This window comes from Cygnus atratus, chromosome 1, assembly GCF_013377495.2.
Source record: "Cygnus atratus isolate AKBS03 ecotype Queensland, Australia chromosome 1, CAtr_DNAZoo_HiC_assembly, whole genome shotgun sequence".
In the NCBI taxonomy this organism is placed as follows: Eukaryota; Metazoa; Chordata; class Aves; order Anseriformes; family Anatidae; genus Cygnus; species Cygnus atratus.
The window spans coordinates 144,878,551-145,000,446 of record NC_066362.1 but is presented as its reverse complement, the minus strand read 5'-3'; the positions used below and the strand labels follow the sequence as shown (position 1 = coordinate 145,000,446).

Sequence of the window (121,896 nt, the reverse complement as noted above, 5' to 3'; positions counted from 1 at the left end):
AGCTGCAACTTTGCAACCACTGAAGTGAAGGGTTTCACTCTGGCACCAGGATCATTTCTTTAGGAATGATGCTAATTATAGAACACGTGCATTGAGATCCAGGAAAAAAACAGACTGGCTTTCCTTAATTGCTTAATAGTTGGGGGTGACTCATTTTTATACCACTTCACACCACTGCCTTGGGAGAAAAATATTCCTTTAATGCTGCAGCATGGACTTCATTCTTCTTCACCCTCTTGACAGAAAGCCTGCCGTCACACAATGTCTGAAATATGGGATTTTGTGCATGTGGGTGGAGAGGCGGCTGCAGTCACAGCCCCTTCTGCCAGCAGTTCATAAGAAAAAAGCCCTGTTTAAGAGGTGCCATTCCCACCTAATTCTACCCGGCACACTGTATATAACGCAAAGGCCAGAAAACATGCTTTGGTGAGTATTTTCTAAAAAAAAAAAAAAAAAAAAACAAAAACAAAAAAAAAAAAAAAAAAAAAAACCTCATGGTTGCAAAACACGACTCTTTTTCAGCAGGGCTGTGCCTCTCGATGTGCCAGGTGCTGGGCTGGTGTCAGCTGGCAGAAGCTACGGGTGCTGATGCTTGAAAGGTATCGAAGGCATCGTGCCACGGTTCGAGTATCTGCATCAGCAGTTTTTGCTGTTACAGGAGAAGGAAGACAGACTCGTACGATACCAAAGCAGCCAGCGGCTGGTGAAACCTTCGGCTCACCTGTTTGCAGGACGGAGACCAGTAGTCCCACTGCTCTGCTCACCCGCTGGGATACTCGTGCTCGGTAGGGAAGGCAACCACCAGGACAGCCACTCCAGCGTAGCGCAGTGTCACAGAGAGGGCCGTTTGCTTTGTCTTCCTTCAACCTTTCAGATGAGAATTAAGGGCAGTTGAACACATACATCTGAGGGTCTTCGCACAGGCTTTCTGAACATGCTGCTTCTCCTACAGAGCTCAGTGTGTAGGACTGCACAAGACTTTCCCTGCAGGTACAACTCTCGTTGCCTGTACAAACTACTGACGCACACTGGAGCTGCTTAAAAGCTTAAAGGTGGCACAGATGAACAAAACAGACATTTGTTTTAAGTATAACTGCTGAAAATCATGAGTTGCATCCTTGCACTCTTCTGGTTGATGGAATAATAATGCACGAATCTAGTAAATTAACTGAAAACAAACAAACAAAATCCCCCCCCAGTCTTTGCAAGGCTTCCAAAGCAGAAAGCTGATAAAACCATACAGACATCTCACATGACTGACTTCAATCCTTTATGTTCCAAGTCCCTTTATTCCTTTTTCCATTGCCACAAAATTCACACACGTACAGCTTACTCAGCAGCAAATCCCTCAGGTGCATCGCATGAGTGGATGCCTGCGGGTCTGCTCTTCTTGGCATGACATACATGATAAATTACATTTAAATTTAGAATTGGCAAGTACAAATCCTATGGCTCAGTTTCAAATGCTCCAGGAAGAAAACCCAAAAAATTTGGCAACAGCTTTAAAAAATACATACAGTTTATCTAGGAACTAATACTGTATGCAATGAACAACTTCAAGGTTTCTGTACCATTTATGATTATAAATTAATCAGCCTAGGCGTTACCACTATAGGAGCTAAAAAACAAAGTCAGAGTACCCCGTAAAGGGGAACAGCACACAGTGGCAAATACTGGAAATCATAAGGAAAACATCATTCGAATGCTGGTCATTTGCATTTACTTTTACGATCGTTCAAGCTTGAAGCTGTCAATCCATATTTATGGGAATGTAAAATGCACAGGTGGTTTCAAGCGAGTAGGAGACTGGGAAGAGTGAAAGAAAAAAAAATCTACTACACTGGCTGATAGGGAGCAACTCCTACCTGGAGAGTATTTTGCCCAGTCTTCCTCTGAGGGAAGGTGTTTTCCACAAAGGACCTCACAGGAATGAAGCTTAAGAGAGGCAAACAATTGTGCGTATGTAAGAACTAAATACTCTAAGCACCTGCTTCCTCAGATTAACAAACCAAAAAACCTCAAGCCACATACTTTATGCTCCACTTATCTCAAAAGATAAAAGCATCGTTAGGTTGATTTGAAGCTCTCAGCACGTACAAATGTTTCGCAAGCTCCGGTACTATGAGACTATTTGGTTACATCATATACCAATGATTTAAACTATTTCTGCTAAGTTATATTATACCTATATAGTTTTAAAAGATAATTGTGTCAGTAGCAAGCATTTCACTGCTTTTGGCTAGACAGAGGCAGTTGATGCCATGGGGTGTTACACACTTATTCTCCAAAGCCTACAGAACAGAAATGACTTGTTTTCAGTAGAACAAGTAGATAAATCAACTGCATTAAAAGAGCATACTACTGCTTTTATATCTCAGATGACTTCTGTAGAATCTGTGGAATACTGGAGTTACATAAGCAAATGCCATCCTAAAAAGGACATAGAAAGTAGTAATTGGGGTCAGCATTACACCCTAACTTCCTATACAAGAGAGAGAAGCACCTGAAGACTGAGACACTGACATCTAGCGGCTGTCGTGCAAGATCTGACATTTACAAACACTGCTTGGGGTAAAGAGACTAACAATAAATCAGTAACTGGGCGTTTCTAACTTGCTTGCTCTATTCCTATACGTAGAAAATTAGCTGATTTGTTCAAATTTGTCCTAACCCTGCTTTCTAAACATCATACACACCTGAAGTTTTCTCAAGTAGAAGAACGTGAGCTTTGTGTGCAGCATGTACATTTGCTCTTGTAGGCTGCGCTGACATAAATGAAACCTGAATGCTTATATGAAAATCTTAGATTTTTTAAAAGAGTATTTTAAGTATATTTTAAGTATTTATACCCTCACAACTGTGAAACAAAATATGCCATCATGCAATACTTAAGTTACCTGATGTGAGCCAAATAGATACAAGTTATATAACTCAATGCACTACCTTCTCAAAAAATTCTTGCATCTAAGCAGCTCTGATTACAGCATATGTACTAATCATAGTTGTATTTACTATTTAGCTACTCTTTAACAAAGAGTTATTAGTTTATAGAGGCTATGACAAACTCATTTTGATGAGGTAGTGTTTAGTAGAAGAGCCCTGTGTGAAAGGGTGTTGAATAGTTTCTGGTAAAAAAAAAAAGTTATGCTTAAGCATTGGAAGACACTGTTGGGGAAAAAGGAGACTGACCTCTGTACGCTTCATAATAGATAGCTGGTGAGAGGGGAGAAAGAAATAACTGAACAAATTTGGATTTGGTGAAAACTGACTCAATTCCACTACTCTTGAGCAATATTGCATTAATTTACTCTTTTTTTTTCCCCTTAAGTATTACTGAATATACAAAATATCCAGAGGCTAACATTGTTAATGGGAAGTTTCCTTTACGTGAAGTTTCCTTTCCTCTGTTTTCAAAGTGGAAGCCAACTGTTGAAGTCTTTGGGCTTATTCACATTTACTTTCTGTGAGGCTTGTCAGGAACTGCACTCGTAACTTGTTGCATCTTGCTAGAACTGAAGGTATCTTTCAGGCTAGAAATAAAAGTTATACTCTACCAATCCACTGTATAAAATAAAGGAAATACATAACTGAAGACTAACAGAATTGATAACCAAACGAATTATAAAAGTATCTTTGGTTGGTTAAGGTCTATTTTAAAATGGTTAATAAAAAAAAGCTGGAGATGCAACATAGCACAGAGCAGCAACCCCTTCCTCAGCAATGCTATTGCAACATGTCCTTCAAGAATTCAGTAATGAGGAAGTTAATCTCATTGGGAGAAAAACAAAAGGCCGGGTATGCTCAATCTATCTATCTAAAGCTTAAAAACAAATTCAAAATTATGGCAACAAGTCAAAAAACTCTACATGAGGACAGATTCATAGAGCTGGCTTTTATAAAAATAAAACGTACTACATAAGTTTTACTTAGGGATTTAATTTATATACCACAAATACTGCTTTTCATATAAGTACAATATAATACAGTTTTATTTATTTAACTGCTGGTGTTCACTTTGGATCATGAACTCAATGGCATGCTGTGCTGTCAAAACTTTAATAAAATGGCCTCTAGTTAAACTTCTCCAAAGTATAAAATCATGCAAAATCTACATCCTATATGATACAACCAGTACAATAATTGAAGCCAATAGCCTACAAACAGCCTGGACTATCTTCTGGAGTTTGTTCATGAAATGTCCACGAGTCAGCCATCATTTTCTTCAGACAGAAAGGAGGAATTTCTGCGTTGTCTCCGGAATCTCATCACGACCACCGAAACCAGCAACAATGTGCACAGTTATCAGCCAACAAGTCTTCGTTATCTAATGCAGTTCAGACTGTGCATTTAGTCCACATCAAGTCTCAGGTTAGGAAGTTTTACGCTTTCCTCCTGTGACTACAGGTCGTGCATATTCCACAAAATCATCTATAAGAACAGGCCATGCTCCTAAAGAGAAGTCAAGCAGTTCAGAAATTAATGTATCATCATTAGCAGTAAGTTGGTGCAGTCTCTAAATAAAAAGGATCAGAAGGTCACTGACTTTTCTGGCCTGGATTAGCTTTAGAATCATAAAATCATTAAGGTTGGAAGAGCCCTCTAAGATCACCTGGTCCAGCCATCCCCCTACCACCAATGTCACCCACTGAACCATGTCCCTAAGCACCAGGCCCAACCTTTCCTTGAACACCCCCAGGGACGGTGACTCCACCACCTCCCTGGGCAACCCGTCCCAGTGCCTGACTGCTCTTTCTGAGCAGAAATGGCTCCTCATTTCTGACCTGAAACATGCATGACATGAAAAACACTAGAAAAAAGCTCCTAAATAGTAAAAAGAAACATTGCATCTCTTCTTGCAGCAACAGTTTTTAGTACAAGCAAAACGTATTTAAAGCATAATGCATGCTACAAAGTTTATAAACATTAGTTGATAGAAAAATCATGTCATTTCTATTAGTCATTCATAACCCAGTAAATATTTCTGTACACAGCCATTCCAAAGTAGGATTTGTAAGATTAGTGACGGTGTACGTTTCTTTTAGGTTAATTTAAAAAAAAAAGCTTATGTAGGCATTCTTGCAAGTGGAAAAAATGTTTAGCCTTGCATTTAGCAGCACTTTTGGTACAAAAACACAGTTCTACTGTGACTCTTGTAGCATAACAGGTTCAAATAGCATGGGCTGTATCACTGTGTGACAATATCTTTAATTCCATCTACATGTTACGGCATACTTCTTATCATTAGTTTTGGCAACAAGTATGTTACCCTAAATTTGCAGCTAAACCTCTACATGTAAGAAATTGAAACACAAGGCTTCAGCATGTCCTGATGTTCATTTATAGTAGTATTTCAGTTCTGCTGTACCAACTTTTGAAGATAATTCAAGTACTGCTTACCTTCTTCATCGTAGTTGGACATATCATCTGCAATCATATTTCCAAAATCTAACAGAAGATTCCAAGTATCTTTTGGAATTGATCTTTTATGATGTTCCTGCAGAGGAAGAAAAATAGTACCGTTTAATACAAACTATTTTCAAATTCCATGGTAGTATGGCAGTACTTTATTTTGACATACACAGAAGCAGATATTTTACATTATTTATTTTTAAAAGTTGAATGCTTCCAAAGAAAACTATAAAATAAACTACTACTAAAGGATGCAAAAAAATGGAAGTTTCTGATATTTTGTTTGTTCTACTTTTTGCTTTTAGGGTATGTGTTCCTAACTCGCTAGGGTAAAGAATAAAACAAATGTACTTTTATACTTCTACATGATGGATCTTGGTGTCCAACTGTTTCAACTCGAGCCCTTTTTACCGTTACCTTTTTTACCCACCCTTACGCAGTTTGTTTCAACCCGCTGGTTATATCTGCAACCGTTTTCCTCTTCTCACTCCCAGACTACCTTCTGGATCCAACATCTCAGCCTCTCAAACTATTCTCTCCTTCACCATTGTGTAACATCTGCGTTTGCTCCACTTGTTTTCTCCAGTTCCCTTTTCCCACTTCCTCCTATTCTCCCATACGACCTCCTAGTCTGATTTCAGGTATGCTCCTTTTGCCTCATTCACACGGAACAGTTTCCAGCCCAGCCAGTTTGAACAGCACCCCAAAAGGTTTCAGTACTAGTTGGTATTCTTTCAGCTTTTATTCAGCCCTCCCATTGTCATTTCTCCCTCTCAACCCTGTTCATTGATGTAAGTTCTTGCTCCTCTCCCCTGTACTGGCCCTAACTCGGTCAGCAGGGTCAAGGATCTGGTCATAGCCTGCCACCTTCTCTTCACTTCCATCCCTCCACACCACATGGTCCTGCAGAACAACCCAAACCAGCCCTGGCACTCGTCTTACCCCTTGGGAAGCCAACTGATTAACCTGGAGGAAAACACTCAGCTTTTGCTGGATCTGTCTTCTGCCAGCTTACCAAGCAGAAACAGTTCATAAAAGATGGTCAATAAAGCACCGCAGCTGCCGTAAAGGAAATCAGCAGAAATATACACGGGGAAACACAACTTGAAGCAGTTTTGAGCTGTAGGACTAGGTCAGACTACCTAGAGCTCACCTCATCTGTTGATACTGCTATAGTACTTGAAGACAACAGAGGTGACTAATCAGGAATTCAGTGTCAGTCCTGACGCCTAGATCTGGTTTTCAGCAAGAAGTTGTAATTGCATGTAAAGAATTAGTGTGTTTCTTTTTGTTGTTGTTGTTTGGTGTGTGTGTGTGTTTAAGCATTAACACTCTGAAATATTGAGAGGAACAAACTGCATTTCTAAAAACCTGGAACTTGATCAAAATGAGGTTGACATCCACCACAACAACTAACGCACTCTTACTCAAGAGAAATACCACATTTTTTGCAGCCAAGATACAACAAGCAAATATTCTGGAAAAGGTTCCAGAAAAAGAAAAACAAGAACACACCCTAAAGAGTCGTAGCTTGCTGTTTTCTTAGGTTGAATTTTTTTCATGTAAACATTTTTTCTAATGTTTAGGTTCAGGTTAAATACTTGTAGAAAAATAAGACACTATACCATATCTTCTAGACTACTGCTTGAAGCAGAGACCTGTAGAACAGTTTGTTGCAACAAACTTGATCACAGCCTAGTAGGATGTTGTATTTTGATGTTTTAAGTGTTAAGTGAATTAAGGCAGTTAAAATCTGAAATGTTTTCACAAATTCTCTTGACGAAACTGGTACACATAGTCAGTGAATAAAATAAATATACTGTCCAAAAACTTCAGAAAAATAAAATATTCTAAAAGCATACACTTAAAAATATATAAATATAGAAAAGACTTATTCTCCTAAACTACAAAGTTAAATTGAAAACAAAAGACAAATTATACATTATATACATTTTTTTTGGATAGCATATAGAAATGCAAATGTAGGAATTGGCTCTTTAATAAGAATATTTTGTGATTTCTAAAATTTAATTTATGCATCTTTACTCCACTGCCCACAGAATTGCACTGGTAACACAAAACTATCAAGATAAGTTCACAACTATTATCTAAAAAATGAGTCAGAATAATTTCTTGGACAAAAACTTTCACTAAAAAGTCATCTTGCAGGTTAAGTCAGTCATAACAGAATTGACTTTTTAAAAAGACACAATTTATGCATGAATACCACCAAAGGCAGAGCATGGTAAAATACATGGCTCACAACAATCACAGCTATCTTGAGAATAAAGACAACATAGGTTCAATCTACAATTATGGCTTCAGTTCATGCAGAAGCTTTCTTAAAGTGGGTAAAGTGGGAGGATACAGGACTGTGCAGGCAGAACGCACTATTGCTTTGCTACATCTGTTTGCTTTCTCCTCAATTAGAAAACTATACAAAGATGATTTAATTTGGCTTGATTTAAGACTACCTTATATCAGTCTTCAAAAAAGTTAAAGGGAAGTATTCATAGGTCCTGTCTTTTTCTTTATTGTAAGCACAGCATCATAGAAGTCAGACTACTGTGGACTAAGATGGGAAAGAAAATATGTACTTACCAACAAGAATTTATTCCAAAGATCTAGAAACTTAAATCTTCCTGACAAGACTAAATTCCAATATGCAATTGCCATTTCTAGATCTGCAAGAGACAAAGCAAAACATTTAATATTGCAGCATATTATATGCAATAAAACTGTTATGGTTAAACAATTAAGGCTACATCCAGTATATTAATATACAAATTTATTACATTCTTTTGAAATTCTTACAGTCGTTACCAAGAACTGCTCTCTGTAGTAACCCAAGAGGCAGAAGACAAGCAGTAATGGTAAAAATTGCATATTGAACGTTACAGTCATAAAGATTAAAGTCTCTTTGTCACCACCCAACAGTGCAGGATTAAAGTCACTCAGTCTAGAAACAAAACACAATAGTTATCAATAACCCTGCCACAAACTTAAAGAACACACCCATAAAAAGAAGGCAAATATTAATAGAAACCCAAACATTCAAGTCTGCAGGTGCCAACTACTGTTTATTTACCACAATTTAGACACACCTGACTTGAAAGGGAATTTAAGGACAAGAGGGAATAAAAAAAGAATTGTCTGTGTGTAATTCTACAACACCCCTTACAGCAATATAATCTTCTCATAAGTGATTGTAGAAGAAAAACCCCTACACCCAGAACTGAAAATGTAAGACCAAGAAAGCAGATCTTATTCCACACCACGACGAGTGATCTAGGAACAAAGCTCAGCTCATGCATGCCAAGAGGAGGATGCAGCACTGCCACAAATTCAAGCAGAACAGTAACAACAGTATTAGATACAGCACTAGGGTAGAAATAAAATTTTCTTGAAGGTCTGTTTCATCTCAGCAATCCACAATAGCTAACCACTTCTGTCCCTGGTCCCACCCATAACACCACTAAATACAGTGGTGCATGCACACTGCTGTGCACCAGCAAAATAAAGGCACATCCTTTCTTAAACCACAAAATGATTTAGTTTTTGCTTTCAGTGTAGGTTAAGCACAAACCAAATATGAAACTTAACAGAAAGGGTTATCATAGAAGACGAGGAGGAAGGCTGACCTACCTACAAGAGAGGGGTGTGGTGCTTGGAACTGCGCATATCCTATTACAAACCTAAAGCCACTGCGCCACCTGAAATCAAGTTTCTCAACACATCCAGTTCCCTAGAGTCTGTATGACGGAGGGCTGGGGCCCAAAGTTAAGCACAGCAGTTAAGATGATGCGGACAATTGCTGTACATCTAATACCCAGCTATATGGAGCCAGTGTTTCAGGTGTTTGTTCTCGTATGATCGGAGCACAAAATTTTATGTCCTAATAAACTTTCTTCAGGCCTACCAAAGTCAGATGTCTTTGCCAATGTGCTCACTTTCCACAGAAAATGCTATTTAATAGTCTTTACTTGCTGCTTAGGTATGCAAATTAATTATTCATATCTGTTATCCCAAATGAAAAGCAAAAGAAGTGGGAAGGGAGAAACTCACATAATCTTAAGGGTTTCTAAACTTCACCGTGAAGCGACTGGCTTTGATCCCATTCACTCAGGCTTCATTATGAAGCCTCAACTTTTCCAAGCTGATCTTGTAAGCATTGGCAAGCATTAAGCAAAACTCACTTTGATGAAAAACAGTTTTACAGCAGAAGAGTTTTTATATTTCAGATGAAATACTCCTTGGAAAATGGAAGAAGGTACAGGCAAGGAAGCAAAGATGGTTAGAGGTACTGCAAAAACGTTGAAAAGGAAAGAAGATGCAACACTTCTTTGGTTTATTTGGGTATTTGCAGCATCATATTTAGCAGTATGTTAAAATAAACCTGATTGCTGCAACATTATATTCAACACAATGTAAATAAAATACTATTTTAATTAATCTGACACCTGTGGAATACTTTACACCTGTGTGCCAACTGGTTCTCCTGCACAGAGATGCAGGAGTTGGTTGTTGTGACTTACAGTAACAGCACATCCTTGTCGGGATGGGGACTTGTACTGCATGCACAGTAAGGTAAAGGCTGAGATTGAGGCAAACCCAACTAAATTCAAACTATGCCAGCTTTGAAAGGCTTTGAAAAAAGCATATCTGTCCTACTCCTCCTTTGTTGTTCAGCATAATTAACTGAAGGCCACACATAATTAAAAGAGAAGGAAGCCTTGATCCTAGATAAAATTAGCTCAGGGGAAGATACGAAAAATAAATTTAACAAAAGAAAAGTAGATCTTCCTTATCTGGTTCATAGCAATCACACAAACCCATGAACCAATACAAAGAAGAGATACTGGAACAAATGGACTAGATGGGACTATCACTCTTGGTAACGGTGCTAGTTTATGCAATCTTAACAGTATTTGGGGAAACCGGGCCTTCAGGTGTGCCATGCTGTCAAGGGATATGGCTACATACGGTTTTGTTTGATGACATTTCTCTATCGAGATTGAAAACCTGAGTCCTGGAGGACAGAAAACTGGATTCTTCTGCTGTCGAGGGAGGGCTTAGTCTCACAGAGTTGCAGTTCTTCATTAGGCTGCTGATAGCAGTATCAGTAAACTGTAATGCTGTGGAGTGCAGCTGCTACAATGAGCACAGCATTAAAAGATTAAAACAAAAACATCAAAAGAAAGAAAAAAGCCTTCACAGGATCACAGGATGGCTGAGGTTGGCAGATGCCTCTGGAGGCCACCTGGTCCAACGCCTGCTCCAGCAGGGCCACCCAGAGCCACTTGCCCAGGCCCATGTCTGGGTGGCTTTCAAATACCTCCAGGGAAGGAGGGAGGCTGCCCAACACCTCTGGCCTCATGCCCTGAGTTCTGCATCCCTGCAGAAAGATGCTTTGGCAAGGCACAGATTTCTTATGCACTATTAGGAACATCTATCTCAATGCTGCACAGTTACAAAAGCATCAATTACAAATAAAATAATTATAAAAAGTATGCTGATTTTGTACCAAAAAAATATGCTTCCCATGTTATATACTAACGATGCAAATTTTAGAAATGGAAAGGTAAAGACAGACGCACAAACCTCCGGAAACTGATGTCTAAGCAAGGACCAATTCGTGTACATGTTGCATGTCACGCAGACCTTTAGTACTGTCTAAAGAGTTTGCATACACTGAAACAAAGCTTCATTATCGAGATGTTTGGCTTTCTGGATACCTAGTCTAGGTACACAATACAGCATCTCTATAGCTTTCTGTAGTGAAACCCTGAGAACTAATTGAATCACCTACAAGTGATATCAGTTATTTAAAATTATCAAAGCTAAAATTATTAAAAATATCAAAAAAAATCAAAGTAAAACTAGAATTCAAGAAGAAGGAAAAGGATAGTAAGGTAATACTTTAATTATTTCAAACGTTATTTTGCTGTAATAGTGGTTATTACAGTAAACATGCTTTAGTACATTTTAGTGTTTTATCTTTAATTCGAAATGTTAGGAACTCCTTTTATTTATACTGTTTTTACACTATTTAAAAGATTTACATTTATTTTCACAGTCAGAAATAAACGATCTTGCAAGCAGCATGATCTATTCTGAAACAATAAAACACATCCTAAATTTGTTAAGAAGATGAAAACCTCAGCCTTTTCTACCCTCATTGAACAGAAAGCTTAAAAAGTGGAAATAAATTAGCACAATTAATACAGGAGAAATAGGCTACCAGCTAAATAGCTTGTATCTACCTTCAAGGTTAGATTGAATGCTTATTTTGTTAATAAAAATTTCAGAAATTAAAGATAGAAATTAAATGAAGTTCCTTATGCCTTTGCTATGATTTTGGACACGGGGAATGAAGTCACTGCACACAAGTAATCAAGGAAGTGAGAAAACTGATAAATCAACAGACAGCAAGGAACTGACTGGAGAGGAGGATTTATGAGGAACACGAAATTAAGTTCATTTAGACCTGCTGCGCCAAAACAGCTCTCTGGGACTGCAGCACTCACTTGTCATCCTCTGCCAAGCAGAGCTTTCCAGCTCTCTCAGATGGCCCTACCAACAGAGCTGTTTATGCAGTCATGTTTGATGCTGTGAGAATACTAAATCTAATTAATTTAAATTACTGACATAACTCCAGAGAAAAAAAACAGTATTACATTAGTCTCCCAAGTACATATTAAGATCTTTAAGTTATTTATAAGAATACTTCAGTATTTGTCACTGTTGCCCTTAAAATCCATAGTTAGCATGCTGACTAGGTTCTGCACATTATGATAGTAGAGTGTAGCATGTTTTAGAGCTTGGAAATAAATCATTTATCTTGATTTCCTCTCTCGAGATTAACTGATTGTACTGGTATTGCCACCTTCTTCCTCTGCTGACATTTAACCTTCTTATCAACACTGTAAAGCTTTGCTAAATTACACAAGTCATCCCTATGAAAGAGGTTGAGCAGCTTGTTAAAAGCCTCAGTGCTCACTCAGAGTACTCTCTCAAACTACAAGGGTAGGATTTTTTACACCGGGAAGTATCAGGCAGTGCTTCCCAGTCCACCTACAGCCACAAAACAAAAAATTAGCAAAGAACGTAACAAAGCTTGTAGGAGGAAAGAGTTACTTTTATTAGATCAGTTAATAAAGAATTAAAAAAAAAAAGAAATGAAAATGTCTTTGTTTGAGGCTCTCTCTCTTCAGTGCATTAACTGAACCTTACTTTACAGATTCGAAAACAAAAGTAGCCAGCAAACTATTGTACCCAAAACAGCATAAAAATTTAATCTGGACAGGTGCAAGACAAATCTCTTTTATCATTCAATTGACTTATAATAGTATATTTAACCTTTGTAAGAGACGGAACTTCAGATGTTTTCTTTAAAATCCTGTAATCTCCCCTACAGGATGGATCATTGGGTTGATATTCTTTGATCTCTTCCCTCTTGTTCACGCACTGTGGTCACAGGCAAATATCATACTTTTATAAAGCTAAACCAAACTGCATTGTATGAATAATTACTTGGTTTCAATAAAATTCATGGACACAGCGCAGAAACTGGTACAGATGTGGGAACAGTGGAAACCGGTGTGAATCTAAAGAATTGGACTATCACACTACCCTCACCAAAAGACATCAAAGGAATACTTGCAAGATTCAGTGAGTTACTTGACTCCTTGTTTCCTCATCTCTGAATGATTTTAAGAGTCTTCTTAGGCCTCCACATTACTAAGGATATGGACACAAAAATTAGTTTCTTTCCTAATCAGAACATTTTTTTCTACATACAAATAAAGTCTACAAAGCATAATAGCAAGAAAATACTATTAGGACTCAACCTGGAAACCCTTCATCAATTTGTCAAATGTTTAAAGCAAAATAGCCCTTATCTGCAATTAGTAGCCCCCCCTAGAAGGAATAGACAAGGGGAAAAATAGAGAAGGGGTACGAAGTGAACGCTGGAAGTGGCTCGACTCAGGATCCAACTGTCTCTGTTCATCCCTGCAAAGCCGTAAGCAAGGAGCTTCCCAGTGCTCTACGTTAGCGGACACAATTCACAGTGTCAGAATTACATCTCTGTGGTGGACAGGGAAGCGTGGTGAATCACAGGATGCAGATTTCAGAAGAGCTCTGCAGGAATCAGTCAGGCTCTGACCGCTTATTAACTATCTCACTGATAGCAGGCTGATTTCATGCAGAACCTTTCATGCTCGTTATCTCGAGCATCAGCTGCACAAAAGCAAATAAACTGCTCCTGACTGTGAGCTTGGCTTAGAAGGAGGTAATCTAAATATCAGTTTGAGCGCAGGATAATAAACCTGATTAAAGATTTTAAGACTGTCTACATCTCTCCAAATCTCCCCATGCACAGTTCAAATAAGCTACAACAGATGACTTAAAGTGGACTGGGTATACATTTCCTAAGCAAGAGCCAAACATGACTAAGAGTTAACATGAGTAAAAGAGTTAAGGCATTACTAGAACTGGTAGTTATGCCACACCTTTGCTGCTGCTATTGACATCTTTTTATCAGAGCGCCCTGTCTTATACTAAACTTATATTAAATTAGTGGCACTTTCAGAATGCAAAAAAAAAAAAAGGAATAAAAATAAAACAAGGACCAATAAAACTTAGACAGACCAAGGCTATTCAAACACCTGAAATACGGTATTCACAGACCTCTTCCAAAGTAAACATGAAATTCATTTAATTCCCTCAATTTCTTCATCTACCCACTCCTGTAAGTACCCTACAAATGGATCAATCTTCATTGAAAGTGGAGGAAATCCTCTTAACTAGTAAGAAAAAAAATTATAACCTTGCCTATTGTCTAAGTGTTTGTTCAAAGAATCTCAAACTTCAGATACCGCTACGATGAAAGCTAAAGATGATGTTGCTTCAATTAAAAAGAGCATGTTATACTCATCTGCTCATAGAAGATGCAACCTCCTTGAAGTCCACATACCGGATGCAAAGATAGTCATTCTTCGGGTCTTGAGGTAACATTTGATTCAAGTCTGAATGCCCTCCTCATGTATCATGTCTTGCTTGATCCCAGGAAACTGGCAGAGAGAAGGAAGCACAACCTTTTGAGCCAGTAAGTAGGCGAAGGGACCACAAAGGAGCGACGAAGGACCAAATCTGCTTTTTGTCTCCATGTTGAAAGGAAGTCGAAGACCATGAAGGAACGCATTAAGTTCCTCCACTGTGCTGAAACAAACTGTAGTAAAAGTCCTGAGCATGAGGAATCTCTTGAACACATCTTGTTGGGGCTCAAAGGGAGATCCATTAAGAGACTCACAATAAGTAACAGGTTTAAAAACAAAACAAAAAAAGTCAGAAAGATAGGGCTAAGGCCTTATTTTGAGCTTGAACAGTGTCCTTAAAAATCTCAACCGCTCTACATACAACATGACTGAAGATCCGTAATACTGTCTTTACTAGTTACCAAGCGAGAGCCAGAATGCAAAATTTCACTCAGACTGCAGTAGAAAAAGCTGAACTTTGGGAGTAGAAGGTGAGATAAACCTCTCCAAATCTGCACCATGCAAAACTTAAGAGTTATTGTAACATATATACTAGCAAGACCATGAGAAAGCAGATAAACAGGCAAAACTAGTTATTCATAATAATCCTTTGTCTGAGTTTCCTGGAAAATTGGACCTTAATAAACTGCACTTTTTATATTATCTCAAAGATATGAACAAAGCACTCGGATGCAGCTTAATATATCCAAATATTATGCCTGCCAGGTCCAATATTCAGCCATCGAGATGGCATTGCTGCACGAAACCTTGTTATCTTTCTTCCTGAGTTCTATCTACCACTCAGAGGGCAGTAGCCTTAACAGTCATAAACATCCATCTTTTTCTCAGACAACAATCAAATCTATTCAGGTGTATCAGAGACTTGACAGCTGGGTCCTAAGCAACATTAATCAGAACATGTTTTTCTGTTTAAAGGAAATCATGGTAGACCTCATGCAATACGCTTTTGTTTCCTGTATTTCACTACTTATACAAGCTATCACCTAGGGGTACTAGTACTACTTTTCGCTTCTTTTTTAAAGAGTATATGCCTGACTGAAGCAAACTACTTGACAATATTAAGTGAATAAAAATAAATGGAATATTCAAGTTAGATGAGACTATGGAGAGAAAGAAAAATTCCCTAGTATCACCAGGTGAGCCGTGGAAAAGAGACTCCTATAAAAGGCAGTCCTGTTGCTAGGAATTAATATTGATGTAGTGAACAATTTGCCTAGTTTGGGGCCTGACAGAATCGATGCAACTGAATGTACTGGAGAGGATTCTTCACATCTAATTATGTAAAGGCAGAATTTCTTGCACTACTTCTGAGTGGAACTATAGAAGAAGAAATTAAAGAAGCAGCTGAAGACAGGCTGTTCTAAAAATGAATAAAACAAACAATACTGCAACAAAAAAACCAGAATCACTTTCCTACAGTGAAATCCATTGTACCACAAAGATGACCATGGCAGATATCAAAATTCTTCTTTTTCATCACCAAAATAACTTCTGGGTCTTTCCACTCCCACCCTTACAAATGTCAGCTGGCGTAATGAAAGATACTATAGCTCTTGCTGATATCTCCTAAAAGAGAAATGTTTGGGACCTATGGACTTATTTTTTCTCCAAGATATGCTCAGGTAAAAAGCTTCACTGAAAACTGACAGCAACCCCAGAAAGAAAGAGAAATTCAGTCTAAAAGCACTGATGGTTAAAGTGAAGCTAGATGTGATCAAATTCAGAGCACACTGAAGCAGCCTCAAACTGCTACCTACCATATCTGAGACTCCAAGGAGGTTCTAGGAGATCACACAAATTTATTTTCAGTAGTTCTCTGCCAAACTGGGAGAACGTGACTTGTCCGTAGGAGTCAGTCTTGTATCTAACACTGTCCAACACTTCAGTAACTCAGATGATACAGCAAAGGAAACCTTCGTTAAATCTGCAACTTATACAAAGCCTGGGAAAAGTGTAGCATGCTAGAAGACAGGATTAGAATTCAAAGTTATCTGTACAAATTGAAAAAAAGCTCTTGAAAGTAAATGGGGAAGATTTCACTAAGGAGAAATGCAAAGTAATACAGCTAGTAGGAATAATCAACTACAGAAACAGAAGACTGGAATCAACTGGGTGCATTGCAGTTCTGCAGAAACCCAGTAATGTAATAGATCACAAACTGCTGACATTATCAGTGTTGAAATATAAGCAAACTTAATACTGAGATGTAAAACAAGGAGCAAAGTACCTAAGGCAAATGAAAAGTCTAACTTATTTGGGTACTACAAGACAGGAGAAAGTTAGATTAATTAGATTGCAATGGAAAAAATACATGATCAGAGGGTTGAAAGGTATAATTTATTCAAGTAGTTGGCTTTACTCAATCTAAAGACCAAGGGAAGACATTTACCTGCCAAATATGTAAGAAGTTGTTACTAACTGTGACATTTTTCTACGTACTCACTCTGGATGTGTAAGTATTGAACTTCAGAACTCATGAACATAGATTTAATTTGTACACTAGAAAACAATATAAAATAGTAACCATAAGCGTGAGCAAGCATTGACGCAGATGTACAAGACCTGTTGTCAGAAATTTAAGAACTTATTAAACGAAGGCAGCAGCTTCCAAACTTTTTCAGCCAGAGGACTACAGCTAACAGATCTAAAATCTTGCAGATAACTACTGAAACCAAGAAGGCAAGGTGGTATACATTGCTAGCACACCACTGAATGCTTGGGTAGAAGAACATCTGTGAGGAACTGTTTTGGTAGCACTTGATCCTATCTGGCACAAAGGAATGCACTAAGCAATTGTTTCTCTACCTTTTAAACTGAAAGGCTGCCAGGCATATTGAAAATGAACCCGTGATTCATTGTATTTCCTGATGTTCTTCGGTGGAGATTGGGAAAAAAAAATAAAATATTAACTGCTGCTTATTGTTTCTTAAAACAAAAGCAATAGTTTTTTTTTTTTTTCCACATAGAAATTCATCTGGCGAGCTCTCATCTCATTTTTTGTTTCTGTTAAAAAAATGTGATAGCACTTAGCCCAGAGGATCCTACCATTTTAATTACATCATCTTTTACATGTTATGCTATTAATAATCTGCTACAAATATGAATTTTGTGTTTGTCAATGACACAATGTCAAACCTGTTTAGTTTTCAGATATGAGTGTTCATAGGTCATGTGTATTCCTGAGAATCAAATAATACTCTTGTAGCATACAGATCACTGTCCTAAGCAATGAGTGCAACAGCTATGAGACTCTGTGAGATAAGGTCCCAGTGTAGTTAAAGAAAAAGAAAGTGCTGGATACTTTAAGCCTCCAAAAAAATAAAATCACATTAAAATATTTTGTAACTGACAGGCAGGAAATAATTCCTTTTGTCATTTTCATTTCATTATTCACTTTTATCTCTACTTTCTATAAGCTTACTGACCTCTTAGTCTTCAAGTCATAATTCAAATGTGAGTGTCTGTAGGCAAACACTATTACTGTAGCATGTCATCAGAAAAAAAAATTAAGGCGGGCAGCTAGGACAGTTGCTTGGGAGCATCCTATATTTACACAGGATTGCACATCATCTAACACGCATGTGAGGAGGAAGAAGAGATCTAGATCTACACTGTAAAAGGACCTAGGCGAGGTTTATACCAGCTCATTTAGTGACAAATCAAGTTGTGCATTCTGTTTAACTGCCTGCACTGAATTCATAAAAGCATCGTGAGCCAAGGCTCCAAAGTCAGTAAGAGAGAAACACACTTTGTACGAGTGAGATATGTTCCTGCATCTCCTTGACAGCAGTCACTGGGACACAACTACCACACAACCCCATGCAGCTGTGGAGAGAGGAAGGGAAGATGAACAGATAGAAGAAAATACATTGAATATATAGAGAAGATGATGTAAAATAAGAAAGGACCTCATCCTGTATGAGGGGTAGCTGAAGAGACTACCATTCTCAACCCATAGAAATGCTCTTGTTAAGATAACTGTCTGAAATTCTTTTACTTAGTTTCTTGTCTTTATTTTTTTTGTGTTTTTGTTTTTCCCCCAAAGAACAGGAATAACCCTTAGAACAATCAGAGCAGAAAACAGTACGTAGTAAACACCAACCAGTATTTTTTTTTTCTTCTTTCTCTCCGCTCCACTGAACACAATGGCGTTCCTTGAAAAGAGTCCAACTGCAAACCTATGCAGCGTTAATTTTTCTTTGGCTAAGCTATCACTGACCTCAAGCACTGAAAAAATACCGTATCAGTCAATATGCTTGCTCAGCACCCTTTTCTACTCAACCTATAGTGGCCCAAGTTCACACCAGAGAGAAGTATGTATCTCTGCTGAAATAGGTAGAACCTGATTAGATTTATTTAATATCGAGAATAACCTTAACAACCCCAAAAGTAGTCTGACCAAAATGTCCTCAAAATACTGTGAACTAAGCACTACTTGAAATTAAGGAACAGTAAGTATTGGCAGAATTATTAAAATTCCTCAAACCTGAAATCAGCAACGGTTCCAATCAACTCTTTCTATAGCATATTTTACACTTGGCTTTCTTTCTGCTCTGCTTAGTTCATCCCGCTAACACTTCAACTTTTAGTGCAAGAAGGCACTTTGGCATTTTATTGCTGAAAAGTACCATTCTTACAAAACAGTGAAGACAGACATAAATGAAAGGGCTTCTATACCAAATAAGCAGAAGTAATGGAACACAACTAAGTTTCCTTTTTCCTCCTCATGTCAAATAAACAGTACATTCAGTTCCATAATCTGGGTTGGGCTGCCTTCCCTCCCCTTCTCTCTTTGTACAGACTTAGGTGAAAAGCTTTTGAGTCCCATTTCCCAAGTACATGAGTTTCAAGTTGGAAGTGAGCCAATTAAAACAGGAAACCATTTGTAATATTTCTGTAGGTATCCCATAAATTCCAACCTCAGCTGTAACCAACCTACTTTTTTTCCCTGCAGTCTGATAGAGCTATGCTTTTTAATGCAGAAGCAAGAAAATGAACAACTAGTTGATGAACTTGAACTCCAACCACCTCCACAGAACCTCTACAGGTCTATTTCATTTGTGTCTAGAAAGGTGGCATGTGACGCAAGGAAGACATATGTAATAAAAGAAGAAATTGCTGCAAAAGATAAAGAAAATGGGACACTGACTAAAAGCTGTCCACAGTTTAAAAAAAGACATTGGAAAACACAAGAGATTATTACTCCAAGTAATTCCCAAGAAAGAATGAGGTACAGACACTACTGCTTGAGAAGGCCTAAATTAATATTCTGCTTCTCCTTCCCACTTCTTTGAACAATTTTTGAGAAAGAGTATTTGTAAACATGCTTGCCAAGCAATGTAGACACGCAATTAAAGTGGCTAGGCTTAAAACAAAAAAACAAACAACCCACACACTTCTTAACCATTGCACAAGCGTACAGTGATGATGACATGATGCTGTTCTACACACAAGACAGGGTCTTTTGGAAGTGGACATATATTTGAAATTTTATCTTACAATTTTTCCCATCTATTCCCAAACTACAGGTATTTTTCATTTGAATATAAAAATTGGATTTTTGATTTGAGAATAAAATATTGGAATTTAACTAACATGTCCTTTTCACTCCAGCAATACAAGACATGGACTGGGACAATCTCAAACTTTAGAGACAATAACAATGTAATACTTCATAAATCATATGCCTATTTCTGCTCACTAGCTTTGAACCAAATCCATATTATTTATTTTAGAAACTTCACATAAAAACTGTGGGCGAAAGCTAAAAATTCTTGAAAGGACAATATCTTTTGCCCAGAGTTTTCTCCCTCTTTTCAAGCTGATATGGAGATTTTGTTTCAGCTTTATTCTGAACAAAACAAACACAAGGAGCTCATTAGCTAAGTCTTTATTTAAAAAAAAAAAATAAAATGATGTCAGGGGTCTAAGAACTGCAGGAGCTTCCTTTGACAAGAAGAGAGATAATGTCAAAGCTAGCAGAAAACCCTTTTAAATTACCTGTACCAAGGGGACATTAAAGAAGAGATTAATTGACAGAAGAGGGGAAAGAGGAAAAGTCAGGAAAAAATAATCAATAATGAATTTACTATGCATTTGCCAATGAGACAACTATGTTACTGGAAGCATTTGGAATTGAGTTCACTGTCTGTAGATTTTTTTTTTCTACTTACCTAGACCTTTTTGTCCAGGGTTTTTAGCAAAGTTGAAAGTAAATTGATAAAAATCTTTGAACTTCGTTGGATCCTTCAGTTCTTGTTCCAGTCGCGGCAATAGAGCTTTTAGTTTTTCTGTGGTGTCACACCTGTTGCAAGAGAGATTACATTATATATAATTAAGGGATTTTTTTAGTTTCAGAGCAAAATAAAACAGTAGTTAAGATAAAAACAGTGTCTCTTAAGATAGAATTTTAAAAAATATGACAATCCTTTACTAAACATTTTTAGGTAGAACAATACATACAAGCCTTTATAATCCTTCCCTTTCATAGCTGTTGTAATATAAGCTTTTTGTTTTAATCTAATTACACTTTATTTATTCCCTGTTCTACATAAATGAAGAACTGTGTGCTATGTTTACAGCTAATCTCAATGTTAGAGGATTTTCCAACAAAATGAACTATTTGCAAACATCTGCTTGTCACCACTGTACATCTACAGATAAAACCTGGGAAAAAAAATGAGCCTTTGACAACACTTTGAAGGCTGACAAACCGTTTAACAGCTTGGCACAGGTAAGCTAAGATGGAATCAAATTACTGAGATTCTAGCAGAAACACGTCCCTTACCACAACTGAAGTATTTCCTGTGAAAGTGTATGACCCGACAAGATGCAATTTTAAAAGAAAAAGGGTTTTCCCTACATCAAGGAATCAAATGCATATTCAAGATTTACAGGATATTACCAATACTCTGAACTGCACCTTGAAACTCAAAGAGACGGAAACCGGTTTCAAAAAATCTTGCCGATAAAATTTCTCGGTACCTAAATGATTGCATTTACTTAAAGCTTCAATAACGATTTTATTAAAGAATGGATGGCTATAGAAAAATCCATACAATGCAGATGTCGTTCTAGATGCCTTGCATGTTACAGATTTAAAAAAAAAAAAAAACAAACGAAAAACCTCTCGTCTCCAACAGTACCTGGTAGAGGAAAGATGAGGAATTTTGCCAAGTTTTCAACTAAGAGCTTCAGTTTCCTGGGGACATGATCTACCTAACAATAGAACACTTAACATGCCTTCCTTCTGCTTCCCATTCACACCCTGAAAGTGCTATGTGGACTAAGCCTCAAGGAATGTCTTTTCATTCAAATCTTAACCTGTGTTCAATGCTAACAGAACACAGACGTTGCACATCCTGTATGTAACAAAAAGCATTCCAAGTTATCAATAAGCAGCATACCAGTGGCAAGCAGGTATAACCAGATTATGCTTCCAAGAACTCTAAAATGCACAAAGAGGTAAAATTCACAGACCTCTGTGAGACGTACCTTGGAATGTCATGAGGATATATGATCAACATGACAATAAAGTTACAAAACAATATCCAAGCCAGAAACCACAGGAGGATTACCAAAATCTTTTTATTTTTATTTTTAAATCAGTTATATCAAATAATGCTGGCAGCCTTCAACATAACAGCATGACTGCTCGAGTGTTCTCTATGGCTAGACAGTCGTACTTATTCAGAACCTATCCAAAAGCCAGGTTGAAAGGAACAAAATAAAGCAGTGGAGTTCAGATGATGTTAAAAGATCTTTTTATCATTTTCTGAATACCCTTACCTAAAAAGTAAAGCTTAGACACAAGTCAATAACTGATGAGGTCAGTAACAACAGACTGCTAGGACCCCTGCTCAAGAAACTACTACATTTGCTATAAGTTGCCCTACTGTAGAAAGGTATTAATAAAGTGTCATTCTAAACCAAAGTTTATTTAATAACAAAAGGTATGCACAATAAACTGTAATTCCCCGCTTACCTAATGCGATCTGTTAAAAAAATATATGTATATATAAGGGTCAAAATGATACACCTAAGTAATACTATACTTCTTCTACAGAATTATACATAAAATATTAATTTATGGTGATAAATGCTAAACTGGTGATTTTATTGCTAAACAGGAGCAACAAGTTTTAACCTCGGTCTACTCTCTAGAACAGTTCAATAATTCAGGAAGGAAAAAAAAAATCTTTTATCAGTTATGTCAGAGTCGGAGCAATTAACTTTTTCTACCACTAATATTCTCATTTTTATTTCAGTTCCTTAGAGATATGCTCTACAAATTAAGTATCTAGCATAGAAGGCAATAAAAGAAAACTGCATTTTGTAAAACTGGTAAAAAGGAAGAGTTCCATTTGGTGGTGATAAGATAAAGAACTAAAAGTTCTTTTCTGCTGCCTATTTCTTCTCAACGCTGACAATTTTTTTGAAACTTCTCCAGTGATGTTCATCTGTTAACAGCACAGGGTCCAACAAAACCGTAACACAATCATACATGTATTTATGTAAGTTACATGAAAAGATCAGCATATCTTGCTGTACTGTTAGGAATTATTTTGCTTCCACCTTACCGAGGCTGTTAATGTTTTGCAGTAAAGCACCAGTTTACAGAAGACTGGACACTACAGGCCTTGAGCACCTGTTAAGCTTGGCACCATCATTACCAGCTTTTCAAAGCTTCACACTTGATTTAATTATAAATATTTTAATCAGAAACTGAGCACATTACATTTTGAACCATGAAGAAACTGATACTCACCCCAGCTCTGTCATGCCATCTACAAATTCCTTTTTACTAAATTCACACTGAGTAGCTGCCCTGAACTTCCATGCTACAACCAGAACACTGATACTGGCAGGGTCCAGGCTTAAATCATCACAGAACTGCTGAATCCCATCAATGCCAATTTTATTTTCATCTTGCGGGTCTGCAATTCAAAACACAAAGAGAAGAATTATAATTATTCATCAGAATATTTACCAAAAGTCATCAGCACAGCTGTGATATGCTGCATATCACAGGTCTTCAGTTTTACACAAGCTTCACTTGAAATCTACTTATTCGGTAGGTAGATCAAGTATTCTGCACACTTCCCTAAGAATTGGCTTGCAACTTTTTCCTAAATTTATCAGCTAACTTTAACAAAGCAGTTTTGTCTTCTCTCCACAATGCTCCATGCAAGATCCAAATTTACAGGAAGAAATGCCTGACTGAATCTACAAAGCAGCAAGGCTGATAAATACATCCAACTGCACAATGTATTTATTGGTTAGCATATAGCTAACTTAAAAAAAAAAAAAAAAAAAAAAAAAAAAAACTTACCAAGCAAGGCCAGAGATTTTTTCCTGATAGTGGCAGATGAGAATTCACTACAAGTGTACACTGACATATTGTTGGTTTTTAATTGTAAGCCTGGAAAATCACCACAGCATTGCTCAAACGATGCCTCAGCACACCAGTGGCTTTTCATAAACAATACAACTTAGAAAATGTTATGTTTCAGTAGTACTAAGGACCTTTTTAAGATCAGTGCCACACTTCGTAACTACCTGATGTCAGGGTTGGTAACAATGCTGTAACTGTAACAGAATTCTCTCTCTTTAAAAAAAACACTAAAAATTACACCTTTAGTTCTCAAGACTTTACTCGAGGTATCCCTCGAGTAAACGTAAAAAATTAATCCCTTAAACTGGTAAGATTTTCAACTACACTACTTTTTAAGTCCTTATTCTATGACTGATCAAAAATCCAGTTTAAGAAACATTTTTTTTGTTTTGTTAACATAAGATACCTTTCTCTTTTCCAGACACAGCTACAGTGGCAAACATACTAAAAAGGGAAAGTTAATTTAGCAAAGATTTATACCCATTAAACAAATAATTATTATGGACTTTTGAGCAGGAATAACAAGTAACAATTCTACTGTGTGGCAGATCTAGTTCTGTGACAAGGTGCCTTTTTTGTATAATTTGGGAATAATTGAAGATATGAAGGCAAAAAGTGTGTGTGTTTTAAAATCAATGGAAACATTTTGATGGACTTCAACACGGACATCCTTATCATGCTGCATGTCATCCAGGTGACTGGGAACAAAACTGAATTTGTTGTTTTGATAAAGCTGCTGGATAAAAAGATACGACAACTACCACCAAGATGGCACAGCAAACGGAAGACCTCTCATCTCAGATTTCAAATATAATGCAATGTATGTAGTAATTCTATAAACCCTAGTGAACACAGGAATCCCATCTTGTTGAGAGGCCATGTGAAGTTTAAGCTACATCTAAGCACCTTTCCCCAGGTGCTTAATCAATTCTGCTTTCTCTCAAATCTTGTGAAAGTTTTGTTAAGTTTACAGTTTTACTGGGATTTGCAGTAGAACTGCAAAGGTGTGCTGCTAGCCAAAACACGGACATATAACTGAACAGACTTTTCTTTCACAAAAATAAATAAGAAATGAATTCGTGAATTTATATATTCTTGGCAGCATTTGTGAATTGGTATTTTTTGACCCAACAATCTCTAAGACTGACATGCACAGATCAAGCAAAGGACTGAGAGAAAGAGATACAGACACATTAAAAACAAAGAGTGGTTCATTAATCCAACTTGTTCCACCTTCTCAGAGGAAATGCTACAGTTTTGCTGATTCTTTGTCTCTCCCACAATTCATTACCACCTTATAACAAAATATTGAAGAGCGTCTATATTTAAAATAGAGCGTGTGATTTAAAAAGTAGAAAAAAGTGGAAATACTACTGTAAGAACAGGACGAAGTATATATGAAGCACGCTGTATGCTACAATTAGAAAAGTATGTAAAATCATAGCTGATTAACTTTGAAGAGTCCATTTTTTAAAACACAAGGTTTACGGATCTCGGCAGCGGCTGGTAATGATGCTTCTAGCGCACTCTGCATTAACACGTAAAGAATGCGTGTGTTCACATCAGATGTCCACATTTCAGAAAGCCCTGTTACCTTGATCACGTACATTCTTATATACGTTCTTACATGACTATCTATTCCTTTTATTTTTCCTATCTTTTTAACAATGCTCCAAAATCAAATGAAACAACCCTGCCTTTAATCTGTTTCCCTGTGGTTTTCCCTCCAAGCCTCTCTGAACACAGGCATCATTTTTGCTGTCACAAGCAAGCATAGAGAATAAATTAAGGATGGAGTTTCAAGACTACTTTTTGAGTTTTCTCATTTTACTGCTTAGTCAGGCTTCTAGCCGTAATGTTACCTGATATGCTTTTGATTTCAATGTATAGAAATACTACCATCTTTGAACTAAATTAACTCCCCCAAATATTTGCACGGGAATCACGTGTATTATTATTTTGCCACACGAAGTGTATCACAGATATATTTAATAGCAGCTACCAGCAATAAAGCCAGTTCCATGATAAGCTCTACTCTCCTTTCTACCACATGTAGCTGAGATTTTCTTCACAAAAGGTTTAGTTTTCTGTTGTGAATTTATTTTAAACTCTACAGGAATATCTAAGGAAGCTGTGTATCAGAACACTAAGAACATTTAAGACCTTTCTCATTCTTACCTCACTACTACATACAGAGTAAGAAGCACAAGTTAGCAATCTTTCCTTAAAACACCTCATGAATGGCAGAGGGAAGAATAGGAATATCACCCCAAAAGAAATTTTAAAAAACATACAAAACCCAACCCAGAGCAAGAAAAAAAAAAAAACAAGCCTTACCTTTGTATCGATTATACAATTGTTCTAATTTCTTCCTGTCTACTGAGTTTTTCATGGATTCTTTGTAGTACAAGTCTGGGTTCTGGAAGTAGTTGTCTGTTGCCACTTCTAGTTTCCACTCATTCTGCATTAAGCAGTATATAGCAGTCCTTTCCCCGGCCTGGGTAAAGGCCATAAACTGCCGGACCTTGTCCTTCTGTGACGATTTAAGCTTATGCTTTGGGATGCAAAAGAAGCAGGAAAGCCAATGAAGCTAATCCAGAAGTTTGTTTCAGCATTCTACTACTACTGCCTATATTTAAAAGGGTTTAGTTTTCTCGTTGATGATAACTTTCACTTCAGAATTACGGGAAGACAAAGCCTTGTTCTTCTGCAGTTAAAAAGACAGCATTTTCTTCTGAAAATCGAAACAACAGCATCTATATGTACATTTTTAGCAAAAAAATATTCCGATAGTAATAGAGTTTTATGCTGCTCTACTGCTCACATATGCAAGAGTCTTTTCTGTTCTGCTCTGTAACATCAGCAAACACAAGTTTCATCATATAACAACACGGCTATATCCTGAATATATGACTATTGGTCACATAAACAAGAAATCACACAGGCCTGACGCACAGATTCTCAGATCCTGTATAAGTCTTTTGGGAATGGAGAAAGTGAGAAATCTGCTTAAAGGTTTTCCTAACGCTAATGCAAAGTTTAATCATTTTAAGCGATCAACTGGAAGTCAGAAACATTTCTCACATTTTTATGTTAGGAACTATTAACTTGTGCCATCAGAAGATATAAGACCAAAAGAAAATGAAGCAGACACCCCAGGGGTTTGCTGAATGCTGCAATGAGTCCATAAAGTTTCTGTAAACATGATCTAAAACTTTAATTTTCTCTGGAAAAAGCTATTTGCACTATTAGCACATTAATCAGCAAAGCGGCCTGTTGTAGTGGCACCGAGGAACCACTAAGGGGTCCCCCTTAATGACAGCTAATTGCAGCAGCCACCTCTCCACAACACCCCCAAGTTTACAGGAATAAAAACAAGAGGTGGGAGAAGGGATTTTCTAGGGAGCAAACTTGCTGTCGACATCGGTCAACGCGATTCTGCTGGAAGAAGGAGCTAGCTTAAATCCGTCTCTGTTTTTTATCATGTTTTGACACCACCTGATCTTGTTAAGCCATGCTTAGCGTAGCTGTTGGACCGGGACATGTTATCTGAGAAATTTGTCTAAAGCTGCTTACTACTGCCTAAAGCACCGGGTGTAGCAGAGAACACCAGCTCAGGGGTGTCCTAAAATATCAGTGGGATGGAGGCTGCTGCTGGCTGGGGGAGCAGCAAGCCGCGAGCGCGGGGCCATCCCTGGGTTTCCTCCTTATCTCTCGGACACACACGGAGCCTACAGATGGGCTTGGGACAAGCAACGCCTGGCACAAATAAGATATGGACTGCGGTCTTTTCCTATTTTATATAAGCAGAAAAACGCAAAGCTTCTTTTCGCGTAAGAAGACACCCCCCCCCCGCCGCAAATCAACAACAGCAGCGTGTTTTGGGATGAAACCCCTCAATAGCCCCTCACTTCTGACGAAGGTCCAGACACCGGAGCCCCCCCTCACTAACCCCTCATCTACCCAAACCCCTGAGCCAGGGGGCACCCAGCAGGGGTCGGGGGGGGGGGGACCCCAAAAGAGCCATGACCCCCACACCTGAGGGGCCGGGGGGGACGGACAGGGGGACGGACAGAGGGACAGACGGGGGGAAGAACACGGAGGGGGGGGGGGTTGCGCGTCCGCCCGCAGCCCAAAAAAGGGCAAGGTACGCGGCTGCCGGCTCCGTGCCCGCCCCGGGTCACCTTCCCCGCTGCCTGCCGGCGGCACCGGGGGGACACCGGGGGGACACCGGGGGAGGTGGGGGGCGGCGGGGGTGTCCCCACTCGCCCCCCGCCGTGCCCCGGAGCAGGGCTCGGGACGCGGTGCCAGGACGGGAGGAGGTACAGGGGGAACGGGGCGGGGAATTGGGGACCGCTGCGCCTAACGGGGCGGCCAGCCGGGAGCTGCCCGGGGTCTCCCCCGCCTCCGACCCGTCCCCGCTCCCCGCTTCTCGCCGTGCCCCCCCACCCCGCCCCGCCGCCTACCATGTTACCAGCTGCGCTTCGCCCAACTTCACCGCCCGCCGCCGCCTCCCGCGCAGGCGCCGAGCAGCGGCGCCGCCTACCGCCGGCCGGCCGGGCAGCGGGATCGCCCCGCCGCCTTCCTCCTCCTCCTCCTCCTCCTCCTCCTCCTCCTCCCGCGCCGCGGCTTAGGCCGCGGCCGGGCGGCGGACTACATCTCCCGGCGTGCTCCGCGCCGCGCCGCCCGCCGAAAGGAGCGGCCCCGCCGCCGCGCCGCTATAGATACCCCGGACTACATCTCCCATGAGGCAGCGCGCTTAAAGGAGCCGCAGCGGCCAAGCGAGGCTGGCGGTGCCCGGGGGCCTTGCCCCGCTGCCACCGCGCCGGGTGCGGAGCCCGGCTCCGGGAGGGCGGCTGGGCGCTGTGCGGTAAGCGGGTAGCGCCGGTCGGGGGGCGAGAGGAAGCACCTCCCTAAAACACCGCTCCGGCTTCCGCCGGGGGATGGGGATCGCTGCTTTCCAGCTCCTAAAAACGGCGAAAGCGCAGGGATTTTACCCAAGTTGTGAAATATTTCCACTTTATTTATCGCAGTCAGCGGCGTGGGCGCGCTCCTGCCCCTCGTTTATTCCCCCATTTCTTAATTTTAGATGTTGTAATTCCTATATTCTTATACCTTTATTCTGCAGCCAACTGCTGGCACCGAAATCCACGGGCTCGGGTTTCATTCATTGCAAGGAAACCAACAAGCCCACCTCCACCCACCCCCACGGGTGGGGATCAGGGATTTTTGGCACCCCAAAAGCCCAGGTAGGGCACCCCAAAAGCCGTGCCTGACGTCGTCCCGACAGCTTCGCACCCCTCCCTGCCACTGCTGCTGCCTTACGGGCACAGCGGGTCCTCTGCCAGGGGCTGCCTCCAGGCAGCTGCACCCATCTTGTGGTAACCCCAGGCTGGGGCTGAAGGGCGAGATTTGGGCTGACACACGCTCCTTCGGCGATATACCGAAATGTCGTGCGGGTTGTGTGTCTTTAGGATGCTGTGCTCCGGTATAAGTGGGTGTTTTATTGCGTGTAGCCTCGGGGGGGGTGGGTTTGTGTCAAGGAAATGGACCTGGTTTTGCACAGAGATTTTGAAGTAGCTTCTGGGTGAGGAACTCACGAACGATACCGATTTTGCTTTTAATATAAGTCTATTTTATAATATAAGCCTATTTTAAAATCACAAGGATCAATAATTAGCGTTCAAACAAAGTGCCTCCGGGCCACGCAGCCTTTCACATCAAGGTCTCTGATCCAAACTGGTAGCGCGAAGTCCAGCAAGTTTTGCTCCTGTTTTTTCCCTGCAGATATGTTTCTCTCACAAGTATGATGTAATCTCTTTCAGTTAAGGTTCTTTTTGTTAAGTTTTGTATAAATCACAGAATCATCTAGGTTGGAAGAGACCTCCAAGATCACCTAGTCCAACCTCTGACCTAACACTAACAATTCTGAGACTGTATACATAACAAGTGAATATGATACAATTTCTCAGGGTAGGTTTCAGAAACTACAAGGGGTTACCGATATAAAGGAAGAATGCCTTCTGGTGCTAGGTTGAAATACAACCTATGGCCTCACAGCATGATATTTTAATAGCTTTTCTCTCCTCTAAGAAGCAGCACAAATGACTGCCACGTGATATGACTAAGCCTTCCGGTTGATGTTCTTTAAACAAGGTCATCTCTAGAAAACAGAGGGAATAAAACCTGTCAATAACTTTGGGCTGTTGCTGGTTTTGATAACTATTGACCGAAGGAGACCATTCATGTTCTGTTAAAGACTGTAGCGTAGAATGCAGCCTTCAGTTTGTTTTATAATTTATTTGATCCAATGGCTCCACATTATCACGTTTGATACCTGATTAGTACTACTGTCTTGCAGCACGGTGTATGCACTAGAGATGCAGAAACCATGTAGCAGAAAGCCTTGAGCGGCTGTGGATGATCAGCTTCTCCCAACAGCAGTAAAAAGTGAAGAATGAAGGTGACTGGATTTACTCCCCTATGGACGTTGATTTCGCTGCTTTGTGGCCACTTGGCGAATGCTGCAGAACATGAAGATGTAGTAAAGCATGCAATAAAGCTGCACCGTGGGAAAGGAGCTGTTATTACCCAGCGAAAGCAATGGGTGTTGGAGAGCTGCAGAAAACTGTCCGGCCTTCTTCGCCAGAAGAACGTTGTTCTCAACAAACTGAAAAATGCCATAAGAGCAGTTGAGAAGGATGCGGGGCTGTCAGATGAAGAGAAACTTTTTCAGGTGCATACCTTCGAAATTTTCCAAAAGGAGCTAAATGAGAGTGAAAACTCCGTCTTTCAAGCAATCCATGGCCTCCAGAGAGCTCTACAGGGGGATTATAAAGATGTTGTAAATATGAAAGAAAGCAGTAGGCAGAGACTGGAAGCCTTGAGAGAAGCTGCAATTAAGGTTAGTTCCTTCTCCCTTTTGTTCCTCCCCCCACTGTGTGTGTTACTAGCATGTTATTTTAATTTTATTATGATACTGTTTCAATCTGTTCTAATGAAAAAAGTGGATCTACATAAAACTTGGAGTTTTAAAGGGGATTTTGAATAAAGTTGTGAGTATATGATTCTGGAATAAAGCTTAAAACTTAGTGGCAGCCAATAGACCAAAACAAAGCCAAGCATACTCACACGTCAAATATGTCAGACGAGAAGGAAGACAAGAAGTGAGTCAGTGCACTTAGCAGAGTTGCACTGTGTGCATGACTGGGATTATGAGAGTGGAAATAAGGCAACAAATTGGCAAAATACTAAATGTTTTTTCCACTTCAGAAGAGAATTGCTCAACGAAAACCTGCAAATCAGGCAGAACAACTTCTTTACTTCCTGTACTCGTATAGATGTGAGTAAAATGGGTGTGCAGAGTATTGATGACTGGATTTTTTGATCTCAGTAGAGTATTCCTAGCCTACGAAGTGCAGGTTTGAAAAATAACATCTCCAGGAAAGAGCTGGCTGAGGTAACTTTGCTGAGAAAAGCACAGATGAGTAACAGGAGAGCACAAGTACTTTGGGGAAAGTTCGGGTTCCCATGTTGGTGCAGAGCTGTTGGGGCTTGCACAGTCTGGCCCCAAACTTGGTAGTGCTCAGAGTGTCTACTGAAAGCCTACAAATGAGAGAAAATGTTGCTGAGCTCACTCAGTAGTTAAACTGTTCATTTCCTAGCCTCTACCCCTTAACCACTGAAGAAAATCATTGAGAATGTTCTTTGTTTTCTTCAGGAAGAGGCTTTCCTTGTGAAAGGGATGAAAGGAAAAAAATGTAATTGGTCTATAGTGAGCGGAGAGGGGAGAATCTAGAAAGTGCGTCTGCATGAGAGACGGGCAGACCTTAGCAGGTGATGATGGCAAGAGACTGCTGTGTGCCAGAAACGTGTGCTGCGAATGGTTGGGAAGAAAGGCTGATGGCAGTAGAAGGTAGGATGCAGGCTTGGGAGACTGGAGTGGTCCGTGCAGTGAAAAGAAAGGCTGGATTATCACAGCTTAGCTTCTGCAGGGGTGGGTTGTGTAGGCTATGAAGGTGCATGATTGTCTAAACAGTATTTGTTGTTCTAACCTTATAAGTTGCTTTATACTGTGAAATAAAGGAGGAGATGATGGGGAAATGAGTGCCAAAGATGAATATTACACGGAATAAATTTCCTTGGACTTGTTCTCGCTTCAAAAGACATGCACTAGGTCTGGTTTTGTTCCAGTTTGGTTTTAATGTCATGATTATTTTCTCAGTGCACTCGTAAAACATCCTTTCCATTTTCTAAATAATGGTTGAATGGAAAATAAAAAATACAGTAGAGGATGCTGGACTTACTCATTCACTTTATTTCTGTTGAGTTCAAGTATTTGAAAGTCTTCAGTATCAGAATGTGTGTGTGTGTGATGCATTTCAAGCTGGTTGTGCTGCTGGGGAAAAGTAGAACAGTTGTTCACGGAGGAGAAATATTGAAGACAGCTTCTGTCTTCCTTCGCTTGAGGAACTGGATGGAGTTCCTAGATGAAGCAACAAAATCTTGTCCAGTTTACCCGCTTCAGATTTCTTGGGTGGAATTCAGATTTCCCTGATGGAAAAGATAAGTCTCAAGCACTGTAAAGAATTGAATTTATTTTCTTCATCCTGTATTAAACAGTAGGAACAGCAATGCTGCATGCTTAACTAGTCTTGCCTTCCTTTTGCTCACATTTCTAGGCATTCAAGTCTCCTACTTAGTACGGAATCTTTATCCATATTACCTTGCTTAAAACGTTGCTTAGTACGTACTTTGTGATCAAATGTCTCCAATCCCAGCCTGAGTTGCAGAACAGAGCTTGCACTGTGATGGACTTTTGCCTAACACGTAGCAGGCTGCTGTGGCAAGCAAGCAAGCTTGTCCTGCTCATGGACACTGTTCTTGGTCCCACTGTACTGCCATGGCACCGGGCAAAACAGGGCTGCCACTTGGTAGGCTGTACATGCTTCATCTTCATTAAAGGAACTTACAACTAAAGCCAGGTTGTTTCAGAGCTGTTCTTTTAAATTTAGAGTTTGTCCCAGCTGGCAGGAAGGACTGATCAGCTCCCTTTCACCCCAAACCTCTTTCTGTTTTGAGGGGAGAGACCAAACCTCATTAACTCCATCCTGAGCTGTAAGCTGTTGACTGAGGAGAGAGCCCGCAGCTCTCCCTGGGTGCGGTTTTTACATCTCTGAGACAACGTCTGCAAGCAGAGAACAACAGATAGGAAATGTTTTCCTTTCCTTGAGGCTGTACAAGAGTGGCTGCGACTCCTTCCTATGTGTTGCATAAGAAGCGAAGCAGTTGACATCGGTCCAAACACACTAATAGCTACACACTAATAGCTACATTTTTTCCCAACTCAAGTTATTTTAGGAGCTGGGTAATCTTCAGCATGCCAGTGTAACTATGGTAATCCCAAACACCAGTAGTCAAGAGCCAGCAATTCTGTGGTTTTGTCACAACCTGGAGTATTCATCTGACTGTCGGAATTTAAAAAAAAAAAACACACACAAAAAAAAAAAACTCCAGGCTAAACACAGTTGCAGGCTGTTCTGAACATACTGTTGTCTTGGCATCAAGGAATCCATTGAGATACATGCATGTTCTTGCAGGTTTTAAGCGGAAAAATGTCCATCCACAAATGTGTGTGGAGAAGGAAACCCTCCTTATTCCAACATTGGTGTTTAGGACCAGTTTAGATGCCCAGGCTGTCTAAGATACTTGAGTGGGGTAGGCAGACAAAGCCCAAAACTGGAGGGAAATAGATCCGCATCTATCTGATCTCTACCTGGGTATGGCAGAGCATCTAAAATACACATCGAAACCTGTGTTTTCAGGCAATTCAGTCTGACCTAGAGGTTGCTTCTATTTTTCGCCCAGACTGTTTCTTGTTTCCCTTGGTAATAATATTGGCTCTCTCGAAAACCAGATGTATTGGGCTATCTGAGCCAAACCCTCATGGTATCCTGAACCTCCCTGAAAGGAAGAAGCCTGCTATCCCATCTCCCCTCGTTCATTCATGATTGTCCTCGCTCAGTTAGTGCGTCTTCAGGGGAATGAAGGCATGTAAGCTGAAGCATCTTATATTTATCCCCCCCCCCAAAAAATGCTGGGAAAGTTAACTTCATCCCAGCCAGGCTCAGTACATGGTAGAAAACGCTTCCTGGGAAGCAGAAACAGGAACCTCAGCTAACTGCTGAGGTGTTTAACTGCTCATCTGTGCTCTTACCTTGCTTTTTTTATTATTTTTGTAGCTATTTTCAAAAGGTACAATAACTGTGGAAATGATAAAACAGGCTTCTTCCCATGTTGGTAAATCTGTTTGTAAAAATTGTTTATAAAATTCAGATTCATTGTGTTTACGTTTCAATTCGTTTGATGCTTGTAGCTGGTAAAGCAATGCTTTCAAGTTTATTACGCTGCCCTGCTAAAACATTGAGATTTAGGTTTTATTTGGCTTTGAGATGTTTCCTAGAATTCCTCAAAGTAATTCCTCTCTTATTTTCTGTAACCTTGAGGCAGCTCTACTGTTTAATAGCTTAGAAAAGGAAATCAGTGTTTTGTTGTTTGTTTTGTTGTTAGTTTATTTTGCTTTGTTGTTTTCCTTTCCCCCTTCCTCCAGTCGAGATTGGCACAGGAGAAGACAGTCTTCAAACACCAATACAATATCTATATTGCTTTTGCAATTTCCCTTGTAAGATGCTTTGCATCAAAAGAAGCCTACATTTATGTTAAATGTTTTGCTGCTCAAAGGCCCAGCCAGCACTTTATCTGTGTTGTAAAATTCAACAGGAAGAAATGGAATATGTTGAACTCCTAGCAGCAGAAAAGCATCAGGTTGAAGCCCTTAAGAACATGCAGCATCAAAACAAAAGCCTGTCAATGCTTGATGAAATTCTTGAAGACGTCAGGAAGGCAGCTGACAGATTGGAGGAAGAAATAGAAGAGCATGCCTTTGATGACAACAAATCTGTAAGTGATGTTTTGGACTGTCTTTTCATTCATGTGTATTTATTTTTAAGTTGATATTTGCATTGTATGAGTGTTTCTCTTGTATTAGATAGTTTTTAAGATTTTAGTGACAACTATAAAAAAAAAAAACACCCTTTGGTTCCACATGTGTTTTTGTTTCCCTTTCAAGAGGAGAATGTAACTAGCAGTAAAATAGTTGCTTTTTAGGAATGAGCAAACAGGGATCATTATTTTCTTTGCTAATGATTTCTCTGCTTTAGTTTGAAAGTGCTCCCTGCGGCTACCGCTTTCAGTGATAAGTGTATTCCATCTCACTGATACAGCTCGTGAGAGTTACGACATATCCGTGATGGTGGTTTTTAGACTTTGCAGGACTCCGTGACTGTGGTATTTAGACTTTGCAGGATATGGAGTTAAGTATAGTCTCCAGTTTTATTTTTCTCTTTCATTTTGTTGAGAAAGCTATAGGAGAACAAGAATCCTTGCAGTTAGTTTTCACAATCTGGGAAAAGATGTATTTTTCAAGGTAAGGACTTGAAATGTGTTTGTGGTGTTGCATTCTTCAGCTTCCCACATTCTCTGCTTTTAACACCATTTGCATTGCTCATTGTTTCTGTGTTGCAGGATGGACATACCCTCAGGTAAGGCTGTGTGTATTTGGAGCTGGGAATACATCAGATTATCCCAGCGTCCCATTGCACTTTTCTCAGAAGCTGACTCTCTGAGCTGATCCTCTTTATAAGCATGGATTGAAATTTTTATTTGGCTTCTGCTCTTGAAAGGTTTTTGTTGATTTGCAGCTCGACTTCCAAGGCAAGCATAGTCCATGAATTCTGCTGAGGAGGAAAAACTCTGTAGGAAAGGGCCAGGCCGTTTTTGTAATTGTACTCGCTTGAGAGAAAGTGAAAGTAGCTTTTTGCCTACACCAGACAGGTACAATTACACCTGGTGGTAATCCTACCTAGCAGCACCAGCGGAGGGTAGGGAAGATCTTGCTGGGGTGCCCTCTTCTGTTATACTGGGGTATAACGGCACATTGTAAAGGAATGTGCAATACCTGTTCATTGGCAAAAAATACCCAACGCATCCTTCTTGTCCAATGTATCTCTTTTGTTTTTCTTATATCTCGATTCATGAAACAAAAGGAATAATGAAATGCAAACTAGAGGACTATTTGCATCTCTATCTTTGTGAGGAATATCTAGATTATTTTCTCTTAAGCTGGAATGCGGAAACAAAGAAGTTCTAATAGAATCATCAGTAATCTGATAAGGATGCAAAGGCCTTTATTAAAGATATAATCAAATAGAGAAATGTAATGGAGAAAAATAAAAAAATAGAATATGACCTAACCTACGTAATGAGAAAACAGTTGTGTTTTTTCAGGATTTTATTTCTTAAAACAACAATCCCTGAAAGGGTGTTTTATATAACAGTGCACAAATATTGTTGTCTTCTATTATGTCCTCAGATGCTTAGTATTTTTAAAAGCACCTCTGAACGTGTGCTATCTACTCTCACTCTCTGAGCATAGTCTGTCTTTTGTCAGTTCCCTTTTCTTTAGTAAAAGTAAAAATGCACCATAATATCCACACAATACATGACTTCTAAATATATTACACAGAAAAAAAATTTTTTTCATAATAGTCTGAATCTTAATCTTCTCTCTATTCCTAATACCGTTTCTGAAACAGACTGCATCACTTTTATATGATCTTTGATACATTTTTGATTTTGATACAAAGAGGTTTGATTAGATTCCAGATACACAAGCTACCAAGTACAAAGGAACATATAGCAAACTCTATATGAATTTAGAATTCCAGATCTTCAAAGTAGATGCCTCAGTGCTGATGTATTTCGTAAGGTAATTCTGTTTACTGTACGTTATCACTGATGTCATAACTTTAAATTCCCAAGAAAATACTAGAGCAGATGTTGGCTTATTAGCATTTTTGTTTTTAGGCAAAGTACTGCACCGAACAGTGAAATAATTCCTACATGAAAATCAGTGTAAAGTGTATTTTAATTCACAAAGCCAGCATTCAACAGTATGCTCTAAGCTCTGTTTTGGTTTTCCTTGTAGTAGCAACAAGGGCATCAGGAGTGAAGATGACAGAAAAACAGTAGGATTGGGAACCTATTGTGTATTCTGATTAGAAACAGTTCTTGTTTGCTGACTGTAGGGAAGCTTTTCTTCTTTGTTCTGATGCTGTGAGAATAGTTTGCATGTACATGGCGCGCAGCTGCTCTTGCTTTTTCTCATCAGCTAAAAACATGAAAATGTGGTTTGGTCTCCTAGACTTGGCAATGGAGACTTCATTCTGGAATGCAAAATAGTCTGGTATGTGGGGAGCTCAGGGAAGCGAAGGCAGAATAGATATAAAAAGGCAGGTTGCAGGCAAAAAGTGAGTAAAACAGCTTTCATAATATATAAAAGGAAAATGGTTGTCAGTCTCTCATTCGGACACCTAAAAAAGCTGATGTTTGAATTAGATATATCATACTTACAAATAATTCTGCAAACTTCAGAATTTGTTTCAGATTCCTGAATTGGAATTTTGCAACTTTGAAACCCTGTCCTTATTATTTTTTAGTTGAACAATGTGGCTGAAGAGGCATTATTCCGCTAGCAAGTAGGTCTGGAAAACCACTCATTGTTTGAAATGAAAAGTAAATTATAGTGTTTTCAGTTACGGACATCAAGTTTTGATAAAGAGGCTGAAGAGATTTCTCTAAGAAGGAACTAGTATTTTTAGTCATTGTCTGGAGCAACTGGTGGAGCAACTGGATGCTGGAGCAACTTCAAGAACAGCTAATAGTCTTTTCCTTTTTACTATATGCTTCCTAGACATGCAAGTGTCTTTTGTTTGTTTGCTTTTCTTAATTGTTGTTTTCCTTCTTTTCCTTACAGGTAAGAGGTGTTAACTTTGAAGCGGTTTTAAGGGTGGAAGAAGATGAAGCCAACTCTAAAAGAAATGCTTCAAAAAGAGAAGTGGAGGATGACTTGGGTCTAAGTATGCTTATTGATTCCCAGAACAATCAGTATATCCTTACCAAGCCCAGAGATTCAACCATTCCTCGTGCTGATCATCATTTCATAAAGGTAATCCTTTTAGAGACACTCTAGCCATTTGTTTTGATCAGACTTAGTCCCACCAGTTTGCATGCCGGAACTGCTTGATGGGGTTGAATACAGTTTCAGTGTTTTTCCCTCTAAAGCTACCCTAGCATTCATGATTTTCCCTTCTACTGGTGATCCAGCCAATGTGTTCCTAGTCCTAACATAGTCTTCACAAGACTGATCGTGATACCATATGGATACTCTCTATTTGTATTTGCCGTGACTTGTTGCACCTTTGGGGCAGCATTCTTCCTGCCTGGCTGCACAGGGTTGAAGCAAGCTACTGCTGTACCTCGTAAGCCACTTGCATAATATCACTAGAGATAATTTATGTATTTATGCCTTTTGGTAGGGAAATGGAAGCTGAAAAATGCATAGACAGCTTTTATTATATTTGTGCTTCATGAAGAATAACAGGATTGGGAAACTTTTTTAAAACAAAATGGATCTGTTTCACCATCGTGTTCTTTTCACCATTTTATGTAAAGTGTCAGTCCCCCACCACCACTCCAGAAGCCCCCAGGAAACTGTATAATTCCTGTTATGTATTTAAAATATTTAATAAGTTAATGAAAAGTCCCCAAGGCACTAACTATTTAAGGTTAGTACCTCGAGTGTTTCATCTACAAAACTGGAGTGCTTATACCTATGACAGTGTGTTCAGGTTAGTTTACTGAAGCTGTGTGTTGTTTTCACAGGCAGTATTCTGCATTTAATTTTACAGTGCCATTTTTCTTTTGAAGGATCATAGTCTTTAATTTCACCACAAAGTTGCGTATCCTTTATGTTAATATACTTTTAAATCTTACATGTTAGGATATTGTGACAATAGGAATGTTGTCTTTGCCATGTGGCTGGCTGTGCACAACAATAGGATTGCCAACCATGTTTGGGTATATCATCTGTGGCGTACTCTTAGGACCATCAGGATTAAATAGCATCAAGGTAAGTGTGCAAGCTGCTTCTTGACTGATATAATTTATTGACATGTTTAACAGTAGCTTAAAAAATGGTATATTCAGCTGCAAACATATTAGAAAATAAAATAAAATCCCCAAGCATGGACCTTTTTTTGCTTTCTCCTATGTAATGAAGATATAAAAGAATTGTTGAAAGTGAAAGCTAAAGGCTTATTTTGTTTGGTTTATTTTTTTATTCTGTTTTGTTTTATTTTGTTTTTGTTTGTTTTAGTTTTGCCTCTTTGCTTTTAATCATAAAGCATTACATTTGGGAGCCAAGTTATTTAAGTGATATCAAATATTCAGAAACTTGCAAAAAGTCAGCGTTAACGTGTAAGAAGTGTTTAAAACAAGTAGATTCCTGAGTAGCATAGCTTGGCTTCCTAGAGAGTTATTTTGCATCTCTGTAGCTCTTTCATCCCTCCTAGTAACCCTGGTTCTTTTCCCTGCCTGCATTCCTGAATTCGCTTGAAGCCTTTTAGCTCCGTCACGTGTAGCTGGATTACTAGCTCAGTGAGAACCAGTGGGCTGTGTTTGGCCAGAAGCTGCACGTTTTGATTAGTGTTCTGGTGTGCATTAACAGATTGTTTGGCCAGCAGGCAAAACAGAGCAAGTGTTAAGGTTGGATGTTAAAGTCAGGTTAAGTTATATGTGTCTATTATGTTGATAGCCACATAACTGCGTGGAAATTGCTACCTTTGCAACCTCTGCTCTGACGTGGGCTTTTGTTGAAACTGATTATTGTGCTCAAAAGTAAAGGGAGTAGAAATTGTAGGATTTTTCCCAGTCTCGTATCAGAAAGGAAGGTCAAAAAAATACACTTTCAAAATTGTATTTTTCTGAAACTGAGATTAAATAATAACCTTTGTGTAATACATAACTGATGGGTTGAGAAGGTCTGGAACGCTTGCCCACTTAAGATTATGAAACAAGTTTGTATGGCTGGCATTAGAAAGATTCAACAGTGAATTTTCAGAGACTTATGCTGAGGAAGATAACGTGATCAGAACAGTGATGAGGGAGATTTCTTTAGGAGGGTTTCTTTCTGAGCTGCCTATTTCTTATGGAGCTGTGATTAAGCAGTACTCCTCTGGATACTGTTATTATTGACTGGGTCTCTTGTGTGTATTCTCTTTGTTCTGCATTTCATAAAAACATGGAATGTAGGAAGAGTGTTGGAGGCAGGCAGATTCTGATCTTGGGGAAAGATAGTTTCCATCTCCGCTTCTCTGTGATTGATGGTAGAGCCTGTCCTCTTTTGCTCTGGACTATAAATGCATAGAAAAAAAGTGTTTTCCCTGTTCTGAGAAGGAACCACTTTTCTTGCTGTTGCATCCTTCTCTCTGAGGAAGAAGGGCAGGCAATTATATTTGTCTGAGAGATGGATTCATGGAGTCTATAGGATGAAGAGTAGAACAGCAGCTACAGTACATTGGAATAATTGTACCAGTAGACCCACAACGTAACTAGCCAGAAGTAACTTCTGGAACAGAAGCCTTGGGGGTTTAATAGCTTATGTATGAAGCAACATATTTAATTTCAACAAGCAAGCAAGCTTTCCTAGCTCAAAGCATCTGTGCTTTTTGGGTGACCAGCCCTACCCAACCTAACTATCTAGTAATAGCTAGGTGGTGTTCTGAATCCTAAAGGTGCTGAGGGAACTCCTGATGTCATATGACCAGACAGTGAACTACCTATGGAAACATAAACTATTTATTTTATGAGTGTACTTACATTTTGCTTTATGAGTAGACTGATATGCACTAATATTTATTTTATCTTTTTAAAAGTCTATTGTACAGGTGGAGACATTGGGAGAGTTTGGTGTATTCTTCACTCTATTTCTAGTTGGTCTGGAATTTTCTCCTGAAAGATTAAGAAAGGTATTTCTGTATAATACTTCTATATTGCAGAAGTTAATTGCTAATGTTCAAGTTACCAGTTCTATTTCAGATTTTTACATGTTCTCTGTAATATACTATTGTAACATTGTACAATTTTGGAAGGACAAATATGGCATTTTTGTCTTTAACTCTCTAGAAAGAATAGAATGCATTATTTATTCAGTGTCTGCAACAAACTTTGCTATTCCTCTTCATTTTAGTAAAACAGTTTGATTGCTAGAAAAATCTCACACAATTTATGGCAATCCATCTCTGCTTTATTTTAACATGCAGTAACATGCAGTTGCTGTTATGGAGTGTCCAGTGATGTTTGCCAGTCCTGTAATAAAAAAAAAAAAATCAGTTTGTTAAGTACTGCATACTGAATTGATGATACATGCTGTACTGGCTAATAAACTGATTCTGCAAGTATGTTAGCACAATCTGGAATAATTCATGCTGTGGCCATCAGGATTCAGCAAAAAGGTACAAGTTTCTTTTGGTCTTAATTAAAAAAAAAGAGTCTCATAAAACCAGCTAGAATTTTAATAGTGGAAAATACTGCTGCAAAATATGTGAGGATCTATTTAAAGAGTTTCATTGTATGATTTGTTCCTAAACTGATGGTTGTGAGTTCATCAGACTATAAAAGCTTTATCTGAAATGTGTTAAAGTTTATGAGCATTCAGCCACTCTGCTATTTTTAGTCCACCTAAAGTCAAAGATAAAAGTCAGTAAGTCAGAGGTTTCTAAATCTTAGCATGCAAACTGTTACTGGTGTGCAAGCAAATTCACAATCGTGTGTTGGACTAGTATGGAGTGGGCTGCTGGTATTTATGATGGTCTCAACTGTGCCTTTTTTTTTTTTTTTCCTTGGAGTCATACCAAATAACTGGTCTTCCATTTGATTTTAATGTAGTTCAACCCATAGTGGACCTTTGACCCTTAACTTGTTGGTCTGTGAGCTATGGGAATTTACGTAATGAGCTTTCATGAGCTAATAAGTGTTCTGGCACAGAATATTACCTACTAGGCATAATATCTTTAGAGTTTCAGGATGTGTATGATGAGAGCTGTTTATGTCGGTGGCCCAGCACTGCAGCCCCTAATCATGCACCTTTAATTGCTTATTTGCACTGAAAAACCATTGTCATGTATCAGACTTTATTACAAGAACTTGCTTTCTTCCCAAGGTATGGAAAATATCTTTGCAAGGACCCTGCTACATGACCGTTCTGATGATTGCCTTTGGTTTGTTATGGGGACACTTGCTCCAAATCAGACCGACACAAAGCGTCTTCATTTCCACTTGTTTGTCTTTATCTAGCACACCATTGGTGTCAAGATTTCTTGCAGGTACTGTTCGAGGAGATAAAGAAGGTAAGTAAGATTTAAATGTTTGATGTATTAAATCAATGTATGACTTAAATATTTATGCACCTACAATGAAATTTCATTGAAATGGACTTTGTAATATTGCAAGAGAAACAAAAGACATTGTTCAGCTTGCAAGGGATCATCTTCTTTTCACACTGGCCAGTGTTATGTATATTCTTGTTATGAAGTGTACCTGCTGTTTATGTAGCCAGTCCTCTTTGGAGAATGACAGCGTGGCCCAATCAATACTCTGCGTGAAAAGATTTAACTTTGCTGGAGCTCTGGAATTCTTGTGCTATTTCAGAGGTTACTAGGTTAGACCGTTAGTACCAGTCTGTCAGTGGAGCAGAAAGGTTGACTTAAGTAATTTACATCCTTTTCCTGCAAACTAAGACCAGCTCAGGTAGTCTTTCAAAGACAGCAGCTCTTCAAATAAATACTTTCAAGTGCCAGGTTACTAACTTCTCCAAAGGCTCCTAAATGTTTCCACTCAAACGTTTTGCCAACCTGTTCTTCCCTTTAAACCTCTCTCATACATACTGCATTAAGGTGTTTTTGTTTCCCCTCTCTCTATAATATGCATACTGCAATGCATAAATTCAAAGTCTATGTTTTACGTATGTTGGCTCATGTTAACTTAGATACGCCTGTTATTTTGAAGACTAAGTTTCAGTAAAGAAGTTTCAGTAAATGTGTAACTGGTGCTTAACTGCAAAGCAAAGTCAAGCTTTATATGAGTATTTATATTATTAACATATATATTGATTTAGCTACTGGGGAGGTGGAGAGAAACAAAACAAAACCAGAATACTTTGACCTCACCCTATGGAGAGCTATACATAGCTTCCATTTGATTAAGACATTTCTAGATTTCTGCAAGCATTCATAGATTCTGATAAATGCTTCCATGACTGCTTTGTTGGTGTACAGGAGATATTGACTACAGCAGCGTACTACTTGGCATGTTGGTGATGCAGGATGTGCAGCTTGGTTTATTTATAGCTGTTATGCCTACACTTATTCAAGCAGGAGTGAGCACATACTCCAGGTAAAAAAAAATAAATGAAGTTCATCTCTTCCCCTCCCCATTCCAATTTAGTATATAGATCGCAAATATGAATACAAGGGCACTACCTTTAATGTCAGCTCCTTGAAAAATAGGGCTTTGTTCCCCAAGTTCTCCTTACTATTTGTATTTGTCATGTTATACAAGGATATTCTTTCTGCTCTAGCTACCTTAGTCCTGTCCACTCTTAAACTAAAATTTGTAGTGAAAAATTCAGTGTTGTTGAAAATAAGTGAATTTCTTCAGACTTAACTTTATTCCCTTTACTTATTAAGACATTTTTGTCAAAGGCTGAGGGATAGAATTATTGATTCTGATGGTTTACTATGAAGATTAATCAACAAAAATCTTTTTGAACCATCATGAAAGTAAATTCTGTGCTATAAAAGAGATTGACAGGCATTCAACAAATTTAGTATTCATGTTGTTTGCTAGTGTATTGAAATATCTTACTGTAGCTACCCAACTTCAAACATCTGTGGAATTAGATCTTTTCACTTAAGGGGAACTCATTTAGAGGCAAGAGAGCAGTTGAAAGAAATGTTCTGTTTGTTCTTCTCTTCCAGCATTTTCAAGGAAATACTGAGAATATTGATACTGATCGGCCAAATTCTCTTTTCTCTGGCTGCTGTTTTTCTTATATGTCTTGTTATAAAGACTTACCTCATAGGACCGTATTATCGCAAGTTGCATACAGAAAGCAAAGGGAATAAAGAAATCCTCATTCTAGGAATATCTGCATTCATCTTCCTTATGCTAACGGTAATCTTTTAAATTAATAAAACTTTTTGATATGTGTTGTAGAGTATACTGCGTCGGTACCACAAAAGCCATCACACTTACTGTTATTGCATATCCACATAGCTCTGAAGTTAATTATTTAGTTTTAAAATGTTTTAAAACCCAGATGAACAGATGATTCATGCATCACAGTACAGATGAGTAGTAGCAGACATATCTTGAATGTAAATAGATTGAACTTCTGTGGGTAACTTTATACAGCCACTCTAAGGATCATGATTGCAGTTTTAATTTTGGAATACTTCATGCATTTCAAAATAATTTAGGATGGGTTTTGAGATACTGATAATGTCTGACTGCCACTTGCTGACTGGTTTCTTTTCAATGGCAAATTCTGGACAGTTTTTATTATAAAATTAGCTGCTTTTTTTTCTGTGGGAGATAAACAGCTGGAGATGAAGTTGAGAAAGCAGGGAAATGCCCTAAGGTTCCTTTGCCTAAACTAAAATGTATAGGATTCCTATGCATAAAGTGTGATATACTAGAAAACAGAATAGAACTTCAGGAGTCATGCCACAGTTCTTGAGGATATGAACCACGTTCATAGGTTTTGATATCTTTTCTGGGTTTGCTTTGTTTGGCTCTCAATCTTCCTTCCATTGGTTTCTATCTCACATTTCATACCTCTGAGAAACTATTCAGTTGGAGAACAGACTGTGATGGCTATTGGTAATGTTGTGGGTTCGAAACTCTGTTATCCTGGTTATGCAGATTTTTGTGTCCTCTTTAAGAAATTCTGAGAAAAATTGTCAAAAAAAACTTCCTGTGTGTGCAACCTTTTTTGCTAGGTGTGTTTGCTGAATTATTACGGGGTCTTCTTCAGGAAAAAGGTCAAGAAAGAAGTCAGTGAATTAATTGATTTCGGTTCTGTAGGCTAAAAATACCATCCCTCTAAAGAGCTATTAATATTCCAAACACTGGTGCTATTTAATAAGAAAAGAAACAAAATTATTTTCTTCTTTTTACTTTCAAAGAGGCAGACATAACATTTGTACAACAACTTGAATAAAAACAAAACCCCATGTAAGTCATGTTAGATACTGTGGTATACCACAGTCTTACTTTCATGGAAGAATGGCCTGCACAGACTGATTTGATTGAATTGGGCATATTGTGCCCAAATCCACATCAAATGTAAAAGGAGTTTGTGTACATGACTTCACATAATGTGCAAAATACAAACCTACGGGAGAATATGTTTGAGTGGATTGGATGCATAACGCAAAAATGGAATGCTTGTTCAGCATGGAAAGCGTTTGTAAAGAAGCAGATATTTTGTGTACTTTCAAGTGAAAGCAGCTTTCCCTTTTAAATTTGATAAGTAATGTATCAAAAGGAACAGTACAAAAGATGCTACACGTAACTTTGGTAAACCAGTTCAGACGCTTTATGCTCACTGACACAGATACATTTATTATAGTAATACTGCAAGCTGTGGCTTGAGCACAAAGACTTAAAAATAAATATAATAACAAATAAAAAAATGGTGGTATAGCAACCTGGAAGGGGGGGGTTGGTAATCAAATTTGAAAAAGTTGCATGAATTTGGAAAGGGTAAACTACGGTTTTTGGGTGCCAGGTAGGAAAACAGTTAAACTGACATAGTGCCTGCAAAGATCTTTATTGTTTGAAAAGCAAGCCTAAATGTTGACAGAATGTGTACAATTATCTGCACACGTGGAATTTTCCATGCTTGTATAATTCTAAATAGCTTTTAAAGTTTTTAAAGGGAGGGATAAGAGAGTGAGAAAGATTTTAGTAGCCTTTACCAAAAATAACTCTGCAGCTTCATTTAGAAAAATTGAGGGATGTTTTTAAAGAAAATATTTTAATTCTCTGTCTAGCGTGTGAATTACTTTGCAGGCCACATCCTTTCCAATGCATGACAGAGCAGGTAGGAATGATACTGCGTTTCTACTTCATGCACAGTCACTTGCTTTGTGCTTCTGTACTGACTAGATTGCTGGGCTCCACCAAAGTTTATCATGTATTAGGGTTCAAGTGTAACACTAGCACATGTACTGAACACACACATATAAACTTACTTATTATTTTATTTATTTCCTGTGCTTGAAAATCTCCTATGACTATGACAAGAATTGCAGTTTCTCTACCAACAAGGGCAAATTCTGTGCCTCAGTGTGGGAAAGCAAGAGGGAATATAGGGCAAAAGAGGTTCTTGCACTGCAGTGTAAGTGATTTCAGTGTAAGGGTTATCTTGTCAGCTGAGGAACTTTCTGTATGGAAATGACTTTTGAACTTTGTCTTGAGCATTTCTGATCTGCTTGGCTCACTTGGATAACATTGCAGCTCATTGAATCTGAAACTGGATCTTAAATATGTCTCTGATTTATAACCTAAGAGTAAAAGAGATGTAACAAATCTAAAAAATAAGCTATTTTACGAAGTTTTGGAGATGTTTCTTTTTGCTTCCCTATATTCTGAGAAGTAGCTGAAATTCTCTTTTTTCCTCAACGAGTTGGGCAGACTGGGGGGTCAGGGAGTTGTCAAGTGCCAATCCTACGCAAGTCTAGCTGAATTTTGACATGCAGTTGTACATCTTTAAATCTTGTTACCTTATCATCAGTAACAAAGGTTCAGTAGATAACTATTAAACCTTAAACTGATTTTCAAGCTTTGATTTATGCAGACACTGTTCTTTGTGGATTTTTTTTTTTTTAAGACTGGGAAACTGTTTTTCTCAATTACAACATAAAAAGTGAATCCAGCTTCTGGTTTTAAATATGACCATTGAGGGCAGATAGCCAAAATGGTGCTTTTTAAGTTAAGACACTTACTGTAGTGGCTGAGGAATGTGTCATATGTCAGCCAGAGTGTTGATGAGTGCAGCGTTGCCTTTTCATATACTGTATATATAGAAATATTACAAGAACATTTGTCTTAAACACTCCACTGATAATGAATTGCTATATTAGACATTTGCAGGACAACAGTGGTCAATTTTGTCACGTTAGCACTGAGTTGTGGAAATTTGACAAGCACTTGAAAAAAACAAGACCTGACAAGGAGGACAGCAGTTACATGTTTATAGGACTGCATATACACATGGAGGAGATGTGGCTTCCAGTTTGACTGCTCTGATCTCTGATGATAGCAGCAAGAGGAGGGAAATTGCCAGTTATCTTTACATATCAAAAAGATGGAAAGAAAATATAGTTATGTCATTGCAGCATTTCCTATAAGAAAATGTACATACTTTTCCCTGCAGTCAACTAGGAAAGTCATTCCTGGTTTGCTGGAGTACTTCTCAGTGGCTCATAACCTGCTTTTGAACTCTCTTCTGTCAATTAAAGGGAGAAGATTAAGGAAGAACTGTAATCTCATATTCAAATTAATTATTTCATAAAATATAGTTGAGATGGAGTTTTCAAAGGCTCTCTAAAAATTATTTCAGTTCCCATTAATGCTTTGCTTCTTTAAAATGCAAGCTTAGCATCCACGTCTTTACTCTTGGGCAGGTTTAAGTTATTAATGCCCCAAATACTAATACCTTTATTTCAGTCAGGGATTTCTTTAGTCTTACTGGCTCACCCTATTCATTAAGCTTCTATGATGATTAAAAAGTAGCAATAAGATGCACGTTACTAGTGAATATAGGCAAAACGACTGCTGAGCAAATGGTTGAAATTCAACAGGAACATGGTATAGCAGTAATGTTTCTCTCTTTATTTATTGCTACGGTAGAACACCTGAACATAAAAATCCTATATTCTAGTGAGTGCAAAACGATCCTCTCTGAATTAAGAGTAAAATGCAACCTTTGAAAGCAAATGAAAACTAAATTGTACGGGGGGAAAAAAGGTGCAAATTAAGAAAAGTTTTCATTTAGTTTTGACTGGCAAAGCTTACTGTAATGTAGGAGTCAAGAAAAGGACAGAACATGGCACAGGGAACAGTAGTCGTTAGAGCCCTGCTCAATAAAGGAAAACATTAAAAATGGTGCAAGCAGAGAGGGCATGCTAAATGCAAAATACATTCTGAGTTTTGCCTATATAATACATTTTGTTGAGAAGCCCTTCCTGCCAGTAAAACACACATTCTTCATTGTATCTATCTGCACACCTTATTTATGATAATCCCTGAAGCTACAGATTAATTTGAGGAAATGTGTCTGCTTATTGATAATATTGGACAGCCAGAAACCAGGATGGGAACAGTAAAAGCAGTCTTGGTATAAATCTGAAGAACAGACTGGAGGAAGTTGAGTGAGGTTAAGAAAATACCCTAATTTTGGGGTTTTTCCTTGCCCTCTCATCCACTTCTCTTTTTTTCTGTGTAATGATTATATATACATATATATGTGTGTGTATATATATATATATATATATATATATATATGTAGTAGACCTGAGGTTGTGAAGTACCTAGAGAACAGACAAATGGCAAAATTTGCATTTGTATCTACCAGGTCCTTGAACTCATACTTAACTTGCTCTAGAGTAAAGACATAGATCTTGGGTTTTATGCTGTGGGAGCAAACTTAAACAGACATAGATTTTACTCTAGTTATGTTTTATGCCTTCTGAACAAGCATGTAGTATATTTATTTCACAGTTATAATGTTCCTTACTTGACTAGTGATTCTGATAACAGCACAATATCATACAATTCCAATACAAGAGCTGGTAAATCCCTTCTTAAATGGTAACTTAACTGTGTGCATATGAATGCTTAAAATATTAGGTATAAATGTTTTGACCTGAAGCTCTGTTATAGCAGATAACACTTAACTGTGGGTGGTTTATATCTGAATAGTAGAAATAATTCCAACTTTATTTGAAGAGGCTGTGTTGGATCATGGTCATACTCCAGAGCTTGTGACTTCCCAAAATGTTTCCTATGTTTCTCTTCCTTTTTTTTTTTTTCACCCCTGGTGATTTTAAATCCTTCGTATACATTTCCTTCTTCCCTCTTGCAATTTCAGATTGTTAGGAAAAGCATTGCACATCTTTGAGACTGAACTGAAATTCCTTTTGTTTTAAGATAGGAGTATATCCAAAGTGGCATATTTTTCACAGTCGCTGGCATGGATTATTTTGTTGTTTTTGCCAGATTAGCAACTATTTGCATAGGTTGACAGACCCAATTTGTTTTCTTAAATATCTTGCAATAAATTAAGGACTGTCATCACAAATGGAATTATGTGATGATCATTCAGACATTAATAGTTAAATATGCAAAAGACTGGGGTTTAGTTTTAGGCAGCATTTTATACATTGCTTGGAGACTTGTTTATCATGTCTTTCCTTCTCCTCCATTAATTTCAAGTCACTTGAGTTTTAGCATCATACCTTAGTGTAACACCATTAAAGACGTGGTCAATGTCGTCCATAAATGCACCGTGGTGTATTGTTACTTAAACTAAATTAGTATGGAAATAAGTCTTCAGTTAAAATGTCCTATTAATATTAATAGCATTGTCCTTTCTAAGTGAGGTGACCGTCTGCAGCAGTATGGTTTTAAAGGCATTTTATTTATACCTATGAGAAGTGCTGCTTGCTTTTCTCATGTTACGAGCATTGCCTTAAGCAATTTCTTATTTTATAGTTCAGTCTCTTTTACATGTTTCATCTCTCCCTTCTAGCACCATGTTCAAATAATAAAAAAAGAATAAAGAGCAGTCTGATTTTTTTCAAGTAGATGCTTCATTCCAGCAGTTTACTTCACATGCTTAAATCCATCCCAACTCAGTAAAACACACAAGCACATTTAGGTCTTATTTACAGTAATAAAATGTAAATTATGTCTGGGACTGTTTTTGCTAAATTGAGACTATTCTCCCAAATTATAAGCTTTGATTTTTTTTTCCCCTTGTTTGACGGTTGGGAAACATGAAGTTGCTATGGCTTATTTTCACAGCCTTGGTGTATAATGCAAGCCTGTCTCTCAAGCTGTTAGTCTCTCTCATTTTGGTGAAATCAAATGCTATCCATAACAGTGACAAAGCATTGCAATGTAGATTAAGAAACTTGTTTTTGTGGGGAAGGAAGTAACATCATGGAGGGGAAACATCATGGTTTTGTGAGTCTCTTGTACAAACATAATACTGCAGAAAACTGAAATAAGCTAAATTATATTTAATGTTGAGTTTGTGTAAGGTTATATTAATTTATTACATGCAGTGCAATGTATAGCTCTGTAATTTCTATGTGAAATGGTAAAGAAGGTCTCTCTGGGCAAGAGAACGGTAATAGATTTTCCTGTTATTCCTCGACAGATCACAGAGCTGCTGGATGTCTCGATGGAGCTGGGATGCTTCTTAGCTGGAGCTCTGATCTCTTCTCAGGGTCATATGGTCACTGAGGAGATTATGTCCTGTATTGAACCAATACGAGACTTTCTTGCCATCATTTTCTTTGCATCCATAGGTAATTTCCGACAAACCTTACTAAAAACAGTGCTAACCTACCAATGTAGGGGAGTAAAAATAAATAAATCAACTGGGGTCTACGAACTGAGGGGAGATAGATTTTATGTTTTTTCAATACTAAAATGTTAACTGATGACAACATTGTTTTGACTTTGCTAAAGTTTTAAATGCAACATTAATGTTCATAAGGAATTTCCACGTTGTACTCTCAATTTTTGTTTTAATGGCAGGTTTTTGTTCTCAATTCTGAATTTGTCTGTGCTATTTAAAGCACATAACTAAAAATTTTAAGGGAAGAAGGGGCTTATATTTGGTTTTTAGAAAATGTTCTTCTGTCTTTGCAGTGGATATACTTGTAATTTATACCAAAAAATTATTACCAATTTGAGTCAGTGAATAGAGTAAATTTCAGGTCCTTGTGGCTCGGTTTTCTCTGTAAGCAGAATATGGTAATGGAAGCAGAGCCTTTTTATAGCATCTTGGTTCCTTAGTTAGGAAGATGTAATCTGTGTGTGCTCAATGCAGGAAGAATTGAACAAGAAATATCTCAGACTACCCACTGACTGAAATGCAATATTGATGCGTAAGGCCAGGGGAGAAATTCATTAAGGTTGTTATCCAGAGCATGCTAATTCCAAGAATATTTATATAAATCGGTTGCTATCTTCATTTTGAAGTGTTAGATTCCTTAGCTGCCCATATGTCTTCTCTGAAGAAAACTGAAACACATTTCTGCAGTGCTTAGGTACACTGAATGAGGAGACAGGCCAAGTGAAAGCACTTGCCTTGGGGGGGTGACTTAACCGAAGAGTGAATGTAAATACATCATTTGGAGAAGTTAGTCGCTCTTTTGTTCGTCCTAAATGTCTACTTGTGTTCTCACTACAAAAATCATTCTGGTTCTTGAAAGCTGAGCTGAACAATACTTGTTCACATACTGTCTGTGACAGTAGTCATGCCCTTAGCTCGACCTGTGTAATACTGCTGCTCTTAACTTTACGCATGGATGCATTTGTGGGAATAATACACCTGTGCAGTTAGACATTAACAGCTGTACTTTGAGTAACTCTCCGTCTGTACATTCATTTACACCTCTGTGTGTTGCTTCAAATTTTCTTCCAGTTTTCTGACTCTCTTCGTGTTATCTGTTGAGGTCAGAAAGTTCCTGTTACTCTCCGTCCTCACTAATATTTTTTGAGGGAACGTCTGGACCAGTCTCTTCTTAGAGCCACATTTGGAGAACTTTGAGTACCTGCTACTCAGATCCTTGCCTTTCCACCTCTGCCTCATTTGATTTTTCTTTTGATTGCTTTTCAGGAAGATGGGAGGAATCTTTGCGTAGCCTGTTTATTTTTTAAGGCTCCAATATCCTGGGTTTTCTCAGACTACAAGATGTGTGGAATTTGGGCATCAGCAACCCTATCTGCCACTGGTGAGGAGGCATCTTGCTTCTAGTGAGTGACGAGGTCGTGTGTCCTCAGTGTGCTGTACAGACGTACTCACTTGCAAGGCTCCATGTTTCTCTTCTGGGTAAATCTTGTGGCCAGCATTGGGGCCTTAAATGCAAGATGCTGAAAAACTTCATCTTCTTCCTCTGAAGAGAGGTGATGCTGACAGTGTTAGCGGTACCACTGTCCAGAACAAACATATGGTGTTTCTCCGAGCCTCTAACATTTCTGTTGAATTTGAGAGAATTCAAAGGAAGATCCCAAGACTGGAATTCATTAGGTGACATTCATCACCTTCTCCTCATCCATCCAGCCCTACTGCTTTGTTGTCCTGCATGGGACAGAATGAAACCTGGATGTTTCAAGCTCTCAGAACTGACGTTAGACTGGAGGTAGCTTTCTCCTTTTTTTCACAAAAATGGAGGCAAATGTACTTTTTTTCCATTCTGCTATTGTTATCTTTTTGATCTAGCCAGGGCTCTTAGGTCCATTAAGATACAGCATCCCAGTACATCACTATAGTTATTTTTCTGATTGACTGTCCCATCTTGAGGATGTGTCAGAAATATTCCTACTGGCTGAGATTTGACCACCAGAGTTTTGTTTTCTTTCATCATGTCTGCTGTCAAGGATCTCTAAGATTCCTCTTATTGATGCTGGATTTTGCAGGACATGATGATGACAGTAGTTGGATCTTCACACGCTGTTTAGCAGCCATGTAGCAGGCGGGCAGAATCTGTGTAATCTGTTTAAAATAAATACAATTTTTCTGTTAAGGAAAAAGTATGTATAAAAAGTGTGTAAAATCTTGCTTGTAATCACCCATAGGAGAACACACAGCAACTTATATGAGTGAACTGTGGTTTTGGGCTTGATGTTGGTGTAAGGTCACCTTCAAAGCGATGCTCCATTCCAGAACAGTGCTTAGAGTTGAAGTCCCATGGATTGTACTCAGCTCTGTGAAAACCGACGTAGCTGGAACCCTAGCTACTAGTGACCAGCCAACATGCCGCACACTACCAGATGATGGTGCTGAAGTTTTTGAGTTACTTGACTGAAGTGTTTCTGCTGTCTTAGAATAAGTCTGTGTTGATTCCTGAGCCTAGTCACAGAGTCTGATTAAATCCGTTGAAATAAGTCATGCTCCTGCTGTCTGTGAGGTGAATGTCTGGTGGAGTTTGTGCTGTCAGGAAGGCTTCATGTGCCTGTGTCGCAGTCTGATGTGACCTGTGGCTCTACCCTAAGTTTTTGTTGAGGGCTAGGGTAAAGGTTTGTAACAACCATAAACCCACTATGGTGGGCTCTATTTTGCCCAAAGTGTGTGCGCCTGCAGGGCTGTGTATTTGTTTCCTCAGAGCTGTGTACGCAACAGGTTTAGGCTTGCTTTACCTTACAGACACTTGTCACCTAATAGACACCTCCAAAGGGTTAGCGTAGAAGTCTGTGGTAGTTTGTTCCTCAGCTCTTTTGAATATGGTAATAATCTCCACATCAGGAAGCAGTCCAAATGAACTTCAGACTGCCTGTCTGCTCCAGAACTGAAAACGTTGATGCACCAATAGTGAGGAGAGCCCTAGGCTATACTTACAGCCTCCCTTTGAAGTCTACAGTTCCAGATATGCTGGTTGGCCCTCTTGTCAGAAACGACGACGTTGTTACAGGCTGTATTTCTCTAGCTGCTTTTCATGTACCTCTCTGAGACCAGCCTAGAGGTGAACAAGCAACGTGCACATGATAAACACTAAAAAGAGAGAAGCTACTTGCCCATACATGTGCACGCACATTTAGATTTCTTTTTTTTGGTGTGGTGTTCATCTCTTGTTCTGCCATCTCTTTCCTTACTCTGATAATCTTTTGCATTTGTGTTTCTGCAGTTGGAAGGACATTAAGAAGTAAAACAAGGTGTGTGCATGGGTAGTACTTGTATACAAATCTCTGAGCTTACGGTATTTGAAGTACATTTTCATCCACAAAGGAACGTGCACATGGACAAAACATCTTGAAGTTGCTCTAAGTAAATTCTCCTGTGCATTTAAGAAGACAACTCTTGGTTCTCTACAGTTCTTTAGGCTCTGCAGTGCTACAGGGCAGGGAAAATTCATGGAAACTGGTCTTGCATTAGAATAAGAAGTTAGAGCATTGATTTACTGGCCTCGTGCTTCAGAAAGCTGAACTCTTGCCCTTCAACAAAAACAGTTAGGTTGGAGAATTGCCAACTATTATGGATTTTTCAGGAACATCTCCACTAGTTTGGTTTCTCTTTTAAGAGATTTTGTGAAAAAGGAATGGACTTCCAAAGATGCTTGCCTGCATAAGTCCCTCATATCCTAGGAGAAAAAAATGGACTTAGCTGTGAGTAAGATTCCTTCTCAGTGACACCAGGACTTCAACAAATATTTGTTTTTCTTGTCTGTTTAATAGTAGCCGGATTTAGTTTTAAGCTTCTGTGTTCTTGACAGTTCATTATCTTGCTTCATGTAATAACCAAATAATTTCGCTGATACTACAGCAAGATTTGACCTTTTACTGATTATACAGATAAGATTAATGAAAATATGTGTGGTAACTCGGAATAAAATTCAAGTGTCTCAATATGAGACATAAGGTTCTCGAGCAAGGCCACCTTGATATATTCCTTTTTCAAAAAACAAACAAACAAAAAAAAAAAGCACAAAACCCAAGACCAACAGAAAACAACCCTAAATCATAGAAATGTGGCTTTATATAATCCTTTAGTTGGGGTAGACCATACTCAGGGGTTTATGGCTTTTCCCAATTCCAGTCCAAGTGAGTTTTCTTGTTCAGGTGACTTTCAGTGATTGCATGTGAGGGTCACGGGATCACAACAATTACGTTTTTTGTTGCACTTGTAATTTATGTGTAACGTGTTCCATCCTCAGTAATAGTCCATTACCGTTTCATACAAGAATGGCTAGCAAAGTGTATCTTGCAGTCACTGTGCAGAACAATGGAATTATTTTCCAGCAGCATTTTTATAGCTTTAATGAAAGAAGTGTGTTTCAGTTCAGGTTCTGGACTGTTGACTGGTGTGGAAGAGACAAAATATAAACAAAAGTGCTAATGCATCTGTCAATTTAACTCAATTTGGAATATTGTTGGAGATAACCCCCTCCAAAAATGTGTAGGTTTGGCAGGAAATAACTTAAGTGATTAAGTAGGTAGTGTTGGTAGGTGTATTAGGGATTTTTGTTTGTTTGTTTTTGAAAATATAGTCTTGCACTTAAATCTATTATGAACTCTGAAAATTATCATAATAAAATATTAGCATTGAGCTTTGAAATATTTCTTTCCAGGGATTTCTAGAATAACAAATTGAGTATTGCTATTAAATAGAACTTAGTTGCACTCAGTAAATTAAAAATATATCAAAGCAGTGGTAAAAAAAAATATCTTAAAAAAAAAAGTCAAAACTGAATCATTGTAAATACTTCTTGTGAGACGTTACTGTCTGGTGGATTTCTTTCAGCAATGAACTGTATATGCTCTAAATAAGTTAGAAATGGAACAAACCACAGTATAGCGCATACCTTTAAGGAAAAAAAAATTCACTAATAACCCTAGTTCTTGTAAATGAAACGTAACTCCATGCTTCTTTATAGATGCAATAAAATCTGAATAGTTTAGAATGCAAATATAGTATTTCATCATTTGGAAACATTACATGTTTTCATTGTCTGTTCCAATAAATACAAAATTTTTATATTCAGCCTTAGCTTACATGTGAGTATGAATGCTTGGCTAAAGTTGTTCATTTTAAAAGATGTACTAAAATAATACCAATGTTTTTCCTCCTAGGACTTCATGTTTTCCCCACATTTGTCATATATGAACTCACAGTCTTACTCTTCCTTACATTGTCTGTGGTCATAATGAAGGTATTATTATTTATTTTTTTTAAATCTTTTAACAGTGTGAATAATCTTAGTGCTGCATGCCGTAATGAAAATTGTACAAAAACTGAGCATCCGATAAAAAATATGATAAATCTGATAAACATCTGAGAAGTAATACATCTTTACTGCAATTGGGGGAATCTAACTGATAGAATACAGTTTGATACAACATTCTTAGGCTATATACACACAAATACATATATTTTTATGTTTAAAAGATAAAAATAAATATACAGGGATAAAAATCAAATATACAGGGTTTTTATTTAATGTTAAAAGTCTGTTACACATGGAGAAATGTCTATTTGCTTAACTCAGGACTTGTAACAGTTATCAAATGCTTTATTTTAGTAAATATGCTACTTTGTACTGTGCTGTGTACTTTTTGCCTCTTTTGACATTAACATAGAAGACATTTAGAAGTCTGCTAGTTTATTTTTATGTCCAGCATTGTTGTATTTGATGCTATGTATCTTACAGTGATAGTACTATTTTATTTTATTTAAAAACAAACATAAAAGCCAACAATGTAACAACAACCCCCCAAAAACCCCTGCTTTTTAAAGTTTGTCTTGGCAGTGCTTGTCCTTTCCCTGATTCTTCCAAAGACCAGCCAGTATATCAAATGGATTGTCTCAGCAGGACTGGCACAAGTCAGTGAATTCTCTTTTGTTCTTGGAAGTAGAGCACGCAGAGCAGGGATCATATCTCGGGAGGTAAGCTATTTTATAGTTATTAACTTTGGGTTTTGCACCTTAAAAACTTACTGGGATTTTATATTGCAGTGTATGTGAAATACAGGCCTATTTTGTGTAATCTCTAGACTGTTAACAAATAATCAGCCCGTACAAATAGAAACTTGTATGTCCTTGACAGGGTTCTTAGTTCAATTTTTTCTTTATTGAACTTTTTTTACATGTTGGACTTTAATATTGTAGATTGCACGTTTTAATTTTAAAATTGTATAGTTATAAATGTTTTGCCTTAACTGTTCCCCCTTAACAACTTCTTTATTAACTGAGCAGTGAATTGTAGATAGCACCCAAGTATCTAAGAGTGAGAAGCCTTTGCTTTTAAAATCTTGATACAGCTATAGAAAGAGGTAATTGAGAGTGTAGGAACTGACTAAGGAAATATTAGTAAATCAGAAATAGAGGGCAGGTATGGTGAAGTGCAAGTTGCCTTAATATACAATCAAACAAGTGAGCAAACAAACTCGTGGTCTTTACCTGCAAAGATTGTTAATTTTAAATCCACTGCAGAAGAAACGAGCTTTTTCAGTAGTCGTGAAAAAATACCCTAGGAAGGAAACCGTAAACTTAGTTTTATATTCAAGCTACGAGAACACTATTTTCTCAAGATGAATTCTGTTTTGCGAACTTCAGTAAATTATGGCTACAGAGATGTAACAACTGACCTCACTTTCTAAAGCTAAGTGCTTTCTCCTCTGCATCTCTGCTCACAAAAATACTCTGCTGGCTCTTTGAACTGTCCATTGTGGGAGCACTGGACTGTATAATGCTGGAACCAATTCCAAATAAAGCTAGTGTGGAAAATCTACACAATGCTGTTCACTTGCGTATGTAGAGGTGAATCATTTTCCTGCTTACTCCTGCATATAATTAGGAGTTACAAATACTGTATGTTTGTACAGAGTTTCAAGATACCCATACGTGATCACAGAATCAGTTTAGGGGCCCACCCAGAGTGCTTGCAGGCCCGCAGGCTTTCAATTTTCCTGGGTCAGTGTTCATGTCATTTTCTACTGTACAGGTTTGCGTAGCTCTGAATTCCAAATGTCACTCTTCTGTTTGAGACCTCAAAACTACTTCTCACTGCCATTTTAAAAGACTCTTCCATAACATGTAACAAAGATCTCATTTCAGAAGATGTGCAGTGTGACTTAGAGGGATTCTTGATAGTTAAAAAACTATAGTGTATATATTAGTAATACACTTTGCCATTGTATCTTTGAACCAGAATAGTTTATGTTTTTTAATAAAGCGGTATTTGGCCTTTGCCTTTTTAGCACACCTTAAGCTTTTGAAATTGACCTCTCAGCTATAGATGTAAATAACTGTTATTCTATAAGCTCATTATGGTTTGGTTTTTGTTGTTTTTTTTTTGCAAGTGAATGTTCAAACCAGGTAAACAGATAATTACATGATTTGTGCACGCACTTGTTTGCCTTTGTAACAATAAGCATACTTGGATAGAGAGACAGGTGAAGTCTCAGCCTGAAAATATTATTATTGAGAAAGGTCTGATCTCATCAAATTTAAATCATTTCTTAGTTTACCATGTAACTGCGGAGAGAAGTAATGGCTGTTATTTCCAATTTTCAGGTCTATCTTCTTATTCTGAGTGTAACTACTCTAAGCCTTTTACTTGCCCCTGCCCTGTGGAGAGCTGCTATTATGAAGTGTGTTCCAAGACCTGAAAGACGCTCAAGTACTTGATAAGACTTGCACATGTACAAGAATACATCTTGCAAAGAATATATTCATTGTTCGTAGTATCTCTATGCACTTGGAAAACAAGAGGTTTTGAGTAGTCCTCTTAACATGCACTTGGTTATAAGCCTTACACTGACCTTAAAACAAAACAAAATTCAACTTTAAAAAAAGAGTGATCTGATTTGAATTGCACATCTCTTACAAAACTGGCTTTCTCTGACGGATTAGAATCTACCAGAGTATTTGTTCCTGATCTGTTCAATTATACAGAGTATAAATTATTTTTTTAACTATAGCATCATGCAAACTGTGTTGATTATTTCTTGCCTGAATGTGCCTTTTAATTTTCATCCTCCTTTTCTTACTGTTGGTTCTTCACCAGGTTTTGTTTAAAAAAAAAAAAAAAGTATATTATGGTGCCTATGGTATCTTCTTCTACCAGATGACTTGAGTCATTTTCACACTTAAGAGCTTAGTATACTGGTATAAAATTAATCACAAAACACATTTCTGATGGTGAGTAAAAGTGTAGTCCTTTACACAAAGAAGTTTAACTGTTAGTATCAAGCTGTTTTAAGCAAATACATACCCCAAATAATGCAGCCGATATTGTATGAGATTTTATTCCAAATTACAGCATATAATGTATTTTCTTATAGTGGTAACTTTTATTTGTGTTAGTTCTTGTATTTATTTACATACTGGACTAAAAGGTGATGGTAAGAAAGGGCATAGGTTATATTTGATGACTGACAATTATCACCCATTCTTGTTGCTAACTGCTGTTATAGTAATTGTTTACAGTTTCTTGTTTTAAATCAAAAATAAAATTAGTAGATCTGGGAAGTCTAATTTCAAGCAGATATAAAAAAATCTTTTTTTTATCTCTGGAGGTTGGGTGTTACTGATAATACTCTTCATCTGAAGTTTTTTCAAGCAAATTAATTTGCACAAAACTAGAAATGGCAGATTGAATGTGTATTTGGAACTCCACAACTTCATACTTTGCATTTACATTGTATAAATTGTTAGTCTCCTTAAAATACCATGATATGAAAAAAAATATATGTTTTGAATGTGATCTTAAATGTAAGTGCTTTGTTCTTTAAAACATTACGCGTAACAGGATAAGCCTTGTAAGACTATTTCTTAAGCATCATAGAGAAAGATTATTCAAAGACTGTAGTCTACTCTGACAATTTCAAAGTCATGTCGAGTTTTATCTGTTTAAAACAATGCTATTAAAAAAGATATATTAACACTTTAGGCCGGTATTATACTGTCACATGAAATAACTTTGATACCCGCCAAATAGCTAGACAAATGCATGTTACATGGGTTTAAATTGCCAATTAAAATGAAAGTTGTCCTCCAAGTAGCGAAACTAGCAAAGCTTTGGATGGATTTGTGTGCTTTATACTTCTTTCCTCTATCATATCATATATATCAGCAAGGCTTTTGGCACTGTCTCCCATAACATCCTCATAGACAAGCTCAGGCATTGCAGCCTAGATGAGTGGATGGGGAGGTGGATTGGCAATTTGCTGGACGACAGGGCTCAGAGTTGTGCTTAGTGGTGCAGAATCTAGTTGGAGGCCTGTAGCTAGCGGTGTCCCCCAGGGGTCAGTACTGGGTCAGTGTTGTTCAATTTACTCCTCAACAACCTGGATGAAGGAACTGAGTGCACCCTCAGCAAGTTTGCTGATGACACAAAGCTGGGAGGAGTGGCTGATACCCCGGAGGGCTGTGCTGCCATTCAGATGGATCTCGACAGGCTGGAGGGATGGGATGAGAGGAACCTCATCAAGTTCAACAAAGGCAAGTGCAGGGTCATGCACCTAGGGAGGAATAACCCCAAGCACCAGTGGAGACTGGGGGCTGGCCGGCTGGAGTGCAGCTCTGCAGAGAGGGGCCTGGGAGTCCTGGCAGGCAGCAGGCTGACCATGAGCCAGCAATGGGCCCTTGTGGCCAAGAAGGTCAACAGTGTCCTAGGGTGCATTAGGAAAAGTGTTGCCAGCAGGTGAAGGGAGGTGATCCTCCTCCTCTACTCAGCCCTGGTGAGGCCACACCTGGAGTACTGTGTCCAGCTCTGGGCTCCCCAGTACAAGAGGGACGTAGAAGTACTGGAACCAGTTCAGAGGAGGTCTACAATGATGAGTAGGGGACTGGAGCACCTGTTGTATGAGGACAGGCTCAGAGAACAGGGCCCGTTTAGCCTGAAAAAGTGAAGGCTGAGGGAAGTCCTCATTAATGTTTATCAATATCTGAGGGGAGGGTGTCAAGAGGATGGAGGCAGTCTCTTTTCAGTTGTGCCCAGCAAGAGGACGAGAGGCAACGGGCACAAACTGAAGCACAGGAGGTTCTGCCTCAATATGAGGGGGCACTTCTTTACTGTGAGGGTGACAGAGCACTGGGACAGGTTGCCCAGAGAGGTTGTGGAGTCTCCTTCTCTGAAGATATTTAAAATCCACCTGGATGCCATCCTGTGCAATGGTGATTGCACAGGATGATCCCGTGTGATGATGCACAGGATGAACCTAGGTGATCCTGCTCAGCAGGGGGGTTGGAATAGAGGATCTTCAGAGGTCCCTTCCAACCTTGGCCATTCTGTGATCATAGTAGCCTCAGCTTCCTCCTGTGTTTTCTCTGACATCTGCTGGGTTTGTCAAAATGCAGCTTGGACTAGTTTAGACCATGTACTTACTGTTAGGCTGGTTGGCCACTGCCACTTATCACATTTGAGTTCTTGCTGATTGGATGTGGGGCTTTATCTCCAGGCACAGATTTCTTCATAGAAAGTTACAGGGCATGCATGGCAATTCCACCTCTCCTGTAACGGTTTCCAAAGTTATTGAGGAGCAGTGACAAACACAGAGGCAAAAGCTGCCCTGTAAATCTATAAAAGAGTTTGATTATAAAATGAGTATCAGAAAAGAAATTTGAAACTGCTTTCTTGGTTTATTTCAATAACTGGTATTCAAAATATAGAACTAATTCAAAAGCTTTATGATAGAGTTTAAGTCTACCATCTCAAACTTGTGTTTCAGGTACCCCACTAAAATAATTTAAACTTTGTTTCTTAAGAACTAGGGAGAGAAATCTTACTCTGTCCACTGATCTAGTCCACAATTTCTCCCTGAAATACAAGGTTCTCTACTAAATGCCCCATGTTAGTTTTGAAAGATGCTTAACTCACACATAGTATACTACCTATGTTTCAGGGAAAAAATAAAATTGACCACGACAGAGGCCTCTATCTGGTTTCCATTATGTCTCTGTCAGTAAGCCCTCAGAACTATCGTACAAAGTATTACAGCTGTGATGAGTAAACCTTTTGTCTAAATAAACTGTTGTGGCTAGTGTACTTCTCTGGAAAATTCCTGTGAGGACAGAAGGAAAAAAAGATGGTTTACGTCTCTTAAGAAATATATAAAATACATATTTTCCCTGATTACCTTTTAAAGGATTTAAGTGAAAAGTCCTTTTGGCACCATGTCCAAAATGGAGAGCAAGTATCTAGCTACCCTATGGGCAGCTTCATCTCTGCCATCTCTTTGCTGAATAATTTTTGATTCAGACATGACTTGGCTAGCCTTTCTAAGGACTGGGGAAAGAGAAATAGGAGCTTCATCTGAGTTCAGTATCCTGTGTCACTTTGTTGACACAGCCTTGAATTGCCTGACTGGATAATAAATGCAAGTCTAAATTACTAATCTTAATAGACACAAGTTGGTTTACAACCAGATAGTTGAGGATGTCCTGTAGAAAGCTGCAGGTATGTTTAGATATTGTAAATGTTTCCTGAAATACAATACATGCTCCATGCATAATTCCATGTCAAAATTGGGTAGTCCCATGACACAATCTTAGGATAGAAACAAAGGCTTTATTCCTGAACGATTGTCATGCCTGTATATAAAATGGGGAGAATATTTCAAAATTGGCATGCATTAGATATAGCAGCAGCTTTTCAGGAATTTACTGCTTGTAATCTGGAATACTCTCTTTCTGTGTCAAGGAGATAAAAATAAAGCAGAGATCCAGAACCCTTGAAAGGAACATCTGCTGATTTGTTGAAGATTTGTTAAAGAACAGGTGGTCTTGTCTGGAATTTTTTATTTCAGCTTGTTGGATAGAGGGTCTATCTCATTCTTTTAACCAATGATCAGCATCATTTGAACACAAAAAAAGCTGATGTGAAGCAGAAACTTCATTAATGATGAGAGGACATTTACGTGGTGAAGCTGAGCTTAAGAGAATGGAAAGAATGGAAAGGAAAGATAACAACCCGTTCAGCATACCTTTTTTTTTTTTTGGTGGTGGTTTTGTTGTTTTTTGTTTTGGAGGCGAGTGTAACTGGTTGCTTGTTTTGTGTGTCTTTCTCTGAGGACTGCAGTTCTTGCATGTTAGCCCTTAATTGCTAGTTTTGTTCATTGTTGTCTATGAGGGAGAAGGAATCAAAACCATTTACAAACTGGTAGTGTTGACCATCGTTGTACCTTGTGATTCATTTCCCTGTTTCCAGTGTTAGATCGGTATATATTGACCCTAAACTACCCTTCGTAGGGCTCATCCCATAGAAAGCTGGCTGTGCTTGTTTCTCAGTAGGAAGGTGTCTTTCTGTGGGAGCTACGAGGTAGCTTCTTGCAATTGACACTGACATCGCCCTAGGGTAGCTCAAAGAATGCTGTTTTAGGTGCTTAGAACTTTTTTGAAAGTTTTAAGAATTCATATTTCCTGTAATCCCCAAAGATGAGAAGAAAACCTCACGGTACCTTATAGTTTTGTAGTTGGACATCCTTTGCTTTTTGGGCAGAGAGGCATGCGAGGGTCTCGCTTGAGAGATTAGTACTGTATGATGATGCTTGATGGAGGGTGTGGGAAACCTAGTATGGCCTTGCTGCCTGTTGGAGTGAACCCAAAACAATCTAACCACAAAAGCTCTCCTGGGTTTTGTCTAGGGAAGGAATCTACTTTTGCTCTGTAAGCAATCCTGGCAGTGCTCCAGCACATGGGCAACACGGAGCATGGAAGAAACGGGACTGGTGAGTGACAGGAGGTAAGCCATGCTAGCAGTGCTAGCAGTTTGGCTGGAAATGGCAATTGCATGTAAACAGCAGCCGGTACCAGGCATCCACTGGTAAGCTGATCTGACGATGAAGGAGGCAACAATACCCCTGAAAGGAGAAAGAGGAGCAGCAAGATGTCCTCAGGGCTGGGAAACGTGTGGTCCACCCTGCCCTGAGGGAAAGGAGAGGCAGAAGAGAGCACCCACCAGCTTCAGGTAGTAGCCTAGGAGGTGTGCTTCTTTGGTCCTCCCACCATCTCTATTGAGTAATTACCACTGCCAGGTGGGAGAACCTTCTTGACAGTAAGGACAGTGAGCTACCATGAGAGACTACTGAACCCTGCTGCTTGAGATAAAGGACAAACTGGACAATCTGAATGGCCTAGGGACAGCTAGGGACAAAACTTAGGTCAGAGAATGGCAAAACTTTCAAGGTTACAATGCCAAGCTGTATTTTTATTTCCTAAAATAGAGCAGAAATTTGAGAATTAGGAGATACTGCCTTCCAATGAGGCCAAATGTTGACATGCTTATCAGCTGGTGTGGGGTGTCTGTTTAAGAAGGGAGCTCTCGCAGGTCCCTATCTGAAAATGGCGTGGCTGCCAGTTCCAGAGCATGTAGGTCAAAATGCATCCATGTGCACGTACTCTGGCGTGTCACAGGTGTCTGATTATCGACTAGATGATCCGAAACACTTTTTTCTCATCTCTGTCTGCTGCACAGTTGCACCAAACTGACGCTGTTTGAAGTTGTGATCTGTTCTCCTTTTCAAGCACACTTAAAATGAGGAGACAGGCCACAGAAAAAAAAAAAAAAAGAAAAAAAGAAAAACCAAAAACCTGCAAACAGTCTTTCACCACTACAAACACAAAGGAAGTCCTAAAGCTCCAAAAAGCCTTAGAGAGACCAAGAGAAGAGGAATGCTTAGAGAGCAGAGAAATGCTGAAGATTTTTTCCACTGGTGCAACACAGCGAGATTACAGGACAAGTGTAAATAGAGGAATTTGAGTAATTGAATAAGGTGGTCTTCAATCACTGTTTCTTTACCAACTGGGGTCAAAAAAGACTTGATTCTTGTGTTTGCAGAGCTGTGAAGTTTGCAGAAGCAGTGGTATGAGGTTCGCATTCTGTCCTTTGTTATTGCTCCTTTGTTCTAAAAGGCTAGTATTGTTTTCTTAGTCCCTACAAATCACAGTCATTAATGAATTATTTCTCATCTTTCTATTTGTAAGAAGATTCTGTCCATTTTCCTCTGCACTAGAGAGGCTACAAGTCTTCAACCTGAGAGTTTTCAAAACTGATAGTAGTCTCAGAGGTAAAACATAACACATTGGAGGAAAGGTCTTATAACTTTGCACTGACATTTAACTACCTTTCTAAAAACAGTTGTTTTTTTTTGTAGTCCTTTCTTTGCCCTGAGACAGACATACCCCACAGTCTGTTGAGGGTGCCATCCTGCAACCTGCAGGAGCCTCTGGGATACTGGAACAAATTTTCTCAAAAAAAAATTAATATAAAAAAGGGAGGTTGCAGGCAGAGACTTGAGATATAGAAACAGTTCAAGCACACAGGCTCAGTGTGTATATAAATAGCTTGGAGGGTGGACAGCATCAATAGGAGGAGATGCTGCCTTTTGGGAAGCATTTTTTCTGCAGCTACCATAAGGTGCTTAATATTACTTGGGTGGGAAGGTGTGGGGAGCTGGGGGTCAGCCTCTTCTCACAGGTAACTAGCGATAGGACTAGAGGGAATGGCCTCAAGTTGCGCTAGGGGAGGCTCAGGTCAGAAATGAGGAGCCATTTCTTCTCAGGAAGAGCAGTCAGGCACTGGGACGGGTTGCCCAGGGAGGTGGTGGAGTCACCGTCCCTGGGGGTGTTCAAGGAGAGGTTGGGCCTGGTGCTTAGGGACATGGTTCAGTGGGTGACATTGGTGGTAGGGGGGTGGTTGGACCAGGTGATCGAGCTGGGGTAGTTGAGGGAGCAGGGCACTGACGGAGGGGCCGGCCGGGCTGTGGTACCCGGGGCAGACATGTAGTGAGGAGATGCTGTGCCTGAGATGCCCCGAGGAGAGGGTGGATAGCGATTACGTGACACATCTCCCTCAAAAAGAAGTAAATTAAGGCAGAAAGGCATCCAAACGCGAATCTCCAGTCATGAAACCCATCTCTCCCCGTGACCGGGGCTGGATGCTTCTGGTGTTTGCACAGCGGCTGCCCGGGCACTGATCCTGACTGGCCTCCGCCAGGCGCCATCAGCTCTGGGTCAGGGACGAGCCTCGTGTGTCCACCCCCCCCGCCCCCCACCATTACGGCAGCCCCCGGGCCGCCGCCGCCGCTTTTCCCGCCCTCCGCGCGCGCCGCCGCCCACGTGCCACCGCCACCAGCAGCAGCAGCAGCAGCAGCAGCGGCGGCGGCGGCAGTGCATGCAGTGCACGCAGCGCCTGCAGCGCCCCAGCAGCGCTCCCCTCTCGCGCCGCCGCTTCCCGCGCGGCGCGGCGCGGCGCGGGGCGGGGCGGGGCGGCGGGGAAAGGCGCGAAAAGCGGCGCGCATGCTCGCTGCCCTCCCTCGTGCCCGCGGAGGGAGGGGCGGGCGGCCCGGAGCGCTCCGCGTGTGCCCGTGCAAGGCACGCTACACCCCCGTGACGTCAGCGCGCAGCGTCACGCCGGTGGGACGCACAAAAGTGTAAGTTTCAATCCCCCCCCCCCCCCCCCCCCTTCAACCGTCACCGCCAGGGCCGTTGGGCTAACGGACGATAATAATACAAATAATAAAAATAATTTTAAAAAAGGGAAAAACGGCGGCGGGGAAGGTGGAGGGGGGGTTATTAACGCCCCCCCCCCCTCCCCTCCCAACCGTCGGTGGGGCCGCGCAGGTGTGCGAGGGCCGCGGGCGAGCCCACGCTTGTGTGAGGGGAGGGGGGGCACAGAGCCGTGACGGGGCCGTCACAGCCCGCACCGAGACCCACCCCCCCCCCACCGCCCCCCTCACCCCGCACAGCCCCGGGGAGGGGGGGGGACGGCCCCCGGTGAGGTCCCCGCGGCAGCCGTTGGGGCGGTTGCGACCGTTGAGCGCGCGCCCGTGCGGTGTCGCCCCCCCCCACCCCCCCCCCACCCCGTCAGGGAGCGTTGGTGCCGGCTCCCTCCGCCCCTGCCCCCTCCCGCCGGGGCCCGCGCGCGCCGCCGCCGCACATGTGCAGTGGGGAGCGTCCGCTGCAGCGCGGCGGGTGCTGGGGTGCTGCTGCTGCTGCTGCTGCTGGTGCTGCTGCTAGTGGTCGTGGTCGTGGTCGTGGTGGTGCCGGTGCCGCTCCGGGTCCCTGGCTGGGGGCGGCGGCGGGGGATGGAGCCGGCGCTCTCCGCCTTCGGCCGTTCAGGTGGGTAAAGGGAGGATGGGGAGAGCCGGGGGGGTGCCCTCGCACGGTGTCGTCCCCCCCCCCCCCCCCCCCTCGGTGCCCCCCAGGCGATGCGGGCGGCCCCTGGCTGCCGTAGGGGGGGGGGAAGGAGGAGGAGAAGGGAGGCGCGGGGCGCAGGGCTGAGCCCGGGTGGTGAGGCCCTGGGCGGGGGGCGCGGAGGGGGAGGGAGGGAAGGAGGGAACGGGGGGGGCGGTCTGCCCGAGGCGCTGCCAGTCTCTGCCGCCCGCTGCGAGGAGGAAGAGGAGGAGGAGGTTGCGGTGGGGGGGTGCTGAAGGCCCCCCAGGGGGAGCCGTCCCCCCTCCCCACCCCACCCCCCTCCCCGAGGCCTGCTTGCGCCCGCTGCCGCGAACGGGGGTGGGGAGGAGGCGGCCGAGGGAGCGCTGCCCCCGCTGGGATCGGCCGGGGGAAGGGCGCCCCGCCAGGGCGACTCCCAAAGGCAGCGCGCCCCACGTGTCAGATCGGCCCGGGGGGCATAGGGGCCGGCCGGTGCTGGCACAAAACTTTCTCCTCCTCAAAACGATTCTTTATTACCGAAGCAGAACGTGTTTCGGGGTAGGCACTAATTGAAATGGGGAAAAAACTTTTCACTCCTCTTGTTTTTTAGAGCTGATGTTGGCTTTTCTTGCTTTCTAGAAAATAGCATCATTGTCTCTGTGTCCTGCAGCCATCAAGATTTTAAGAGGATTGATTTCTAGTCTTTGGTAACATGGCAAAAGATGTAAGTATATTTATAGCACGTCACATGTAGCAGCATAGCGAATAGCATGTTTTTGCTTTTGTTTTTATTAACAGAAGCAAAACAGGTCATGCTTTATAATAGCTGACATCAGTGAATATGCGAAACTTACTTTCTGTGCATTGCACATCAAGCCTATGCACACCTATGTTTCCCTCTAGATGTAACAACATAAAACCAGCTTCAGATCTGCAGCTATTTTCTCAGAGTAATGTTAAGAATTTGCTATCCCCATAAAAGCACTTGGGTCATTGGCATTAGGTATATTCATGTTGAACACTAGAACAAGTTGGGGTTCAGAATACCCCAGAATATTCTGTGTGGGTGTTGGGGTTGTCGTTGACCACTGTTCTATTGTTACTTGTTGACAAAAGTCACAACATGAGTGTCGCTGCTGGCTAGCATTGCCTTTCTACTGCTCAATGGGACATCATATATTCAGGGCAAGGAAGTCTCCACGCGTGTTCACCATTTATTCTCCATCTACCAAAAGATGCCAATTAGTGTCAGTAAGAACAGGCTTTGGGGACTTTCATCATTGACTTTCATTACCACTCACTTCAAGATTAGCGGCTTTGATTCTGTGGCCTACCTCCCGAACCATGCTTGATCTTTACCCATTCCAGTATTTTTTTTAAAACTGTTTAGACAGGTTCTGCATTTAAGGTGTAGTTTGTTAATACCTAAGACAACTGGGCTTTCACATTTCCCTGTCGAAAAAGAGACAAGGTACTATTCCATATTCAAATTAGAATATATCTCCACTTAGTTTAAAAACAAAAACAAAAGCAAACAAGCTGAAATTCTTAAACAGCAGGGCGTGATCTGTTGTGAAGTGTTGTAGCTTTCACGGAGTGAGAATTACCATGAAATAGTGATTGTTTTAAAACATTAATCTTGTAGAGAATTGTCGTAGTTCAGAGGCAACTGAAAAATATCTTAGTTTGCAGAAACGCAACCAGAAATACGTAGTCACTCAAAGCTTGCTTGTAAAAGATAAGGGTGGCCAAGTGTGGTACAGATAGCAGAGTTCAGGGAATGAAAGGCCACATGAGCGGGAAGAAAGTGAAAGAGGAGTGGTGGAACAGGAGATGAAATTGCAGCAGTTCAAAGTAATGGGTACATTTGTTTAATACTGCCATTTGGAGGAGAGATCAGCTACGTGAAGAAGTACCGGCACCTGGAAATACAGATGAAGGTCCTAGAAAGTCTGTGGGAGCGTAATGAGAGTAAGACATTTAAGGAAGAACCTCATTTTTGAAAGATCTAGCTTATCCTACAAAGGAGAATGGTTAAGGGACGAATAACATACGTGGTAATAAACTTCAGAAATGGAAGAAGATGCTAGAGATGGGAACAAAAAGCTGTTTTCAATGTCTTCTAAGAGTAGAACTTGAGCTGCATATGGGAAAGTGATAATCTAGGTCAGGTTGTAGGTAAAACTTTAAGTGTTCTTGAGCGCTGGAACAGGGTAGGTAGAGAGTATGAAACCTTGAAGGATTGTCTAACCTGTTCTTAAAAACCTCTGCACATATATATAATCCTGCCTCGGAAGAAAGATGAACTGTTTACCTTGTGGATTATTGCATGCCCACCATTACACGACGTCTAAAATGTATAATGAATGCTGGGGAATTTTAAATTTCCAGTCTGATGATGGGCTGCCTTAGGTTTCATTTAATGCCAGAAAATAAAGGTGCTAATTGGTATATATATATATATATTTTTGGTCTTTAGAAGGGAAAAGAACAATAATTCTCTCCTTTTTTTTTTTTTTTTTGTCCCAAGTCCCAGTTCTTTCCCTAGTGAAACAGCGGAATTAATCGTGATAGAGAAAGTACTACTAAATATCTGGATAGTAAGTCTATAAGACCTGCTCCACTGTAAATTTAAACGTTTTGACCTGGAAATACTGCTGTGATTAACGGCCTGTGGTTCTGCTGTGTCACCTATCGAGTGCAGTCGCTGACTGTAAGATGCCGTGGCGAAGAAGATGGCACAGTTGATGAATGCCCCCACCCCTTCCTTCCTTTTTTTGTCATCAGGGCTGAAATGGCTAAACTGTGGTAAGGACGGGTTGTGCTGCTCATACCCAAAGTCTGGTCTTCAGGTGGCATTTACGTGGCCAAACGCGCCTCGGTGTGCGGCAGCCAGCGGGCGCAGGCTCGGGGTGCGTGCCACGCTCGCTCTGTGCTGCTGGGTCCTGTGCCTGCTCTGGGGCCTGGTGAAACAGGCAGCCCCGCCAAAGAGGAAGGTGTGGAGCCAGGGCTCCACTAGATAACGCGCCTCTACTTAACCCCTCCTCCCACCTGCTACAGGAGAAGAAGGGTTTCTTTTCCTTCGGTTGCTCGCTTCCAGCTTTTCTGCTGAAGCCTCTTTATAAAAGCTGCCGCTTGAGATAGCTGTTTGAAAAGTTATGTGCCTGTAAAAGATGGCAGGCTGAGACTTCATTGGAGAATTGAACAGAAGGGGAGCTCGATGGAGAATACTGGCAAACCCAAGAAAATGGTTTTTAAAAGGATTAAGTAATTAGAAAAGTACTGATCAGGTAAGCTGGCAAGATAATGCTTACTAGATATTTGACCAAAGTCTAAATTCTGTTAAATATTACTTTAAAACGTATCCCTCTTATGCTCTTCTGAGTGTACAATAAAGAGAAAATAAGCAACGAAGCATTGATTTCTGGCAAAATACTTTGATTTCCTCTGCCAGGGTCAGGAATCTATTGGGGGGGAAGGGAAAGCACATTAATTAAGAGTCTGTAGGTTGAGCTTAAGAGCATAATTGAGACTAATCTTATAGCTGGATACAGTGACAGATAATAACATAAATAGAGAAATACCAGCTTGTGAGGGTTGAAGTACTTGTGGGTATGCCAAATCTTATTTTTTGGAGAACTGTTACGTAAAGGGTAGGAGATCTAGAAAGCAGTCAATGTAGAAGGAAAAAGAAGGAGCAAACTCATTTTCCAGTGGGGTCTGGTAATAGCAATAAGCGTAGCCATTTTTGGTTTTACGTGAGCAGAACCAGGCAGACTGGCCATGGAATACCACATTCAGTTTAGAAGAGCTTAGTTACTAGAAAGACTTGGCTTTTTTTTAATGCAATTTAAAGAAACAGTGGGGAAAAAAACATGCATGGATGAGGGAATACTGGTTGCAGTGTCTTAAGAACATGTGCACCATGGAAGCAGGATTGTTCCTCTGCTTGTCAGAGGCAGAATGACCGCTTGTGTTGAGCTGAGGTCAGTAGAGTTGGGCACAGTTTGACAGGTACGCTTGCACCGTGTACATCTTTGAGAGCAGTGGACAACAGCGTATGGGAAGTTTCTTGGTCTGAGACAGAGGTAGTCATTGTGTGCAGAGCATCTCCAGAAACTCCAGCTTAGCCACATCCTTTCTGGATAATCAGTGTCATTCTCTGATTCTTTGTGGAGTCTCCTGTAAACTCTTCCACTGCTTTTACAGATGTGGCACCTTGCAGGCAGGAGCAGGAGGAGCCAAATGAAAATACCAAGGTCCTCAGCTGACTTGGGCTGCTCACGGGATTCACGGCTTTGGTGGGGGGTGGAGTTCCCTGAGTGAAATGGGGACCTGTCCATCCATGGCATGCTTAAAGCCAGGCAGGATGCAGCATCAATAGAAGGAGCTGGAATTACTGTAGAAAGTGAGTAAATTTGGTAGCTTAATTTTTTGTCTTCCAGCTCCCAGCGTGACTGTTTTTGTGTTCGGTCATATATTAGAATCACCTGAAAATTCAGATGATGTACTTTCTAGTATCAGTTGGTTAGTATACCCTCCACCACTCAATTAACAGCTTCTGTACTGCAGCTGAAGATCCAACCTGTGGTATGACCCTGGTTCTCCTTCTGTTTACTTCTTTTGCAAGTGAACTGTGTTGAGGCCCCATCAAGCAGCCACGAAGAGAAGCTTGTGGTTCTTTTCCTTACAACCCGTTACACAATGGAAGAGAAGAAGCAGGAGTCACTTTCAGGCACTGGAGCTATTAGGAAGGATAGTCCAATGCACGGTGTTACAGCCAGGTGGGAATGAAAACAGGGCTAGACAAAAGGAATGAGTAGGGTTCCTTCTGAAGTTGAAAATTGCATGCATTGAAATACATTAATTACATAAATAAGTACTCTATATGTAGTGGCAGGTGCTTATGATTGTTTCCATTATTCACCTTTATTGCATTGACTGTTTCCAGTCATAAAAAAGAATTAAAAAACATTAATGAGGAATGTACAGTTGAAAACTAATTTGGTGTTTCACAATCTTTTTGAAGTGACATGCCAGCGGTACCCTTCAGAACTTCTCACGGGTTGAAATATCTTTCTCGAGAGCTGTTCATCTGGAAGGCTCACAAATTTTACTGTTTCATAGGTTGCATACAGTGGCAATGGTTTGGGGACCACTGGTTCTAAAATCATTTTTTTTTAAGTTTGTTTTGTTCTACTGCCATCTTTTTCTTTAATTCCTTTCTAAGGGATTTTTCTCTTAATCTCTAGTTTGCATAAAGCATACTGTCTGTCTTCAGTGTTTAATGGTGCCTTTATTAATGTCTTTGAATACCAGATACAGCCCACGTATCTAACTTTGCAAAGGAAACCCCGTGCACATGTGTAAATCCCAAAGACACAGTGGAGGAGGTTCTGCTGGCACAGAGTTCAGCACCTTGTCTAGCATCACTGTTTCAGAGCTCTAGAGATACAGGGATTACGGTGGATGCCTTATTTTAATTGGGTATTCAGAATACATTTGGGTATGTGATTTCATCTAATGAATTTATTTTACGGTATTACTTAAATATTCTTTAAGCAAAAGAGATATAAAACAAAAGGCAAAACCAGAAACCAGCAAACTATAATTTCTTAGAGCAGCCTTACTTGATAAGTCAATGGGTGTGCTAAATCTGGGGAAAGATCTGTAGGTCTTTGCTTCTCTACCGGTAATTTTGCAGGAACATCCTAAAAGTTGAACTTTTGGTTGCTTTCATGTGGAGCTTGTACATCACGCTTTTGAGCAAGTCTGCATGGTAAGAGAAGGTTACATTTGGGATAGATTTATAAAAAGATCCTAATGGAATTAGGAAATAGATTGAGGATCTTTTTTACATGATGCACTCTGAATATCTAGAAAGTATTGAAAACCTTTCAAAACATTTTGCAGATTTCCTTTTTAAAATATCAGCATGTGTTTCTCCTTTTATGTTTATTTTTGGTTATGTACTGGGAATTGCAGTGAGACAGCTTAGATAAATTAAACCTTGAGTGGATCTCAAGTGGTTTGTGCACCTTTTTTGATACCGTTGTGGTTCAGTGACTTCTCGGTACCTTCATTTATTTCTATTTGACTTTGGTCAGTTCTGACACGTACAGAAGTTGGTAAACTGAAGATGAAGTAATATGAAATCAAGTCTTATAAAAAAAAAAAAAGCATCTCAGTCTGGGATTTCCTATGCTGGTAGAATGTTTTAAAATAGGCCTTGCTGAAGAACACCAAAGGAAAATGATCTTTAAGCTTTCCTTTCTGCATTGTAACTGCACAATAAGAGTATCTCTTGCTTTCCTTGTTAGTTTGTATTTATTAAACAGAAAATAGCAACTCTGAAGCTACCTATCACCTCGCTATATTATTTGCGGAAATAAATTATTTTACTATAGCCTTTAATTGTTTAGCTTCTTTATTAATTGTATGTGTAGTTAATAGTAGTGGCTTTCTATTTTTATATATTTGTAGCATTATTGAGTAAATACACTGTGTGCTGACATCTTCACAAGCTAAACAAAAATGCCAGCTTTTAAGAGTTAAGTTACACTAGGGACTAGTGTTTGTATTTGCTTGCTTGGATATCACTTAATGGAGACTTATTGTGGATAATTGAAATTGGGAGGGAAAAGTGGGCCGATCTTTGCTGAACATTCTCAAAGTTTTTCTCAGTGAACGAACAACTTGATCTTAAAGGTTGACAGTGGTCTGTGTCCCCCAGAAGCCTGCTACCTACTTGTCTAGTTAAACTACAGTTGCTAAGCCTCCCTGTATCGCAGTAGTGGCTACACAGACTTAGGAGGAAATAATGTGGGCTGCTGTAGCCTTTTAATACACTGACAGGGAACTTGGTGAGGCAAATGGCTTTGGAACGAGTCTTGCTTAATGTGACTTGTTGAATTCTGCTGTGTTCAGATGCTATTGAACAAACTACTGTGAAAGATTTGGTTTGGTTGGAATACCAGAAGTCTATTAATGTTAAATCTAGAATGGCACTGGGAGCTAGCTGTGGCAATGGCAGCAGCTGCTACCTCTTTGTGTATGATACCGTGGACAGGAGGACACAACTTGGGATTTTCTTTGCTGATCAGTTTGTGGTGGAAATGGCAAACCATGGCTTTGGTCATACCCTAGGAATCCTGTACTCAGTATTACTTCTTACAGCTTTGCAGTTAGTTCTGGGGCTCCAGCTTTAACATACGCACGGATTGTATCACTTGGGCAATTCGTTATCGTAAGAAACAATCCAGTATAATAATTTTAACTCCTTTAGTATATTTGGTCTGTGTGGCTACTTAGACTGGACCACTATTTGACTCTCTTCAGAATGAATTCTTCATTTAATCTTTGCTGAATTCTAGGCATGTTACTCTGTTTGGAAAAACAGCCAAAAAAAAGCTAATGGTCCTGACATACTCCACAACTGAGACTCCCTCAGGTGTCATTCTGTCTGTGGTCAGGGTTCAGCGTGTGTGTAGTACCAGTGGGGCATGTATTCAGAGCAGAGATTGACACTGCTTAACTAAGCTGCTAACCTGTTTAATTTTTATTAATCTTCACGGTTTTCTGTGTGATCCAGGTCTTTCAATGTATAGCATTTTGACTATCCCTTGCATAGGTTAAGGTGCTGATAATTCAGTTTACTCTTTGGGAAGCTTATTTCTACGGTATAGGTCATTGCCAAGTAGTTAACAAGCACATTTATCTTCCTGGTGCTGCTGTGAGCTGAGGATGTGGTATGATAACTGTCGCTGATGAAGGCTGCTTAGAGGCAGTGAAGTAACACATCTAAGAATTTTGCAGGATCAGACTCCCGTAGCCTGACTTTAAAAGTTCTTTTGTGTTACTTTGTACATTGAGGCATAGTTCTCACTTCATTTGCAAAATGAAATTCAAACGTTTTAAATTTAAGAACCTTCTTTCCTTTCCTGCAGTCCTCTACTGTATTTCTTGATTGTCTTTTAATTTCTGTGGAAAAAAAAAATGAATTGGCTGTCCCATAAAACTAGGCTCCTGAACTGATATGATGATTCATTCCCATAGCATGCTTGCTCTGGTCCCTGAATGAAATGAGAGTCCAATGGGAAAAACAGCGTATAATCATCTTGTTACGAGTAACATCTGCATGTGGGTAGGGGGGAGAGAAAAAGTGAAGTCGTTTAAGCAGCATTATTCCTAATTATAAGTTTTCTCCATCTCGTAGCCGTGCTAATTTTCCACTCTGAGTGTGTGTTGCTTCCTGATAATAAAATAAAGCGACCTCCCCCCCTACATTGTCATCAAAGTGGCGCATAGTAAAATTGCATGGCATGGGGCCTTTCCATTTATTGCCTGCTCTTAAACAGGCAGATCCCAGGGACTGTCATTCTGTGGTGGTCATCTAGGTGCAGTTTGTGCCAGAGGCGTGTGTTTTTACTACTTGACTTTGCAAATGCCTGCAGACAGCAGAGGCATCCTCCTCATGAGTTTGACAAGCTCTGGGAGGAAATGTACTCTAATGGGAATGCTTTTCCTTTCCAATTTCTCCATTCCCTAGTTTTGTCTTTACTGCAATGCTGAGTGCCAGCTTATTTACCCTTTCAGTCATAGCTTAATTTGGAATAGGAAGGCGAAAATACCTTCCCAATTCCCATGTTGTTCCTTTCTCTGCATGGGATCCAAACTCCTGGTCCTGTTAAAACTCTCTTTTAGGTTCTCATGAGTTGTGTTTCCTGTACTTCTTCAGAGACTCCCAGTTTCTCTAACCTCTACACCTCATCTGTCATCTTCCATTTGATTTTCTAGCTCATTTTCTGTTTCTTCCCCCACCAGTGCCAATGTTGTCTGTTTGTTTCTCTGTCCCATTCTGACTCCTGTTCTTTAACCAATGTTGTGTATTTTGACCTAATTCTAATGTTTTGTTGTCACACCCAGTCCTGTGCCTCATTCTAGGGGTCTTAATCTGCAGTTAGCAACTTAAAACTTTCTGAGAAATACCTTTTGGCAAATGCTTGTTTCGGTTTATCTCAACTTTTTTTTTCCCCCTCTTCTTTCAGTTTTCCCACAGAGCATACTTAAAAACACAAAGAATGCTTAAAATTGGGCTCACTTACTTAGGAGCAAGATAGAAAAGGTATTTCTGTGGCACAAAAGCAGCTTTCTGTTCCCTGTATTTGCTTATCTCGGTGTGGTGGGGGTGACCTTCCTCTCAGGTTAAGCCTGACAGACATACGACATGTACTTGTTCAGTCTCATTTGATTCAAGCTTCTATACCCGGTCATGCTTTTATAGGTTCCCTGTCCTTCTGTCTATGTTCTGCTTGACACTTTTCTGTAGTTTAAAGATGTAGTGAATAATTTTATGCAAGTTTTTTATAAAGAAATAGAGTTGCAAGTCTGGAAAGCTGGGGAAGAAATGTCGTTTTCATTGTAAGGGTGTTAAGTTTCTAGTGCATAACTTCAGAGATCACAAATATTAGCTAGTTAGTAAGATACTGAACTCTCAAAAGTCTCTGCAGTTCTAGGAAATTTTGTTTCAGGTTTACTTTCGTCCCAGCAAAAAGTTTATTTCCCAATTGACTGACTTCCAGTTTTTCAACTTTTACTTAGAAACAAAACAAAAATAGAATTCCCATTCCATTCGCCTGCTGGTGGCCAAACCTAACTTGGTGATATGTTTAGCTCTTCACTTGTTCAGAACTTCTAAGGAAAAGAAAACAATGTGATATGATAGATCCTAGGTGGTAGCTGAGGTCTCTATTCAAACTTAGCGTCCACAGTTAAAATTAGCAGCTTTACTGATTTATCCAGTGGTCTTTAACCTTCCAGCTGTTCTCCACCAAGGAGGAGATGAAAGTTTTTGCTCAGAACTCAAGTCATTACAGATAAATGCTATGTGGAGCACCAAAAGCTATTTTTATTACGTTATTGTTCATTTTGTTGAAATGTGAAAAGCAGAAAGTAATATAGCTGTTACCTGTTTCAGAAAGTAAAGGTTTCTTTGTGTAGCTTACAGAAGGATACGCAGCCAACATCTCTTTGAAGAGGAAAGCAACTCCAAATTGTGAAGTTGCAGACGATTAATAAAGCCTTCGGAATCAAATGTTAAGATCATGATATCATTTCAAGCAGCCCTGACGTTATCATTAAAGGAAGTTATGCATCTTGAAGCTGAGAATCATGGGAAGAAGAAAATGGAGGAAAAAAAATGTTATCAGGTGGAAAACAAAATCAAAATACCTTGATACAAGTACCTTGATAAGGCCTGAAAACTAAGTGTATTTTCCCATCAGCAAAGGCTTAAACACTGCTTGGCAGAAGGTTACTTTTTTATTGGAGAAAACAAACAAATACTCAAATACTTGTTTTGCTCATTGTGAATTCGTGACTGTGATATACCTAAGGGGAGCTGTGGTCACATTTCCCTCTGAGTTCTATTTTCTTGCTTTCTTTAGAGCACTGCTCTGTGCTAGATAGGTTATGGAGGAGTAATCATGGATTCTCTTCCAAAATAACCCACCTTGAAAAATAGTGGAAATTTCTGTGGGTTATGCACTGAGAGATTTTTGCCTAGCAGTTCTATTTTAGAGCAAAGATACTGGATCTTGGTATGGGATGGAAGTTTTGCTTTTCAGTTCTGTATCTCCAAAAGCTAGTGACTTTGAAGAGACTTAAATAGTGATAAATTTTGCTAATCAAGAATCAAATGATATAATCAGAATCATGAAATGCATACTGAGCCTAGAGTAGCAGGATTTCACTAGAAATGAAATCAACTTTCATTATGGATATTAGCAGCTGGGGGTGCTATTCATTACGGGATTTGACAGTGTTCTTTCCGAGCAGTTTTCTTGGAGCCTTTCCTAGGCACACACTTAGGAGTCGAACGTTTCCAGCCATGTAGCTGCCAGAACTGAACCTTCAGCAAGACGCTGGTGTGCAAGGTGGAGGAGCCGTAACTGCTGCAGTCCTCATCGGTTTGCTGGTGGTTCTTCAGTGATTGCTGTTCTCTGGTTTTTCCCAAATTGTATTCTATTGTTGATTGAAATGCAGTGTTTTTCCCAAATGTTTCCCAGTTTGTCAGTGACTTGCATAATTTCAGTCACACAAGCATGGTCCCCAGGGTATGTGGCACTAGCCTGACCCTGTGTAACGCTAGATTGCATTTCTAGAGTTGAACATGGGTTTTGGTAGTTTTTCATGGTATATCTTAATTATGTAGAAGGAAACATGAAGCTTATTTGATGATTTGATATTACAGTGTGTTGGTTGGCTAAGGATAAAATGAATTAATGGAAATGGTTATATTGGAGATCATTCTAGTTTAGAGAAAAAAAGGGGGGACTGAAGAATAATTGATTACCCAATTACCTAATTTGCTAAATATTGAAATACCTATTTCAGCAGTGACTTGCTTTTAGTACTTGAATTTGCTGAATAAGCTCACCACTTAAACATTGGGACTATCACTATAACTGACATGCAAGCTCAATGCAAGTTTGCTTTTGCATATTAAACTGATGAATGGATTTAATAATTCAAAAGCTTTAAATTCATCTGCTTCTATCATGAGAGACATTACAGATCAAACCAGCCGTTTTCTGGGTGTTCTGCTAATCACAAACTCAATGTAATGAGTTTTTATATCGTCTTATATTTTTATGTTGTCTTTCCATTCTCATTGGTATGTTTTGGATTCTCATGGACAAGAGAAATGGCAGGAGTCCTAGGACTACAAACCTCTTCTTTCTGCTGTTGAATAGAAACTGAAGGATTGCGTTTTAGAAATGTGATGACAACAAGGCTGCACTTCCTGTGTGGTTTAACACGCTGGTTGTGAAACAGAGGTGGAATTGGGAGTATAATGTAACACCCTAAAATTTGGCTTCATCTTCAATGCTCCAGTGTTCTAGAAGGTCCTATTACCTATGTTGGTCCTATAGAATCTATAGAGTGCGTTTCTAGTGACATCTTTGCACGTGGTGTGATTTCAGGTGGATTAGTACCATCTTTCTTTGACGGAGCAGCTTGTGGCTTGCTTGATGTCAGCTCTGGTGCCTGGGAATAGGGCAGCAGAACTGCCTTTGAATCCCTGCTGTGGGCAAGGTGGAGAACAGGCAGTGTTTGTATAATAGAAAGTTGTTGCTGTTTCATTAAAACCAGGCTATTTCATTATTTGGGGGGGGGGGGGGGGGGGGAGGGGAGGGAAGGTTATGAGAAAGGAGGACAAATGCTACAGGCTCTTCATTTTACCCATCACTTCCATTACCTCCTCATTTAAGTTTCCTCTGTGTCACCAGGTCCTCATCTCTGCCATGCTATTACAGGCCACTGCTCTTTATGCTTCCCTTCAAAAAATTTCTCCTCTTCTCACTTCCCAGCCTGTCCCCAGTGCTCTGTCTTTTTTCACTTTCTTCCTTTCATTGAGGAGAGAAGACTGTAGAAAGTTTCCCGTTTTGTAAAGTTGCATCTTAAGGATTCATTGCTGTCATACACCTGGATAGTAACAGCACCACAGCATCCTCTAGTGGCTCGCTTGGTTTGCTGAACTTCTGGCAAATTGCAAGCAGGACTCTTCAGGTAGGCTTTTATGGGGAAACCTTTGCTACTGACAGCAGACCACATACTTGTCTCTTGAAGATATGCAGTAGCCTGAAAGTACAGGCTATGCACAAAATACAGCTAGGGACTTTTCACCCTCTGAACACCACTTGCTAAACTCTGGTAAGTACAAATGTTGACTTTCTTGCTGTTCTTTCTAAACGGATACAGTCTGTTTGTCCTGTGTTCATTATTCTTTCAGGGCTGTTTTGTCTGGAGATAACAAGGAATTGTGGTTTCATGTGTTTTCTGTCCAGTGTTATCTTTTAAATTTCCACTATGAGCTTTCTCAAAGGATGATGATTACTTGATACACTTGTATGTAATCCTTCATTTAAGAGCTCTGCAGTCTGATCCTTGAAAAAGAAAAAAGTGAAAAGCTCAAGGTGTTTCTTTTTAATGCCATTTTCCTGGTTAAAATGTCTTAAGGTGCTCTTAACCACCTACGCTGTCTTTGCTATAATGTTGTTAACAGGGTAAAAGTTCCTACATAGCAAAAGGTGTAGTCACAGATGGCAGTGGTTCTAATTAGGGGGGTGTTCAGCTGTCTCTTAAGACAGTGCATATATGCTGTTAGGGCACAAAATAGCAAGGTAGGTGTAAACCGATTTTTTGCTTGCTTTTTAAGAATATGTATTTATAAAAATCAACAGATTTTTAAAGTTGGGAAATACTGTGCCACAAACAGTGCAGTTAGTTCCTCACAAATCTGCCACTGAGTAGTGGCAGCAGAGTCTTCTGGTGTGATTGCTTCCATCTTTAACAATAAAAGGCTATCAGTGTTTGTACATGTAATAAAAGTTACTTTCTTTAATAGGCTGGACTAATTGAAGCCAATGGAGAGCTTAAGGTGTTTATAGACCAAAACCTAAGTCCTGGAAAAGGTAAGAACACAATTTTAGTAAGACTTGTTTCTTGATTTTTAGTTGTTATGCTTATTACTGGCTTTAAACTACTTTCTTAGCATAGCTTTGTAAAGCTTTTCTCAAGTTATGTCTGATGTACTCAGCAAACAAACCATAGATTTTGTTATGGTTTATAATTGTCTATAAACCGAGTACAAAGTTCAGTTGTGGTTTTACTGTCATTCCATATGTGGTCTTCTCGTTAGTATAGCTATGTTTAAGTATAAAGGCCACGATGGTCTAAAACAGCTTTTGGGGCAGTATGTCCTAGCAATGGAAAAAAACGCAGGGGTGTAACAGTTTAAAATGGGCTATGACAGTTTTTATGGTAGCGCATCCATTAGTACCTATCTGAAATAGTATTTTGAACAGAACTGTTTTGGACTTGCTGATAGTGGCTGTGCTTGTATGATAGTGTAATGTAATCAAGCAATTTTATAAAATGTGGGCTACAACACTTCAATTTGATACGTAAGCTCAAAAAACTAAGAGTATCTAAATGTTTGGAGAGTTGTGCGTGCTGTATGTTACAATTAGTATAACTGGGGGGAAAAAACAGAAGCATGCGAAGTTCTAGCACCTGCAGTTCTAGACAGTTAAATAGAATCTTTTCTAAATTGATTATGCTAAGTATCAAAATCAGATTTTTCTTCCCTGTATTCTTATGGGAAGGCTGTGTCCATAGTGAGACTCTGAACTATTTTCTGACTTCCAGTTAAATATATTTTTGCCAGTTTATGCATTTTGCTGGTGGCAGTGTTATTTTTTCAGCTTAAGTTTTCTCCAGTGCGTTTGTGTTCTTTATTAAGAACAATTTTATGTCCCAAGTCTTTAGTTTGACAAGCCATCTAGCCGTTGTTTTCTAGATTTCACATCAGATGGGCTGTTTGTCCGTATGGTCAGTCTTTGAGCCTGTTTTAGTGCTTTTTATCAACCTTCCTGAACACAAGTATCCAAAATTGTGTATATGATTCCAAGTGAAGTAAGTGTTGGTCATGCTTTCACGGAGGTGTCAGTTTTTTCTGTGCAACTTCGTGTTTGTGGTCACATTCATCTAAGGGTAGATTTTGGTGGGATGGCCATTTTCCTTTGTTGCTTCCAAATGCTGCTAAGTATGGTTTACTCCTGTGTGACAGATGGGAGAAAGTAGGGAGAAATGTATTAGGTTTGACTCGCTTCTTCTTGTCTGATGTTCTCATAAACCTTAGTGTTGACAAGTCCATTGACTTCATGCATTGTTGGATTACCCCCGTCCTCTCAGATTAATCTGTAGTCTAGTTCAGGGGAATTTACGTCTAGTCTTCTATGTCCTGTTCCTGCATATGTCCTGTTCCTGCAAACCCATATCACTTCTTTTCACAACTCACAGAACTTCTTCTAATTAGTCAGTGCTGATTTAACTAACAACTTCTGTTTTTAAAGCATGATCTGACTTCATTTATGAGGAGAAAATAGTTTAAAAATCACCTCACAACGTTGTTTTGCATAAAGCATGTGATTTTGAGTAAATTGTCATGGAGGTAAAACACCATTCTAGAAAATGCTTCAAAGATGTCTTTCTTGCTTTAAATGCATCTTTAGTGTGCAATAAGAGGTATCGGTGGAAATGAGCTGGAAGCTTGTGTATTCAGAAGTAGCTGGGTGTAAATTCACTTACATTAATGGAATGTATTTCCATTAATGGAGTGCAGCACCTCATTTAGCCCCCTAAAAAACAGCATGCCATCAAGTGGCTCAAGCAAGGTGCAAGTTTTCCTTTGTATTAGGATGATGCTATTAGCTCTGCTCACTTGAAGATTCTCTCTCCACTTCTGTTCCTTCTCCGCTGAGAATTTATTCTGGAAGGCAAGTTCTCAAAGCTGAATCTTGGAAAAGAGTGATACATCAATTACATCAACTTGATATGAGGCCATATTGATTCCCAGATCTCATGAAAGTTTCAGAAAATGTACCATTTAGTTTTTTCTTCTTGATACAAATGTATTTGTAATAAATTTCTCTAGTATTCAAGTATTTGTCAATCTGTCAGTGAAGAAGTATTGATAATGCAGGTTTCCAGTGCATTTGGCTCCAGGGAGGTTCTGATGGAAAGATCTACGTTCTCCTGGAAGTCCTGTTTTTTTTTTTTTTTTTTTTTGAGAGGAGGTGAGGTATGAAATTGCATCTTAGTGCAACTTTCCTGTTACATGCCAGGTCTGCTGAGTTTGTAGCCTGGTAGGGTTGAAGTGGCACAATTCCATGGGTTTGGCGTAGAGTGTTTGGTTTGGCACAAGGTTTTGGTGTACTCGGTAACCAGGAAGGTGGTTTTCTGGTATAACCCTCTCCAGGAGAGAAGCAGCAAAGTAATGTGCAGAGAGTGTCTGAGAAGGGAAGAAGAGATGATGTAAACATGTTTGTTTTGGGAAATCCTGAACGCCAGGTGCTTTAAAAGTGCAGCTTTGCTGGAGTCTGCTAATGATTTGACACACAGCAAAAGGTAGTGGTGTATCCAGATGTCCTTTCGCTGATAAGCTAATAAAGCTATATGGTTTTATATCTGCTGTTTGCCCTGTGCTGTCGTACTGTCAGCTTGTGACATTGTGGAGGAATGATAAATCCCATTGGACCCAGCTGCAAGTTTCCATGGCTCATACCAAAGTACCCAATTGCATTTTTCTCCATGAGGCCTCAATTGCTAAGAACACCACAGAGGGCATGTTCCATCGCTTGTTACCCTGTACTTGGGAATGGGATTTGTATAAGCTGTTTATAATTTCAGGGTTTATTGAGATTAATTTGTAACCAGAAACAATGTTCATGAAAATTTAAAACATCAAGTGAAGAAATAATGTGATTTATGGCTCTATCCCTCCTTCTGGCAATAATAAAAAGAAATTCCTTTATCCAAGACAGAATTAAAAGAGCAGTTTAATCATGGAGTAAGTTTCCAAAGTGACTCGATTGTAATTGCTTGCTTCTTGCAGGCAAGATATGAGGCAAGGGTAATCTCATCTGGATACTTAACTTGTTATTTTAGTTTGTTTCCATTCTGGGATTATTACTGTTACCATATTTTTTAATCTAGTTTTGTTAATTACTGGATTTGTTTTGTAATATGAACCCAGCTAATTGTTCAAACCTGAAATGCTCAAATTCACCCTGTATGTTGACTTCAACTGATAATTATAATCAGAATTCATTTTGAGGGTTAGAAGATAATGTATGTGTTGGAGGAATGGAAAAAACTTTTAATAGGAACTGAACCAGTAAAGCTTCCTCACAAGTCTGTGTCTTCTAAAAAATTAATTGCTGATAAACTTTATAGACTTAGAAAACTTGCTTTTCCATGAGGTTGCATTTTGAAGAAAAGTCCTGCATTCTGGTCCTTGTTGTTACAGTCAGATTAGAGTTGGTATTTAAGTAGGGCACTGTTCAGTTCTAATCCTGCCCCATACTTGAGAGGATATTTGGTGAAAGAAAATACCTGGTGGAGTGGAAGGGAAAAGAGAGCCAATGGTATTTAGTGTTGTATTGAAATTGAAAGCTCTTAGGTTAACTTCAAAATTAATCAAAAAGAGAACTTGGATCATCTATCATGCCAGTAGGTGGCATTATTGGTATGCAACCAGAAGGTACTTGTAAAGATGTCTTCCTTTTGTCTCCATAAGATTTCACATTATATAGGCGTAAAGAACTTGAGTTTTGTTCTCATTTCAGATTTGGTAATTGAACAAAATGAAAGTAGTCAAGTATGTAAAATTTTTGAGGTGTATTTAAACTCTTTTATTTCAACACTGCCTAGAACATCGGCTTGTGCTTTTAATTTAAATGACTAGAAGCTTTCGCAATGTTATGTTATTGTATCTATATAGAGAGATCAAGCTCTCCCTGGTTTTTGACAATGTTTGGAGTTGTTCCTCTGGAACGAAAGCAGACATCTATTTCAGAGCCTGTGATTCACCCTTCAGCAAACATATGCCTGAACATCGGTTATGAAATGCCAGGGCATTACAGCAGCCCAGACAATTCCAAACGATTGTTATCGTCTAAAGTCAAAGTCGGGAAATAAAACCGTTGCTGCCTATAGGAATGGTATCTTAAAAAGTCTAGAAAGACTCATAAAGTCTAAGAGTAGACCACAGTTTATCTGAACAGACTTGGAAAGACTGGTTTGTAGTATGTGGAGTGAAGTATTATTAGTCATATCTAAGGATGGCAAGAATTAGCTAAAAGTCTAAGTCGATGTAAGAAATTACTTAAGCACTCAGTAATACTGTGGTATTACATCAGGGGAGATTGATGTCTTTGTAAAAGTATTCAAGGCTGCTGTGTAAGCATGTTGTCTTAACATGATGGTGCAATTTGCTCAATAAGCAAAGATATTCTTACTTGGCTTAGCACACAACTGGAGACAGTCATCTGTGTGTTGTCAAAGCTTACGGGAGGCTGATAGGCTCAGAAGTGGTTCAATGCTAATTTTCAAAAAAATATGTAATTAATCATAATGTGTCTATGGTGTTTGTGAGAGAGAAGTTACAAACTGCAGCTTCCCAGGAATGGGGACTGAGGAATGAGCTCCCAGGATCTAATTGTCACCTGTCTCTCCCCCAGATCTTCTAAGTATGCTCTTTGCACATATTCTGAGCAGATTGTGCAGTTGATTACTAGTTTGCTTTTTAAGCTTTTTTTGTTTATTCTAAGCTGATGGTTTGGTGGGCAGGTTTGAAGCTGGAATTAGCTTTGTATTTGCTTTACCAAATAGTGACAGTAAGGAATTCTGTTAGCTGTTGATGTAGAACTTTTTTTTTTCCTCCTGTTTCTTTTCTAACAAAAAAGAAAAAAAAAATCGCAAACAGAAGATGCCCAAACTGTTTCTACAACATTTTCCAAATAACTCTCATAGCTTTCATGTAATCCTATATCAATCATTTGCATCTTTAGTAGTGTTTCTCTGGCTATGTATGAATTCTATTCCTATTTATTTTTAATTCCAAACATAAGGAATGTTCCAAATGACACTTGGTCTTCTCAGAAGTGGTAGTCACAATGGGATCTTGTGTCAGTTACACTTCCCGAAATCATCTGGTTCATGGAAAGTCTCACGGGTCTTTTTTGCTCTCTTCAACTCGTATTCTCTTAGTTGTGAGTTTTATCAGGTTATTGATAGTAGTGTTGTCTTTTCAAAAGCATAAGTCGTGTGTGACTTGTATTGAGGATGGTTTAATAATGCTGCTGCCTTCAAGTTGCATAGATGTCCTTAAGCTAGATTCAACTGCTCTGTTAAAACCATCAGTTTTAAAGAGAATTGAAACAAGAGTTTGTGGAGTTTGTAAGAGCAGTTAAAAGCAGTTGTACTGCAAAATGTCATCTGCAAGGTTAATTTGCTTTAGACCTTTCTTAAAATAACTCTCTGCTCAACTCCTAACCTTCAATCATGTAGAGTATTTACTTACAAACGGGTCTGCTGAACAGAGTTTGAGACTGTTGCAGGAAATGGTAGGAATTACTTTGAATCCAGACAAACCACTCTCTTCTTACTCCATGCCTTCTTTTTTCAGCCTGGGATAATTCAGTTTCAGAATTCCGTCACATACAATATTGCTGCTACGGACAAGACTTAACTTTGTTAGAAGTTTTATCCTTCATTATCAGGAAACAGGCTTGTTTTTTCAGTTGATTTCTGTTGTTGCGTCACTCCTATTGCACGCTCTTTCTCAGGTAAAGAAGACATAAAGACTGATTGCATCAGCAAATGGTATGGTGCCTAGATTGAGTGGGATTTCTGTTCCCGAGGCGAGGAGTGCTTCAGCCCAAACACTTTGACACCAAACACCACATTGAGAGTTGCTACTGTTACATGAACTGGAGCAGTCAGTGCTCAGAGAGATCTATTGCCTTGTCTGCAGAGGGCACTCTTTTATCTTACATGTACTGTCTCTTTTTCTGTGACATCTGAAATTATTTAAAGTGTTCATAATTATACGTATCACCACTCTGCTAAAATTCTGCGGGAGATTCTTTATTCTTGGTAAAATTCTTGGGTTTGTTCTCATATACTGGTAAGGGCATGTGAAAGAGTTCAAGAGTTCTACCCTGATTGAACTCAGTAACCAAAGCAGACTATTTAACACATTTTCTGTATGCAGAAGACACTTACCTGTTTACAAAGACTTCCAGGTGAATATTTTATTTTTTTGTTAAAGTGTGCTACTGCTTTTGCTGTTCAAGTTTTATATGACATTGCTCTTTGATCCCATCTCTATCTTTATCTTCTGTTTGGAGACATTCTGGAGCTTTACAGTAAAGAAGTTCTACTTTCATTGTGGTTTATTGATTGGTAAGCTGCTAAGTTTTCTTCTGAGCTGGCAATACTTGGGAGGCTGAGAATTCAGGTAGTAGTATTGTCCTTCAGTGTGTGTGTATATATATATATTGCGCTTTAGCTGGCCTTTTACCATGTTTTTTGAAGTCTTTAGTTCTTTAGAAGAAAAAAATGCAAGGAACTAGCTGTATTAATATGTTTGTTTTGAAAAGGAAGAAGAGTTGGTGCCAGGAAACTGTTTGCAAACTTGCGGTTTTAATTTTTACATGCTGCAGTGCACACTGTATCTTGGCAATAAAGTACAAGATTATCTGGATGGCAGTAATTGCTGTAAGAGTAACAGTAATTAACAAATGATTAGTAAAATTCCTTTGAGAAACTGAGCTGTCAGTCGCTTGCAAAGCTAAGTTAATAACATTATTTCTGCTTGTATACTTAAAAACAGTTTTCACTCCACACACACACTGAAATCAGAGTATTATGAGCCTTTGGAAAAAAAAAATGCAGCTAGATGCTAGAACAACTTCTGCAAGTCAGGTAAATGAGAAAGTAGGATGCATGAAGCAGAGACAAATTGAAAAAATCGTTTAAAAAAAACTCATTTTTTTCCTTTAATTGAGCAGTTTTGCTTTCCTGTTTAATATGCTCTCTTTTATGGGTGGACTTTGCTTAGAACAGAGGTGTGTTGCTGTTCTTCCAGTTCCGTTTGCATTTCCTTGCCAATCAGTTTGTGCGTACAGACAGCCGTACCTTGCTGTTTCTGTATAGAGACGGGTTGGTTCAGTGGCATGTATTAATGCTGGCACAGTGCCACAGAAAATGTTAATGTAATTAAAAACTTTAAAGAAGCATAACGTATACCTTCCCTTTCATGCAGATGATGTAGTTGCAAGATAACTATTTGTATTCCTAGAATTATATGAATAATATAAGGAGGCTGGAGGCCATCTAATCTAGCCTTAGATCAAAACAGGGGCAACTTCAAAGCACAGAGCCTTGAGTAGTTGAAATTTTTATATATCTCCAGGGAACTTCCTAGGCAACCTGTTCCTGTGCTTTGCCATTTTCATTGTGATTTTTTCCCCTTGTATTTAGCTGGAATTTGCTGTGTGCAGCAACTTGAGACTTGCCTCTCTTCCTTCTGCTGTGTCATCTCTGTAGCTCCCCATTTGCTATTTGAAGGCAGTGATCAGATGCCACAGACAGACCTCTTGTCCTGTCTTAATCTGTCCTACGGGATGAACACACCAAGCTCCCTCGGCTTCTCCTTGTACATCATAAGCTCCAGTACCCTGACTGTGTTGGCAGCTTTCTGCTGGACTCTCCTGTTTGTGAATCCTCTTGCACTGTGGCCCCAAAGTTGAACAGGGTAATCCAGATACAGCTTAGAGTGCAGGCACAGAAGAGACTAATCACTTCTTTTGACCCTGGTGATCTCTTCTAAATGCAGCCCAGTGTGCTGTTAAGCCTTCATTAGCACAGAGGTAACCCTTTGGACTCAATTCAGCCTCCTGTCCACCAGGACCCCCTTGGGTCCATTTCCGCAGAGCTAACCACTTGACTTCTCACGTCTGCTGTTGTGTGGAGTTGTACTGGACTGTTACAAGTGCATTTGTATTTGTCTTTGCTGACTGCTTAAACAGAAACAACATGATAGCATAAAGAATTGCTTTGGTTTTGAACACATCAGAAGAGTGAAGTCTGTGTGTGTGTCTGTAGAGTTGACAGATGATGAAGATGCTTCGGGAGCATCTCATGGCAAGACTGTTCTTTATGAAGTTATCTCACTGTAGCAGAAGTACTTCTGGCATGCTGGCTTGGAATAATCTTGTCACGTGCAAGTAATATCCTACCAGGATAGGAAGGGACATACCTTGCACTGATTCTTGGTGGGCTTGAACTGCAGATGAGGAAGTCGGTGTTCTGTTCAGGAGATCAGCTGAGAGCGTAACAGAGAAGAGATTTAGTAGGCATGGATAAATGTGATACTGGGCAGGAGTTAACATGTTTTTCTCTAGAAGGAGGGGAAAAGGGAAGTTAGGAAGTTACGTCTTTTCAAAGTCAAGCTTTGAAAGAATCAACAAATGTATGGATAAGGGATATCTAATCAGTGTGATGTCCTTGGATTTCTTGAAAGCAACAGCAAAAAAACATTATCAAGGTCCTTAATTGGCCTGTTAAAGAAATTAAGGTGTCAGAGAATGGGACAGTTGTCTCATGGATTAATAATTGATGAAAACTAAACCAGATAAAATGAGGACCCCTAGTGAGCTCTTGACACTCCAGAAAGTTATTAAAGTCATTGTAGGCTGTATTTTATGAAAACATGAAGTCAGTGTCTGCTGGGGAACAAGCAAATTACATTTTCAAAATTATTTGGGAAGGAATGGGGAGTAAAATAAATGTTATACAATAACATATGTCATTCATTTGTCATGAATAATGTGTCTGTCCCATTCGAAAATAAATCTCAAATGGTAGGAGACCTAGAAAGTGTACAGGCAACAAGAACCATCAAAGGTAAGGAAAAGGCTCTCTAAAATGAGAGATAAATAGATAAGGGGGCTTAACTTGGGGGAGCAGTTGCAGCTCTTAAGCTAGAAGTGGAATCTTCAGTTTGTTTTCCTGTTTTTCAAGCAATGAGAAGGTTTTTTTTTTTTTTTTTTTTTTTTAAAAAAAAGGCACACTGAAGAGTAGCTGAGCAAAGATACACAAACAGTACTAGTCAAAGTAGTTTATTCTGGTTTACTGCATTCTGCAAAGAGGAAGGCCAAAAAAAAAAAGCAGCAATAGTGATGGCTCTACTTGAAGGAAGAGGAAGGCGTAACAGCCTTCCTTGTGTGACAGGCTAGATACCTGCTGACTCTGAAGGAGCATCCAAAAGTTGGAAGAATGATGGGCTACAGCATCCTATGCTTGTGTGGGGCTCAGAATAACTCTTGAGTGAAGCTGTCAGTTTGTCATGGTATAGTAATGGCAGCTAGGAAATACAGGCCTTTCGGAAAGGAGGGACTTAAGTCTCCAACTTTCTGTTGACTACCTGCACGTGTAAGAGGGATGGAGGGCATCAAGGACTGGTTGGGGACCTTCCTGATGCAACTATTGCAATAATTATTTTCTCTGCATTGGATAAAGGGAAGAAGAAGAGGAATGAGAATTCTGCCATCCCCTTCTGACAGGGAAAGAGCTGTCAAACCTCTCACCTTATTTGCCCCATTATTCTTTTTCAGTCCTTGTTGCTTATTTATTTATTTAAAGACTGGTATGGAGCATTAAGTCACTATGGATACCTGGCGTAGAATTTTTGTAGTTGAACTTTTGTCTTATGTGGCTTAAGGCTTAACCATCAACAGTGACTATGGATGGCTTGTGAACAGGAAAAGAGCAGCTTTCCCTGCAGGGTTGGTCTACTGTGTTGCGTGTGTTTTGCTCAAGTACTGGTTTCTTGTGTGCTTCAGTTCTTTAATTCCCTTCAGCTGGAAGAGGGTACCTAACAGAAAGAGGAAGGTTGGGAATACTCTCTTGGAAAAGCCTGTGCTAACCAAATATAATCTCTTGTAGACCAGCATGCCCCAGAAGAGTCTGTTGTATGCTGGGGAATTGAACGTAGTTTTGGGGTGGTGTGGGAAAAGGTTTCAACAGCCACAAAGGAAAGAGGGTAGATGAGGAGGGTAATACGCCTTCTATCAGATACCAGTTAGCTCTGCTACTGTGCTTTGAGAGAAAAACTGGAGTATGAGGAGTTAAAACATGCTCATACTAGATCGCTGAGCTGTAAGGTCACACAGGAGGAAGCTTAAGACAACATACTAAAAATCTTTTAAGAATCATCTTTTTTTCTTCAGATGCATAAATGCTACATTTATGTTGGCTCTCTGTGGAGCTCAGAGCTAATTTCTGTTAATATCCATTGGTAATATTTCTGAAACTGCAGTTGCGAAAATAATACAATGTGGCTGACCTGAAGATTTGTGCTTGTATTTGTTTTTAGGAGTTGTTTCTCTATTGGCTGTACATCCCTCTACAGTAAATACACTCGGAAAGCAGCTCCTGCCAAAAACATTTGGACAGTCTAATGTCAACATTACACAACAAGTGGTAAGGAGACTTTGCATTTTTTTTATTATTGATTACACATACTGTAAATCTGAGCTGTAGGTTGATATTCAGCATCACTTGTCATGTGCAGATTGTCTAAATGTTTCTAATTTTAATGGACTTACTACATTAGAACAAATGTGCTTTTGCAGAAAGAAATGCAAAGATGACTGTCAAATCAACATACCTGAATATTCAGGTGGCTTTATCTTTCATTAATGTTGCCACTTCTAATCAGTGGCTCTTCCAGATTCTGTAATAGAGACATGTAAATTTAATTCCATTAACACATTTTTACTGAGATTGAAGTCAGATGGAACAAAATTGAAAGCAATACTACATTTTTTAATGCTAATGCTGATTTTAGATATCCTTTTGCCTAAATGCTTGCTTTTGCTCTGTGTGAGGTATGTGAAATTAGAGGACTCAAAGAATCTAATAATGCTGTCGATAACACAGGTTGTGAGAAGTCATTTCTATATTGATCAAAATTAAGATCAACTGAGAGTTGGTCTCAATTCATCTTCTGGAAAGCTACTGTAAGGTATAAACATCTGGAATTTAATTTCTTATATTTGGGTTTCTTCTTGATACAAGTTTACCATCTCCCTTGCCCAACTCTAAGCTCTAGGGAGTGTTTGATAAGTGAGGTTGCCTGAATCTATAAACTGTGTCACTTTAACTGCACAGATGTTGTGGAAAGTCCACTCCCTCTGCAATTACCAGTCTATCTGTATAATTGCTCTATCTGTATAATTGCTTATTGACTATACTTCGAAACTGTGACCATGGTCAGATAGCTGCTCTGGTACAGCTGTCAGTTTGAAGAGAGCCTGGGGGTGGGGAGGATGACACAACAAACCAAGCAAACCAAACCTCTACATCCACCAGTGTTCTTAATTGAATTGCAGTAGTGCAACGTGAACTATGTTCAACTCTTGAGCTTCACATAATTTGAGGAGTCCCATCTGAGACAGACTGTAGATAGTTAAGTAGTGAAGCGTCAGTATAATTGCAGATTATTTGTGCTGTATTACCAGTGGTGGTGGTGAACTAACTCCCTCCAGCAATTACTTGAAAGTTAAGGTGCATTAAAATTAGTTTAACTGAAGTTGTCTCTTTAGTAGGAGACAGTTTTAATCCAAACAAGGAAATAGAGTTGTAATGACATGTAGGATATCTCTTCCAGGTTTTATTGCTAGGCTGTGTACATAGTAGATTTTAATGTTGAAAGTGAAAGGTAACTTACAAAACCCTTTTCTCAAAGTACGAAAGCCATGGTTTAATAATTAAATGACAAATTGTCTGATGCCTTTTTAAACTTTGAACAATAAGTAAATGTATACAAATCTGTATATCTGTGTGTGTATGTTTACACATACAAATCACATATTTATATTGACAAATGCTCATCTGTATTATAATGATTAATTTTTGCATGGTAAGATTATTAAAAATTTTGATTCTGAAAGAACCACTCTTGATATCAGTCTTTGGTAGTATGATGACTGTGTGAAATTCACATTCTCAGTAATAAGTTCTTTATCGCTTTGCTAAAATATTCAGAATAAGGCGACAATAAATTTTGATGAAATAAGGGTCCCATATCAGAGCATATTTGTATAGGCTATTATTACCAATACAAAATTAAATGCTTGGTTGTATGTCACTAAAGAAGAGGTGGAGTTGTTTATTTTATGTATATATATAGAGAAACCCTGGATAAATTTCTTCTGGCTTTGATTTAGAAGGACAGCAAGAATTTTCTGTCAGCCAAATGTTCTTGAGGATCAGAGTTGTTGAGTTGGCTTGTGACCCTGTTCAACTTTCTAACCCTTGACTGGTAAAACCAGTTTTTTAATACTTAAGCACTTAATTTTCTGAGCTTGTGTTCTTTGTTCAGTTAGTCTGATTTCTTTTTCTTAGCAGGAAAATGTACGTGGGGACAGTGTTCAGTACAGTGAAGTGGTTAGTGTAGACTCTTGCTGTTCACTGTTCTTTTCCATGGTCTTGATCTTACTGGTTCTTAAGGAGCCGGATTGTAATCTCGTTCTCCCTGTAAATCAGGAAACTTTAGAGAACAGCAGACATTTCTTTTTCTGCTTCTTCATTCTTTGCCTCTCCTCTCCCTGTTTTCCTTAAAACTAGATTTTTATAATTACATCCATAAGCTTTTGTTTTAGGATGTTCCCAGTGACTTGATACTGCCTAACTCTTTCAATGTTTTTTTCGTTTGAAGTCGTGGTTGTTTATGAACTTGTGAGTAAAAGTTAGGGACATCAACATTTCTTTTAAGGAGCCAATAACACCAAGTAATTCTTCAGCAGAATCTGAAACTCTAGGCTGTAGGGTCTTCTGTAACATCAATACCTGCTGCTTCAGATTTGGTAAGACGTTTGGTATAGACAGCTGCTTTGTTAAGGAGTTTTCCTTCACTTGCTTACAATGTAGAGAGGCTCACCAGTTCTTTCTGAAGTTCTGGAGTATTTCTGCCATTTGTGTCCTTCAAATACTGAAAGAAATTGGACGTGTTTGGAAACAATCTAATGCAGTTACTGGTAGATGATACGGATTTTGGATTAAAAACATACAAATTCTGAGCCTACGTGGCAGTCCTCCTCTTTAAGAGGTTATATAGATGCATCTTTCAGAAAAACAAGAAAATCACCACTCTTTTTTCCTGTTTATAACCACAAGAATAATTAGACTTAAAGTGGCTACTAAAAAACAAACATCCCTGCTACGTTGAAGAAGTTCATTTTTGTCTGTAAGTTTTATTTCCATTCCATCGAAAAATAGCAGTCTTTAACATGTGATTGTTTGCTATATGAAGACTTTTCAACATGTAAGAGGAATTATTAGAATTTTTTAAGGGTAGCTCTTGTATTTCTAAGTTTCTCTATGTCTGAGATACGTATCGTTTGCATAACATGTAAGCTTAAATCTGAGACATTCTTTATGTAAAAGTTGAGCTTTTAAAAGATATAACATGAAAGCATATGATTCTGTCTAGTTTGCAGACTTCTGTGAGTTAGATTGGGAATGCTGAGCAGGTTTTGTATTTACTAAACAGACTTCACTTTTCCATTCTAGAAATGAGTGTGGGTTTATCTCCATCCGTTTACTTCTTTGTACTGCTGAATGTTTAACAACACTACTGAGCACAGTAGATTTCCAGTGTTTGCTGTTGCCAAATGGTTTGTTTTTCTCTGAGTTTTATAACTCCACTCCCTCCCTCTGTATGGGTTTGGCTTCCCATCTTTATGCACTGTGTTACGTGTTAGGCACCAAGGTGATGGTGGGCTTGTTTGTGGAAATGGGAAGCAAGGGAGTAGGGTGGGACCCTCTAATTTTAGCCTCTGCAAGAAAAATGTCATCTCTACCATTCATTTCTAACTGTATCCTAAGGAATAAAAACTGGCTAAGAGCTTTCCTCTCTTCTCTCTATTGTCTGTGTTACCTGAACAGCACACTGGCTGTCCTCATGGCAGTCTGAAATGTTGGTGAACCAGACCTTTTTTTCATGAGATCAATGAAAGTGAAAAGGTTGTGGACAGAATTGCTGGTGGGTGGCTACAGGAATTGTGGTCATCTAAGGGCAAAAAACAAAGCAGTGGGATCAGATATCTTGAATGTGCCTGGAGATGTTTATTCCAACTCTTCTTAAAAACATGCTGTAAAAAATGGCCCAACACGAGAGGTTAAAACAGCTAAGGGTTTTGGTCTGTAGGTGGCAGAGAACTGCCAGTAGCAAAATTGATGGTGTTTTTTTTCCCCAGGGAGAAAGCTGGTTCACATACACCCAGCGCCTGTTCTGTATCCCCCACCCTCATTCTGTTTTCCACAATGAGCAGTTTTGGTTATGAATAGTAGTAGGGGAGATTGGTTGGCTTTATGTAAGAATTGGAAACATTTTAAGTGGATGGTTTCATTTCGACTTCTAAGTTTTCCTACTTTATTCTTGCAAAGGCTAAATTATTGAAGCTAGTTTGGGGAATAAACTTTAAATTTTGTTGGTGAGGCAGACTGTAGCTAAAGGAAAATGTAATGCTTTTGTGTAAAACCAGAATCTGTGCTAAGTGAGAAGGTTAGCATGAAAAGCTTGTTTAGGAAGGATGAAACATAAATGATTATTACTTAGGGAGTGCTCTAACTATGTAATACATGTCTGAAGATTTTTATGCTAATGTGTGTAAGTTGAAAATGTCTAATAGAAGTGGGTAGAAACAAAGTATTATTCATGCTTGGATAATACATCACTTGAATATTGCAGCATTTGAATATCTTGGAATACTTATGTTTATTTTCCAAATGATTTTATCTTTACTGTAGGTTATCAGTACACCTCAGAGACCTTCAGCGCCAAATACTATCCTGGTAGGAAGCCCACATACACCTAATACACATTTTGTATCACAGAACCAGACGGCAGATTCTTCACCATGGTCTGCTGGGTGAGCTAAATAAAAGTTGCAAAGGATTAATAAATAGCTTGAAACTTTTGTTTTAAATGTTTGCTGTGATAGTGTATGCGCTGTTGAGGTGAGCTGTGTGAGAAGGACAGTCTACTTACCTTTCAACTAAGAGCACTTCAACATTAAAGTATACTATATTAAAAAGTAGGCATAGTCATACAGGAATGAATATCTGCTCATTTGTCATACAAGCAAGTAGAATATTTTCTGTAAAGACTGACAGATTTTCTCATGTTACTTGGATTTAGAGAATTCAGCTCCTAAAAGGACGCAGGAATTCACCTGATTTGATTCACGTTTTAATTTGGCATTTCTATTTTGCTGGGTTATTTCCAAGACAAGACAGTATATTTCTGACGTATATCCTGAAGAATCGTTTTAAATAAGAATGAAGCCTTTACTGCAGATAAATTTTAGATACAATGAATGTGGTGTTCTGATGTCTTTTGTCGTGCAAGTTTGTTTTTAAGGGTCTCTTGTTAACTGTAGTTGTTTTAATACAGAAATTATCATCAGTGTCCTGTTACACATAGATAGGTTTTCTACTTTGGAATTATGATGCATTTGAGAAAACGAGAGGTTCTATTTTTGATACTAATTCTGTTGACACTTAGATTTCTCTTCAAGTTACGTGGAACTTCTTATTTAAAAGACATGCAGAAAAAATCATTATACTTCATTCATCTATAGTAACTTTGAAGCTTTTGTAATAGCTTCATAGAATCATAGGGTGGTTTGGGTTGGAAGGACCCTGAAGTCCATCTGGTTCCAACCCCCTGCCATGGGCAGGGACACCTCCCACCAGCCCAGGCTGCCCAAAGCCCCATCCAGCCTGGCCTTGAGCACCTCCAGGGATGGGGCATCCACAGCTTCTCTGGGAAACCTGGGTCCAGTGCCTCACCACCCTCTGTATTGTGTATATATAAAGATAAAATATAAAGCATAAAGATAAATATATATATGTGTGTGTATATATATGTGTGTGTGTGTGTATATATATTATATTTATATATTATATATATATTATATATAATTTTATATATATATATATATATATATATATAAAGCATAAAGATGGTAGAATTGTTGCCATAAACTTTAGCAGGGGTGGGGGAAGAGGAATAATAGGAAGAAAATGTTGGAAAGGGGTGAGGAGCAAATCGAAAGGGAAGACTTGCTTTTTACTGTAGTGTGCCTGTATTTGAAAAAGTAACGTTAAGTATTCCAAAGTTCAAATCTTCTTAAATTACATGTGTGTATATTTAGGAAGCGGAACAAAAAAGGAGAGAAGAATGGCAAAGGTTTACGTCATTTCTCTATGAAGGTTTGTGAGAAGGTACAAAGAAAAGGAACCACTTCATATAATGAGGTGGCAGACGAGTTGGTTGCGGAGTTCAGTACCACTGATAATCACATTTCACCAAATGAATCAGTAAGTATATGGGAGGACAAGTATATGTGAACTCAATGGGGGAAGATAAATTTCTTTAGAGATTTCCATTTCTTTTCCTCCTGCTAAATGAAACAGTTCAGATACTACCCAAGTTTACCCATTTACTGTAATATATTTTATTTTCAAATGTTTTTGTCACAGGTATGTTTTTGATTAATGCACTATGTCTACAGCAGGCTTATGACCAGAAGAATATTAGACGACGTGTCTATGATGCCTTAAATGTCCTTATGGCCATGAACATTATCTCTAAGGAGAAGAAGGAAATCAAATGGATCGGTCTACCTACTAACTCGGCTCAGGAATGTCAGAATTTAGAGGTATTTGTATAGGAAATTCACAATGGCTTTGTGTTTGAATAAAAGTTCACTTGAATATGTTTTTATCCTGCATGTGATCTTCTGAGATAGCAAGATAGAATAGTTGGATCTCTTTTGATACTTTTTTTTCCCATTTGTATTTACAGAACACACATCTAACCAGATTGCTTGAATAATTTTTTGAAGTAATTCTTCTATGTCAGGAGCAACTCTGCCACACAACACTTAAAATATACGTGAAGTGGTTCTGACTGGAAGTTAATCAAAGTGAATAACTAGTGTACATTTCCACTGCAGTGGTGGTGGTCAAAGCTGAGGCCAATTGTTTTCTTCAGATGCCACACAAATAGATTTGCAGTGATAGGTGTTACATGTCAATCAGTATATGCACAGAGCGCTCCTTTGTTGCTATAGGTCATTTTTTGTTTCTGATACTTGTCTTACGTAAACATGTCAAAATCTTTTACTACGAGCCTGGGGAGAGAAGCAAAATGTTTAATACTCAGAGGCATTTCTAAGTTCTGGGAGAATTTTTCCATTTCATTTATAAGTATTCTGAGTCCTACACTTGCAGGATAATAAACTTACTGATTTTTACAGAGGTCAATTTACTTTATCAGAAGAGAATGAGGTTTTTGTATTTGTTCTTAGTAAATGTTAAGTTCCCTTCAGTAGAACTTAAAGGCAGTATAGAAGCAGACAAGTTGAGAAAAGTATTTTGGAACCTATCTAAAAAGGCCTAATTCTGTGAACATTTTTGTTTGATACTGGTAACTGTTTTTTCAGTTGCCAATGTAATTGCTATCTTAGATGAAGAAAATATAACAGATCTAATCAATCAGAGTTTCATTTAAGTAAGGTACTTATGTTAAAATTATTAGGGTGAGAGAGTGACAATCAGGGCATAAAAACTAGGGTGAAGTGATTTGAAGATGTCTGTTCTGTGTGCTGAATAGGAAATCAGTTGTCTGGGAGGATTTTTAAGCTGATCTTTTTGAATCTGTCTCATAAAGTGTGACATTGCCAGTAATGTTGGAGCAACGAAAAGAGATGCATGGCTTGTTCTGCTGAATTTAATGCCATGACTGATAATGTCCTAAAGAAGGGTGGGATAATATCAGTACTGACAGAAGAAGCAGCTTAGAACGTTCAGTGAAATTTCATGCATTTAAGATATGTAGAATGCTAATTTCTGATATCGAAGTGAGAACTTGTTAATTGCAAGTCACAAGAGGAGAAAGGGGTTCTGCTAACCCTGGAATAATTGAGCCACAAGTGTAATGTATCTTTGGAAATGGCAAAAGTTATAATTTGTGTTGAGCTTGCTCAAGGAATTTGCAAGATTCCTCCCTTCCCCCATTATTACTTCATGAGTGTTCTAGCTCCAATTTTTCTGCAAGGTCCATCAACATTTAAATTGTTAGTGACATTATCTGGAAAGTTTCGTGATAAGTTGTGTTCTTTTTTTTAAGAAGCTTATGGAGGCTAATATTTAATTTGTGAAATTGTCAAGCATAATAAACTTTTTTTGACTATTCCAGTTGAAAATGCTTAGGCTCACCCCGTAAACTGTTTAAAAATTAAACAAAATAGTTCATAAGGTAACAAATGAGCATGGGGGATTCCCCGTTAAGCATTTAGTATTTTAAGTATTGTATTTAAAATACGTATTTTTAAATTTGTATTTTCTGTGTAAATTAGAGCATTGGAAATAGTAAAATACATCCTGATAATGCGAAGAGGGTTGTGGGGGGGCAGTTAATAAGGTCTGTATCTTGAATTAATATAGAAAGCAGTGTAGTTTACATGTATGTGATAGGAAAATACCTCAGGTCATTTGTGGTAAGTCTCTTTTTTTTGGAAGGAGGCAGTTATTTCTAATACTAAATTAAAAGCACTGGACTTAAAAGCACTGGACTCTTGCCTTTGCAGTTTTTTCAACAGTGTACACTTGTAATTTCTTCATCAAAAGTGGGCACAAAACTGCATTCTGTGTGTGAATTTTAACTCCAGTCATTTTGCCTTTAGTGCATATTATATGGACATAAGAACAAAAGTGTATCTTCAGATGAGCGGTCTGTCTATCCTAGTGTCTTGCTGGACAGTAGCAGTAACCTAGGAAGGAGTATACGATTAGAGAAAGCAATTAATGATGCTTTCTCCTGTAACCGGTGGCTCAGGCACAACTTGAGACAGATATATGTATACATCCTTCTATTTAATAGTCTTCAATTTTGTACAAAGTTTGCCTTTAACGTTGAATCTTTTATGGCAGTGAGATTTTCAGCTGTGTTAGGAGTTCCATATGAAATACTTTTTTGTTTGTTTTTAAAGTATACTCTATTTAGTTGATATCCTCTGGTGGTTTTTTTGGATTGAAAGTGATGGTGACCCAGTCGTGCACTTTCTCCACGTTACTCGTGGTTTATAGTTATCACCCGCATTCTCCCACCTTATTTCGTTCTCCTTTCTAAAAAGTCTTAACTTACTCATTATTTTCTTGTATGGAATCTGTTCCATACTATTAATTATCCTGATTGTTCTTTTATGTGGCCTTTTTGAAATAGGAACACAAGACCTACAGAATTCAAGATACAGAACTTCAGGGTTTGTACGCTGATGTAGTGATAACTTGTGTTGTGTTCTCTGTTCCTTGCCTAATAATTAACTTTTTTGACCATGTACTGAGCCGATGTTTTTGTAGATAATGTAGTTCAAGATCTCTGTACTGAGTGGCAATATGTAATTCAGAGCTCGTCACTTTTTCTAAAATTTGCATGAATAGGATTATGGTTTCTCACATATACCACAATATATTTACCAACATTAATTTTTGATGGTTTAATCACTCAGTGCTACAAAGGCACTTCCTGTGTACTTTGTGATGAGCTCTCTTCTTTTTACTGTACTAGATAGCCCAACATTGTCAGCAAGTTCTGTCACCTTGCTGTTCATCCCCTTATTCTGATCCTTTATAACTTGAGTAGTAGTCTGTAAAAGAAATCCTTTTGAGAATCTGTTGGTGACTTCCTCCACTGAGAAAGCTGTTTATTTTGTACTGTATTGTCCCCAATCTTCTGTATTATTATCTAGTATGCGTTTAATACTGTGGGGACATAACCTTGATTCTGTAACAGCTTCATTTCTTTAAGCATCTTTAATCTCTCTTCTCCAATACCTCCAATATCAGTAGAGGATATCAAGTGGATCCACCTGGTCCACATGCTCTTTGTCTCCTTCAGAGAATCTGAATAATTCTTTGAGGCATAACTTCTGTTCGCAAAGAAATTTTTACACTCACTAATATATTCTACTGTATTCCTCGATGTCCTAATTCTGCTTTGTTACAGTTTCCATCAGTAGTACTGATGTGAGACTTGGTGGATCTCTGAATCATCAGCAGAACCTTAATGACTGACATACTTCATGCCTTCAGTTCTCTGGTATTTAAGCGATTTAAGGGGAGAAAATGCTGTTTAAAACCAACAAACTAACCAGTTCTCTTTCTGTCTTAAGGTGGAGAAACAGAGAAGACTTGAAAGAATAAAGCAAAAACAGTCTCAACTACAAGAACTCATTCTACAGGTACAGTCAAGGTACTCTTGTCTATAGGGCAAGGTAACTTAAATGTGTATTCCTGTTTTATCTCAGTGAGGGATGGGAGACACCTGAGAAGACTGTCTTGCCTTTCTTGAACTTTGCTGCCCGTGTTGTATAGGTGGCTTAGTTGTTCTGGAACAGTTGCTGAATTGTAACCGAACTCCTTTCCAGATTTCACCTAGTAGATTGTGGGAAGCAGCAGTCTATTCTCTAAGTCACTGTACTGGTGGTTCACCGAAGTATCCCTTAGTAATTCCATTACATATGCAGTAAGGATGAGAATCTCAGGAAGAGCTTGCAGAAAGAAAAGACAGCTGTGGAACAGCAATCTCTACAGCTCTGATACTTATCAGCCTCTGTTTGCTTTGGATTTTGTTTTTAATTCCTGTTCATTTCATCTGATTCCGTGACCAGAAAAGTACTTCGTTTGGTGACTTGCTGTAAGGTTTTAATATAACTTGAGTTTTAATAGTTGAGTAATTTTAGTTCTTAAGTTTGCTAATCTTTAAAATATGAACTTTCCATTCTGAAAAATTGTTGGTAAGAAATATAAGAGTAAAGTCACTGATCTTAGTTCAATGATTCAGAAACCTAATATCAAGATGTTCACATCCCAAACTGTAGCCTTTTTTTAGCATACCATTTCAGCAAAAATACCGTATTAATCATTCAACTATTATTGTGGAGTACAGTAGCTAGCAGGAAATACTAAACAGAGTGGAAGTAGGATGCTGTATGAAACTTGCTTTTTCTAGTCGTTATCTCCTCTCTGTCAAGGATCTGCTGAAGGATCTGTCCTGATGTAGTTCTTAGAAGATACATTTTTTTTTTCCCCTCAATTAATTTATATCGTTTTGCATTTTTAATACTCTAATTTTTGTCTATTGTTGCATCTTAAAATTCAGGAATGTCATGAACATTCTCTGTTCGTTTCTGCATTTACATGCTACAACCGTTGTTGGTATTCATTGAGGGATTTTTAGGTTAACCAAATGTTGAAGGTTTAATTCACTCCCATATCACTCTTGCTTTTGTAGCAAATTGCCTTCAAGAACCTCGTTCAGCGAAATCGTCAGGCAGAACAACAGGCAAATCGGCCTCCACCTTCCAATTCTGTCATCCATTTGCCATTCATCATTGTGAACACCAGCAAGAAAACAGTGATTGACTGCAGTATTTCAAATGACAAGTGAGTAAACGAAGTTTTCTTTCTGGCTTTTGGTACACCTATGAGTTTTATGTCTATGTTAAAGAGTTCATCTACAATTGTTAAAATTGAAGTATGAATAAACATACATCTACCTTTTGTAGACTGAGAACTTGCAATTTAGATGAGTTAAGCATAATGTTGAATAGAAACAGAGCTTCGTAAAGCTATGAAACTTCGTAAAGCTGTGGAAGTATGAACTGTCTAGAAATCTTAAAAGTGTATTAAGTTAGCTCTGCTGAATTTTTAGGTAATACTTTACCAAGTAGTGTAAACTTGCCATTAACACGATGAAATACAGCCAGCAGACTTGAAAATGGATTTTGCTTTTAGTACTGCTGTTCTCTGGTTTGGGTTCAAAAACCTAGGCTTTTCATCTGTTAATTAAAAGCTGAATGTAGCAATCATTTCTGCTTGCACTATTAGCTTACGAGAAAAGGTTAAAAAAAAAAGACACAGTGGACAGCTTTTGCCAGCAAAAAGAGAGGAATGGGATTAGAGAAATATTGATCAAATGTGCAAAATACTTTAAGTATTTAACTAGAACTTTTAATATCTGTATCTGTTAAACCTAAAATGCATGTGTAATTTTCATTTTAGTTAAGTTTAAGTGACTGGAAAGATGGAGTTAATTGAGATGTTTTCCCCCTACAGGTTTGAGTATCTATTTAATTTTGACAATACTTTTGAAATTCATGATGATATAGAAGTACTAAAACGAATGGGGATGGCCTGTGGGCTAGAATCTGGAAGCTGTTCAGCAGAGGACCTAAAAATTGCAAGGAGTTTGGTTCCCAAAGCTTTGGAACCATATGTGACAGGTTAGTTACTCTGAGTTCGTTTGTTTTCCTTCTTAACATGGAAATCGAGGAAAAAAGATGAGATCATTTAAGATCAGTTAATTTCCACTGGTTTGTGGTGTAGATTTATAAGTTTTCAAATGTGTGCTTTTTAGTGTATGTTAGGGAACAAATAACATAGAGATCCTTAGAGAAGGGGCTGTTGCTGTTCAGAGAACTACAGTTCGCATTGTCCCATGCCAGTAGATCTTTTCAGTGTGTAATTTTTTTTATGAGGACATTACTTATAGTTGATTTGTCTGAAAAGGGAAAAGGTATTAAGTGCAAACATGGTCATGGCTTCGTTTTACAGTGTTTTATCATTTTTGCTCTATAATTATACTGAAGACTTCTCTGTTGTTCACTTCAAAATGTATAATTTATTTTGAATTTTTGCAGTCACTAGCTTTTTAATTATGAAATTTTGGGTATAGGGCATTAATATGTTGGTTTGGTTGTAAGACTTATTTTCTGGACTCTAAGAAGATTAAGCATTTTCACTGAATAAGAAGAGTTGAAATATTGTTGAAATACTTGTTTGTTTTTACAGAAATGGCTCAGGGATCAATCAGCAGTGTATATGTCACATCTTCATCAGGTTCTGCATCAAATGGCACAAGATTTTCAGCCAGGTAAGTTGGAATTATCAATTAGTTTTGAAAATCAGTAAGCATGAAATAAAATTAATTACAAATGAAATACTTTGAAACTAGTTATATTTTGATTAAATGTGGTGTGGATATGTGTTTGAGTTTATCCTCAGACATGGTTTTAACTCGACTAGAGGTGCTTCTTCCCAGTGTCATTAAAGAAACCTTTCTCAAGGTTTTGGAAAACAAATTGATCAGACTGCTGTTAATCTTGGTGGTATTTTTGTTTAGTTCTGAGTTTGTGACAAGAAAAGAGATACTTGTCTAAAGACATAATCTGGTCAAGATTCTCACTTGGTCATTGGTGTCTAGTGTAAAACTGAACCCTGGTCTTTGGACTTCAAACAGCATCAGATGCTGGTAGAACAATAAGCCATGACTTTGTTTAACTTTGTGTGAGCACGTGCCATTTCAGTTAAGCATTTCATGCTTAACTAATATTTTTTCTCTTTCTGTATTAAGACACTTTTTCCTTATGTAGTCACTACTGACTACCGTTTTGTTATAGCGTTAATTAAAAAAGATTCCCTTGTGTGAGCTTTGAGTTTTAAAATGACTGAAATGTTAATGAAATGTTTAACATTGTTAACAAGTACTGGAATGAAGCAAGTTGATTAGCTGAGCAAATCATCTGCAAAAGTGTTTTTCTGCAAATTTTTTGTTTTATTGTGTTTGGAAACTTAGCTTTGTTTGAAATGTCAATTGCATTTGTCATAAGCGTCACGCAACTAATCCAGTCTGGCCAATTCAGAATGAGGAGGAAAGGGTAAGTTCTAGATTATGTAGGTTTTTTCCATAACAGTGACTTAGGTGTCAGGGTCACTGTCTCTGTCTATGCCTCATCAATTATTTGGGAAATTGCTATATTGAAATTCTTAAGGAAGTCCTAGTTTGGGGGATATTCCTTAAGCCATTTGTATTAACAGGCAAAACTCTTATATCCTCATCAGTATAAGGTTTTCTTCTGTTTCTCTGACGGTGTGATCTTCTGGCAGCTTTTTCTCACCTGTTTGCCTTCCCTCAGAGTTGGAAGAAGGTCCTTCTAAAGAAACAGTATCTAGCTTTGAAAGTGTAATTGCATTAGCCATTTAAACATTATATTTGGGAAAAAAATGCAACATTTTGTATATGATGAGCTTGTTTTTTTCTCTGTATTCTGGAAAGTCAGGAAATAAGGGAAACATTTAAGCTCAGGGATACACAGGACTACCAGCAGTGGGGAGGGCAGCTTATACAGCTGCCCAAAAGAGCGTGAGGAGAACATAGCCTAACATAGCCTGTTCTATGCTAAGGAAATGAAGCTCAGTGAGAATTGTGACAAAATACGTTTAGAAAAGCAGAAGAGAGAAGGTACAGTCTTCTTTAGAGAAGTACTTCAAAAACTGGGGTGCTTGTTATTCCGCCAGTAGTGGAAAGAGGGGAGGTGGGATGTGCTTGGTTAATCATGGTTAGCTAGTTTGCCACCAATTTCAGATCAAATAAAACAAAACAAAGCACAGGATTAATTTATTCAAAATTAAAGAATAGGAATATAATTTTACTGAAAGTACTTTGAATTTGTGTAAAGATAGACTTCCAAACCTTTGAGTTAGTTCAACACAACAAGACTGCACATGACTGATTATATGTGTTAACTGGATTAAAAAAAATGACTAGCAAATGTATTTTTGAAAAAATGATGAGTATCTGTCAAGTTAGAAATGCTATTTCAGTGATTTTTCAGGAAAAAGGTTTTTCACTAATTTTAACTAAGAATGTGAAACTTGATAGTAAAAAGACTAGCAAAACAGCAAATGATGGAGGCAGAAATGTACTGACTACTAAAAATAAAAGTCTTCTGGATACAGTTAATTCTTCTAGGAACAAGAAATGTCAGACCGTATCTACAGTATGTATTACGGGGTCTGGGGGGGGGAACGTATTAAAGTAAGAAAGTGAGTGCTCTCTAAATCTACTTGCTGTTCTAAGGTCAAATTTTCAGTTCAGGAATACTCTTAGAGGATAAAAATTCAGGATGCTAAAGAGTTTTTCTTAAAACTAGAAAAGCACAGTGAGAATAAAAGAATTTCCAGTTTGAAAATACAGCGTGGTAGTTGGCCGTATAACAACAAAGAATTAACCAGGAGAAACTACGGATGCTTTACTTTCCAAATCAAGACTAGTGCTTTTGGAAGATGTGATTCACTTGTGATGCAAGTGTCTGGTGCTACATAAAAATGTTCTGGGCCTTAGATAGCTGTTTACTCTTAAAAGTAAATATACCTTGAATGAAATTTGAAAAACGTGCTTGTAAAGCACTTGTGAAAGGATTCCATTGTTATATTAAAACCCATGGGACAAACATAGTAAGAAACATTTCAAAATTATTTCAACTGTTAGCGCTTTTGAGAAGCAACTTAAACGTATGTTAAAGACAATTTACAAAGAAGCAGTGGCAGATCTGTTACAGGAATGGAGCAGGTACATAATAGTTAAAAACACAGCAAACTAGGAAAAATCGTTAAACAATGCCAATGTTTTTTTCTTTTTCCAGTGACTTTTCCAATGGTGGAGATGGGATGTTGGCTACAAGTTCCAATGGATCTCAGTACAGTGGCTCCAGAGTTGAAACACCAGTTTCTTACGTAGGGGATGACGATGATGACGACGACGATTTTAATGAAAACGATGATGACGACTGATGCCCTTTGCTTGTAGACTATTTTTTGTTAAAATTCAGCAAGCTTCAGGAATAAATTGTTCTAGGGAGAGAAGTCTCAAATTACTTTGCCCCGTCCCCCAAGGAAAATGTTGGTAAGCAGTTCTGAGTTTAGAAATTGCACCTCTGATAAGCAAACAAGGATTGTTTTATGTAGGATATTTTTAAATGTGGTGTGGATGTGTGTTTTTGATACCAGTGTGTTAATGCAGAGCCTTTATTTACTCGTTTTAGGGGGTTTTGGTTTATTTTATTTTTTTTTTTTTTACTTGAAGGAAAATGGATTTTGCCCCAAATGTTCTTGCTAAGTTTGCTAAAGAAATTGTAGACACATCATTGAGAAATAAAATGCTATCCTTCTGTGGAAAATGAATACACTGAATGGCAATTTATTTGGAGTGTATTTTGATTATACCACTTTTTGAGGGATAGTGAGCTAATGTAGTAGTGTTTTTTTTGTTAACCATGCAGTGTCCAAAGAACCAAACAAGAAAGATACGTCCTACTTTTTTACATGTTAAATTCCAGAAATGTTGTTGTGAACTTGTTTTCCCTTAAATTATATCTAACATTATGATTCCATCAAGTTTATATGCTTGTCACTGTATGTTGGGACATGAATTACAGAGTTTTTGGCAAATGTTTACTGCCAGTTGGTGCAGCTATATAAAATGTCTTGAAGGTTTGGAATGATTTATTGCTTATGGTAAAATTTGCCTGATTTCTTACAGGCAGACTTTGGAAACTTTTTATTATATAGTTGTTTACATACTTATAAGTCTATCATATAAAGACATGTACTGAAACAAATGTTTGTATTTGTTTCATAAGCATCTTCCTGTAATCTATTATAAAGTTGAAATTAAATATAGAGAATGTTTTAAGTTTTTTAACTCAAAATTTGTCAATCATTTTTAATAGTTCATTTTTATAAAAGGAATTTCAGGGCAGGTGGTAGTCTTTTTAAATCTATTCACAAACAATTAACTGCACAAATACTGTCAGCTGCCTATTCTAAGACAGTAGTCTTTTTATTGAAACACAAATAAACTTTTCTGTAATATTTTATGGAATATAAAGAGACTATAATTGTTTGACTTGTTTAACCTTGGCACTGTTAGTTTTTATTAATAAAACGCGCATGGGCATTTTTAACAAGCTCTGTGGTTTTTCTAATTTTAGGGTAATTTTAGAACATTTCACTTCCTCTCGCCACAAGACCTAGAATTAACTGTCTCAGGATACTGCATCTGCGCTACATAGGGCCCTGCCTTTTTGCTTTAGTTTAGCAATTTGTCCTTTTAGGTCTTGATATCTTATGATGCAAAGAGCCATGTTATGCGCTGTGTACTCTCTTCTTTCATGTCTCCTTACTTCAGTCCTGTTGCTGCTCAGAATGTCAGGCCAGGCTTCATACTCTAATCCAGCTGTTCTGTTTAAAACCCCAAGCTTCCTGTCCTAACTTTTCATCCCATATTCCTCAGTCCTCGCTTCCTGTTGTACATTCCCATGTCCTCAAAACAGGTCTTCACATACTTTCCATATACCTTTCTGGTACTTCAGTCTCTGCTCTCACCTGAAAGCACAGGTTACTGAAATGTCTCAGTTGCTCTCTCAGGCCACTGCCATAGTAAGGCTTAGATGCTTCCACAAGGGAGCCGCCACAGAGACATGTTAGGGTAACAACTGCTCTGTCTGTGGTAAAGGCTCCTCCATGTGTTTAAATTAAACCATGGGTCAAATATGAAGAATGTTACGGGTTTTTCTCTCTGAGGGATTATGTCCTGATGCATATTCTGCAGTAATAGGATGTGGGCACGTACTACAGAGCAGTTGATAGTGCAGTGAACACTTTCTAATTGTATCAAACCCTGTAGTAATATGAGTGAACCAAGAAAATTACTTAATTTTACAGGTCAGGAAAAAACTTTTTAGGGGAAGGCAAATTGAATGCTTTGCTTCCAACTAAAGATATGTCATTCTTTGCACTGCTGATGCTAGAAGCCATGTTCTTGTAGCAGGTGGGTCAGCTGCTTCAAATTCTCTTTGCCACTGAATAGCGATTTTCATCTGCAGAGCCCAACAATAGTTATCAAGGACCTTCTGTCCTAGTCCTAGGGGATTATTACAGTTTTTCCTAATATTCTAAGTCTCCAATGTATGATTCAAGATTTACTTCAAAAGAGGGAGACAGTACTGTATGGGGATGTTGGTGGGTGAGTAAGGAAAACTGAAAGCATCTAACTATATATTCTTTTTTTTTTTGTCAGTAGAATAGACCTTACATGGACTTTGTCAGGGTGGGAGTGGAAATGCAGCAAAACTTGCATTTCAAAAGATGCTACTTTCCTTGCTTTGGGTTGCTAATTAATCTCCGAAATGGGGTTTGAGAGTTTAAAACAAGCAGTATTGCAGTGGCTTGGGGGCATGGATCTGTATTACCTCTGTTTCAGGAGTGCCTTCTAAAGGCAACAATCAGGAACTAGGGAAAGTATTCACTTTTTAATTACTTGCTAGGTTTCAGACAGTTACCTGGTCTTAGTGTTTCCATCTAGACCTAAGCAGGAGCTTAGTGAGGATGGTGAAGTAACGGAACAGGTTGCTCAGAGAGGTGCTGACTCCCACCCTTAGGGTTTTCAAAGGTGGGACAGGATAAAAGCACGAAGCAAGGTAAACTCTGACCTTACCGCTGAGTAGGAATTGCACCTCAGGAGGCCTGTAGTCCCTTCCAGCCTGAGTTACCATATGAGAGTGTTAGAAAAAAGGGAGTGTTAGAAAAAAATGTTAGAAAATCCCATACATCAGTCTCGTGAGCGGTCCCACAAATGGCTGATGTGGCTTGCCTGCATACTGAAGACTCGGTAAGAAAACAAATGGAAGCTCAGCTGATCTTCAGAAGCCATTAGAAGGTACCAAGCTCCTATGATGAAAAAGGTAGTTAGCTGGGTAGGTGGAAGTGAAGACTGCCTGCCTTAGGATGAGACTTCCAAGCAGAAATACAGGTGAAGCTAAGAGCAAGCTGGAGGAGGACAATAGACATGCACAGGTGTTTCCTTCTTCCAACAGTTGTTTCCACTGGTAGCTCACCTGGCCATGCCTGCCTCTTGCTACAGGTTGGAGGAAGTATGACAACACCAATGAGCAAAACATTAGCCAGAGAAAATCAAGATTGTTGATTACATATTTGCTGTAATAAAGGCAGAATGCCTGGAAATCCCTTGTCAGGCATGCCCCATCCCTGGAGGTGTTCAAGGCCAGGCTGGATGGGGCTTTAGGCAGCCTGGTCTGGTGGGAGGTGTCCCTGCCCGTGGCAGGGGGTTGGAACTGCGTGGTCTTTAAGGTCCCTTCCAACCCAAACCTCTCTGTGTGGTAGAGAATAAAGAACAGAGACCGGTGTTAATGCCAATGGTGCTTCCTTCCCTATGCCTTTTCCCCCCAACAGGTCCCATCTCTGTTGCACAGCCGATAGGAAACGGGACTGGCAGTCTGTCACTGACAGCCATCCTCTGGTGTCACCACTGCTTGCCCCTCTCGCTGCACCACGAACACAAACTAACTGCCTTCGCTCCCAGGGTCTCTCGTTGATCAACATCCAGTTAAACTCAGGAATCTTTTTTTTGTTTTTTAACATGTATTTAGTTCTGAAATCCACTGCTTCGGTGTCTAATCAAAGAAAGACTCGTGTAGCCTGACAGGTTTTTTTTTCCCATTTGTATTGGTTACAAGTATCGATAATCAAGTATCTCTAATGTTGTAGCTGAATGCAGGTGTATATATATGTATATGCACTGATGTGTGCATAGGTATGTATTTCAAGGAATTAGAGACTTGCAATGGGAGTGCTTAAAAGACTGATAAACGGGGCCAGTTTTAAACTTCAAAACTACGAAATTCATTAACAACACACTTTGTGCTAATGGTTAGTTCTTGTTTGTAATTAATCATAATTGCTACTTCCATAAAGCTGTTAGCCTATGACAACTGGATGCTAAGGTAGCTGTGGCCGTGCAGCAGTTGCTGTTGTACAGCTGGCGTTGGCAGCTGAGGTCCTCTCTATCCTCCAAGGTGAAGGTGATCAGAGAGCTCCTTCCCCAGAGCACCCAGAACCAGGCAGACCGTCTGTCTGTCTGTCTGTCTGCATCTTTCCCCAGTCCCTGTTGGTGCTTACCCCACCTGCAGAAAGCGGGGTTTCAGCTGCCCCCTGCTCCTGAGTGTGCTTTTGGTTCTGCCGGTCACCCCTCGTGTGCCTGGGGCAGGACGTCCGGCCCATTTTCCTTCCTGTCCTCATTTTGGTCTCGTCGATTCTGTCACTTGGATGTCTCCAAAGCACAACTGTGCGAGTTTTTCTTTGCTGCTTTGATGGCTACATTGCTCGCTACATGCAATGTTTGCACATTCTCTTAGGCTGTGCTATCACAGAATTACAAAATACCTGCATGCTGTTGGTTCTGCTGGTTAAGTATGCTTATATTTGGGTTCTAGGAAAGGTAATGTTAATTATACCCAGATCAATTCACAGGTGTTCACTTCAACTACGCTAGCCACAAACCTTGCTCTGCGTTGTTATTACCTGTAATTCCCGTAAAGAAAGAATCCTGTCAGATGACCATAAGTTAAATCCAACTTCAGGGTGAAAATCGTTGTTCTTAAAGAACCAGACATGGAGGACCTGCATACAGTTTTTGACTGTAGAATGCATCGTCTTCCATTCAACACGGGGACAGGCTTGTCTCCTCCTTACGTTTGTCCCATCAAAGGCCTTTCTGTAAGGTTGTAGGTGTAATTCTGAAGCTGTGGCTGTGCAGATACCTGGTCAGTGGGAAATCTGTTCTGCATCTTCCTGTTCTGTGCTGTAGTGCTAACTAAAATGTGAGCTTCTAATACTGCATCGCCTGACTCCAACATGCAGGTTGTAGAACCTAAATCAAATACGGTCAAGCAGAGAATCTGCCTACGCTAGAGACTGCGGGGGAACAGTTCTCCGTGATCTTGGTAATATTTAAACGTTTTGCTTACAGACAACCTCGAATTACTTTTGAGCATGAATGACTATTTTGGTTATCAAAAATATTTTATTGTTTCATAGTTCTCTGTATTATTTTGGAAGGATGTGCAGGAGGAAGAGACCTGTGTTCCAACAAGGATGTAAAACTGGTTTTCATACAGTTTCTTAAAAGAGAGGCAAGGTCCCAATGTAAAAATCGAAACATGGAAGGACGGGGAAAAATTCCTATATGAGGGTGCATTTTCTTATTGTTTCTGAAATGCAGAATGCTCATATTTTTAAAGAATAGGCTCAAATACCTCTTCTGGTTTTGAATTGGAGATATTCCCCTTCAACCGGATTCCTTCTGCGACCTGGGTGTCCGAATGTCACTGTTGTAATGGTGAGGTTTACCTTTTCATCTTTCTAACATGCCCAGGCCGTGAAGGATTTCTTCTGTCGGATTTCTTTTTTTCTGTATAATGTTTGTTCTTTGGCTGAAGCCATCTGGACTTCATCTAAGATAAATAAGATAAACATACTCTACAGACACAGCAATCCTGTGTCTTTGTATTGTTTGTTCAGGCTAGACTTCTCAAGTTTTAGATTCATTTAAAGATTTAATTTTAACATTTTCATTTTTCCAGATTATTCCAGGTAACCCAGCAAGCCCTATAAAGCTGTTCTACTGGGAGGGTTGGAGAGGGGAAGCAAACAAAACCAGCAGCCCCTAATAGCTAAATGAACACAGTTCTCCTGGATGTAACTGAGTGTTACAGTCTTACCGAGCATTTTTATTGTTGGACAAAAATTACAAGTGGTAGGTACAATAAAAGCTGTAGCCTAGAGGCCAGTTTCAAGTTCACTTCTGCAGCCGTTGATTTGTCAATAAAAAATTCTGGCTTGGCTAACTAGTACAAAAAAGCAATGCATGGGGATACAGATAATTTTGCTACCCCTTTATAATTTAAACATCCTATACAAGACAGATGAGAATTGTATCACCTTGTGCTATTTCAAACTATTTTTCTAACTATCCTAGCTATTTCTACAATATTTAGTATTGTACATCAATTATTTATTACGGTTTGAAAAGTAAATGAAAATGGCGTTTTGATCCTGTACTTATTTTCTTTGAAGACACATCTCGGTTTAGAGGAAACTTGTTTTGTACAAGTATTTGCAGGGAGGCACAAGCAAGCTATGTACATGCAGGGTGATTCCTGTCTCCTTCACACACGGAGAGTGGTATCTTGATTTTTAGTTATATGGGTTGCCTTTCAGTAGAAAATGTCTATTTTCACTGCAATTTGAGTCAATTTATCTGGAAATCATAGAAAATAAATACGAGTGAATGTGGTAACAGGTAAGTCACTCTTCACAGATGTCTTTCAGAAGTGTCTCTGCTGCTGCTTAGTCTTCTATTTTCAATTTAAATTCCACTTTTCCTTCGTACGGATCATGAACGTTATCAAAGGTAATCCCAGCTCCAATGATTTTGCACACTATTTTGAGTTCTACGTTCCTTGTAATGTTGAGGAATTTCACAGCTACCAAAGGATTGCTGTAAGTAGGCTAGGAGAAAAATAAAAAAATGGGTACTTTAATTCTACATTATTGATTTCAAAATAAACTCTTGAAATTAACCTTCTTTCCAGTTCACGTAAGATCACAGAAATGATCAGACAGACGTTTCATCTTATACACAGATGAAGAAAATGCAAGCTGACGTAAATGAGCACCCACCTGTGCCTTTTTTCCATAGTAAGGGAAGTAGTGCAGGTTGAAGGTGCCGTTCACTGGGTAGTAGTCCACCTCCAGCGGGCGAGACTCATCGCCCTGTTAAAGCAAGAGAGGAGATTTGTTGGCCAGCCCTGTGCGAATGTTTTATTGCTGTTAAAAGCTGCATAGTGTGTATTAAAACTCGAGTTCAGCAGTCTGTTTAGTGCCAATTTTATTTTTCAAATAAAAGTGGAAATCTCCTGCCGTTACTATTGCCAAGAGAAACAGCCAAGTGCTCTTTTGTAGCAGTTGTGAACTCAATGAATTAGGATCTGCTGAAATTTGCAGAAAGCCTGGAGAAGTTGCTCTGATTCATAAGCTTCACTACTGGGAGAGGAAAACAAATAACAAATGTTTTTGTGTTTTTCCTGCAGCATGGAAAAACAATTTTAGATGATTTAAAAGAAAACTTTTTTTTTCCTTTTTTTGGTTCTTAGGATGCCTGCTGGTGCCAGAAATTGCCCAGAACTAAGAACATTCCTACTGTACTTTGCCAGAATGACCCAATTTTCCAGAGGTGCAGGGTGACCTTTCTGTCACAGCTTGCTCTCAGACCTGCAGTGCTTGAAACCTTTGAGCCCAGACCTCATGCACTTACTACGTATGTGCAGTCCACTCTCGGTGCAGTGCCGTTACCGGGGTAAAACTTGATAATCTGAAACAGAAAGCATGCGTTTGGTCATCTTGGAATTTGTTTCCAGAGACAAAGATGAACAAATGATTCACTGAGCTTCAGATGCTGCTTAATATGCTTCTGCATAAGGCACTGACAAACTGATCAGTTTGTCTTAGGTACCCGGGGGGGGGGAAAAACTTCTTGGGTTGACATTTAGGAGTCAGGACTGTGCATCCCGGGCTTGTCAGTGCTCTAACCCACTCAGGGTGGGTAGTGCTGCACCTCCTGGCACATCCAGCTCATCGCCTGCATGCAAGGGTTGCTCTTTCCGATGCCCAGGCAGACAGGTGTCCCTTAAAGCAGGTAGCTGCGTGAAAATTACAAAGGAGCTGTGCTTGTCATTCTCTCTCTTACTAGGAGGCCTTGGCTTGAGCAGAAACTCTCAAGTCTGTTTGATCCTGTGAAAATAGTAGGGTCATGCCCTGTGGCAGCACGGGCAAAAGGAAGTAAAGTCCCTTGAGCACTTCAAACATGCCTTTCCGCTGCCCTGGCTGGCATGCAGCAAGCAAAAACTTTCCTTGGGGAAAGTTTGCTTGTTCCCCTGCAAAAAACAGGTGTGTGGTTCTCCTCTCACAGTTGGGTCTCGCAGAGATTCTTGAAAATGTTCATCACCCAAGTCTAGTGTGTGAACCAAAGCAGAATGAAGTGGTTTTGTCCATCAGGAGCTGATGGAGAATATGAGCTCCTCATTTTGTTCTGAAATTGAATTAGAATGCTCAGTGTCTTTCCTGGAAAAATTAAATGCTTATGCCCTTTTCTATGACCTGGAAAAAAATAAACAAATGAAAGATTCACTTTCTCCTCCCCCATAAAATATGTTGGTGGTGGTTTTTGCTGATACCCATATCCACCTGTTTTGAATTTTGTCTTTTACAAGTTCTGCTAAAGATTTTCCTTGCAGGTTGGAGAAATATGTGTGCAAGAAGCACATCTCTGAAATCACTTTATTTACGGCTCCACCTTCGCACTTTAACTGAAGCCACAGGATCTGTGTATTGCAGGAGAGAACCTTTTACGTAGCAGTTTGTCAGATGGTAGCACTACGGAGATGCTAACAAAACAAACCCCAAAGCTTTAGAGACCTTTCTTAGAGATTGCCCTCTGTTACTTTCCTAGGGGTGGTGGGGAAGTCTCGCTATTTCTGTAGCAACTCTGTGGGTGTCTCAGGAAAAGCACGGTCATTTGCCTGTCCTGTACAAAGCAGAGGCTAGCTCCTGGGGCAGCAGGCTATAGAGCAGCTCCCCAGATGAGAATCATGAGGCCTGGTGGCTCCCGACTAATTATTTCTTCTCTGCAGTCAGAGGCTGTACTTACCCTGTTCATTTTTATAATAAAGCAAGGTTTTCCTTCTGGGAATCCAAAAGTAGGATCTGCGATGCCAGAGCAGTTCTGAAGCATATCTGATGTAAATTTGCAGGACAGCTTTGTGTTATTTGGGCCATCAAAGGTGTCCTGGATGAAGTACTTGTCACCTGTGCAGTTGATGTTCAGATGCTGAGCAGCAGGGGTATATGCTAGATTCGTGAAAGAAAGAAACATTCCTCTCTGAAGCTTCTCATATAGAAGTTACACATCCCAATATCAGGCTGCAGCTTCTGCAGGGAGACTATGTCGAGGGAAATTGGGATTAGATGGAAAGCAGAGAGTTTAAATTGATTTTGTTGTTGTTTTGTTGTTAGAATACCCATGGGGAAAAAAAAAGATCAAACTGAGTTAAGGATGACAATTGGTGTTGACAGCTCCATGTAAAGGCAATTTCAAATACAATTTTTCTCAATACATGTATGAGAAACACAGAAATAAGAAGTTAAGGCTCACAGGGAATATAAATGTATTAAGATACGAGCAGGTAAATGGAACGCCTGACCTGTTTCGACTATACTCTTTGATGACAGTATGTACTGGCCCCACCGGACCTACTGTGGCACTTTCATACTTGTAGTCACAGACATAATTAGATTCATTTAAATTAGACTGGTTCTGAAAATTGGAATTGGCATTGAGATGTGATAAGGGCGATATGACAGCACGTTTCTTCAGCATGATGCAGGAAACCTCATCACTTCTTTTACCTGTCAGAAAGGTTTGAAGGGTCGTCACCAGTCGCTCCCAGGTTTTGTTTTCAGATGTGTTGTAGTAGATTTGTAGTCCTCTGTCCCCGTAGACGTCCGGGCGTAACGTTACACCTTCGTAAGGGAAGGCAAAGCAGCAGAGAGGTGACAGGCACCCATTAGTTTGCTTAAATTGACAACAGCCTTCGTGCTGCGTAAAGACTTGTGACTGCGAGCGTTTGTGATGCCCAGGCTGTGCTAGAGAGGGGTTACCTGGGATTTCCCCAGGAGTTGTTAAAAATAACATTTACACTAACCTCATCAGGTTAAAGAAACGGGCCGTATTGCTGGCTGAGGAACAGCTCTTGGAAAAGCCACACTTAGTGCTTTACAGGCATTATTTTGCCAGCAAACGTCAAACTTACAGAATATTGAGGAAGAAGGCTTCAAAATACAATAACAGGCAGGCAATAATTTTTAGGGCTATATCTTCAAAATTATTTTTTTGTTTGTTTTTGGTTTTTTTGTAAAGGCGAGTAACTGGGGGGGGGGGCGGGGGGGGGTAAAGCTTTAGTACCAGGCTCTGATGATCTGCTAATCCTGTCTTGTCCCTCTATCACTAAGCTCTGCATCTATTCCTAACCCCATGTCTCTGCCTTATTTTTGCTTACCTGGCCGCTGGCCCAGCACACCCCACAAGGCAGGGCTTCCTGTTCTCTCCCCCAAGGGACTTTCCACGCAGGTGGCAAGCACAGAAATACCCACGCCAGGCCCCTCGCCCCGGCCCCCCTATCTCTCAGGACACCCCCAGACCCTCCCAGTGCCTGGGGCTGGAGCAGAAGCCAGGTTTCCCCCAGGGCCGAGCCCTGCCCTGAGGGCTTCTCCACTTGCAGGTGACTGCGCTGTGCTCAGGCACTGGTGGTCTCAACGGTGTGGCGTGCATAAAGGAACTAAATGCACTGATTTATTATTATTATTATTATTATTATTATTATTATTATTATTATTATTATTACTATATTTTTTTTAATTGGTAAAGTGTTTTCAGGATGAGGTTAAGTTTTGCAGGGATGGTTTGGGCAGCTGCTGTACCTGGGGACTTCAGTTGGTCTTGATAGTCCGGCTCGTAGGGGTTCACCGTTCTCATTAAGGAATATATGGAGAGCGCGAACAGCCCGGTCATCACCACGTAGAAGGCCAGGTAGTACAGGCTGATCCACACTGGGGAAAAAAGGAGGTGAAAATCTCATTTTAGAGCCAGGCAGAGCAGCGATCCCTCCGTGGCCGAGCCCATCGCAGCGGCGGCAGCAGCAGTTGCCTTCCCATCCTCGGCCCCGAGGATATTTTCCCTGCGAAGGGATGGCAGTTTTGGATGTTTTTGTGCACACTCAGAAGAATATCCTCCCAGGAAAACCTGGCACTGCATCTGTTCAGCTCTACAAGAAAGCAAGCGAAGGGTCCTTGAGCTGATGCCGTGAACACAGCAGCTGATGGTGTCACATCGACAGGGAAGGACCGGCTTTTGAGGCAGCTGGCACCTAGCTCAGGTTGTTTAAAGCTTAAAGGACGGTGTGGCTTCTTGAAGATGACCACTGTAAACCATTCAGCTGCTTACGACACACAGACTAACCAAAAGAGCCAATGTATTTCATCAACAAAAACAAGCTGCTGCTTGTATTGTTTGGATCAGGGAGTTCAGCATTTCAGGTGTGCTGATTTTAGACCTGTATTGCCTCTGACATCCGAAACCACCTTCAGCAAAATGCACCATCTTCCATTTCATTACGGCGTGAGATTTAGAATAATGCTCTGTTTCTGTATCTGTGTGCGTAATGTATACACAAATGGGAAAGGTTCACATTTTGGTCCGATTTTTGTTTTTAAGGATGGCCCATAAGCTGCACTCACAAGTTTCCCACCAGAAAAAAAAAACCTTCTGGAAGCTTGCAGCTACCCTTAGGGTCTGTGGGAAGAGCAGGGACCCCCTTTAAAGCGTTCAGAGCTGCACTTCTCAGAGCATAGCTCATAAAACACGTTGTTGTTGCGGACACAAGTTTGGCTATGGAGAGGGAGACTCAGCTGAAATATGCATTAGCCTGCTATGATAACAGGAGATTTACTAAACAGACAATAATTTAGAAAGGAGATTCAGAAAAGCAAAACGTGTTTCCAGAGAACCGGACAAAAAACATTTTCTCACAGTCCCCCAGCTAGGTCTGGAGAAGAAGAGCACCAGTGCAGGCATCTGCGGTACGCTGCTGCCATGGCGTTAGCGCCATCCAGCCCGATGTCTGCAGTCCTGAGCAACGCAAACCCACCAAGGAGCAAAACTCTCCATACAGCAGAAGCCCCTGGAGTCAGCAATGGCAGAATCGTATTATAAATGTAACCCTTGGCTAGTAATGGTAGCTGTTAACATGTTAGATGTTGTCCCTACCAAACATTTGGGACACGATTGCTTAAAATACTTAAAATATATTTGCAGGATCAATTACTTGGATCAGTATTTTGATCTAACTGACCCAACTTAGAGGGCCACTCTAAAAATGGATCAGAAGCATATATGAGAACTGATGTTTTCAACAATCAGGAAAAAAATCTACCCATCACCACATTATATCCCTTTCACCAGAACAACACTCCCTCCCCCTTCAAGGTTTCTGAGGATACCGAAGGAAGAGGAGACCCTTGCGTATGGAAACGTACCCCAGTTTATCAAGGTCCTTCCCATGAACAGCTTCGTTTCGGGATTCCAGACAAAACGACGGAAATTTTCCATCCGTTCACTGCAGGTCTTCTTTTCGTTTAAAGTTGCCATTTTGTCACCAAATTTCCCCCAAACACGTCCTCCTCAGAAACTGAGAAATACAAGGGGTGCCCAAACAGTTGCCCAAGGGAACTACTTTGGTTTTTATACCTTCTTCTCTGCTGAAGGTCAATGAGATTGCTTCCTATACCAATGAAAGCCCCTACCCACGATTATCAACCCGCAGCAGATACAGTTCTTTATAAGCAGTGCTGATAACGACTGGGCGGCCAGGCCGGCGAAGGAAAGTTGGCTCCTATCAAATGCCCTTCTACTTTCTCTCGGCCACCTCAGTAGATCGGCAGAATTACGCATTTTGCAGAGTGCCTTTAGGGCTTGAGATATACTCGGTGTGATAGCGGTTATCTAAGCAGATAAAGCAAAGGAGAAATTGTTTCTCTCTGGCTTTACTTCTTTTTTTTTCTTCTTTTTTTTTTTTTTTCAACTGACCTGCAGATACCCAATGCAATTCTCCCACTACAACCCATAGCATTCTGCTCAGAGATATGGGATTGCAGTGGGGTGACTTGGGCAAAACTGACTGTTTCCCGTAGTGTTTGCCACATTTCAGAGCTGGGGAATCGAAGATAACGCTTTTTATGCGATCTCTGATGATGCTGACTCCAATTCAGGGGGTATCCTCACCTCCTGTACTGACTACCCCGACTCTTTCTCAGCACATACTGAAAATTGGAGAGCTGATGGCTTCCTCCATGCCCCTGGTGCAAAGGGAGCTGCAGCCAGCGTTTGCTGTCCACCAGGAGAAACAAGTCAGTGAGGAGCCGGGCTTTGCAGCATGGAAGGTGCCTTGGGAAAGAGGTGGCGTCAATAAATCTGCGTGCTTGCAGAAAAAAACATAAGGTGGAGCAAGGCTTGTGCTTTAGAAATCCCTTCCAGTCATGCTGCTGTTCTTGCTTCTTGTTGGAAGTCATTCACTCGTGCCATTGCTCTCTTCTTGGACCCCGGTAATGTCAATCCCCAAAATTGCCCTTTAATTCAACAGGGGCAGGACTTCATCCCTTTTAACTAGGTGTATCGGCACGCCCTGCCTTTCGCTCACTTCACTGGACGTGGTGTGCTGGCAAAATCTTCAAAATGGGAACATGTGAAAAGCTTAACTGGTAGGCTTTTGGTTATTTGGATGTTGAGACAGCTGTAGGTGATCCTCTCAGATGGAGTAATATGGCAGAGGGGGTTGTCAGCTAAATCGGGCTGAGTTTCTGAGAATAGATACAAATTTAGTGTGCTTTTCTGCCTCAGATCAGGCAGCATGATTGTTTAGTGTAATAGCCACTGATTTGGGGTGATTTTTCTTGTTTTCAGATGACAAAATAGGAACCAGGCCAAGTAAAACAGAACTAAGATCTATAGACATTTGTCCAGCTTGTATTCCCCACAGAAAGGGGAAGGTGAGCAAAAAGGTGCTTCAAGTCATCACACCATGAGCTGGCCAATATTTAGGACAAACATGCTAAAATAAGACAGGGAGATTGGGCAGTGGCCTGAAAAAGATGCAAATCAAGCACTTACGCTGAGGTTAAAAGGATCGTCAAGGTTCCTACAAACCAGTTTTGCAAATGCTAACAAAGATGTGAAGGTCCTGGAGGTAAAGCAGGCAGGAAAACAGCAGGTCTTCAGCATGATTTCAGCGTTTCTGTGTGGAGCAGTAGACATCCTGGTGAATCCTACAGAGGGGAGTCACTAGATGTGGAGTTAATTTTAGGAAAAAGAAAAAAAAAAAAGAAGGAAAAGTAAATTTTGACACTGCTTGCAGAAAGTTGATGATTCAACAGTACAAAGCTTAATGATGTAACTAAAGCTAATCAACTTCATAATTCATAATGAATTGGCATCCCAAATCATGTTCTAAAGGAAACGTTGCTGTCGCTGTGCTCACGCTCTGCCGGGCGATGTGGAGGCCAGCAGGGCTTCTGCCGGGATGGCAGAGCTGAAGCCAAAGCGTGCCTACATTTGGGAGGCTGTGTCCTGCCGCCTGGAAAGCTGCCAGTAAGCCCTGTGAGACCGAGGCCAAGGGTTTCACGTGGTCGTCCTCTCTCTTGTGGAAACCCAAAACTCCTCTGAGCTCGGCACCGTTGTGCACAGGTCTGGCTGTACGGCCTGAAGGAGGCTGTGGGACCAGGCAGGCAGAGCCGCCTGCGGGAGGGCAAGAAAGGGCCTTGGGATGCCAAGGCAACCGTGTGCTGCAAGGACACGAAGCGACCTAAGTGGGTGACAGATTAAAGTTCCTTATTTCTAAGCTGGAGTTAGAAAAGTTCATTGAAAATTGCAAATGAAAACGTGCAAAGTTAACAGCAGCATCTACAATAACAGGTAAGGATAAATGGGAAAATTATTACAGATGGAAATCTGCTCTGAGTGGCAGCGCCCAAAATGCAAATTACATAAATGCGTTAACCACATTAACACAACAGCATAAATAAAATCACTATAATTGAATTATATCCTTATTTTGTAACGAGCTAGACACCTCATTTTAACTTACGCACAAATTAAATACATACATATATTAAAACGAATCAATTACAAAGCACATTTACATTAAAAAACAGAAGGAAAACAAAGGGTGAAAGCCATACGGCAGTGGGTGGTCACATAGAGAGGGCTTCGCTCTTCAGTATTTGAAATCGTCAGTGGAAATGTCAGTGAAAATGAAGGATGCCAACATTTGGAGAGGGATGCAGCAGTAGATAAGAGCGGAGAAACTTGCATTTTATTGAAGAAATCGCTAGGAGTTTCTTAATGGAAAGACTTGCTGGTGCAATCTCGCCTGATTTCTAAACACAATTAAAGAAAGAAGTGGCTAGAAAATAAATCAGTACTTACTAAGTACAGACATCCTCCTGGACACCATTTGCAAGCACGCGGAAGGCAAGGAGGTGACAGGGCCTGACTAAGTGAGACGACCTTGTGGTACGACCAGCCTGGTGGGCAAAGGCAGAGCCGAGGACACCATGAACGTGATGGCAGCAGAGCTCCTGGTGCGGTGTCCCCACGGGATGGGAAGTGGCCGGGCAGCCGGGGCCACAGAGCAGTGGTGGGCGCCCAGCCAGGAGCCGTGTCCCTCAGGGTGTCCCTGCTGGTGCCAGGGCTGCTGAACACCTTCATTGAGCCCTGGGTGCACCTCAGCAGGCTCACTGGGGACACCACGGCGTGGGGCAGCGGTGGGCATGCTGGAGAGCAGGGCTGCCACTCGGAGAGAGGTCACCGGGTGCCCTCCAGACCCCCTTATTCCAAGCTGCTTCACCCAAATCAGACGACTATTATTATTTTTTTCCCCAGTTTGATAACTAATCAGGACAAACCTCTTGCTTTTGGTTGAGGTTAGACCCATCCACCCTCTCCGCTTGCCCCGTGAGACCCCCAGCAGCAGCAGCAGCAGCAGCAGCAGCATTCCCCCACCCCATGTCCCTCGCTCTGCCCCTCAGTGAGAGACCAAACAGGGCAGAAAAGGCGCTCGGGCTGAAGCCCCCGTGAGATGTGACTGCAGAAGCTAGTCTTTGCGTGGATTTAAGTGTTTTGCATGGATTTAAGTGTTCTGAAGCATTCTTCTGAAAGGTAGCGCTCGGGGAAAGCAGCGAGTCCCCTCCACGTTGTGCCACAAAAAGTCCCCGCCGATGGGGTGCCTGCTGTGCTGTCACCTTCGCAGTCTTGTCCCACCATCCTCCTTCTGCTAAGCCCCAGCAGAGAGGTGACAAGGGGAGGCTCAGCCAGGGTCACACCTTCTCGCTTG

General features: G+C 39.6%; 4 protein-coding genes across 12 annotated transcripts; 2 read left to right on the top strand and 2 right to left on the bottom strand.

Moving 5' to 3' along the window:
• Window positions 1-3,916: 3,916 nt before the first annotated feature.
• Window positions 3,917-28,453, bottom strand: DCUN1D2 (defective in cullin neddylation 1 domain containing 2). The gene is made up of 7 exons (XM_035565567.2): window positions 28,329-28,453; window positions 26,200-26,416; window positions 23,236-23,404; window positions 20,642-20,772; window positions 8,011-8,093; window positions 5,398-5,494; window positions 3,917-4,449 (listed from the first exon to the last, which is right to left on the bottom strand). Exons 1-7 carry the CDS (start codon window positions 28,329-28,331, stop codon window positions 4,370-4,372), a joined length of 780 nt encoding a protein of 259 aa, XP_035421460.1. The 5' UTR covers window positions 28,332-28,453; the 3' UTR covers window positions 3,917-4,369.
• A 71-nt stretch (window positions 28,454-28,524) lies between these two features.
• On the top strand, window positions 28,525-59,613 carry TMCO3 (transmembrane and coiled-coil domains 3). 2 transcript variants are annotated; one of them, XM_035565565.2, is made up of 13 exons: window positions 28,525-28,732; window positions 30,224-30,766; window positions 34,642-34,821; window positions 37,736-37,927; window positions 38,762-38,890; window positions 40,695-40,787; window positions 41,981-42,167; window positions 43,095-43,212; window positions 43,797-43,992; window positions 50,270-50,420; window positions 55,687-55,766; window positions 56,351-56,500; window positions 58,130-59,613. In XM_035565565.2, the coding sequence occupies exons 2-13, from the start codon at window positions 30,320-30,322 to the stop codon at window positions 58,241-58,243; spliced, it is 2,037 nt and encodes a 678-aa protein (XP_035421458.1). In that variant the 5' UTR covers window positions 28,525-28,732; window positions 30,224-30,319; the 3' UTR covers window positions 58,244-59,613. The 2 variants fall into 2 exon arrangements, with proteins under 2 accessions (XP_035421458.1, XP_035421459.1); XM_035565566.2 differs by lacking the exon at window positions 28,525-28,732 and adding an exon at window positions 28,804-29,111.
• A 6,250-nt stretch (window positions 59,614-65,863) lies between these two features.
• On the top strand, window positions 65,864-107,002 carry TFDP1 (transcription factor Dp-1). Of its 8 annotated transcripts, none has more exons than XM_050708346.1 (12): window positions 65,864-65,988; window positions 67,380-67,433; window positions 80,118-80,184; window positions 90,498-90,604; window positions 94,937-95,058; window positions 96,346-96,511; window positions 96,706-96,852; window positions 100,369-100,437; window positions 101,490-101,641; window positions 102,314-102,480; window positions 103,049-103,130; window positions 105,682-107,002. In XM_050708346.1, exons 2-12 carry the CDS (start codon window positions 67,422-67,424, stop codon window positions 105,827-105,829), a joined length of 1,239 nt encoding a protein of 412 aa, XP_050564303.1. In that variant the 5' UTR covers window positions 65,864-65,988; window positions 67,380-67,421; the 3' UTR covers window positions 105,830-107,002. The 8 variants fall into 8 exon arrangements, with proteins under 8 accessions (XP_050564303.1, XP_035421462.1, XP_035421465.1 ...); XM_035565569.2 differs by having other exon boundaries at window positions 67,349-67,433; XM_035565572.2 differs by having other exon boundaries at window positions 65,876-65,988; window positions 67,349-67,433; window positions 96,709-96,852.
• Window positions 107,003-112,243: 5,241 nt separating this feature from the next.
• ATP4B (ATPase H+/K+ transporting subunit beta) lies at window positions 112,244-118,157 on the bottom strand. Its single transcript, XM_035565573.1, has 7 exons — window positions 118,046-118,157; window positions 116,432-116,560; window positions 115,361-115,474; window positions 114,603-114,802; window positions 113,211-113,267; window positions 112,577-112,669; window positions 112,244-112,405 (listed from the first exon to the last, which is right to left on the bottom strand). Exons 1-7 carry the CDS (start codon window positions 118,155-118,157, stop codon window positions 112,244-112,246), a joined length of 867 nt encoding a protein of 288 aa, XP_035421466.1.
• Window positions 118,158-121,896: the final 3,739 nt, after the last annotated feature.

Coding starts and splice junctions, on each gene's coding strand:
- DCUN1D2 (XM_035565567.2), bottom strand. Junction 8,094..20,641: donor CCCTGGACAAAAAGGTCTAG/GTAAGTAGAAAA, acceptor TGTCTCTTGCAG/ATCTAGAAATGGCAATTGCA. Junction 4,450..5,397: donor GTCCAACTACGATGAAGAAG/GTAAGCAGTACT, acceptor ACTTCTCTTTAG/GAGCATGGCCTGTTCTTATA.
- TMCO3 (XM_035565565.2), top strand. CDS start 30,320: ATGAAGGTGACTGGATTTACTCCCCTATGGACGTTGATTTCGCTGCTT. Junction 30,767..34,641: donor TGAGAGAAGCTGCAATTAAG/GTTAGTTCCTTC, acceptor AAAATTCAACAG/GAAGAAATGGAATATGTTGA. Junction 43,213..43,796: donor GGAGTGAGCACATACTCCAG/GTAAAAAAAAAT, acceptor CTTCTCTTCCAG/CATTTTCAAGGAAATACTGA.
- TFDP1 (XM_050708346.1), top strand. Junction 100,438..101,489: donor TACAAGAACTCATTCTACAG/GTACAGTCAAGG, acceptor TTGCTTTTGTAG/CAAATTGCCTTCAAGAACCT. Junction 103,131..105,681: donor GGCACAAGATTTTCAGCCAG/GTAAGTTGGAAT, acceptor TTCTTTTTCCAG/TGACTTTTCCAATGGTGGAG.
- ATP4B (XM_035565573.1), bottom strand. CDS start 118,157: ATGGCAACTTTAAACGAAAAGAAGACCTGCAGTGAACGGATGGAAAAT. Junction 114,803..115,360: donor CCTTCAAACCTTTCTGACAG/GTAAAAGAAGTG, acceptor TCACGAATCTAG/CATATACCCCTGCTGCTCAG. Junction 113,268..114,602: donor TTATTATAAAAATGAACAGG/GTAAGTACAGCC, acceptor TTTCTGTTTCAG/ATTATCAAGTTTTACCCCGG.